Below are 113191 nucleotides of genomic sequence, written 5' to 3' on the forward strand. Positions count from 1 at the left end.
GAAATAAAAATATAATAAACCAAAATTAAAATAAAACAATTCACAGGAGGCAAGCAGTGATCACCCCATAATGTGCACGGCAATGTCGTTTCAAATGAAGTACGTTGCAGGTGCTTTTTTGAGAGTAAAAAACTAAAAAAGAAGAAGAAGACTCTTGTGACATGTGTGATCTTGGCAGGTTGCCTAACGGTACAAGCGACGTCTTATGAGCTTGTGCGTCTGCTATACCTTGTAGATGGGCTTTTGGGTTATAGAGTTTAAAAATAATAACTAAATCAATTTATAAATAACATCAGCATCCTAAAATACTGATGTCCTGGCAAGAATAGTAATGCAAACGAGTGTGTGTGTGTATGGCGTGGTGTTGTTGTTGATGTTCCAGGGTGTGTGTGTGTGTACGTGTGTGTGTGTGTGTGTGTGTGTGTGTGCGTGCGTGGGTGCGTGCGTGCGTGCGTGCGTGCGTGTGTGTGTGTGCGTGCATGTGTGTCTGTGTGTGTGTGTGTGTGTGTGTGTGCGTGTGTGTGTGTGTGTGTGTGTGTGTGTGTGTGTGTGTGTGTGTGTGTGTGTGTGTGTGTGTGTAGACCATAAAGAGGGTGATGGATGTGTGTGTCACAGTGTGTTGACCGGACACACGCTCTCCTGCATTGATTAATTGACGGACTCACAGGAGTTCAGCCTTCCACCGTCCTGCTCCGCGTGCTCAGCACCTCTCTCTCTCTCTCATTCTGTATCTCTCTCTCTCTCTCTGTCTCTCTCTCTCTCTCTCTCTCACTATCTGTCTCTCTCTGTCTCTCTCATCCCCCCTACTCCCTCTCCCTCTCTCTCCCTCTCTCTCTCTCTCTCTCTCTCCTTGGCTAAGCACAGAAACTCTCATTATTACAAATATTTGCAGGGTAACAGAAGGGTTAGAATTAAGCTGAAGTCAAGGTGACATGATTAGTGTGAGAGTAAGAAGTTATAGGAGGTGAAGGGGAAAGTAAAAATAAAACAGTCATGTGCATGTGTGCGAGTGCGGGCGCACGGGTGCGCGTGTGTGCGTGCGTGCGTTCGTGTGCGTGTGTGTAAGCACCTGCTCCGTAGGAGAAGGGGAGTGTTGCTGGTTCTCCTCAGGGACCCTGCTGCACTGCCTCTGGCCCACACCAACATCTCCAGCAAGCCCTGTTCTGCAGCAGAGGAGAGGAGAGGAGAGGAGAGGTGGGCAGCTCTGGATAATGGAGACACGTTTATGACTGGTTCTCAGAGTGGGATTTTAAACAAGCTCAAAATGTGTTTTGCGATGTGGAATCAAAATAACAATTCTTATCTACATTCTCTAATTGTGTAGACTTCTTGTAAATTAAGTAATGCAGGTGTTTGGTGAGCAGGTTGGTGCCTTGCATGGTTTCCTCCGCCATCGGTGTGGGAATGAGGGTGTGAATGGGTGAATGTAATGCACAATCTATGTAAAGCGCCTTGGATAAAGGCGCTATATAAATGCACCATTTAGCATTTACCATTTTTAACAATAATTTAACGGGCCCCTTTGGTTTCATTCTACAAGCTCAAGAGTTAAAGATCTATAAGGGTCCATTTGGTTATACCAACTATCCATCATTTAGCTGGGGATCACCTGGAACACCCCTCAAGGACCACTGGTGGTCCCCAGACCACTGGTTGAGAACCACTGCCCTACTTGAACAGTATCCCAAAAAAGTAACACAGCGTGACACGTTTTGAGCTTGCAGATCTGCTATTTTCAAAAGAAATCTTTAAAAGGTGTGAACATTTGAACAAATCTTGTATGGGTCCCCCCTGGCACAAAGGATTTTCAGATGGTCAAAAACACAGGCCTACTATTTTGCAATTTGTCTTGGACAATTAATCACCCCATAGCCACAATGGGTTCACACCATTACTGCGTCAACTGCTGGGCAAAGCTCTACGGCAGTATGGAATGCCTGAACAGAACAGTTTCTCCCCGGCTGCCATCAGACTGTTGAACAAGGCATGGACACTGCCTGCCTGAGGTGAGGTGAGCCTGGGCAAAACCTAAATTATCCCCTGTACTTCGGTTGGGGTTAGGTTTAGGTTTAGGGTTAGGGTTAAGGTTTAGGCTTATTCACCAGGTTAGCATTCACCCGTGTCGGCAGGTTAGCATTCACCCCGACTGCAGGTTAGCGTTCACCCGCGATTCAGACTACTGGCCACTCGAAACAACAGCACATCAAAACATCACTACGTGCCTGTGAGCCTCCCTCAGGTCTGCCATTTAAAATTTGTCATTGTTGTTGGGACCGTCAGGTCGCAAGTTACTAATTACTAACCTCCACCGTCTGTCAGTCCGTCAGTCAGTCCCTATGTCCGTCACGTCACGTCACGTCACGTCACACTTTTGGCCCTACTCTTATCTCTGGCACCGGTGCCCCTATCCATGCCAAACTTTGCACACACACTCCTTGGCTGGCAAACCACAACCTCTGATTTCTCACATGCCCCTCTGCTAGCGCCACCATGAGGTTGCTTTTTGCAGACAACATTAATGGACACTGCTCCTACAGATGTTGCCTACAATGCCACTTACAGGCCAATTTGTGTATACGGTACATGCGACCTGACGGTCGCTTATCTCCCGATTAGGGAGTCTTACTGGTTGTTGTTGTTGTTCTTTCCATCTTAATAAATACAGTAGGCCTACCTGATGCAACTTTATTTTACCCAGTCTTATGGTTTCACGTTATGCATACACACTACATGTGTTAATATTTCAAAGTCATATGCAGGTGCATATGGTGCTCTCTGTTATATCCCTATATTTGTTCTATTTGAGCTGTTTTATATTTGACGTCTTCCCCTTTGCTCTCGCTCTACTAATGAATACCAGAAAACGATTAGCAATTTCACCCCCTGCTTTCACACCCGTACCCCTTGAGATGTGACCAATGAAACAGGCTCTGACTCTGATTGTGATATTTGGGGGTCCTTGGAAAATGGAAAGTGTTTTCAGAAGCACTGCAGTGTACAGTAAGCTGCAGAGATGACGGCCCATCGGTGACCTGGAGCTGGATGCGTGGGCACACAGTACACCCACACTTCTTCACTCGGATCTCTGATATCTGTTGAGTCAGGGAAATGTGCAAAAGCGGCATTGCAACGGGCAATACAAGTTACATAATGAAACATATTGTCACTGTTGGGGCAGAAACCTCTTATCTCCATAATATCCTAACTTTGTTTTTTTGGTTTTCATAAATTAATGCCCTAGTTACTTCAGTTGTTTTCAGCCTTTTTCATACCAAGGTCTTTATTGGGCACTTGAGCCACGGGATGAGATTTAGCCTCTCAGACCCAAAACCTAGAATATTTTGTTATCGTTCAGAATATTTTGTTATCGATGGATTTTGTCCTCACTTCCATGCTTTATTGATATGGTGCCATTGGAGAGATAACAGGCAAACATTGGTCAAAACAACAATTCTTCTACATTCTATAATTGTGTAGTTTTTGTTTACATTTATTGTTTACATTTATCTCACTCAGAGAATGTCTGGGCCCTCTCAAGATTTAAAGATCTATAAGGGTCCATTTGGTTACCAACTCGCCATCATTTAGCTGGGGACCACCTGGAGTTGTGTTTTGTTTTTGTCACGTTTTGTTTTTGCAAAATAATTTGGGGACCCCCCTGGGCGTCCCGACCCACAGGTTGAGAACCACTGCTCTAGCTCAGTGGTTCTCAAATGGGTATACGTGGCACGCATAGTACGTGGGTACACACTCTTGTCGGTCACTGTGACCATGTCTTTGTGTAATAAGGCTGAGAGGGATCTTGGCACAAGCATTTCATTGTATCTGTACTTGTATGGATATATGTGACAATAAACTTGAACCTGAACCTGAACTGATGGCAATGTAGGACATTCATCTACCAGAAAGGATGAAATATGGAGGTTTCTGCCTGACAGCAACAATATGATATAGTTTTCTAAGAAACATGTTGTAGTCGGGTAAAAAGGGTACTTTGAGCAAGAAATCAGGAAAAGGGGGTAGGTCTACTGAAGGCAAAAAAGTTTCAGAACCACTGCTATACAGTGGGTTGGGTCATTCCCCCATCCTCTAGCTCAGTGGGTTGGGTCATTCTCCCGTCCTCTAGCGACAGTGGGTTGGGTCAGACTCAGGACAAGCATGGATCAATGATTCTGGGTCATTGCTGAGCTGGTTTGTGTAGCCTTGCCTTACTTACACAGTTTGTGACACGCTGTGAGCTCGTAAACTTGATATACACTTTCATGTGAGATTAACAATTTTTTTGTAATGATAGTAATAATCTTTGCAGTGTTTGTTCTGTGTTTGTTCAGTGCTCTCACCTGTCTCTCCAGCTCATTAATAAACAGAACATACATTTTCAGCTGGGTGACCAATTTCATCCAATAAGGAGAGAGCTCCCATTCATCATCTTCAATTTTAAAGTACTCCAGTTCCAATTGTGTCCGCTCATTCTTTTGTTTCGTCACTTCGGTCAAATTCCTATCGCACCCTGAAAATATGATTTCCGTTTGTTGATGATGGGGAGGTCTCTGTTGCTGAACAAACACTCAGTGATCACTATGGGAATATAACTTTTTAAACACAAACATTATCACTTACACTCCCTGCAAGAGGCTTCCTATGAATAGGTCCGGTAAGCGTTGTTGCATTGCACGCTGGTAAAAGTCATCAGATTCCTGGCCTTGAAGAAGAAAAAGACAAAAGCAATGAAAAAGCAAAATGTAAGAGTTCAACTTCCAACCGTGAAAACAACACAATGAGATTCTTACAGCAAACCCCCCGAGCATATTATTGACACCTGCAGGCAACACACAAACTCATGCAAATGTATAGCGTTCAGACGTTGGTAGGAAGATAGCCCGCTGAGACAAGTCGTATACCTGTTTTCTTTATGTACTGTATATACAGTACGTTTGTCTAACAGCAGGTGTGGGCATTAATTTGTGTTGCGATTCTGATTTGGATCTATATTTCAGAAAGGAATAAGTAGGGCTCCATTTGTACAAAAAAGAAAAGACAAAAGACAAACTAAGACATATATTACTCAATAACTTCTGCCCAATCTACTTTGTCGTATGATGTATTTTAGTCTTTAGTTTTGGGCCTTTATTGATAGATTTAAGTGAAAATGTGAAGACCATATAGATTGTACAAAATGTCTTCTTATTCATGAAAAGGAAAAGAAAAGTTCCATAGTGGCGCTTTAATTCAGTCTTACCAGAAGCATAATGAACCATAAAAATGAATGACCAGAGGGGGTGTGTGTGGAAGGGGTATCAAAAGCAGAAGCATGGTGTTCCCCCCTCCAGCAAATCCAACCCTTGGAACTAGTAACTACTGTAGAACAGAACTGCACATAATGTGCCTCACTCCACTTTGTGTGAATTCTTCTGCAAAGGACTGTCAAACTTTGTTACACCCACCTCCTTCCCTGGGTATAATGCATCACAGCATCCACGCAGGGTGGAAAACACGTATGTCCAAAACCGTTACTGTGTTCCGATGGAACCAATGCAGTTTTTATTTCATCACTAACTAATTTCAATACTTTTCATTGGATAACTATTTATGAAACTCTCAGACACCAATATTTCAATTCAGAAATATTGAAAAATAGCACATCTACAAGCTTGTAGTTTGGCTATTTTCCCTTCATAAAACAAAAAGAAAGTTGAAATATGGAGATACAGGGTTGCAAGGAGATGCAGTCAACAGCCTCCTGGGCAACATTAGTGTGAGTACAGGGTCCATGCCAGGGCTGGTGCTGCCAGTGAGACAGACGCTCTGTGCAAATACGGGTTCAGCACAGTGCTGCAGTGAAGGTATATTCATTCTCCACGACATTTCTCCTGAAGTAAATAAGTAGCAGGCCATTTCCACTGCGAGCCCCCATCAGCTCACTCCGTGCTGATGTACTGTTACAGTGGTGGAGAGTAACCATACACATGATTTACTCAAGCAGGGCTACTGTACTTGAGCAAAAATGTTCAGGTGCTTTTACTTCACTCTATCTTAAAAATGTCAATACTTTTATACTGCATTTCGTAACAGGGACAGGTGGAGAGGGTTGTTAGCACACAGCCAGAAGTCCTCAAGAAGCGGCTGTTCGTAGCGATTACAGTGGGGTCGGTACTGCTGTATGGGGCTGAGACATGGACCCTCACAGTGGAGTCAGTACTGTTGTATGGGGCTGAGACATGGACCCTCACAGTGGAGTCAGTACTGCTGTATGGGGCTGAGACATGGACCCTCACAGTGGAGTCAGTACTGTTGTATGCATGGGGCTGAGACATGGACCCTCACAGTGGAGTCAGTACTGTTGTATGCATGGGGCTGAGACATGGACCCTCACAGTGGAGTCAGTACTGCTGTATGGGGCTGAGACATGGACCCTCACAGTGGAGTCAGTACTGTTGTATGGTGCTGAGACATGGACCCTCACAGTGGAGTCAGTACTGCTGTATGGGGCTGAGACATGGACCCTCACAGTGGAGTCAGTACTGCTGTATGGGGCTGAGACATGGACCCTCACAGTGGAGTCAGTACTGCTGTATGGGGCTGAGACATGGACCCTCACAGTGGAGTCAGTACTGCTGTATGGGGCTGAGACATGGACCCTCACAGTGGAGTCAGTACTGCTGTATGGGGCTGAGACATGGACCCTGCCTCACAGCACAACAGGAAAGAGCCTGGATGAAGCTTACAGAAGAATGCTAGGAATGGCACTAGATGTCACGTGGACGGACCACATCAGAAATGTTGACAGCTATGAGGACATACGGTACGTACCACGTGTCACAGACAAGGTCTGAGAGAGAAGGATGAGGCTGGCAGGGTATTGCGTCAGGCACCCAGAACTAGAGGCAAGCAAGCGGACACTGTGGGGGCCAACCCAGGGGAAAACCAGGAAAGGCAAAAAGCGCACCACCAATGTACAGTAGATGCACTGCAGCACTGCACGACAGCTAACAACTTATAGCTACAACACTGTATAGCTCAAGGCCCCGATGCCAGATAGGACTAGTGTGGAGGGCAGCGATTCAGGAATCCCAAGTTCGTGTTGGCCAGACCACACTCTGGCATTAAAAGCATGCAGAGAGGCTGCCCCGTTAGGCCCCCATGCTGACCTGCCTTGGACCATTCTTCGTCAGGTCCCTTGCTTGAGACTAGTTTTCCATAGGAGACCCTACCAGGAGAACATGGCTACAGACTCTCCACCACTATGGTGATGGTTCCTGGAGTCTTTTAACATGCGCTGGTACAGCTATGTCATAAGACTCCCCCCTGAACACCCCACATACAGTACGCTGTTGTGAGGATTGGACCGTCTTAGCGGTTAGAAATCAGTACAGAGGCCTGATAAGGGTTTAACCCAAAGGTATTGATACCACACAAAAAGGACATCCCCATACGCTCTACTCCCAGCCCAGCCTCAGTGCACTGGCAGCCTTTTATACTCTTTGCGATCTAATGAGCCTGGACTGTACCACTTGGTATGGAGCATACCATAAATAGCACAATACATACATAAACATTCAATATATGAATAACCTTAAAACCTACAAGTAATAAAAGTCTACATGCTACACCTTATAATAACTACAATAACTTTACCCTAAAATCTACAATTAGCAATCTCAATAAGAGCACATTATAATCTCCCCCCTTCTATCCTGATATGGTCCAGCCCAATCTTTACTGACACCAACCTCAACAATAACACTCTCTACCTTATTGCACTTCCCAAACATATTGCACCTATCACCCACATTGCACCTGCCCATCATGATTACCCCCCCCCCCCCCCCCCCCCCAAACATGTCTTTGTCTCCCCAGGTGGAACTCATTGTCTGAGTGGACATCTCAGTCAATTAGGAAACAGGTCAATACATTCAACAGTAAAATCATGACTGTGCAAAATACACTGTGCAAGTCAATAAAGTGCCAATATGCTGTGCAATTAAATCAATCATGGTTACAATACATGTGCAAAATAAGTAACAGAGGACCTCTCTGTTACAGCTATCCTCCACCCAAAACGCCTCCGGCTGGTGTTTTTATTGCTGTGGTTGCGACCAAGTTACTATAAAAAGCTCCACCTGCTGTCTGTCTGTCTGTCTGTCTGTCTGTATGTCCGTCACGTCACACTTTTGCCCTACTCCGGCACCGTTGCCCCTATTGATGCCAAACTTTTGCACTCACACACTCCAGATTTTGCCCCAAAATCACGCAAAGTCATGTCATCAACATGGATCTTTTCCCATATTCCTCCTGATTGGCTATGATTGCGATTGTATGTGACCTGACGGTCGCTTATCTCCCGATTAGGGAGTCTTACTGATATTGTTACTGTGTTACTTTCTTGAATGTGAGGACTTTTCCACCATTGTGTACTGATGTGTTGTTTTCTGTTAGACTTAGTCAGCTGGGTGGGCAGAAGGGCATCAAGGCCACTGTGATTTGCCTCAGGTCAGATCATGTTTTGAGGAGGCAGAAGAAAAAAGGGCAGGATTGTCATGAACTCCCCCACGAAATTCCTGCCCTATGGTTTAAACAATGAAGCTCTATTTTATTATTTTTGTGTAGCATGGTAAAGCGTCCTGAGCTTGTAGATTTTGACAAAATCTTGACAAATCCCTGCATGGCAGAAAGTCTTGCCAAATGGGGATCCGAGGAATGACAAATGTTTGAAAACCACCAGTTTAGATGAATTTAACAATTGATTGCATCCATGCTTCTTTTTTTTTTCAATCATGGATCAATATGTAGCTTTTAGAATTATAGTGGCCTCCTTAGGTTTTTTAATACGGTGTCTTTTTTACTGCAGCGGTTACCTGTCTACACCATATGTATTTATCATCTTGTCTGCCCTGACCTGTGCAAAATGAATTTCCCTTGTGTACAACAAAGGACATCTATCTAATCTAATCAAGCCAATAATCAAAACCCTGTATAGCGCCATCGACACTCTGCCGCCGTATCTGAATGTATTTCATTTATATGGATTTCAATAGAAGGTTTCAATCAATAAAAGCCCTAAATGAAATGATTTTCCGCCATGTTAGAGAGACATTTCCTGGGTGATCTGAATGGAGGCTCAGAAGACCTTCCACTGGACTGTGACGCCCAGTGCAGTGGCTCGTAAAGTTCTCGGTTCGATCCCCCGCTCCGCCTGGGTTAGTGTCGAAGTGTCCTTGAGCAATTCACTGAACCACCTACTGTGTACTGCTCCCCATGAGTCGGCTGGCGCCTTGCATGCTGTGGTGGAAAGCACATTTACTCAAGCACTGTACTTAAGTACAATTCTGAGGTAACTATACTATTTATTTATTCCTTTTTATTACTTTTACTTATACTCCACTACATCCCAGAGGCAATTATTGTACTTTTACTCCACTACAATTATTTGGAAACGTATCACTTATCGCCCTATATACATCCATTTGAAAATAACAGATCTACAATCTCACAATGCGTCGCGATACATTGCCCTTTTGTACTTTTACTCAAGTAAATTCAGAATTCCAGACTTTTCTATACAGTGGTACAGTATTTCTATAAATTGCAGTATTGATACTTTTACTTAAGTTTAAAAAAAGGGGGGAAAATACACCACTGCTTGCATGGTGAAAATGGTGGGTCTATGGTCAAATACATCAATTTGGGGGTCCTTTGAAATGAAAATTGCACTGCTGCTTAGTCACACTGTCTGCAATCACGCAAAACAGCGACGCTACTGGTGAGGATGAGGTAATGCAACAGCAGTGCATAGAGAGGCTTCGTTCTGTATAATGGCCTACACACAGTACACACACAGGACAGGACGGGACGGGACGGGACGGGACGGGACGGGACGGGACGGGACGGGACGGGACGGGACGGGACAGGACAGGACAGGACAGGACAGGACAGGACAGGACAGTGGAGTTCTGTGGGGGACAGGGCTTTACAACAGGGTGGCATTAGCTGTAGCTGGGAATGGTGTTTACAAAGAAAACAAAATATAGGCTGCAGGGACATGGTCAAGGTTAACTAGCCCTACAAAACTGAACTCTCACTGTTGTGGAGTTTGTTAGGCGGCATATTCAGCCTATAAATGTAAACCGTGAAAAACTGTGGATATAAACCGCTCTCTTTCAGTGTCTTCTGAAGCAGCTTTTTTTATTTGAATTTACAGGGGGCAGTCAGTGAGTGGGAGGATGCCGGAGTTCTTCTTTCTGACTGAAGGAGGAGGAGGAGGAGGGGAGGGGATGAGAAGTGGAAGTGTGACTTATGAGAGAGAGAGAGAGAGAGATGGGGGGGGGGGGGGAGAACAGTGGTGTAATGTACAGGGACGTGCTGGACCCCTGATTCAGCCCGGGAAAAAGAGTTGGAGAGGCCCTCATTGCGCGCTATAGAGAGAGATCTCTCTCTATAGCACTGCTGCTACTCAAAGATTTGTGACAAAGTGATAAGCCAGTGGGCCAATTACATGAGTTATATTTCGTCGTTGTCGGGTGGAAACCTTGTACGTCCAAAACCGTTTGTTTTGTATTTATCATTTTAAAAATGATTTAAACTAGTGAAAACAGCCGATCTACAAGCACACATCGCGAGGCGTTGTGTGCTTGTAGATCTGCTGTTTTCACTACTTTTGTGCGACGGCCTTGTATGATGAAGCAGGGCTTTGCTTTGCGAAAAAATTTACACATTTGAAACTGGACCGGCCGGGAATGAACCGGCCGTTCGGGAGTTGTCCCGCTTTTCCCAATGGCCAGAACGTCCCTGGTAATGTAACTAAGTGGATTTACTCAAGTACTGTACTTAAAGTACAATTGTGAGGTATTTGTCCTTTACTTGAGTATTTCCAATGTCCAATACCTTTACAACTACTCCACTACATCTCAGATCCAAATATTTTTAGACTGCTTTTACTATTTGAGCACTTTAATTACTAGTTACTTTGTAGATTTTGATTATTATTACAAAACATTCAAATAACCTCTTCAGCACTACATACATATACATTTTGGACATTTCAAAATAGCTGATCTACAAGCTCACAATGCGTCGCATTGAAAACCTGAAAGGGGACATTCTGCACAATGAGTACTTTTACTTTTGCTACTTTAAGTACATTTTGATGCCAACACTTTCATTATTTTACTCAAGTGCATTTTGAATACAGGACATCTACTTGTAACAGAGTATTTCTACATTGCAGTATTGATACCTTTAATTATAGGAGTAGTTAACTACTCCTATAATTAAATGTATACTCATGCCATGGAGACTTTAGTTCAATCATATTCATATGTTTTCTTATCTGTCGATATTCCTAAGACAAAAAATGTATTTGTACCTCCATTGATTCCGGATGGGGACCCAAATGCATTTGGGTTCCCATAAGGAATCAATGGGGGGTGAACTACTCCTTTAAGAAAGAAATGTGAGTAATGTTTCCACCTCAAAGAGAGAGATAGAGAGGTGGGGAGGGAGAGGGAGGGAGGGGAGCACACATGTGACTGATTGCCATCATCAGCATCATCATCATCATCACAGGAGGAAGGCATCCAGGCAGCCAACTGCAGTTGTTCTGTTCCCCCCCTCTGTGTGTCTCTCTACGCCCCTGCTCTGCTCATCATCTTCTCTTTGCAGGAAGAAATCAAACGGCCGCGTAACCTGCGCTGTGTGTGTGTATGTGTCGTGTGGTGTGTGCGCGTGTGTGTGTAGTGTTACTGTACCTTTGGACATAACAGGGACGATGAACGCAAAACTGATGAGTGCCTGATAAAAGCAAAAAAAAAAAAACTCGCTCCGGTTTTTTTTGAGCGACAACTTCAATTGGTTCTACCGCACAAGGATAAAAACACGACACCGCCGCTCTGTCTTCTTTCTTTCTTGTTTTTCTGGCGACAGAAACAGGCTCAAGGTAAACGATGTTGCGGCCGTTGGTCAAGCGTCAAGGAACCGCTCTGTGGTGGTTGGTTGGTGGTCTGGTGGCAACGATTTAGACGACGGTTGGAATGTTTGCGTTGTGTTTGTGTGTGTGTGCGGGACAGGAGGACATGCTATCTGGTCCATAGCGTTTAGATGGAGTTCTCCTTAACGCTATGTCACCGATGAGCCGTTGTGCTCACAGCCGCGGTAGCCCAGGCTGCTCAGCCTCTCGTCTGTAGTAAAATAATTGCAAATACATTTCGCTACTTACCAAAACAAATACGGCTTTATGGAGTTGAAAGCCTACTTTCCTTAGTGGCAACACTCGGAGCCCCCCCACCTCACGTCTAACATACACATTTTAGCCAGAAAAGAGAATATTCCAATCTGGTCGATGGAATTTTCTATTGTCAGGATCTGTAGAGGGCGCTGTGGAGCAGCCGAAACTTGTTTTCTTTTCTGGCCAAAAAGTGTATTTTAGACGAGAGGTGTGGGGCACCGAGTGTTGCCACTAAGGAAAGTAGGCTGTCAACATCTTAGAACCGTCATTGTTTTGGTGAGTAGCAAACGTGTATTCTTTATCTTTTACTACAGACGAGAGGCTGAGCGCAGGGGATCGTCGGTGACATAGCGTTATCAGGAGAACTCCTTCCAACGCTATGGAGCAGAGCTAGCCTCCAGGACCGGGGAATCCCGAGGAGCTGTCCACCCCACACGGTGCTGAAACCGTGGCAATAGACCATAGAACTGAGTGTGCTTTAATGCGGTTCATTTGAGGTAATATAATAATAGTAATAAGCATCGTTATGGCCGCGGATGCTGCAAACGACGAGGACGCTGGGGGGGAAAAGCCACTTAATAACGGCGATTATTTGGCTGTTTTTTTCCCGAACTCAAGTTTGGACGCCCTGCAGCGTGCAAATTAGCCCGGGGTTTGGTGTTTTATTCCTTTATTTGACGTGAGAATATGGAGCCTATGGGTTTTTTCCAAAGATGGAGACAAAAAGATAGCACAGATCAGAGATTGTATACAGGCTAAAGCCTATTTACACCAGATCGTAGTCATTATAGGAGAAAAAGGCTATCTCTGCGGTTTCTCACTCTGGGATAAATGCAAGTGTAGCAAATATCTTGTGAATTTTCCACTGAGGTTGTGCCTAATCAGTCTTGTCTCAGACGCGTATCACCGAATACTGACATAATGAGAGCAGTCAGTGCTCTGGTCTTAGTAGCCTAAATACCTCATATCTGACTTAAAGAGTTATTCCCACGAAAAGAAAAAAAAATACATCATAGTCAGACATTATTATAAGCACAGTCAGCATAAATCTATACGGCAAAAAGGAGCCTAGCTGCTGGGATGCTAGACAGAGGAGGACGCAGGTGCACCAGCAGCACCACGGCCACCAAACGCAGCGTTAGTCATCATCAGCATCCCCCCATCCATCCTCCTATCCCGTCAAACTTCACTAGTACAGGCTCACACCAACCGTACACACGGCCACCGGCGTCATCATCTCAGCTTAAAAGTAGACCCCAGATCACATTGTTATCATCATAAAAGGCTGCTGCTTCTGCTACTACTACTACTATATTAGCCCGTCATACATACAGGCTTTTGTTCTCTGCTTCCTTTCTCACCATATAGGTTGTCATCATCTCCACATCAACAACACACTAGCAGCAGCTGATCTGACCCACCAGAGGAGAGGAAACAGCGGATCTTTTGTCCGTGGTTATTTGAGGAGCGCAAAGGAAGGAAGAATTGGGAGAGAACACCACAGAATTGCTTCATCATGAATTTTGTAATGAAAGCAGCGATGGGAGGTAAGTGCACGGTTCAGGAGTGTGTGATTAAATGTGTGTGCATGTGCGTGTGTGTGCGTGAGAGAGAGTGAGTGAGTGAGTGCCCGGGCTGGAGGCTGCATGGTTTTTAACGGCACTGCAGTGCTAGAGGATTTAAAGGACTGTTGCTGCAGTATACTATAGGCTATAGTCTGTGAGCACTGGGTATAGGTTGGGGTTTGATAAGTCATCCTGCGCAAAAAACTAATGACTCTGGGCGTTTGTACACACACCACCCCTCCAGCTCCACCCCCCGCACACACCCCCACACAACCCTCACCCACCTCCTCACTGTTCTCAACAAATGGAAACCAAACATCTTGGACTCGTATAAAAGGGTCCATTTGCTTGCATTTGCTTGCACTCTCAGAGTATAGTGGTTCTCAAACAGTGGTCCGGGGGACCGCCTATAGTGATCCTTGTGTCCCAGGTGGTCCGCAGCTAAACGACGGAGAGTTGGTAACCAAATGGACCCTTATAGATCTTTAATTTGACGATCTTTAATTTGACGATCTCGATAGTTAAATTATTGTTAAACATCTGCATTGCTTAATTTACAACCAGTCTACACAATTAGAGAAATCAGAAGAACTGATATTTTGATCAACGTTTACCTGTACCGTTATATCTCTCCTAATCAATACAGCATGGACTTGTGGAAAAAAGAAAATCCTATCCAACGATAACAAAATATTCTAAAGTCTTGGGTCTGAGAGGCTAAATAAATCTCATCAAATGGTGGTTTCCGTGGCTAGAATGCAGTCAGAATAAATAAAGGACCTTGATACGAAAGGGGTCGAAATTAAAACCACTGACGTAAAGTAAAAGGGTGTCCATTTGGACCCCCTGGCGGTCCCCCGGAGCAGACGTTGAGAACCCCTGGTAAGGTGCAATAAATAATAAGAGCACATAGAGGAGCGGTGCATCATGACTTGACCGACCGTGCTGAGAATGAGCCCCACGGGACAGAGAGAGAGAGAGAGAGAGAGAGAGAGGCTGTGGGGAGCTGCTGACGCCAGCCTGTTCCACCGACCCAGCGCAAGCTGCAGCCCTGCTTGTAGCGACCTGTTTGTTTGTAGCGGGCTGTTCCATATCGTCGTTGTCCGATGAAAACCTTCTATGTCCAAAACCGTTCGTTTTGCATTTATCATTTTAAAAAGGATTTAAACTAGTGAAAACAGCCGATCTGCAAGCACACAACGCCTCGCACCGCGAGGCGTTGTGTGCTTGTAGATCTGCTGTTTTCACTACTTTTGTGCGACGGCCTTGTATGATGAAGCACGGCTTTACTTTGCGAAAGAACGTACAAATTTGAAACTTGGAGATACGAGGTTTCCACCCGACAACGACGATATACTGTATTTATGCCCTGTTGTCGGCCAGAGATCGGCGATTGTCAAATAGTGGGTGTAGGGTTAAAGTGGTCAACTGGATTCTGATGCACCGCTGGACCCCCGGGGTTTGAGGACCGCTGCTGCTGCATGGTGCTGGGCCCCCTCATAATAGTCAATTAATCAGTTGGTTTTGTCTTACATAAGTCGACCTAGACTTTGTTGGTTGATTATAGTCATTTTCTGTGCTCCCCCCTCCCCTCCTCCCCCCCTGTCCCATGCACCTCTTGAACATCTACATACAACGCTTTAATTTAGCCGGTCTATGACTTTCAACATTGAACGCCGCTCATTTTATAAGCCTCGCCGACCTTAAAAAGCTGACCTCGGCATGATTATATACTGTACACTAGCAAACACAATTTCACAGAATTGCCGATTGAATCAACGAATGGATTAGTCGACAAATTCCAATGACTATTAGTCGACTAAGAATTCCTTTAGTCGAGGAGAGCTCTGGTACATCGAGTACCTTCTTACCGTACCTTTGCTACTCTCAGTTATCTGCTGGGTGGACAGTATTGCAGTTGTAAGCCGGACAAGGAGCCTATAATGAACCAGTGGCTCAGGAGCTAGAGCAGCAAATTGAGAAAGGGAAGGTTCCCGGCTCGAGCCCCATGCAGCTTCCCCCCCAGTGCAGGGGTGTAAAGTAACTAAGTACATTTACTTAAGTACTGTATTTTGGAGGTATTTGTACTTTACTTGAGTATTTAAGTTTACAATACTTTTACTTTTACTTCACTACATCTCAGATCCAAATATTGTGCTCCACTACATTTACTTTAAAAATTAAAAAATGTAGTTACTAGTTACTTTGCACATATAATTATTTGGCGACGTGTTGTGAGCTTGTAGATCGTCTATTTTCAAATAGTTTGAACTTTTACTTTTGGTACTTTAAGTACTTTTTGTGGCCAATACTCTTGTACTTTTACCGTAAGGATACCCTCACACCAAAATATCTAGAGCGGAATCCGCCAATGCATTTAAATGAGAATGGAGTGTTTTTTGCCAGTAGAGGATTTCTGCAAAAAACGCTGCATTCTCATTGAAATGCATTGGCGGATTCCACTCTAGATATTTTGGTGTGAGGGCACCCTAAAAGTAAATTTAAAATTACGTACTCTTACTTGTAACAGAGTATTTCTATTTTGCAGTATTGATACTTTTACTCAAGTAAAACATGTTAGTATTTTTCCACCACTGCCCCAGTGTTAGTGTTGAAGTGTCCTTGAGCAAGACACTGAAAACTGCTGATGAGCAGGTCGTTGCCTCGTACGTCTCCTCCACCGTGTCAGTGTGTGTATGAATGAACGGGTGAACGTAATGCACATTCTAAAGCACTCTGGATAAAGAGGCACTAAATGCACCGTTTAGCTACATACATAGCATGCTTTTAAACCACATGCTCTAATGCTACTGTAGCATATACACTGGAGCTATAAACAACAGAAACACAATGACAGCCTCCTGACAAAGTGTGAACATTGTTGTTGCAGTGTAGATTATGCAGTTCTTGTCAAAACACTTCCTGACGCCTATGCTGTTGGCAGGAGGAGGCGTCCTCCACATTTACTTTTTTTAATCCCACTTAACAATTCCTGTCCTGTCACTGCAGTCAAATTGTCCCGTCTCCTCTCCCGTCGCCTCGCAGTGCTAGCCAAGCCATGTAATAAATGCAGCCATAACTCTCTGGGGAGCTGTTGTACGTGTGTGTGTGTGTGTGTGTGTGTGTGTGTGTGTGTGTGTGTGTGTGTGTGTGTGTGTGTGTGTGTGTGTGTGTGTGTGTGTGTGTGTGTGTGTGTGTGTGTGTGTGTGTGTGTGTGTGTGAGTGCATAAGTGCGTGCGTGGGTGCGTGCTTGTGTGCAGAAGAGCATGACACCCTACTTGTTAACACAATTATTTGTTCATTTCCTGTTGGTTATTAACAGCTGCAGAAGGGTGAGAGGGATGTGTTTACTTTGAGCTCATCCCTATTGCACCGGCCTTACAGTAAACTGAATACCTGCCTTACAGTTACAAGGATTAACAGTAAAATGTACAGTATACTGTACCTGCCTTACAGTTACAAGTAAGGATTATTAAGTAGCTTACACTAAACTGTATACCTGCCTTACACTTATTGTACAGGTAATGATTATAAGTAGCTAACACTATACTGTAGCTGCCTTACAGTTACAAGTAAGGATTATTAAGTAGCTTACACTAAACTGTATACCTGCCTTACACTTACTGTACAGGTAATGATTATACGTAGCTAACACTAGCTACTGTACCTGCCTTACAGTTACAAGTAAGGATTATGAAGTAGTTGACAGTGTAACCTTACTGTAAGGAAGGTACAGTATGGATGAATCAAGTAAGGATACTCAAAGTGGACCTTGAAAATGAGTCAATATAGCATTCAAATATAAGCAATATAGCATTCAACCACTTACACCTTAGTTTATGCTTCAGCTCTTCAAAGCTAGCTTATCTACAAGCGCACAGTGTGTTGTGAGCTTTTACTGTAGCTTGGCCAGAAATCCTGGCACCAAACTCTGAACATTTGTAACATAAATCTTCTCTTATGGGGGGTCCCTGGCACAAGATCTTGACGGGGGTCAGCGGCCAAATTCATGACAAGGGCTGCCGGGTGTATATTTAGCTAAGATTACTGCAACTGTAAATAGAGTTACAGTAGGAATATGTGACATTGTGGTACACTGAGAGAGTTGCAGTAGTATCGATGTTGTGTTACGGTCAGTGAGACAGATGCAGTAGTATTAAAGACACTCACAGAAGGGAAGTGGCATTGTGATACAGTAAGACACTTACAGTAGGATGTGAGGTTGTGGTACAGTAGTGAACTGTACAGACAGTTACAGTAGGATGTAGTGTTTGTAGTACTCGAGTCAATGACTAGTCTGGAGTCAGGTCTCGAGTCCGAATTTTCATTGACTTGTTCTTGTCTTGGTCTCGCCCATGATTTTACTCTGTCTTGGACTAAGGGACTAAGGACTCTTCTCCCACTGAGTTAAATGATGTCCTGAGAACCCCTTGATGTTATACATAGATCTTCTTCATTTTGCTCTCAAAGTGCACCGGATTAATACATTTAACTTACAAATGCAAAGAAAAGGATTTACCATTACCAAGGTCTGACCAGGTTAGCAGATTAGATTCCTGGCCAGCCAGACCATTTGCTACATGTCACTTCCCTATACTCTCTTTCCATGTTTTGCGTCTGTCTCCACAGTAGTCAGGAGGTGAGGTTGTGGTACAGTAGTCAGGATGTGAGGTTGTGGTACAGTAGTTAGGATGTCAGGTTGTGGTACAGTAGTTAGGATGTGAGGTTGTAGTACAGTAGTCAGGATGTGAGGTTGTGGTACAGTAGTCAGGATGTGAGGTTGTGGTACAGTAGTCAGGATGTGAGCTTGTAGTACAGTAGTTAGTATGTCAGGTTGTGGTACAGTAGCTCAGATGGTGTGCAGGGTACGGTACGGTACGGTATGGTACGGTACGGTACGGCAGCTCATTGGGATGCAGGAGGTGCCTCCGCTGCCTAGTTCTGCATAGCTGCTGTGTGCCGTGCCTCCGCGCTCTGAATCCTTAAGTAAACTGCACTGCATTACGTTATATATATAAATATATATACACACACACTGCCGCTTATACTCTGAACCAACACGCTACGAGCCTCACTGGTGTAGCCAGCTGGTTACATTTTGTACGCTGTCTCTCAAGGGTTACGAGCGGGGGAAAAGAATTGAGCAGGGAGGATTTCTTGCTGTGAACTCTCCCCTCTGCACTCGCACTCTGAGATATATTTGACAGCACAGTACAATAAAATACACGGTTTTGTGTGTGCGTGTGTGTGTGTGTGTGTGTGTGTGTGTGTGTGTGTGTGTGTGTGTGTGTGTGTGTGTGTGTGTGTGTGTGTGTGTGTGTGTGTGTGTGTGTCAGCAGGTCTACTCTGTGTGCGTGGTGTGTGATGTGTGATCTTGATGGTGGAGATGAACCTTGCAAATAGGCTACTACTATATGATTTCTGTCGGGTGGAAACCTCACTGGGAAATGTCCCAAATGGTTTCTTTTCAGAATTAAAATTCTGCAGATGCATGCAGATCTACAAGCTCAAAGCGAGTCGCTTTGCGTTGCGTTTTTGCTATTTTGGATGCTTTTGTGTGACGTAAGGATAAACAGATATTCTAGATAAAAGATAAAAACACGAACAGTTAAAATATAGAGATAAGAGGTTACTGCCCGACAACAACAATATATTACTTCTTGTGAGCTTGTAGATCTGCTATTGCCAAAATATTTGTATGCATTCGAAATGGGACATTCTGCGTAATGAGTACAGTTTACTACTTTTGGTACCAATACTTTTGTATTTTTACTCAAGTAGATTTTGAATTTCCGGACTCTTACTTATAACAGAGTATTTCTAAGTTGCAGTATTGATACTTTTACTTAAGTAAAACATTTTAGTGTTTTGCCACCACTGCTATGTTCCTTTACTGTATGTTTACTCTCGTATATCTGTGGCTATCGGTTGACATCTGCAAACAGCACTGACCTCTCCTCTGAAGAAATGCTGACTGCATGCTGCATAATATCAAGTGTGGTGGACAAAAATAGAATCTGGGAAAATTGCAGATCTCAAAGCTCACGACGCGTTGAGATGCGACGCGCCGTGAGCTTGTAAATCCACTGTTTTCACTTTATTTGAAATAGACCTTAAGTGGCTAATTCATAATGCACTTTCTCCCTTCCTAGATGTGTAGTGGAGTCAAAAGTAGAATATCTGTCTTTAAAATGCAAAGCAGTGAGAGTATCAATTACTCGAGTATAGATCTAAAAAACATAGGCCTGGGCCACAGGGTAGTTAAGGCACCTAGACTGGTAATCCAGCCTTGCAGTGTCGCAGGTTTGAGTCCCGATCTTGACAACCTTTGCTGCGTGTCACCCCCCATGTCTCTCTTTAGATCTCAAAAATATTAAGTAAAAGTACTTCTCTCTGCGGGGCAAATCAGAAACAAAACAATTATCCCGGCAATCAATTAGCTAAAGTTTAGCTAATTGATTGCTGGGAGAATTGTTTCAAACCATCAATCAGTTGTTGAGAACAGTCTGTCAATCGATACGTTAATTTAAGTGAAATATTCTCTGTAAAATACTATTGAATTACAATATCCACTGGCGTGTAAACCCCAGGGAAATTCAGGGTAGGTATATTTTAGGCTGAAGCCTAAGGGCCTATTGCAGATACTCATTTGGAATGCGCAGACCCCCAGGAGGTCAAATTATTGATTAAATTATTGATCAAGTATTGATTCAAGCTTGCCTCTTAAACGGAATGAATATGCATATTGTTGCCTTCAGGAAGAAACCTCATCATCTCCACATTTTAACATTTTGTGTTTTTGCCATAACAAGACCTGGAACACATCCGTTTCAGTCTTTTATGCTTTAGCTATTAAAAAATAGCAGATATACAAGCTCACAGCGCGGCACCGAGTGCCGCACTGCAAAGCTTGTAGATCTGGTATTTATGAAAAATCGTGAAAATGTGTGCAAATCTTTGAATGTATATGTTACAGTACGTTTGGGTAACTCAGTACGTTCATTGTAAGAGCGCTTGTTTTGTCGTTCACCACACACCAATCACCACCAGATGGCGACGACAGCCATTCACTAGTGAAGGCGCTGACGTCACTCGTTTGCGACTCTCTTTCTTTATTTACTAGCCTAGCTCAGCAGTGTTTAGCCATTAGCTTACTATGAGCTAGGGAGCGCTCCATTGTAGTCACTTGGACAGGGCGTTTATCGTGGGCTTGCCCAGGCCTTACGGCCTGGGCATAAATATAACGATTGCATTCACCACGGCTTCGTAACTCGCGCGGCGCTCTGCCGGCCGCGCGGCCCTGGCCCGCTCTTCGCGGCCACTCGCGCCTGCGGCGCTCGGGGGCGAAGAGCAGGACCAAGGTCCGCTGGCCTTCGCGCCGCTTGCAATGTCGTGGACAATCGAGCGGCTCCGCCTGGAGGACGTTGTTGTGGCGACCGCTTGTTCCGCCCCGTGCCGCACGATGAGTGCTCCGTTTCTCGACCGTACTGTTTCTCTATCAAACCGTGACATATATATTTCTAAAGCAAACGTTTGAAACTCAAATCTTTCTTTCAGGGTCCCTGGAACAAAATATTTTGAGATGGGGGGGGGCCCGCGTTCAAATACATATAATTCTAGGGGGTCCTTGCATTCCATTAAAAAGGTTGAGCACCACTGATATAGAAACATAGGTTTTACAGGCGTTGATTATGTGGTCAGCGGTCTGCTCTGGCTCCCCACACTCACATGCTGTTCCGTCCACCAAGCCCCACTTTTGCATGGACGCTTTGAAGCGTCCGACCCCGGTTCTCAGGCGGTTCAGCAGAGTCCATTGCCGGTGTGGCAGTTCCTCTCCTTTGATGCCGCCTCCCGGGTCCTGGATGTAACAGTGGATGCGTGTTGGCCCGGCCGACTCCCACTCCCGCTTCCAGGCTGCCGCCAACCATGCGGCATTCAAACAGTAGACTGGTCCTCAGGGGTGGACCTGAGCAGATCTTGTGCCGCCCTGCTCTACGTGTGGCGGAAGTCTATTTAGAGGTACCACTGGTGTGTTGTGCAGGATATGCCAGTCATGTCGTTGGGCTTTCCTTGTGAGGGTGAGGGTAGCAGCCGGTGCGATTCCTGATAATACTGGCAGGTGGAACACAGGGTGGGCTTCAGGCAGCCAGTTATGGTCCTAAGAGCGTTGTTTATGGCAACGTCGACCTTCCTGGCGGTTGTGCTTCTGCACCAGGCTGGAGCACAGTATTCAGCTGCGGACAACACCAGGGCTTGCATGGAGATTCTGAGCACTTTGGCCGATGCACCCCCAGCTACAGTAGTACCGGCGAGACGTCAGATAAGTGAGACCCTTGTGACCCTTGATGGCCGTCACTTCCTCAAGGTGTTGTTTGAAGGAGAGTGACCTGTCCAGATGTACGCCGAGGTAGCGTCTGGAACTCCAGACGCTTGTTGTTGACAGAGACATCAAGTTCCTTTCTTGCTTGTTTGATGTTCAGATGGTAAGCTGCTGACACTGTCTTGCCAATGCTGAGCCATGTACTGTATATGCAGATTTGCTGTGAGGCCCCAAACATGCTTACTCAGTTATTCATTATTTGAAAATCCTATGACGTCTATCACATCTGACATCATCATACTGTACATACAATCCCTTTTATGCCCATATATGGAGATCCCTGTCTGTAGAACCAGCCACACAGATATGGGCTGTTTTCCTCCATATATGGGCATTCCCATATGAAGTCCTATTAGATATGGGCTTAATATTGATGACATCAGGGCTCCATATATGGGCATGAAAGGGATTCTGTTAGAGTGGTTCCCATCACAGTGATGTCGGAGCGTGATGTCAGAGCGGCAAACCCATATACCGTAAAAAACAGTTGAAACAGTTGAAAAGGGGAACATACCGGTATACAGTATACAGTTGGAGGGGGGTACAGCATTGTGTAAACAGAGCTATGTCACATTCCGTGTTATATATACAGGTTGTATAGCTTTTTGAAACAAATGGCAGAAATCACTTTGGGACAAATAGCAGCTTTTCCTCTCGAAATGATTTCAAATAGTACACAAAAAAGAACTCATTTGAAATGCGCATTTGAAAAGGTAGCACTCAAAGTTATTGGGATCCGTAGCCTAATCCTAATCCATAGTAAATTGGGAATCCTTGAAATGAAAAACCTTGAGAACCACTGGTGTAAATCACAGTTATCAGTTTGATTGTTTCTATCCTCGCATAGAAAGAAGCAAGCAAGGCATATATATGTTACAGTCAGTTTGGGTAACTCAGTGAGATTGGGGTAAGAGCGCTCGTTTTGTCGTTCACCACACACCCCTAACACCACCTGGATCAATTCACTTTGATAGTCTCTTATCAGCGCACCTGTGTAATTCTGCGTATTCACCATGAGATGGTGACAACAGCCATTCACTTGTGTAGTCGCTGACGTCACTTGTTTGCGACACCTCTTTTGTTGTTTATCTACTAGCCTAGCTCAGCTGTGTTTAGCCATTAGCTTACTATGCCTAACTCTAACCCTAACCCTAACCTTAACCTCAGTAAAACTATGCCTAACCCTAAACTCCGTGGGGTGAGTCGCTATCATTCCTGACCGCTTGTTCCGCCACCGCGCCGCGCGACGAGCGCTCCTGTTCTCAATTTCACTGAAACTCAAAAAAACTGTGACATATATCAAAGACCGCATTCAAGTGAGTTCTTTTCATTGTAAATTTTTTGGACTGGGTCAGTTTGGACAAGAGTTTTAGAGAGAATTAGAAGATATAAACGAGAATTGCCTCGCAATTGAGAAAAACAAGAGAGAAAGGAGCATCTGTTTGGCTGGAGTCAAAATCCCCCACAAGGAGCTCTTGGGTGCAAATGGGTGATAAAATTGATTTGCAAGACAGGGGAAGAGATCAAGACACTCTGGAGGAAATATTAAAAAGCCTTTAATAGTCTGGCTTTATGCATGGTAATAATACAAAATACACCTACGCTCTGCGGCAACAATGCCTTCATCAGGGTGACAATTAAATCATTAATCGCAACTATTCGTGCAACAATGAATCAAGTATAATGTCATGATGGTGACAACCCTAACAGTGAGGCAGTTACAGGCACTTGCCAAGTAATATCATATTGTGTGTCTGTGCGTGTGCCTGTGCGTATGTGTGTGTGGAGCCGAGCCACCTGAACAACCTCTGTAGGGGAACATAATCAAATCATGGCAATGCATGAGTTTATCATGTGGCTATTTTTGCTAAGGTTTTGTGCACGCCAAGGTCTGTTACAATCATGACACAATCGCAATTAATTTGTAAAATGTTGAAAAATGTTAATGATACTGTATATTTCAAACATTTTTAAAAATAGTGGAAATAGCAGATACACAAGCTCAGCCGAAACCCTGCTACTGAACCAAGGCTCAGTACACTGTTAGTGAGCGAGTTTGGCAGGGGGATATTACATTCCTGCGTGCGTAGTGTGTGCGTGTGCGTGTGTGCGTGTGTGCGTGTGTGTGTGTGCATGTGTTGTACATTAATCTATCCGCTAAGGTTCCTTTGGTTATAGATCTAGAAGAAAAGAACATTTTCTTTTAACACGATGAGTCAGCAGAATTCAGACTCAAGGCTACAACAGGGTTTTTTCCATTGACAGCCAAATTAGGACCTCAAAAAGGCACTGTTGCTCCGACTGTTGCTACTGTACCTGCACTGTTGCTTTGACTGTTGCTACTGTATACAGTACCTGCACTGTTTGAATCCCACTGGTGGAAAGTAACAAACCTACTAAAAGTACTGTACTTAAATACGAGTTTTTTTTTGTTACTCTATTGGAGTATTTACAATTTTCAATACTTTTAACACTACCCCACTACATCTCAGAGGCAAATGTTGTATTTTTACCTACACTACAATATATGAAAATGTTACTTTGGTTATTATTACAAAACATAAACATATATCAACCATATACATTTCAGCCATTTGAGCGGCCATACAAGCTCACAGTAGCAACGTCGCTTTGTGAGCTTGTAGATCAAAAATATTTTTGTCATTTTAATTAAAAACTATTTTTTTGTTAATATTTGTATACATTTGAAAACCTGTGAAATGCTACTTTCCGCATAATGAGTACAAGTTTTCTACTTTTGATACTTTAAGTACATTTTGATACCAATACATTTGTACTTTTACTCAAGTGCATTTTGAATTCCAAACTTTTACATGTATTAAACAGGAATTTCTACATTGCAATATTAATACTTTTACATAAAACATCTGAGTACTTTTTCATCACTGGTTGCTACTGTATCTGCACTGGTTGAATCTAAGTACATAAGGACCCCCCAAAATGACTTTTTTTCTCAGCTCAGCTATTTTGTAAATTTCCTATAATCAATGTTTTACCTTTGAATGCAACAAAAAACTAAAAATATAATTTAACTCAAGTCTCCATGGCGTGAAAAAAAGTCTTTTTGGGGGTGAACTACTCCTTTAAGCACAATTTGGAGACATATTTTAGACTTGTAGATCTGCCGTTTGATACATTTTGACAACTTTTACTTTGGTACTGTAAGTATAGAATATTTTGATGCCTTTTTTTATTAATTTTTTTTGGGAGGACTTCCACTTGTAACAATAGTGTTGTATTTTTTTGTATTTTTTTGTATCTACCACCCCTGATGAAACCTGAAATTGTTGACATCTCACACAAAACTAAATTATGTTATTAGGAGAATTTTACAGTCAACCCCGTTTGGGGCAAACAATGTTGTGACAACACGGCAATGCAGCTACAGCACTAAAATGTTGAACATTAACAGACATTTTGTGGAACATTTCACAGCTTCTGCTCTAAGCAGCTTTTTAATTTATTTGTCTTTCTTTTGCTGTGCACCGATACGCACCGATTTTTTTGACCGAAATTAGGCTGAAGAGACCCACATTTATTTGGAAGTCCCAAATAAAAGACGGGTCCCCAAATTGGGACCCGGCGTTTATTTGAACCAGCGTTTAATATGCAAAATGGGGTCAAACCCCCCAGCCATCTATACTATTAGGTTACGGATACTATTTGCGTCCGGGCTACTATTTGGTGATACCGTTTGGTGATACCAGGCATGCTGGGGTTCAAATGTTTAAAATTGGTTTATTTCTATAGGTTTTTAGAGCACTATCTCACTGTGGGGTAATGAATGTACTTTGAAGAATTACTTTAGCTGTTGCCATGGAGAATAGAATTCTTGGCTGAAGACTTTATAGCCTACTTCCCAATTAAAATGTTTCCAGTTTTTTTGGTGGGGAAAATAACGAGATTTCTCACCATCGCAGCCAAGAAGACGTGAGTGTGAGTGTGAAGTGAGGGGCGGCTGCTTTATTCCACTAAAGCTGTTACTCTACTATATTGCAATTATTACAGACAAAACCCTAACGACAAGTCTAAATAGAACGCTGTTTCTCAACATTATGGCCCGTGGACCACCAGGGGTCCAGATGGACCCTTAACGGCAGTGGTTCTCAATCTTTCCTTTTAGAGGACCCCCAAATTGATGTGTATTTGGCCCACGGACCCCCAGCTGAAAAGGTAATGTGCCAGGGACCCCCAGAAGAGAAGATTTATGTAAAACATTTCAAAAATAGCAGATGTACAAGCTTGCAGCACGACACGAAGTAACCTACTGTGATCTGCTCTGCTGTTTTTGAATAGTCAACAACTTGCTAAATCAATAGTTATGAGAGTAAAATGCTTTCTGCCACAGAACGTATATTCGCCAAGTGTTTCCATCCCCCAATTACATTATTTCGATAAAGCCCCAAAATCCACCTCCTGAAATAAAACGTGAAATATTAAGGTTTTTCCATTTATGCTCGAAAAAAATCCCAAATGTGCATGAAAACTGGTTGATAGAAACTTCTATAACATTTTTAATTATGGTACTTTATTTCATTTCACTTTTTTCATGGCGTTTATAATATTTTCATGGCATTTACAATTATGAGTTAATCATTCAGTGAATATAGAATATATACGTACCACACCGGCACCGCTTAAATAATTAAATCAAACCACTTTTGGTGGTTGGGTGTAAAGAGCAGCATGGCCTCTAGGGGGTGCTAACCAGTGACATAAAACAGTTTTTGGCTCTATACAGAGAAATGTCAGCAGCAGGTAGCTTGTTAGCATTTTGTAAGATGCTTATAGGAACCAATGAGGTCAGCTTGACGTTTGCCAATAAAAATAGATTTTCTCTTTTAGATGTTTGAACTCATCCCTGTTCACTCATCCCTGACCAATCCTCAGGGGAGGGGGGTGGGGGGCGGACGGGGAGGTCAAGAGTTCCACCGATTTCACAAATTCCAATTTAACTCCGGGCTCCGGATGGTCAGTCCATCAATACGGGGTCGATGCCATCTAGATGGGTGGTGTGTGGTAGTGATGATTTTGTCGACTAAAACTATGATGAAAAATGTCAGTCGCCTATACCTTTTTTCACTGACAAAACACAAATAAAAACTAAACAAAAACTAAGCTACGATGACTAAAACTAAGACGAAATACAATTTCGTCAACAAATAAAATCTAGACTAAAATGTTGGCGAGGGACTAGTGGAGAAGAGATCAAGCAGAAAAGAAAATTGGTTGCGTTTGGTTGCGCCATTGCAGTATCAAAACTGCAATGTAGAAATACTCTGTTACAAGTAAAAGTCCGGAATTCCAAATATATAATTTTGAGTCCAGTTTTTATGTCAATATATTATAAAGGAAATGAGTAGCATATTGTGTTCTATTTCAGTTTTGCTTTTCAGAATTCTTACTTTTTTTGGTTTAAAGCTTTACATAGCTGCATTTTCACATACACGTGTCAACGTTTTATCATAAAACATAACAGTAAAATAAATGTTTCCATTTTCTCTCAAGTACCCCCTGTAGTACCTCTGCGTACCCCTAGGTGTACACATACCCCCATTTGAGAAACACTGAGCTTTTGCAACCCCAACTGGGGGTGTTTGACAAACACTGCAGTAAAAGCTGTCAACGACAAACCTGATAGGCTGTAAGAAACACAGAAAGTTGCTTCTCCTCCCGTGACCTGTACTGTGACCTTTACTGTGACCTCCAAGGTCTGTTTAGTGAGCCGTGTCTTTGTTCTGTTCAGCCTCAAGAGACTGGCATGGTTGTAAATCTCTCTGTCTCTCTCTCTGTCTCAGTCTCTCTCTCTCTCTCTCTCTCACACACACACACACACACACACACACACACACACACACACACACACACACACACACACACACACACACACACACACACACACACACACACACACACACACACACACACACACCTACTGTAACTGTCAGATTAACATTCTATTTCAGTAGACTGTGTGTGTTGTTTTATTAGCCACACACACTAAGCCTGAATTCCCATTTTGTTTCACTTCATTATTGCTGCTGGGAATCTATTCAAAACAGCTTCAATGGCATGCAGAAACCTCATATCCATCATATTTCAACTTTTAGTTTTTCTTTTTCTACTAGTATTAAACTAAAGTTTTCAAATAATGGTAGTGGAGTAAAAGTTCAATATTTGCCTCTGAGATGTAGTGGAGTTAGTACTGAAAATTGGAAATATTCAAGTAAAGTATACCTCAAATGTGTACTTAAAGGGATATTTCACTTTCAAGTACAGTACTTGGGTAAATGTACTTAGTTAGCCTACTTTACACCACTGGTCTAAATGGGTTACATAAAATAAATAAATAAAAGGAATCTGAGTAGTTCTTCCACATGGGATCCATGTGTGCAGGCAGTGAACAATCCTCTCTGCCTTTGCATTACGCTGATAAAGTATTTAACAATGACATTTTAATGCTGCAATTTCTGCACATTATTGTTACACTGGCCCGAGAGTGAAAGTCGAGAGATAGTGGCAGACTCTCATTAGAGGGAGAGTTAATCCCAGCACTACTGTATATGTCGTATTATTGTATAGCTGGATGGATGGAACCGTACGTGTATCTCCATTATGTTCTTTTTTTCCTTTTTTTGTATTACTTTAACCATTATTTTATGCTTTAACTATTAAAAAACAGCAGATATACAGCGCGGCACTTAGTGCTGCGCTGTATATCGAGCGAGCTTGTAGGTTTTTGCAAGTCTTCGAACATTTTTGACCAGATTCTTTCAATATCATCTCAAAATATGTTGTTCCAGGGACCCTCGAAGCATTGAACAAGAGCTTCTGACTAAGTAATAACAGCATTGGATCACAGTCCCAAGGGGTGTCGATGAGGTTTTGGGGCGAACTTTACGCTTGATTTTATTACCTTAGTAAACCTTTTCATAATCACTTTGTTTTCAATCGCTATGTTTAGTCTTTTTTTAATAATCGTGATATGCGTTTAGTGAATTATGGTCACAATAATTTTACACAATAATAAGCTATGTTTCTAGCTTTCTACTGTTTCTACCGAGTGAAGACCCGCCCTCGCTGCGGTTGCAGCCAATAGCATTCATTTTGATTCATTTCCGTCAGAATTTCTGGATCGCATATTGAAAGATGAAGGAGGACCATACTTTGGTAAGTATGGTTTCCAGCTGAATCCGCTCCATTCCCATTGAAATGCATTGGCAGAATCCGCTTATCAGCTGGCAACCATACTTTGGTATGACCGTGCCCTAACAGAGTATTTCTACATTGCAGTACTGATACTTTTACTTAAAAGTAAAGAATTTTAGTACTTTTTCCACCACTGATATGCACTTCTCAAAAGCAAAATGATATTTGCTTTTGAGAACCACAATGGAAAGAAGTCCTGGCCTTTATGTTATCCTCGAGAAGCTTTAACTGTAGGTTGATACTTTTAGAATATAAAGTCAAATAATCAAAACTTTATATTGTCATGTCAGCAACACTATGAGTGTTCTCTAAAAAATACACAGTGAGACAACAACAGTCTGTCACATTAAATATGAATGTACCAGACAAAAGTTTGGAGGGCAAAATGAAGTAGGCTCTAGCTAGCTCACAGTGTTCTGACATTTTCATATCATGTCGACGTGAGATACTTTGGATACTAGTCGCTGCAGGGTGGGTTAACTTTTCAGGAAATGGGGGGGGGGGGGAAGACTCTGCGTTCCGATGGATTCAATGTAGTTGTTATTTAGTGACAAGAAATACTGTACGGAGATCTCAGGTTTCTGACGGACAGACGATATGCTGTTAGCAGGCTGGCAAGCATGATGTCACACATATTACTCAGGAACAGTTGCCTGGGATCAATACAAATGTTGGGTTTCTGATCTGGTCGGGAGTGGAAATAACTTTATACGTCATCATGTTATAAAGTACACTGCCCCGTAAAGCCAGAGTGCACTAACTACAAACAAAACATTTACTGAAAGCTTGGTTTAAGTGTGTTTAAGTGTTCCAACTGGTCGGCCAAATGAGACATCAGCATAATACGTGATATTACACTGATTGTATATCTGTTCTTGAGGTAATTGTGTATTCCCCAAAGTCACAAAGGCTAATTTGACCGTTGGGATACACAAATAAGTTGGTGTGCCCAAAAACGTAGTTACTGCACTTTGGCCTTGTAGGGCAGGCCAGAACCACTGACTGGAACCACAGGTGCCGTGTTCCTCCAAAATGTTTAAAATTGGTTTAAGTTGGTATAATCCTTTCCTTTCTTTTGGTATAATAATGGTTTGGTATGTTCATATTTTATTCTAACTCATAGCATGACTACAGATGTCCATATATGGGCATTCCCAGATATGGGCTTAATATTGATGATGTCAGGGATCTCCATATATGAGCATAAAAAGGGACATGGACGGAATTCATTTTCAATTGTGACTTGCGTCTCGGGTGGTTGTTTAAGTTGGCCAAAATGTGGCCATATTTTCCCAAATATGGAGATGACTGACGTCTGACATCATAGATGTCTGTCGTCATATAGACCACATGAGACTGACACAATATGTCCTTATATGGGGCTGAGGCGTGGCATATGCACACACAATTACATATTACAGGTACTATCTATACTATAATTTTGCGAATGTCTGAGTGAGTGAGTGAGTGAGTGTCTGTCTGTCTGTCACAGCGTTTCTCCTCGGTGGCTGGAGCAATTGATCTGAAATCGCATCACCATCAGCATATGAACACACCTGACATAACTGTGAAGCCCGTTTGTCACTTTCACAAATCGTATGCTGTATATTAGCATTTTTATGGTGTATCTATATCTATTTAGCCTACAGTACCTTTTGTGACCACACATGTTAAGGGAGGGGCGCTGTTGTTCAGGCCATGCACAATCACACACAAACCCACACACACACACACACACACACACACACGGGGGGGGGGGGGGGGGGGGGGGGTGTGCAGGCAGGTCTGTAGCCATTAAACGAAACGGGTTTCTTACATTGATGCTCCTACATCATGCAAGCACCAGTTAAAGTTACTTTCCATCCCTCATATACTGTGTGCACAGTGCACATCCCATAACCCACACACTGCACATCATTTTGGAGCTCATATCTTTGAACGGGTAAGAGCTAGTTACTATTAATACAATAGAGCAATTTATCTCGTCAAATATGCTATATCAAATTGCGTTCATTGTAACAATTGACACAACTTTATTTGGACCAGTAATATGTGTAATAATATTACTGTTTTGCCAAAGGAATAGCCTTAAATTTGTATACAACCAGTAACTAGTAACCAATAACCATTAACAACCCTATAGTTGTTTGGGGAAAGCAAGAATAAGTAACGCGTTACTAACTCCCAACATTGGTGGTCACACTGCAAACACTTCAAAACTATCATTTACATCCGAGTTCATTTTTATTTTTTATTTTACAAAAAAGCAAAGCTGTCCAAAATAAAGATTTTGACAGGATGAGTTGCAGTGAGATCTGACAGATTTGAGAAGAGCAAAGTAGCAGATGGCAGATTAAATAATGCTTTTTGTTAACTCACTTCTGGCTGGCTGCCACAATGATCTGGAATCTGGAGACACACACGCACGCACACACACACACACACACACACACACACACACACACACACACACACGCACACACACACGCACGCACGCACGCACACACACGCACACGCACACACACACACATAAACATACTGTACACATACAGTACACACACGCACGCACGCATGCACGCACCGACGCACGTACAGATCAGGGCGGGACAGATTATTTATATGTAACAGAGGTGATGCGAACCTCCCCACCCGGGCTTTGAACCCGGGCCTCCCGCGTGAAAATCCAATGTAGTTGTTTTTTAGTGACAAGTAATACTGTACGGATATAGGAGGTTTATCCATTACTCCAAAGGGATATCCCTATGGAATGAGGGAGATACTAGACTTTTGAGGCTTCAGGCTGGGGCTGTGACTCTCCCCGCCACACACACACACACGCACACGCACACGCACACACACACACACACACGTTTAATGTTTTGACGATTATTTGCGGGTCGACAGTTGCAATATCCTCGAGGCCCACGAGTGGGCCCAGGTCCACATGGGTTGGGAATCGCTGTAAAAATCAATTTAATTCATTTTGTAAAAGCAAAGTGTGCACGAGAGGGAGGAGTGTCTGCAGTGCTTTTAGTGGCTGATCCCAGAAGTTACAGTATATGCAGTAACACAAGCCCCCCTGGAGTGAGTGGATCACTTGGCTTTCTACACTGGCTTTGCAGCCTCACTTCCAGACCATGCATTGGTCCAGAAGGTTTCCTAATGATATTTTATATCCTTAGACCTCAGCAGACCTCCTCACCACTGCTTCCTTTCCTAGTATACTGTTCTGCTCATACACCCTGAGGAAGGCTATGCCTATGGCCGAAACGCGTGGGTGGGTTATCCCATTTTTCATTTCCAAATATGAACTATAGCCATGATATATACTGTATTAAAGGCTTTTTAACTTTTAAAGAAGAGTGCCTTGGTTTCTTTTTTTTTCTTTTGTACTTTCAGTTCCCTACCAAAGAGCACCTTCATCACACTTAATCTGCCGAGCACCCAGCAGGGACGTGCTGGCCATTGGGAAAAGCGGGACAACTCCCGAACGGCCGGTTCATTCCCGGCCGGTCCAGGCCGGCCATTAGGAAAGAATTCAAAATAAAATGTCGGCCTTCGTTCCATTTTGAGGGCTGGGCGGCCAACAAAGTAAATCGTCATTGTCGGGCAGAGACCTCGTATCTCCAAGTTTCAAATTTGTAATTTTTTTCGCAAATCAAAGCCCTGCTTCATCATACAAGGCCGTCGCACAAAAGTAGTGAAAACAGCAGATCTACAAGCACACAACGCCTCGCACAGTTTAAATCATTTTTAAAATGATAAATACAAAACAAACGGTTTTGGACGTACAAGGTTTCCACCCGACAACGACGAAATATAACTCATGTAATTGGCCCACTGGCTTGTCACTTGTCATGATCTGAAATGTCAAATCTTTGAGTAGCAGCAGCGCTATAGAGAGAGATCTCTCTCCATAGCGCGCAATGAGGGCCTCTGCAACTCTTTTTCCCGGGCTGAATCAGGGGCCCAGCACGTCCCTGGCACCCAGTCTTTTTCTTTCTGCTTATTGCAAGTAGGGCTCATTCATACTGGTTCTAAATAAATGAATAAATAATAATAATATATTTTTTAGAAATGTTATATCATGTCCTTTCAATAATATTCCATCGTGCTAACAACCCCTTAAATGATGTAATAATAAAATAAATAAATAAACTTTAGTTTTCCTGTGTTCCCATGTGTACCCAAGGATGGACCCTGGGGGTCCAACATTATGACTGTAGCCTAGGGATTCCGGGAGGCTTTTCACTCTGCGAGCCAGATGTTTTGTCCCGGGACATTATTAATTAAAGGTGTAGTTCACCCCACACTTTTCCCCCCCCTATCGATTACTCACCCCATGGAGACTCGAATTCATGGATATTTTTTGTTGCACCCCTAAGCCAATAGATTTAGGAGACTCTTTGCTGCGAGCTTGTAGATCTGCTTTTTTCTTTTTAATTGTGTCTTTCCTTCTAAGGATTTTTGAAAAACCTATGTTTCTATGTCAGTGGTGCTCACATTTTTTCATATCAAGGTCCCCTAAAATTATATGTATTTGGCCACGGACCCCAATCTCAAAATGTTTAGTACCTGGGACCCCCCAGAAGCAAAATTTGAGTTACAAATGTTCGCTTAAAAAATACATGTATTCAAAGATTCGTACACATTTTCACGACTTTTCAGAAATAGCAAGATCTACAAGCTCGCTGTGAGCTTGCTTATCTGCTATTTTTCAATAGATAAAGTATAAAATAATTAAGGCCCTTCCACCTTGGGCCCTAGTAACTCAGTCCCACTTTCCCCCACCCCTTGTGACGCAATGCCCATGATACTTTAAGCCAGGGGTTCTCAAACATTTTTGGCTCAGGTTCACCCCCTGTAAATAACTTTTTAACCCAAGGCACCCCTGAATTACACTGTTACTTTGGCCCTTGGTGTACTGTGGGCTGAAAAAGATCACACCAAGTAAAGTGCAACTCAGCTCGGTTTTACTAAATATAAGTTGTTAAACTGAAGTGTTGTTGATAAATTCCAAATATTAAGCATTCTGAGGCACCCCTGGGACTTAATTGCGTCAAGGCACCTTAGGGTGCCACAGCACCCACTTTGAGACACCCTGCTTTAAGCACCACCGCCGCAGGCTATTGCAATAAACTTCTTCCACCTCAAAGTGCTTCCTTCTCCTGTGCTGACGCCGCACTTTGACGCTCTTTATAGCAGAAAGCAATTCGAGGCCTTCGTTAGCTTGACAAAAATGCCAACTCTACACTCCAGAGAGTCCCAAACCTCTGGCGCTCGTGGAGCAGAGCTGTACCGAAATAGCAAGAAATAAAGAAATACATCTGAACAGAAGCCAGAAGAAGAAGACAAGACAGAATATAACAGAACAGAACTGAACAGAATGAAGCGAAACAAACGGAACAACTTGGCTTTATTTTCCAGCGCTGTGATATTTTATAGTCGATAACTTAAAAGGCTCAAGAAGACACTTGTGCGGGGACGCTGTGGTTGCTGGGGGCGTGTTCCCTCTCCTCCGCGTCATCAGTGCCCATACCTTAGGTGGGGTTGGCGAAAGGGCCTTTCTGTGTGGAGTTTGCATGTTCTCCCTGTGTCTCCTATAGGGTAGATATACCCTCACATCCAGTAATCCTAGTCTCTATACTGCCTCCCCCTGGCCAGCCGGGGCGCCTGATGGAGGGGAAAGGAACTGGTCGGAGTAAAATGTTCCTACGCTACGTCTCTCTAGGTCGTCCTCAGGCGTCCTACCGGGGAAACTTCCCCCTGTCAGGTGATAAGAAGCGGCTCCCTCACTCCTCATGCAGCATGAGCTCAGTCCGGGGTTCTCCCCAGGTTGGTAGAGGGAAAGTAGCACCCAGGATCACGGTTTAGGCAATTGGCACTGCATGGGTGAAAAATGGGTTTCAAAATCATGGGTTTAGAAATGTGGAAAATTCAAAGAAGAAAATTATTGTGCGATGATGATAAGCAGTGAAAATGAATATGCACAAAGATGTGTCACAGCAGATGTGACAGCACACATCTTGTAAATCTGTACATCTGTAAATATCACAAAACAGGGAGAAAAACCTATGTTTCTATATGTCAGCAATCTGGCCAGCCATCGTCAAAGAAAAGGTCCTTTTCACTTAACTGGAGCTCAGTTAGTCTGTTCTTGAGAGACTACTATGTCAGTGGTTCTCAAACCTTTTCATGTGAAGGACCCCCAAACTGATATGTATTTGGCCACGGACCCCCATCTCAAAATATCTAGTTCCAGGGACCACCCAGAAGCAAATTTGAGTTACAAACGTTCGCTTTGAAAATACATATATTCAAATATTTGCACAAATTTACTTTTTTACTTTTCAAAAATAGCAGATCTACAAGCTCGCAGCGCGGCACTCGGTGCCGCGCTGTGAGCTTGTATATCTGCTATTTTTTTAATAGTTAAAGCATCCAATAGTGCCGCGCTGTGAGCTTGTATATCTGCTATTTTTTTTATAGTTAAAGCATCCAATAATTTTAGGCCTAAGGTTTGACATACCGCTGATATAGAAACATTCATTTTTCAGAAAAAAAGACTTAGAAGACATTCTCAGAATGGGGCCTCAGGTCTAAATACAACGTTAATACAACGTTTGAAGGACCATGATAAAGACTTTTACAGTGTGTTTTACTCTGACCCACATTGGTTATTGAACAACCTGCGAGTTGGCCTTCAGCAGAGGACTGAGGCTGTGGGTGATTGATCACCTACCTTGAGATGCTCTTCTCTTTAAAAAAGAAAACCAGGGTTACCAGTAATCACATTTACAGTAGAGGCGCTGTACTGTAAATGTGATTGGACGAGGGTTTCAGCTCTGCCTCATTTGATTGGCCTGGAGGTTCACCCCCCGTTACGCACGCGCGCACATGCGCACGTGCGCACGTACACGCACGCGCACGCGCGCACACACATCTCCCCATCCGCTCCCCTGAAGCAAATCAAATTCAATTCATCAAACCGACCTTGAGTTCCTCTTAGAGCCAAACGTGTGTACAGTATGTGAAGCACTGTGTGTGTGTGCGTGCGTGCGTGCGTGCGTGCGTGCGTGCGTGCGTGCGTGCGTGCGTGCGTGCGTGCGTGTGTGTGTGTGTGTGTGTGTGTGTGTGTGTGAGAGAGAGAGAGAGAGAGAGAGAGAGAAAGAGAGAAAGAGTGACAGTGTAAATGGGCACATGTCCAGATTCTATAAATAATGCATTCTACAATCTATCCTACAAAGTCACGACTGGGAGCAGAGGGGGAGAGAGAGAGAGAGAGAGAGAGAGAGAGAGAGAGAGAGAGAGAGAGAGAGAGAGAGAGAGAAACTTGAACAGGGAGGGGGAGGGGCAGAAGGAGTAGAAGAGAGAGGAAATAGAGATGTTTTATGTGAAGATGGCTGGTGTGACCTTGGTAATGTGCAAAAAAGTGGAATTGAAGCGGCTACAGTATAAATCTGTAGTGTTTGCTCGACTGTATCACACACATTAACTTAGAAATTAACTTTTGTTTCCCAGGGCTTTTATTTTTTTACCCCCCAGACCAAATAATTGATTTTACGGGCCTTTTGGAGGGCCTTTTGACAGGCACTGATTTGTTATGCAGTACTCACATAATTATGTTCCCACTGTTTTCTGATTGACAGCACTCTCTTATGATTAGGGCTGTCACGATTATGACATTTTACATGACGATTAATTGTCACTCAAATAATTGCGATTAACGATTCAATTGTGTTTTTGTCGCTGACAATTACATTTCTGTTTGGCTTGTAGGCTTTGAAGTTGCACATGGCAGATATGACACATAACCTAAACATACAGAGAAATGACTGACATATTTCACAACTTTATACTTAAAAAAGAACATTGATAGTGGAAATAGCCGATCTACAAGCTCACAACGCGTCGCATCGCGACGCGTTGTGAGCTTGTAGATCTGCTATTTCCACAGTTTTTGAAAATGTTTGAACATATATAAACATTTTTCAACATGTAAACGATCATGACGATTATCACAAAATAATTGTTATTACGTCAAATAATTGCGATTAGACGATTATGTAATAATTCATAATTGTGACAGCCCTACTTATGTTCTCCACCTACGAATAAACAATAACATAGTCCTAATTTATATGTTCAAAGATAAACAGCGGATTGTGCGCAGTTATCAGAGAATAGAAACCAGACCCCCAAGACCCATGAGGTTACTGCTCTTTTACTTGCTATCAGTTAAATGAAATGCAATTCATTTTCATAATAATGTTTGATAAAGCAATGTCAATGCCTTCAGATATATTATTTATACAATCATAAAACTGTGCAGGGCTTTTTTCTGAGCCCATTAAATGATTTTTGAGGGCATTTTGGCCCCAAGCCCGTGTTAACTCATTCTGTGCCAATGACGGCTTATGACGGTTTTTGTGTTTTTTACATAGAGAAAAAAAAAAAATATCATTTTTTTTTTTTTTTTTTTAAATATGTCAAAATGACCTGAGATCAGAGAGATGCTTTTCTCTGTTTGTGTGTTCGCTCCCTCGTTTAGCTGATTGAGAAAATGTGTGAAAATGTGTGTCCATTCTAGTGGATGGACACTTTTTTTGATTCAAACAGCTCTATCTCTGGAACCATTTGTCCGATTGACAAAATTCTTTTTGCCACTGAATCACAACAACTGTGTCTGTTTCTGTGGGGGAAAAATTATAAAAAAAAAATCCTTTTTTTTTTATTGCATAGTAAAGAAAAACATACAAAACCGTGGCACAGCTACCTTGGAGGCATTTTGGCCTGTGGCACAGAATGAGTTCAAACCCCCGAACTACACAGAATATTATTCATCTACACCAGGGGTCTTCAACAGGGGGTCCAGGACCCCTAGGGTGTCCTCAGGGTTACCACAGGGGGTCCTTCAAATCTTTTGATAGAAACTTTCTTCTCCGTTTTTATATTAACCACTTGAATCCTAGCATCCATATTCTGAGAACTTTAGCCAAAAATAGCAGATCGGCTATTTTCGGCAAAGAGCTTTGGTGTAGAGGGGGAAAAGAACAGACTAAGTACAGAGAGAAAGGTCAAGTATATTAACTAATGACAAGTGGTTAAATATTTGAAAAAGACAAATTGACATGAATCCAAAATACACTGATGATAGTGCTGCCAAACAATGAAACTATATGGAATCTATGAAAAGGTTGTGGGGGTCCCTGATTCATCTCTCTCTCAACTAAGGGGTCCTTGGCCTGGAAACGTTGAAGACCCCTGATCTACACAAAATGCATTCTGCACCTACAGTAGGCCATAAGACATGGGCTTTATATTCATGAAGAGATATTGTTTTATATTCCTGCACATTGTCTACCCTCGCTCCTGTCCTTTAACAAAGTACCAGACCGTTTTTTTTTTTTTTTCACTACTTTTGTGTGTCCCTCTTGAAGGAAAAAGACTAAAACCTAAAAGGTTTAAATATGGATAATATCGTCTCTGTCGGGCGGAAACCTCATACTGTTTAGCCAACATTGTTACTTTTCAGTATTCAGATTCAAGTAGCAAAAGATCCACAAGGTCAAAACGCGCCGCTTCGCACCGCGTTTCGAGCAGTGGTGGAAAAAAAGTGGTCAAAGTTGATCCCATCATTCCCATGCCAAAGTACAAGCGCGCTCGCCCAGCAGTCTGCTGTCACCCAGGCGGATGCGTGCACGCGCCCATGTGCGAGACCTCGCCCTTTAGGGGGGCGAGGTCGCTTCTTGCCCTTAGGGCGTCCTAATGTAACGGAGATGAGAGGTTTCTGCCCGACAGGAACAAGGAGAGGTACAAGGTTTTCCTGCCTATAGGCGACAGCGGCGGCGAAATGCTGCTGACCAGACAGAATGTGAAACAGTGACTCTTGTGTTTCTGGGCTCCCGGTCCTGCATGGCGAGCCAGCCAGGGTTCTGTCTGGCTGTCTTTAATTAGAAGAGGCTCGTTTAGAGGTGGAACAGCAGGTGAACGCCTGCCACCATGCACTGTCTGTCTGGCTGAAGGAGAATGAATGCAGCAGCAGCAAGTCTGCACTGCAAGTAGGCTACTACTAAGTGCAGCACAATTTTGAAGTGTTTGTACTTTACTGGGATATTTCCAATACTTTTACTTCTACTCCACTACATCTCGGATCCAAACATTGTAGGCCTACTTTTACTCCGCTCCATTTATTTGAAAACCTTTTGTTACTAGTTACTTTGTAGACTTTGATTATCCTTACAAAACCAACACATAATCCACTTCAGCCCAGTATACATTTCGGCCATTTGAAAATAGCAGATCGATTGTACAAGTTCACATTGCATCGCATCTGCTATTTATTTTTTATACATTTGAAATAGGACGAAAATATGAAAACAAAGAGAAATACAAATACTGGGTGCTCGGAAGATTCAAAAAACTAAAGTTTGATGAAGGTGATCTTTGGTAGGGAACTGAAGATCCTAAAGAAAAAAGGTCAAGACACTCTTCTTTAAAAAATGTAAAGAAACTTGAAATAGGACATTCTGCATGATGAGTACTTTCTACTTTTGGAACTTTTAAGTCAATTTTGATACCAATACTTTACTACTTTTGCTCAAGTAAAGTTAGAATTCCAGACTATTACTTGCAAGGGCACAACGGTCACACCACACTTTTATTCTACTTACGAGGGCGGATTCTGCCAATGCATTTCAATAGGAATGGAGGCGATTCAGTTGACATTTGCGGATATCTATAAAGAATAGAAGAATAGAACACACGCTCCATTCCCATTGAAATGCATTGGAGGAATCCACCCTCCGAGGTAGAATAAGAATGTGGTGTGACCGTTCCCTACCTAACAGAGTATGTTCTACACCAGGGGTCTTCAACGTTTTCGGGCCAAGGACCCCTTAGCTAAGAGAGAGATGAAGCAGGGACCCCCACAACCTTTTCGTAGATTCCATATACATCCTATAGTTTCATCGTTTGACAGCACAATCAGTGTATTTTGGATTCATGTCAATTAATGTTTTCAGATATTTAACCACTTGAACCATCAATACTTAATGAACTTGAACTTTCACTCTGTACTTGGTGTTACCTCCATGATGTTTTCAAACGTTTTCTTAAACTATACACCCATAACAAGAATAGGCCGCTCGAATGACTTTGTCTGAGCTATTGTGTTTCTGTTATGTTTCCAATGGGACTACAGTTCAGTGCAGCAGTGGCTACTTCCGTTAGGGTTCAAGTGGTTAATATAAAAAAGGAGGAAACTAGTAACTCTGAGGACCCCCTAGGGGTCCCGGACCCCCTGTTGAACACGCCTGTTCTACACTGCAGTATTGATACTTTTACTTGAGTAAGAAATGTGAGTACCTTTCCCTGCACCACTGCACTGTCTGGGTCCTGGGAGAGTGCAGACCACAAGCACCACACAGGGTCTCTACAGAGTGAAGAGATACTGGTAGCAATGAATGGATGGATGGACTGCAGTTCCTTGTTGTCAGTCAGAAACCTCTTATCTGCATATTTTAACTTTTTCGTGTTTTTTTGTTGTCGTAAATTAACGTCCTTCTTACATACATAGAGATCATACAGCGACGTCAGGCAAACGCATAAAAAGAAGGCCTTTCTATGTGGAATTTTAGATGTTCTCCCCGTGTTCCCTAGGGTAGGTACCCTCACAAAAGAAACATGCAGTAGTCCTGGTCTCTATAATGCCTCCCCCTGGCCAGCTGAGGCGCCTGATGGAGGGGAAAGGAACTGGTTGGAATAACGTGTTCCTTCCACGCGCTGTATACGTCCAACCGGGGAAACTCCCCCCCTGTCAGGTGATAAGAAAGCACCCTGCGCACAAGGAAGCATGAGTTCAGTTCGGGGCTCTGCCCAGGTTGGCATTGGCAGAGTAGAGCACAGGATTACTTACAGCTTAGGCAATTGGCACTGGGTTACAAAATTGTGGGATAAAAATATTAAGAGAAGAAGTACCCAATCCACGAGGTCGAACCGCGTCTTTGCGCCGCGGTTCGAGCTCGTGGATTGGCTACTTTTGATGCTTTTGAATTTGAATCCTGAAAAGTAACAGTCTTGAACCTGAGGTTTCAGAGGGTTTATTACAGCTCTGCTCTATATAGAATAGAATAGAAATACATAATTAATCCCTGGAGGAAAGTTATTAAAAAACACACAGCTGCTCTCATCAGCAAAGCAAAGCATGCACGCACGCACGCACGCACACGCACACGCACACGCACACACACACACACACACACACACACACAGCAATAAATATAGTGAAACTAAAGAAATAAAAACAAAGCTGCAATAACCGCAGCAAGAGGCCGACCTGATATGGTGATATGGGGCTATATACAATATATCTGGGATTTTGGATATTGACAGATTATTATGATGTGCCATTCGTGTTTATTAATCATTTTATATACTTTCAACTATTTACAAAAAATGACGAATCGGATGGTCAAACCTTCTGATTCCAAGACGACCGCTCGATCTCCTGAGCCACTAGGACAGCTTTGATAATATTTGAATTTATCAAAATCACTCGACATATACTTAGTGAAACACCATACTGTCTCCGACCACCGAACTTTTCAATGGAGAGTTCCGACTTTCCGACGTGGAGCTTTCCGAACTCTAATTTGGGGAGATTCAGAAGATACGAGTGACGTCATTTTGTAGTTGAAACGGACCTTTCCGACTAAAGGTTTGGTGGTCGGAGACATGTATGGACAGGCCGTTAAGTTAAGGCATAAGAGCTGGTACTCAAGACAGTCAAAATAGAGCCCCAAGTCTCTTTCCCTAAAATATAGCAGATCTACAAGCTCACAGTGACCTTTCCTCCAGAATAGGGATGCTGGGGTTATGCGAGTGGTCATGTATCAAATATATTTTCGATCCGATATTCTCTCAAGTTTTCCTCTCATCTTAGAGGGAATGATTTACATATTTGGCATAAATGTAAGGTACTGTACAAAGTAACAATGTAATTCAGGGGAGCCGTGGATGAAAAGGGTATTTACAGGGGTGAACCTGAGCCAAAATTGAGCAGAATTGAAATGCTATCAGCGTCCAAATGTCACACTGGGAGCCGTTTAATTGCTTCATAGGTTACAATCAACAGTGTATTAGAGGATGATGGAGTGATTCTCAACATGATCCTGCATATTGATACAGGACCACTTGGAAACACACACACACGCACGCACGCACGCACGTACGCACGCACGCACACATGCAGGCACACTGTAGCAAAGGTAGCACAGAGAGATAGAGAGGTGGGGAAGAAACAGCGAAGTGATCCAAGTGTGACAGACTACAGCGGCTTCTTGAACTCTCTGTCTGTCTGTCTGTCTGTTTGTCTAAGTAAGTAAGCCTTGCCGAGCCATGAGGCCCATAGGGCAGGAGCCCCATCTCCTGTTTCTGTAGCGTGAGGCAGCTTGAAGTACAAACCCTGGACATGACGCTAGTATGTCACAGGGACAACACTTGGAGTGCCAAGCAGAGAGGCACTGGGTCCCACTGGGAGTCTTTGGTATGACCCAGCTGGGGATCAAACCCGACCTCCCAATCTCAGGGCAGACACTCTAACCACAAGGCCTCTGAGCCTGTTTGTCTGTCTGCGTGCAGAGTTCTAGGCCTGGAATTAGAAGGATTCAAAAGACACTTATAGAATCGGGTCAAAATTCTAATTTTCACGATTTCTCAAAAATAGCTGATCTACAAGCTCGCAGCGCGGCACTCGGTGCCGCGCTGTGAGCTTGTATATCTGCTATTTTTCAATAGTTAAAGCATAAAATAATGAAACACAAAATGTGTACCCGTTCTAAATGGGTTAATTAGTGATGGGTCATTTATGATCATGTTCACTGAAATAAACCTTTATTTGTCTTCTCTTCTGTGGGGTCTCTGCCTCCCTGACACAAAACCTTTTCAGATGGGGGGGGGGGATATATATCAATCTGAGGGGCCCTTAAGTTGACGCAAAAGAAAAGTTTGAGAACTAACAGCTTTAGGTTCAGTTCTAATGTATAACGCTATAAGATCACACAGCACAGCACGTGAGAGCTTCTCATGTGTTCCGCCGCCCAACCAGGCTCAGACTGTAGCTGGTGAACCCTCTGAACCCCCTGTGGTCTTTTTCCTTTGTAACGGAACACAACGGAAAACGAATGTGCACTGGCTCCCGTTCCCACACTATGCCGACATGGAACATTGCCAGTGGATTGCTGCTTCTTCTCAGTGCAAGTGGGAAAGGGGCTTAAAGGAGTAAGTAGTTCACCCCCAAAATGACTTTTTTTTCTATTGATTACTCACTCCATGGAGACTTGAGGTCAGTAATATTTTTTAGTATTTGTCGCATTCCTAAGAAAGAAATTGTATTATAGTAAATTTACTATTTACTGTAATCAAAATATTGTCTTAGGAATGCGACAAATACTAACAAATATTATTGAACTCAAGTCTCCATGGCGTGAGTAATCAATAGAAAAAAAGTCATTTTGGGGGTGAACTACTCCTTTAAGTTGGCTCAAAGAACGAGAGAGCATCACATCTATACATCTAGGTGCAGCCAGTGTTCAGATTTTGATTTAGTTTTAGTCATAGTCTTTTTAATTAAATATATATCATATTTTAGTCACCTGAAAAGTATTACTTTCAGTCTAGTTTTAGTCGAACACATGTATGGTTTTTGTCAAAATGTAAATTGGTGGGTCTTGATCTATGCCATTACAGTATGTTGTGAACATTTTTAAACAATAATGTATATTACATTTGACCAATTCAGGTACATTTTGGGGTGTGGGAACGTGTCACTGGCAAGAGTGTTAAGATGATGCCAAGTCCTGAAGGCAAGACGAAGAATATATCAGAAATCTCGCAATGAAAGCCTTACGTCATCTATACACGCTCATATGTCGTGATGTACCGCAGATCTACTATTTCTTTTAAATATATTTTGGATATTTTGAACTGAAAGTGAAAGTAAAGTGTGTCTTGTGGTTTTATAAATATTTAACCGATTAAAAACATTAGCGCTCGTGAATAAATAATAACTGCATTGGATTCTTTGGAACACATGGTTCTTCTCTCTGTTTGCCGTTTCCTGAGAAACTAAGCGTTTAAATTGCTGTCTCTGTTGTTTGTATTAAAAATAACTGCCACCCATTAGGGGATAAACAGGCAGCGGAACAACAATGGCTAGACATCCTGCTTTCTATGATTTACTGGGCTGTAACATTTTCCCAGGTGTGACATTATAGAGGAGAGTACTACACATACAATGGCTTCTATTATTAAAGCGCAAAGCCAGCTCTTTCCCTCACTAGGGATTTAAAGAAGGGATTTAGCTGTAGTACCTTGAGAGAATGATTAGAAAGACATTTACATTTATCTGGCACTGAAATCTAGGTGTGTGTGTGTGTGTGTGTGTGTTTATTGTCACTATGAGCCACAGCTAGTCACTCTTTTTTTTTTCTTGCAATCCAGAAAGTTATGTTGATTCAATTCAAAAAGCTGAATTTAAGCCAAAGAGATTGACAGCTCCTTATTCAGCAGACTGAAAAATAATTTCAGTTTATTCAGTTTCACTTTAGTTTTTAACTGAAGTGTACTACACTGAAACAACCCACGTTGGGTGAGTTCGGCTAAACGGAAGTCCCGGAATTTGACGCAAGTACCGCCCATGGAAATGACGTTTGCACTTTACAAATCTGTTAGCATTCTCCGCGAATGAATTAAACAAGTGTTGTGATTGGTCAAAAGAGATCGTTTCCAGGGGGAAATATGTACATCGTAAGTCCCCCACCCCCATAGACACTCTCTGCATTTAGGTTGTGGACCAGGATGTTATCTTCGCAGATGAGTAAAGGCTGGTAATGAGACTATGACGAAATATGGAGTTTAGGTCATCAGCGTAGTCTATTTATGGGTATTATCTTGGAGACTGACTTCCCACTCCAAGCGCCACGCCCTCGTGATACCTACGTTGAGTTTGAAGGCGGTCCATATTATGTAGTACATGCCCATCTATGGGCATATCGATTGGATGGTTGGTTCTGGACCAAGCCCCCAGAAACACGGTAGAATGAATTTAACACTCATCATTTCTTTTCTCTAATTACTATCTGTCTAAAACATGAACCCTTTGTTGTGAAAAACAAAACAAAGTTGTCCTGTAAGATTACATAATCACCCAAGTCAGCATTTAATGCTGCAATACACTGGCTCTTAGAGATCACATTATGTTTGTTTCAAAGAGTATTACACTGTAATGTCTGCTCATAATATACAGTAGTACTTTCTCTGAAACGTAAAGGTAACAAACAACTCAGCCCATTAAGAACCTCTGGGTGCGTCTACTGTCCACTAATAGAGGAAGAGAACGTGGGTGCTCTTTAAAGGCTGCTTGAGAAAACCACACCCATGGCTCCATGGGGTTTGCCTTGGCAGTGGTAATGAAGGAAAGTGTCTTTGTAAAGTGCTTGACTAAACAGTGCAGGGCTGCTGACTGAGCGGTTAGCTCGTATAGGATATCAATGTGGCCGCAGGTCTTAGGTTTGTGAGTCATCATCATTCACTCCAACCGGGATTAAAAAGCTTGGGGAAACTTTTGGTTAGTTTGGAGAGGCACGCGCACACACACGCACGGACGGACGGACGGACGGACGGACGCACGCACACATACACACACACGCACACACGCACACATGATGTACATTGATATATACTGCATAGGCATGCATTTACACGCTCACATAGAATGGTATGCGTGCGATGCATGCATATAGTGCGTAAAGTGCAGGATTGCAATTATTCATGCCCATGTGAACAGATAGGCTCTCTCACACACACACACACACACACACACACACACACACACACACACACACACACACACACACACACACACACACACACACACACACACACACACACACACACACACACACACACACACACACACACATTACACCTGGAGTTATGAGAGAGCAGAGAGAGTGAATCACGGTCAAGCAGATGTTTGCTGTGTCGGCATTCTGCCCTCCACACTGTCACTGTTACATCATTACTGTAAATCAATACGTCCGTCTTCTGCTTCTCCGTTCCTCTACATTGTTTACAGCAACCTCTCCTTGTCCCATTTGCTTCCCTCCCCACACTGTTTTTGTCTCTTCTTTTGTCTTTCCCTTGCGAACTTTCCTTTTTGTTTTTCTGTCAATCATCTGCTCTCTCTGTCTTCCCCTATCTTCCATCCCTCACCCACCCCACTCTCTCTCTCTCTCTCTCTCTCTCTCCTCTCTCAATGTCATCCCTCTTTCTTTCGCTGCGGTGTCTTTCTGTCTTTCTTTCTTTCTCTCGGTGCGCTGACTATCCAACGGCCAGCTGCTCTGCTGTTGGCTACTGCATCTTTCTCTCTTTCTTTTCTTTTCTTTCTCCCTCTAAATCCTCTTGCTCCTTGGGGCGTATCTCTCCATCCCTCTTTCCACCCCACAACCCTGCAGACTCCCTCCGGTCCTTCCGTCCTCTCCTCTCTCTCTCTCTCTCTCTCTCTCTCGCTTCACTTCCTCCCCCGTTTCACCCCCTTGGCCTCCCTCCTCCCTCTGTCATCCTTCACTCCACCCCTCCCCCTCTCCCCTCCTCTCCTCCTTATCTCCTCTCCCACCACCTCTGTCTCTCCGTCCACCTAACTCGCTCTTTCTCATCCTCTACACTACAGTGTAATCTCTCTAACTGGAGCAGCTGCATGGGCTTATTATAAAGTTATAAAGTTTCGGACGGACGGACGGACAGACAGACAGACAGACAGACAGGCTTACTTTCTTTCTCTTGCCACACTCTCTCCTATTCCCCCATTTTTAGCCCCGCTGGCGGCGAGGCTCCGAGGCAAGGCAAGGAGAGTTCATTTTGTATAAAGCGCGGCTCAACAACGAGGCTATTCAAAGAGATTTATATCGTCGTTGTCGGGTGGAAACCTTGTATGTTCAAAACCGTTCGTTTTTATCATTTAAAAAAAATGAACGAAACTATTGAAAACAGCAGATCTACAAGCACACAACGCCTCGCACCGCGAGGCGTTGTGTGCTTGTAGATCTGCTGTTTTCACTACTTTTGTGCGGCGGCCTTGTCTGATGAAGCAGGGCTTTACTTCGCGAAAAAACATACACATTTGAAACTTGGATACACAAGGTTTCTGCCCGACAGTGACGATATGAAACATTAAGCATTGGACACAGAGCACTCAGACTTTAGCCAAATGAACACAATTTAAAACAAGAGGAAGTATGAAACAGAAAGATAAGTGAATGAAACTACGGCGCAGAATACATTATCAAAGAAAGGCTCCGTGAAAGGCAGGGGCAAAGAGAAAGGTCTCCAAGCTTTGATTCACAAGAACTGAGAGTTGTAGCAGACATTGGAAACCGGGGCGCAGGGGGTGTTCCACCAAATCCTGGGCTCTGGGTACAAGGATTCACTGCGGGCCCCCCATGAATGTTCTTCATAGGGGAAAGGGGGTTTTACCCATTTAGACTGGGAACGCATTATTACTCATTATTTTGTGCTTTAACTATTGAAAAATAGCAGATATACAAGCTGTTTTTTTCTGTCAGTGGTGCTCAAACCTTTTCATGTGAAGGACCGCCAAAATGATATGTATTTGGCCACAGACTCCATCTCAAAATATTTTGTTCCAGGGACCCTCCAGAAGCAATTTGAGTTACAAATGTTCGATTAAAAAAACATATATTCAAAGATTTGCACACATTTTCACACAACTTTTCAAAAATAGCAGATCTACAAGCTCGCAGCGCGGCACTCGGTGCCGCGCTGTGAGATGTAGATCTGCTATTTTTCAATAGCTAAAGTACAGTATTTTCTGGACTATAAGGCGCACCTGACTATAAGGCGCACTGTCAATGAATGGTCTATTTTCAAACTGTTTTCATATATAAGGCGCACCTGACTATAAGGCGCACATAATAGACGCTACCGTTGCGTTATGCATCAAACAGATGGAGCTGTGCTAAAGGGAATGTCAATGTCAATGAATGATCCATATATAAGGCGCACTGGACTATAAGGCGCACTGTAGTTTTTTGAGAAAATTAAAGGCTTTTAAGTGCGCCTTATAGTCCGGAAAATACGGTATATAAAATAATGAAGGCCCCTCCACCTTGGGCCCTAGTAACTCAGTCCCACTTTTCCCCTGGAGTTTGTTCCAGATAATGTGGTGTAGTCTACGATAAAAAATGAACGTTGCTTCTCCACATTTAGCTCAGACTCACAAAGCAGACCTGTCCCAGACAACCAGACAACAGTCTGGAATGTTCATGATGTATAGCACAAGATCACACATGTATTCTGGACCTAAACAATCCAATGCTTTGTAAACCAAAACTGGACTGATGTTGATCTACTTCCTTGGGTGTTGGTAACGACTCAAGCAGCAGCTCTCTGTATCAACTGCAGCTTTTCAGCAACTGCAACCTTCATTTGGTTGAATGCTATACTGTGTTTGGTAATCCAATTGGCCTTTCCTCTAGCGCAGGGGTCAGCAACCTTTTTGAAATGAAGTGCCATGTATTTATTTTCTATATTCAGCTTGCCATGTCAGCATACATTTTAAAACTGATTCACAGCCAAATCGCCAAACGTCGCCTTTCTGATCATTTTCTGATTTTTTGGGTATTTTTTTGACATTTTTAGAGCTATAAATGACCATTCTAGGTTCATATAAGCTTCAGCAATGATATTGCGATGGAAATGACGTCATCACCGGAACCCGGAAATCGAGCGTGTCTACCAAGTAAACAAGCATAAGCATGATTTTGATCCGGTTTGAAGTGTCTGTGCGCGTCTATTGGGCATCTAAGGCACATAGTCGATAATTTTTGAAGACCATCAGGCGCGCGTATGGCGTGCACGGGTCCCGTGCCGTTCCCTGCTAACGCTAATGCTAAGTGGATGGACTGGTTGCTAATTTGAGGCCTTCTAGCAATCGCCAGAGACCTTAATCGTTGGCGACATCTAGTGTACACTATATAGACTACAGCCTACCAAAATGTCATGCATATGAGGGAGATCTACTGTGACTCTGAAAAATTAATAATATTCCTGGCAGTATAGGCGCAAAAGCATATTGTAAATGGCTGTGAGTGAGTTTTAATGACATTAAATTCGGACATAATTTGATAGGCAGGATATTGTTATAACTAACAATAACTATCTCCCCGACTCCCTCCCCAGTCAAATTCCAGAATATAAATGAATGTAGAATTATGTGCAGGATGCAATTTGCTCCAAATTGGGTGACTTAATTTAATTGACCACGTTTAAAACAAAATTTGATTCTAAAATAAAAAGCTCCTCTCTCTCACACTTCTGCCAGTGTGCCAGTGATCACCCTCCCCTGTGCCAAAGTTGGTACCCGTCCAAAAATAGCAGATCTACAAGCTTGCAGCGCGGCACTCGGTGCCGCGCTGTGAGCTTGTATATCTGCTATTTTTCAATAGCTAAAGTTACTAGGGCCCCTCCACCTTGGGCCCTATAGTAACTCAGTCCCACTTTCCCCCCCAGTGTGACGCCCCTGAGCCAAAGTTGGTACCCGTGCCTAAGGTTGCCTACCCCTGGCTCTAGTGCCACCACCCATATAGGCCAAACATTTTATTTTTTACATCTCAGAAAGATATTTCAAAATGGATTTTTTTGCAGTGGGGATTCATGCTTCTGGGAGGATGACGAACACTGCTGAATCAGGTCAACCCACCACAGTCTTTCCTCTAGCGCCACCCTTTGGGCCAAAATGCTGTAAGGATGGAAATATCAGTTGTTTCAAAGCACTTTGGTGTAGCTGGGTGTGAGAAGCAACAAGGCGTCCAGGGCAATGGTTCTCAAACATTTTTGTCTCAGGGCAACCCTGTAAACTTGTTCATTCATTACTTTACAGTACATTACATTTATGTCAAATATGCAAATCTTTCCGCCTAAAATACAGTTTGTGTCACGAGGACAACTTGAGAATAACTTTTATACTTGGTGTTTAACCACTTAAACCCCAGCATCCCTATTCTGCAGGGAACATTCACCAAAAATAGCCGATCTACTGCGTTGTGAGCTTGTACTGTAGACCTGCAATTTTTGATGAATAGACTTGGTGTACTGTAGGCTGAAAAAGATAGTGCCAAGTACAGCGCAACTCCATTTTACTAAATATAAGTGGTTAAACCGAAGTGATATTGATGAATTGATAATTTGATAAGTATTCTGCGGCACCCCTGGACTTTCGTCAGTCACGGCACCCACTCTGAGACACCCTGTTCCAGCGGGCGGCTCGTGGCTGTTTTGACTCTTAATTAAACTTGTTCTAAATCTCCCTCTAAAAGCTCTTCCCTCTTTCTCTTGGCCCTCCGCGTCTCTCTCCCACCTTCCCTCATCATTATCCGTCCCATTCTCTCCTCCAAATCCTTGTGACCCTCCTCCCCCTCTAATCCACCAACGCCTTGTGACAGGTTCTCTCCCTTCCCTTCTCTTGTTCTTTTGTTCGGGACTCAGCAGTTTGGGGCTTTTTTTTCTCCTCTTCACTTTTGGTGAGCTCGCCCCGGCCGCCAGGCAGCCTCAGCCAGGGGCGTCACACCAAATTCTGGGCCCTGGGTAGTGGGTACAAGGATTCACTACGGGCCCCCCATGAATGTTAACTATTGAAAAAATAGCAGTTCTACAAGCTCGCAGCGCGGCACCTATTTTTGAAAAAAATTGAAAATATGTGCTCAAACCTTTTCACGTCAAGGACCCAAAAGATGATATGTATTTGGCCACGGACCCCCATCTCAAAATATTTAGTTCCAGGGACCCCCACAGAAGCAGATTTGAGTTACAAATGTTTGCTTAAAAAATACATAATATTCAAAGATTTGCACACATTTTCACGACTTTCCAAAAATAGCAGACCTACAAGCTCGCAGCGCGGCACTCGGTGCCGCGCTGTGAGCTTGTATATCTGCTATTTTTCAATAGCTAAAGTTACTAGGGCCCCTCCACCTTGGGCCCTAGTAACTCAGTCCCACTTCCCCCCCCCCCAGTGTGACGCCCCTGAGCCTCAGCCATGAGCCTAACGCGGACGTGTTTTGGGTGCAGTTCTCTCTGTGATGCATGAGGCTTGTCGTAGCCCCCGACAATAAGCTTGCGTGAGCTGAATTTCGAAAAGCCCTCTGCTTGCTTCCCTTTGTAGGCTGTTAAAAATTTAAGCTGAGTTTTGAGAACTTCTTGTTTTTGAGAGCTCCATGTGTAGATCGTTTGTTTGGCCTTTTTTCGTTGTGTTGTAGTGTTGTGTGTGTCTGTCTCACCAGAGTCAAGTGGGGGTTAGTAAAGGAGTACATTTACTCAAGTACTGTACTGTTTAATGTACTGTTTACTTGAGTATTTGTCTTTTTTGGATGCATTTCAAGGACAAATATTGTGCTTTTCACTGCCTTCATTGACCAAAAACGAGTCAGGTTGTTCTCTGTACTGGTGGTTTATTAAGCGCACTTGAAATGCCTCCAAAACCAACGTAAAACTGTAAATAAAGCATAAACAATACAAGCACAGTAAATAATAGAACAGAAAACATAACATGGGTAACTCAAACATAAGGAAATGATAATACAAAAGACAAGCAATCCATTTACCTCACTGGCTGCATCCACAACAATGAAGGTAGCGAGACATCAAAGAGTACATGAACTTGTCAAACGTTGCCAGCGCCATGCTGCTAACAAACACGTCCGTCCGCACGGACGTGTGCACCACACTGAGCTGCTGGGGAGCCATTAACCAGCACACTATATGGCAAACTAGCCGGAACACACATAGGATGGCAACTTCCGGTGCACCACTTTGATTAGAATAAGAAAATACTAACAAACTTAGAAAACAACAAATAATGACAATATAGCCGTTAATGGCAGCAGTTACACTCCCCACCAAATCACTTCTGTGATTTCAAATGACCTTGAACTCTTTAAAATACATCAAAAGTGAGAACCATCTTATTTTAAATAATTCACATCTCATTAAACCCCACAAACTTCAATGTACAACAATTCAAATAACCAATTCATGAGACCTTTGACTTTGAGACCTTGGACTTCAAAAACACAAATGAGCAACCGGTTTCACAGCATGTCTTTAGTCAGGTGGTCGACTATTTTTGCCTCGCACATTAGCATCCTGTAAGAGACCCTTTTTCCTGTTCTCCTTAAAGTTTGTCCTTTCCTTCTCCCCTCTCCAGTACCTTATTTCATGGCCTCGATCTTTCTTGGAGCTTTTGGTGGACTTGTGGCTTTTAGCTGCTGCTTTCTTTTCAGCAGGCTTCTTGGCTTTCTTGGGTGCTTTCTTTGTGGCTGCAGGCTTCTTGGCTGCCACCTTCTTGGGCTTCTTAGCTGCTGCAGGTTGCTTGCGTGCAGCAGGCTTCTTTGCTTCCACCTTCTTGGGCTTCGTAGCTGCTGCAGGTTGCTTGTGTGCAGCAGGCTTCTTGGCTTTAACTGCTTTCTTAACAGGCTTCACCTCTTCTGCTGTCTTGTTCATCTTGAGAGAGGCAGAAGCATCGGTGCCTTTGGGCTGAACCAGGGTTGGGGTGCCTTTAGCAGCCAAGCTCAATTCTGGTTGAGCTTGTGGGCCATATTGAATTTTGAGTGCCTCCAAACGCTTAATGTCTTGTCGGATCTGCTCCATTGCGTGTTCTCTTGCAAGGCACTCTACCTTCATCTGCTCCAGCTCCCTTTGTTGCTGCTCCTGCTCTACCACCCTCCTCAGAACTGCCAGTATGGCTGCAGCTTCCTTCTCTTCAGGCCACTCAGAATCCTCATCCATCCCCTCAATGTGGACCTGAGCAGTCTGGACAATATACTTTGTGACTTTGTTACATTTGTCAAGCCTGCAATGCAGGTCACTGGCTGGAGTTTCAATTTCACAATATTCATTGTAAATGCAATTTAATTCTTCAGAGTGCTTTACAAGAGCCTTTACTTCCTCTCTCAAATGTTCAATTGGAGCCTGGTTAAGGACACCCTTTTTGGTTCTTTTTGCTTGGACCTTCCAGTGTTCATAAACGCAATCAAACTTGAACAACAAAACCTTTGATCTTTTGGTTTGCAAGCTTTCTTTAAACTCTTTAAATTCCATTTGTTGGACTGGTTCTTTAACTTGTGTAGGTAACTTTCTGGAGCAGGTTCTTTAAATGTCCTTATCAACTCACTTGCTTGAGTTGTTACTTTGACATCTTTACTTATAACCCACACACTTAACTTATAACCATACACTTAAACCATAAGTCCCAAGTCAAATTAACCTTAGATTTAATTCTCTGAATACGTTAATACATTATGCAACACTTTAAAGACCAAAACAAACTAGGCTATGAATAACATTCCATTAGCTCATTCATAATTTGCATAACAATGCGATCTTTCTCTTCTTGCTTTGAATGAATGTCTCTTGAATGCACCTGAAACATGCTAGTAGCACCAGTCAGTTCCTTCTTTGCCTTGAACTGTGCAGACTGTGCACTAACCTTAGGAGTCTGTCTTTATAGCTGGCAAAGTCGCGTGGTTCACTGTGCTCTTTAGGCGAGAAAGGTTCTTTGACCGTCCAATATGCAGCTCCGTGGAACAGCGAGTGCGTGTCTAAAAACGGCCCGCGGGGGCGTCGCTTGGTCCCGTTCGGCAGCAGGACTCCTGCCTGCCAGATCAGAAGAGCGGCCGCCGTCTGGAAGACCTCCACACAGGTTGAGTTGAGTTGCCGTGGATCGGATCGATGCATTGAGTTTTACTTTCACTGCCTTCATTGACCAAAAACGAGTCAGGTTGTTCTCTGTACTGGTGGTTTATTAAGCGCACTTGAAATGCCTCCAAAACCAACGTAAAACTGTAAATAAAGCATAAACAATACAAGCACAGTAAATAATAGAACAGAAAACATAACATGGGTAACTCAAACATAAGGAAATGATAATACAAAAGACAAGCAATCCATTTACCTCACTGGCTGCATCCACAACAATGAAGGTAGCGAGACATCAAAGAGTACATGAACTTGTCAAACGTTGCCAGCGCCATGCTGCTAACAAACACGTCCGTCCGCACGGACGTGTGCACCACACTGAGCTGCTGGGGAGCCATTAACCAGCACACTATATGGCAAACTAGCCGGAACACACATAGGATGGCAACTTCCGGTGCACCACTTTGATTAGAATAAGAAAATACTAACAAACTTAGAAAACAACAAATAATGACAATATAGCCGTTAATGGCAGCAGTTACAGTGCTTTTGACTCCACTATTTCTAGGAAGGGAAAGGTGTGCATTATGAATGAATCACTCAATTGAGCCCTATTTCAATAGTCAAAATAGACAATCCAGGAGCTCACAACATGTCACGTTGTGATGAGTTTGTGAGCTTGTACATCACATATCTTCGGCAAAGTGATTTGGTGTAGAAGGAAAAAAGATCCGTGCCAACTGAGTATAATAAGGTCTAATTAGTCAGTGGTTCTCAACCAGTGGTCCGGGAGGCAGGGACCACCAGTGGTCCTTGAGGGAGTTCCAGGTGGTCCCAGCTAAATGATGGAGAATTGGTAACCAAATTGACCCTTATATGAACAAACAAATGAATGAATGAATGAATGAATGAATGGACGAATAGTTATTTCAATACACCTTGTTCAGCGAGACATTACTGATCCGTATGGCGTCGTCTAATAAGTCATAGACTGCCTAGACTCCATATTTGGGCATGCTTGACTTGGAACTCCATAAAATGGACAGGGTCGGTTATGGGTGTGAAAGGGATACAGACAGACGGTTACAACGGGTATTGCATAACTGGGTGGGGCATTCATTTCCCACCTGCATTGTTCCCGAGTAGGCCAGTGCCCAAATGGCAGATGGCAGGAAGATTTGAGTTACACAATAATAATGTTCACTTTATAAATATATAGATATATTTTGCCCAAATTGTCATGATTTTTCAAAAACAGCAGGTCTACAAGCTCATACTGTAGCTTGTAGATCCGCTGTTTTTGAAGAGCCGAAATATAAAGTGCGACACAGATGCTCTCCACGTCTAAATGGGTTCATCTTGAAGACTTGACTGGACAGCTCATCGTCAACGTCTCCTTGCCCCCTCTCTCCCCCTCCCCCTTCTCTCTCTCTCTCTCTCTCTCTCTCTCTCTCTCTCTCTCTCTCTCTCTCTCTCTCTCTCTCTCTCTCTCTCTCTCTCTCTCTCTCTCTCTCTCTCTCTCTCTCTCTCTCTCTCTCTCTCTCTCTCTCTCTCTCTCTCTCCCCCCAGGAGGCCCCCCCGACGTGAGTAAAATGATGGGGGGCGGCGAGAAGGAGGAGGAGGACCCCGACGCAGCCGAGAAGGAGGCGGAGCGACTGGAGGCACTGAGGCAGGAGGAGGAGGAGAGGAAGGAGAAGTACGCCAAGATCGAGGCGGAGAGGGAATCCATGAGGCAAGGCATCAGGGATAAGGTATACAACCAGCAACATATAATATACGCATGCACACACACACTTGTACAAACAGATTAAAAAAAAGAACAATGAAATGTTCCCAAAATGTGTAGGCCTATGTCAAGAGTGCATTTGAACATGCATTTGAATTAAATGGTTAGTTTTAATTGATGTTTGGCATTAAATAAATGTCAAACATCATTCCCAATGCATAGGGGGGAAATTAACTTTCGCACACATAAACTCAGCACAAAAAGAAAGGAAACTTGACTTCAGTCCGTTATCTCCCCTTTAATAATACCAATTTGCATGTATGTTTTATATCATTTTTATCGTTGATTCATCACCTTTACAAGGAGGTACAGTATGTAAGCATCAGGCATTCGTGGGATGAGCACCACAGCCAAACGTGTGGGTAGCGCCGACCCAAAATTTGCCAACATTCGGTCCATTATATCTCCCCTTTAATTAAGCCAAATGGTATTGTGTTTGATATCATTGTTATCGAACACAGCCAAACGTGTGGGTAGCGCCCCTCCAAAAATGGTCAAAATGGCCTGGCAGGCCTGCAATATCCTTCTTTTGGTGTTTACCTTTGTTGCTTGGTGCATTGAATGATTGCGCTCTCCCACAGTAATAAGGAAAAGAACAAACAACTCATTTTGGCCATTTTTACACTTTGATAAGTTCAGTGTCAGTGTCCGTGTCAGTAAATGCCAGCAGAACAGTATATTGCAAGCCATTTTGGCAAAACATTGGTCGGTGCTACCCACACGTTTGGCTGTGTAGCTCATCCCTCAATGCCTGCTGCTTACAAGCTGTAGCTCGTTGTAAAGGTGCAAATTAACGATAAAAATTATATAAAGCACAATACAAATTGGTATTATTAAAGGGGAGCTATAATGGACCAAAGTCAAGTTTCCTTTCTTTTTGTGCTGAGTTTAGATTTAAAAGATTCTTTTTATCAGATGTGAAGGTAAAATACAGCACAGCGAACAATAAACAAATTACCCGCGTAGACTGCCCAATGAAGAAGCAACGTTTCAATTGTGACAAAACCTTCCACTGGCTACATGCCTGAGGAGCATTGAACAAACTACCATCATAAAATGTACACAATTACAGGAGTAGGCCTACTGTAACTCCAAAGTCATGTGCATTATCCCGCATCTGTCATTTGATTTCAGGGTTCATCGTCATTCTGGCTTGTGGTGGACATTCTATTTTTGTCATGGACAATACAAATATAACCAGAAACACAGATATAGACCTACATAGACCTGTACATGTACAGTATACTACTATAGTACTATGGTCCTCAAAGTGGGTTGAGGGACCTTCGGGGTTGCTTGAAGGTGGTCCAAATGGACAATTACAGGTCTGTGACTCCGCAAGTGTACTAATAGGTCAGTTTGGTTCCATTTAGTAAAGTTATGAGGGACATTGAAGATAAAAAACCTTGAGAACCACTCACTGTAAATGTGCCATAGTGTCATATAGTAAATCAGTGTTGTGCATATTCTGAAGAAAACCTGGAGACTTGACATTCAGTAATTGGGTCTTATGATCAAAAGAAGAACATTATAATGTTATGTACGGTACAAAAAACATCTAAAACAACAAGTCCTTGCGACTATAGCTTTCCACAAGATTGGGTACAGATCACTCCTCATTAAAAAGCTTCAAAATGTAGTTCTTCTGAAGAGGAACATTTTTGAAACAGACGTTGTTGTTGTTGTTGCCGCTGTTATTAATAGGTGTCAAGTCTGTCAACATTAAAGCCTTAAAGGACGCTGGCAGGACAAGAAAAACACTGACGTTTTACACTGTCATTAAGGAGATGGAAATAACCTAGGCTATAGATACCTTGTATCTCTATATTTCAGAGGTTTTCTTTTTCATAAATGAATGTTCTACTTTGTGTTCAAAAGGAGCTAAAATAGCTCCATCATGATACAACATGTTTGGAGCTTGTACTGTAGATCTGCTATTTAGATTACTTTGGAACAATTTTTTCATCTATAATGACGTGCCCTGTTGAAAGTGGTTAAGTCTGTATGTGTTTTTTTTTTATAAATATGGTACCGATGAAAAGCATTAACACGTTGCAAGCCGCGGCAGAACCCTCTGAACAGAGGTAGCGCCGAAGAAATAAGCCATTTATTTACAAACATGTTTTAAAAAAACAAAGCCCACATGATAACAACACGTAATGGAGTGCTCGACACAGCGTACATATTCATCCTGCAGAGGTCGGCGATCTTACTTTGGCGAGGCGGAGGGGAGATCAATTCCATTCGTTTACGTGCGGCGAAGCAGGGAAAGGAGCGATAGAGAAGCGGCGCCCGAACGTGATTGAAACCGCGATCCACGAACAGAGACAAAGACCAGCCATCTTGTTTGAGCTTCTTGTTCAGTTTCAACACTGGGGAGAGGATGAGGCTCCTCCTGGCCAGCCATCCATTCAGAATGTGAGTCAACGGCGTGGCCTGCTGGATATTAGGAGTATCACACCCAGCACCAGAAAATGACTGTCAGAGCATATTAACCCTTTCAGATAGCTCCAAAAAGACACAGAGAAGAATTTCCGATGTTTTTTTTTTTTATTATTATAATTTATATCAAAAGTCCGGGAATAGACGTGTGGCTGATGGGACCCAGTAGGAAGTCCGAGGGAGTACGGCCAGGCTTAGAAGGTGTTAAAGGGATATTACACTTTCAAAAAAACTTTTAGGTCTAATCAGGCTTGTATGAACACCCTGAACAGTTTTTAATTTGCTTCATTCAGTATTTAGATATTTGATGTAAATGTTACCAGCTCCAACACGCCCAGGCCCTCTCCACATACACACCCATTGTAACTTCAAACTCCATTTTAACCATGATAGATTCATTAAAAACACACATTATTTTTTCTGGTGACTCATAATACCCTCCTAATACGTGAGCAGACCGTGTTTTTTCAATAACTTTTTTCATTTATTTTCAATAAAATATTATTGTATTTAATGTTTTCCATTTTCCCAAAGAATTATTAAAAATAAAAGAAAAAGGTTATTGAAAAAACACGGTCTGCTCACGTATTAGGAGGGTATTATGAGTCACCAGAAAAAATAATGTGTGTTTTTAATGAATCTATCATGGTTAAAATGGAGTTTGAAGTTACAATGGGTGTGTATGTGGAGAGGGCCTGGGCGTGTTGGAGCTGGTAACATTTACATCAAATATCTAAATACTGAATGAAGCAAATTAAAAACTGTTCAGGGTGTTCATACAAGCCTGATTAGACCTAAAAGTTTTTTTGAAAGTGTAATATCCCTTTAACGTTATTGCATTATTAAATAACAGCATTATTTAGCTTGTGTCTAAATCATAACTAGATTGGCTCCAGTGGAACACAGGTTATACTTTTCCATATGAGGTTTTCGCCCGACGGCGAGATTGGAGAGACAAAATGTGGAACACGCAAACAAAATGGTCGGCAGTGTACAAACAAAATGGCAGGCACTAGTGTAGCCTACAAACAAAATCATAGATATAAAAAGCTAGATACTTCATCTGCCGCTGCAGTTCATTGGCGGAAGTACGGAAGTGTGGACGGCACGCTACCACTCAAAGTGACTACTGACCTCACAGCGTGTCTTTTCCGGTACTTACATTCAATTAAAAGGAGCTTTATTGGCATGAGGAGACAAACATTTACATTGCTAAAGCAAGTGCCTCTGGGAAAGAGGGAGTCCTGCATCTGATTGGCCTACCGAACGTCCCCTTCTGTAATCCCCCAGAGCTGGAGGAGGCGTCTACCTTTCTATGTCTTTGAACATAATGGCAGGCAGGCACTAGTGTAGCCTACAAACAAAATGGCAGGCACTAGAGTAGCCTAACAACAACCAACTACCGTAGACATAAAAAGGTAGACACCTCCTCCGGCTCTGGGCATTTGAGGGATGGCAAGTTTCCGGAATTCTGAAATATTTCCTCATGACAATTTAGCTCCTTTTGAATTGAATTTAAGTCCCGGAAAAGACGCACTGTGATTGGCCAGTAGTCACTTTGAGTGGCAGCGTTCCTTCTGCACTTCCACACTCCCGCCTTACCTTTTTAACAGGTCACTCCAATGAACTGCACAGGCGTATGAGGTACTCGAACTATGTTTTTTTTTTGTACAAACAAAATGGACGGCATTAGTGTACAAACAAAAAGGCAGTGATAAGCATTATTACCACACTGCTTATCCCGTCAACTGAACTGAACGTACTGTGTGACAGAAATGCAGCACATTACATAAACCGCCGCCCGTCCTCGAGATGTACTGTCTGTACTCCTCCTTCTGAAAGGGTGGAGAGAGAGTTACATGTGCTGGATGTAATGGCACATGGCAAGATGAAGAGAAAAACGGTACACCTATAAATTGGGACAGCACTGGCCCTCGAGGTTGCATGACTGTAGCATGGTTGTTATGTTATGTAAGCTCACTGCGGAGGGAGAGACAGTGGTGGAATGAGTACTAAAATGTTTTACTGTAAGTAAAAGTGTCAATACTGCAATAAGGAAATACTCTGTTACAAGTAAAAGTCTAGAATTCAAAATATATTTGAGTAAAAGTACAAATGTATTGCCATCAAAATGTATTTAAACTACGAAAAGTAGAAATACTCATTAAACCAAATGTTTAATGTACGTTTTGTAATAATAATCATTCTACAAAGTAACTAGTATACAAGTTACTTATAAGGTTTTTCAAATAAATAAGTACATTGGATCCGAGATGTAGAGTAGAAGTAAAAGTATTGAAAATTGGCAATATTCAAGTAAAGTACAAATCCTCCAAATTGTACTTAAGTTGAGTACTTAAGTATATACAGTATACTTAAGTATCGGAGAGAGAGAGAGAGAGAGAGAGAGAGTATAGGTGTAGCCCGGAATTATCAAGCCTCCACCCCTTTTCCTAGAAGGTTGCAGTGGCGTCAGTTCAGCAAAAGCTAAGGTATGGCAACATGACTGGTGTCTTGCACGCGCGCCATACCCAATTGATGCCTCTGGAAGGTTGGCCCACGAGGATGCTCCCCAAGCGTTCGTTACTACAAGCGCTCCTCCTGTCATCATCGTATATCCCCCTCCATCTGCTCCAACAATACAAAACAAACAAACGCTAGGATGTGTTACTGGAGAGTTGGCATTTGGTTTAGAAGATGTTATCAAAGATTTCGTTTTCCACCAGATAAGCATTATTTTGACGGTAATAATTCAATAATTCATTCCGTTACAGTAAAAAAAAGCAAAAGAAGCAGATTGACAAGCTCAAAACGCGTCGCTTTGCGCCTCGTTTCGAGCATGCCGATCTGATGCTTTTGTGTGATGCTGTAAGTATGGTCAAGAAGGGCATTAGTTTATGAAGAAATAAGACACAAAAAGTTCAAATATGGAGATATGAGGTTTTTCTGCTTGAGAGCTATGACCAATAGGGTTATAAGGCTATGTTGTATAGCGGTGCTGACGGATGAAAGCCTAGTATGTAAAAGGAAAACTAAAAACATTACTTTTCAGTAAATGGAATAGAAGAAAGAAAGAAAGAAAGAAAGAAAGACTGCTCAAAACATGTCAACAGGAAGCTATGGCTCTGGGGTACAGAAGGACAGATTAATTAGAAGCTATCAACACACACACACACACGCACACTCAGGCAGGCAGGCAGGCAGGCAGGCACGCACACACACTCTTGAGCTAAATCCCTAAGGTTTGACGCCATTGCTCCAAGCGTCCTCAAATAGCCTTTTAGCGCTTCTGCTGTGCCCCGATTTTACTGGGACAATGTCGTCTTATGTATTATTGCAAGGAAAATAGAGAAGGGTTAGATGTGTGGTGTGTGTGGGGGGTGTTAATCTGTTGGGTTCTGTCACCATTGTAGCTGCAGTGAAAGTTTGACAGAATAATACTACCAGACCAGAAGAGTCTTAAAGAAAGTGTAACTTTCACATCTGTCTAAAAAAAATCTGATTTCAAAATGTCATGTGAACAAGCGTATTTCTTGAATCCTTAATTAAAAAGCCACAACTGTAGGTCTAGTTATAATTCCGTAGTTGTTACCGCTTTGCAATTTAACCTTAGATCCTTTCACAAATGTCACTTCTTGTTTTACAAGGATAATTATAGAACCAAGCTTCTTAAAAGCTACTTTCTCCCAGCTATGAGTGAATTGTGTCAAGAAGCCTTAACCTATTTGCTCCATCTAATCTCTACAAATGTTGTTAAGCGTAGAACAGGCTATATAGTCTTACTGGACTGTTTCTCTACAACTGTAATGCAATACATAAAACACATTTCACTTTCTTTACTCATAAAATCTGCTGTTTATTTGATTTCTACTTTGTTAAGTCATCATAATAAAACGTAAAACACATTACTTCTATAGGCTTTCATTAGGGGGAAAAAAAGCAAGAATAGCACATCTACAAGCTCACAACGTGTCGCAGTGTTCAATATTTTTGAAAGATCTTGAAATCTCTGAATAATATTATATTCTTTTAGACTGAGGGACCATTTTAAACTCAGATCTTTGCTTCTGGGGGTCCCTGGAACAAAACATTTTGAGATGGAGTTCGGCAGCCAAATACATGTCATTCTGGGGGTCCTTGACATGGAAGAAAAACCACTGATCATATAGCATCTCTCAGACAGCTCTCTCAGACCCAAGACTTGGAATATTTTGTTATTGTTGGATAAAGATATTGTCCACAATTCCATGCTGTATTGATGTTGGTGCCATAGGAGAGATACAAGGTAAACGTTGATCATGTTCTACATTCTCTAATTGTGTACACTTCTTGTAAATTGAGTAATGCAGATGTTTAACAATAATTTGAGAGGGTAAAAATTCAATAATGAAATGGTTTCATTTTACACTCCCAAGAGTTAAATATCTATCAAGGGTCCATTTGTTTACCGTATCCATCATTTAGCTGGGGATGACCTAGAAGTGGTGCTAAAATTGGAACAATACAGGGAAGATTAGCATGGTGCCATGCTAAAATTGGAACGATACAGAGAAGCTTAGCATGGTGCCATGGTATCATACTAATTTTCTCCGTATCATTTGGCATTTTGATATTGCATCTGAAACGGCTTGGAATTAGAGAAAGACAGAACATGACATTTCAATATCCGAGTGATTGTTTAGGCTAAAACCTGTATAAAACCATATTATGGACCAATATTTATAAAAAAAAATATATATTTTAAAGCATTGTGTGGCCCCTTTAATGGGTTCAGTAAAACACTGGTATAATGTCTCTTCCATTTCTCCTTAGTATGGCATAAAGAAGCACTGTGTTAATGGGTTCAGTTAAAACACCGGTATATTAACGTCTTCTTCCATGTCTCCTCAGTATGGCATCAAGAAGCACTGTGTTAATGTGTTCAGTAAAACACTGGTATATTAACTTCTCTTCCATTTCTCCTCAGTATGGCATGAAGAAGCACTGTGTTAATGGGTTCAGTAAAACACTGGTACAACGTCTTCTTCCATGTCTCCTCAGTATGGCATCAAGAAGCACTGTGTTAATGTGTTCAGTTAAAACACCGGTACAACGTCTTCTTCCATGTCTCCTCAGTATGGCATCAAGAAGCAATGTGTTAATGGGTTCAGTAAAACACCAGTATATTAACGTCTTCTTCCATGTCTCCTCAGTATGGCATCAAGAAGCTCTGTGTTAATGGGTTCAGTAAAACACCAGTACAACGTCTTCTTCCATGTCTCCTCAGTATGGCATGAAGAAGCACTGTGTTAATGTGTTCAGTAAAACACCAGTACAACGTCTTCTTCCATGTCTCCTCAGTATGGCATCAAGAAGCACTGTGTTAATGTGTTCAGTAAAACACCAGTACAACGTCTTCTTCCATGTCTCCTCAGTATGGCATCAAGAAGCACTGTGTTAATGTGTTCAGTAAAACACCAGTACAACGTCTTCTCCCATGTCTCCTCAGTATGGCATCAAGAAGCGCGAGGTGGCCGAGGCGGAGGCCGCCGCCGCCATGGACCAGCCGGCGGAGGGCAGCCTCACCCGGCCCAAGAAGTTGGTGCCAGCGGGCTGCGGCGACGAGGAGGAGGAGGAGGAGAGCATCATGGACACGGTGATGAAGTACCTGCCCGGACCCCTGCAGGACATGCTGAAGAAGTAGACACTCCACGCTATAGACACCCCGACGACGGCATCTTAGCTAAGCTAACCTTTTTAGAGAGAGAGGGGCTTATAAGACAGTGTTTCTCAAACCTTCGGATTTCCAAGGTCTCCCCTTAACTCTGACAGCGGACAAATGGAACCAAATGAACCCTAACGGGTTCATTTGGTTCCGTTTGTACACTGTCAGAGTTACAGACTTGTATGGGTCAATTTAGGACTCCCTGAAGGAACCCACAGAGTTCCTGGAATCCACTTTTGAGAACCACTGGCTTAAGAGATTCACAATGCTGGCTCAAATCGAAACGGTTGTGGGCTTGTTTTGTTTGTTTGTTGTTGTTGTTGTTGTTGTTGTTTTTTCCCATCCGAAATGACAAAGCTTTGGATTTTTTGTGGGAGCCGTTGTTTTCTGACGACAAGTAGAAGGGGATGGGTGGTGGAAAGAAATTGATTCAGGGGTATTTTAGTATTTTGTCACATTGGCGGGAAACATTTTTGAGCCAGGATTTGAGACACCAATGTGAATTGCAGCCATAGACGAAAGGTGTAAAAGGCCGCTATGGCCGGATGAGAGTTAGCTCGGCTGATGTTGAAGACACAATTAATGCTAGATTGTTTAATCCTTCTAGTTTGACAAGTTTTAGAGTAACTTTACTTGTTCTTCCTCTCTGCGGTGGGTGTGCAGAGAAGTTTAGCAGCACCGTAAAAAAAAAAAAAAGATCTTCCTGTCCACACCGTGCTTTTCACCAAATTTATTTGTAAATAAAACAAAGTATATACGAAAAAAATAACATAAAAGGCTCGCCGGTGGACAAAATAATCATATTAAAAATAACGAAATAATCATAACTAACTGTGTGTCTGTCTATAAAAATAGTGAATATAAAATGAGAGAATAACTCGACAAGCCATATTTTAAAAAGGAAATTTGAAGACTCTTATCAGTGTACTACTAAGGCTATATGTTGTGTTTTCGTTGTTCTTCCACGTCCGAGATTTATGTCAAAACTTTTTGCACACACATACTGTAGTTAGTGTTATAATGCATTCTCTCCGTACGTTTCCCCCGGCCCCCCCGATACCCCCCCATCGTCACGACACAACCATCATCGTCATCACGTCCAACATCACTTATCTGTGGTAAAAAGTGTGTTTCAAGGATTTTTCTATAAGACATTTAGGCTATCCCCCTGTTATCTGTGTCTCTTACTGTCTTTGCATGACATTTGTCTGGTCAGGTGTATTGTGTAAAAAAGAAAATGTATACGAGATCTTCCCCCTTTCTCCTTTATCACGTCTTTGTCACGCAAACAAAAAATATATATATAAAAGGCAATAAAGTCTTGATTTTTGAATGTGGTTTCACTTATCCTGTCGATCCAACGACAAAAGCGAGTCAACAATAACAATAATGACAATGTGTATATTGCATTCAGGAATTTTCATTTACAGGTTTGTGGGTTTTTTTTTCCGTTGTTGTTTTTTGGGGGATGAGGAATGACTGATTTAAATTAACAGGTCTTGTTTCATACAGCCACAAACCTACAGCTTTAAAGAACCGAAAATTCAATGGTGTGCTGTGTACTGTACGCGCACCACCCAGACCCGTTGAAGAGAGAGTTACGTCACTAGCACATAGATGCTCAATGAGGAAGTTCCAACGTTTGGAACTAACAGCCCATAGGAGTCCGCTTTGCGGCGAGATCAAAATGTGACGGAACTCTCTCTCTTTATAGCTGGCACCACCATCAGAATATACTTAAAACTGTAAAGAGTTTTAAGTGTATTCTCTGAATACTCTTAACCAGTGAAAACATGTTAACAATCATTTTTACACATTCAAGTAAAGCAGTATTGACCAGAAAGAGAGAGAGAACAATATTTTTTGCTCCCCCCCTGAGATAATATGTAAAATAAACACTTGCAATTTATCTTTCATTGGTGTTTTCCCATAAAGCCTGATGCGTACTTTTGTTGTTCGCCGGTGTCGCTGTGCATTCCAACACGGCCGATCATTACAACCTCACAACAACACGCCGTTGTTTTGCAACGTGTTGTGAACTACTGTAGATTGGCCATTTTCCCGGAAGCCGCGACACCGTCGTACGACGGGAGTAATACAAAATGAAAGCATAACTCAGTAAAGAAAGAAAGGGGAAAAAAGACGTGATTCTGTTCTACTCATTGTCGGACTGAGTGAGAGAACGTGCCGGCCTGGCAAAGCAGAATGGAATGCCATTAAGCAATAAAGGACCATGTTGTATGTTTCTGCCTGAGATTCAATAAAATCTTTAAAACTTGTTCACAAACAGCACCGCGTCGTGATCTCTTTTTATGACACGGTCTGATCTTCTTCGTCTCAGCAGATGTGCAGAGGGAGAGAGATAGAGGTAGCCTGGCATTAGCCAGACCATACATGGGCAACTGGCGGCCCGGAGGCCACATGCGGCCCCCACCTTCACTTAATGCGGCCCGCAGGTTAATATCAGTAAACTGATATATTATTGGTTTCAGCTGTTACAATTCCAAACATGCAAACGTTTTAATTACTTCAGTCTATCTTAGTAGCTTAATGACTAGTATAGTAGTACTAAAATGTTAGTCTTTTTTTCGTATCCATAGGTTAATAAAGTTAAAATGAGTATAACTAAAAGCATTTGAAATTAAATACAATTGTACTTTTCAGGATTCCATTTAAAAAATAGCAAAAATTATTCATGTTTCCAATTCAAAAGAAGCAAAAATAGCAGATCTACAAGCTCAAAAAGCGTCGCAGTGTGACGCGTTTTGAGCTTGTAGATCTGCTATTATTGCTTATTTTGTATGAGATACTAGAAAGTGACAAAGTAGCACTTAGCAATATGCAATGTGGCCCTCTGGAGTGAAGGTGGAACTATAGTGGCCCTCACCATCATCAAAGTTGCCCATCCCTGATCCAGACTGATAACATGGATTCACTCACACTTTCCTCCACGGTGTCAGTCTGGAATTCAGCCTATAGGGAGTGAGTACGAGAAATCAGAAAATGAAACCCGGTCATTTTCTGGATTTCTCATACTCGCTTCCTATAGGGCCGAAGTTACACACACACACACACACACACACACACACACACACACACACACACACACACACACACACACACACACACACACACACACACACACACACACACACACACACACACACACACACACACACACACACACACACACACACACACACACACACACACACACACACACACACAGTTTTCTCATCTCTATTTAAAATTACTGCCTGATCTGCCTATTGAGTACAGTAAGTCAGTTCCAATAAAAGGGAGGCACGTTTTCCCTTTTATGAAGGCTAGAGATTCTTGTTATGAAGGAAAATGTCAGTAAGCAGTTAAAATTTAAAAAAAGATTATTCGGGGGGTCGCGGCCTGAAAAGGTTGAGAACCACTGGGTAATCAAAATCAGCCCCATCTTTACCTGATGCAACATTAAAGTGATTTTACTAATTACAACACATTTAACGATATATTACACTTGTGGTAAATATGGTGAGGACCAGGAATTAATGAGGAGTTCATGATAAATTCATGATGAATTAATGTATGAGTTCATCATTAATTCATCATTAATTATGTTAATGATGTGTATGAGTTTTCCCCCTTAAGTAAAGTGTATTTTGATGCCAATAGTTAGTTACACTTTTGAATACAGGACTTGTACTGTACATGTGCATTTCTACTGTATACCTTTAAGTAAAAGGTTCTGACATTTAAACTGAGAAAATGTATAAGAAAAATAAGTTCACATACACGAAACATAGCCAACTTAAGTCTTAGTTGGCTGTCTCTGTTTGTTACTAAGACATAATACAACAATATACAGTATGCATGTACATACCGGTACTCTTTTTTTGAAGACAGATTCAGATCTCAGGAAAAAACAGCAGGGGGCACTGTTTCTTAATTCTAGACATTGTACTAGACATTGACTGGACAGTCAAAGTGGGGTCCATGGCCCCAAAGGGGTCACTGAGAGTGGTTCCCCAGCTATAGTAAATGAGTTGATATAAACTTGAAATCAGTTTAACCACTTTAATCCTATAGAGTACAGATACATCTACAAGCTTATAAGCTTACAAGCTTGTAGATCTACCATTTTCTAAACAATAAATAAATAAATATGTTAAACCTTTATTTTTGTAAGATTTGAATATTATTTTATTTCTTAAATTCGGATCCCGGGCACAAACTATTTTCTGGTGATGGGGGTCCATGGCCAAGTACATATGATTAATTTAAGGGGTCCTTGATATAAAAAGGTTTGAGAACCACTAGTACAGTAGGGTTTCTCAAAGTGGGTGCTGCTGCAAGTCCAAGCGTGCCTCAGAATACTTTGATACTATTTGGAATTCATCAATGGCACTTGACTTCAGCTTAACCCTTTAGACCCTCTATACCTTAGTAAAATAGACCCGAGTTGCTCTTTTTCAATCCTCACCAAATCTATTACCCAAAAATAGCAGATCTACAAGCTGTGAGCTGCTAGATCTGCCAGAACCCCCGCCACCCCTTACAGGTAACCTATTCTATGCCACAGTTGCATGTGTGCGTGGATGTACATTTTCTCTTAAATCTGACAGGAGCCAGAAGGCGAGTGGATCTCCCCGCCTGTGGCGTGGTTGTGAACATCACTGACCTTTCTTTAAATAATTACTGGGATACTTCCCAGCTACATTATTCAAAATCCTACAGTATGCTGTATGCACCCTGAACAGCTTGATTTGGGTCACTCTCTCATCTGCTCTCTAAAGCCATTTCAGGCTGCCAAAGTGTGCTGGGAAGGATGTCGGCTCTGGGATTAGGCTTGAGTATTAATCTAACTAATTTACTTCTAGGCAGTCTGGAGTCTAGTTTTGACATTTTCTGGGGGGTGTTGGTGTACCATGAGAGGAAGGTACAGGCGTAGTCAGAATGGCATTTAACCAGAGAGCCCCTGACAAAAAGAAAAACGCATTTCTGTTCAGAAACATGGACATTCTCACAAGGAATCTGACTCTCTGGTTGCCATTGGAGATAACATTTTTGCTTTTGGCCATACTCTCTCCGGATAGCCTGTCATCTATTACAGGGGGGTCCCCATATTATTTTGGGGGACCATTGCACATTAGCTTTAATGCGCAACATTGTTTTCTCACTCAACGGTAAACAAACCAACACAAGTGGATATTTGCACATTTCTAAAGTGACAATTGTTTTTAACCCATTTAGAACGGGTACACATTTTGTGTATCATTATTTTATGCTTTAACTATTGAAAAATAGCAGATATACAAGCTCACAGCGCGGCACCGAGTGCCGCGCTGCGAGCTTGTAGATCTGCTATTTTTGAAAAATCTTGAAAATTAGAATTTTGACCAGATTCTATAAGTGTCTTTTGAATCCTTCTAGGATTTTTTGAAAAACCGATGTTTGTATGTCAACAATCTGGCCAGCCATCGTCAAAGAAAAGGTCCTTTTCACTTAACTGGAGCTCAGTTAGTCTGTTCTTGAGAGACTACTATGTCAGTGGTTCTCAAACTTTTTCATGTTTGGCCATGGATGTTTGGCCACGGACCCCCATCTCAAAATATTTAGTTCCAGGGACCACCCAGAAGCAAAATTTGAGTTACAACCGTTCGCTTTGAAAATACATATATTCAAAGATTTGCACACATTTTCATGACTTTTTCAAAAATAGCAGATCTACAAGCTCGCAGCGCGGCACTCGGTGCCGCGCTGTGAGCTTGTATATCTGCTATTTTTCACTGGTTAAAGCATTCAATAGTTTTAGGCCTAAATGGGTTAAAGGAATCAACAAATATAGGTCAAATTGTGAAATGTTATGAGAAAGAACTGTGCGGGAAAGAAAGGGAAAATAGCTGATCTACATGCTCACAACACCTCGCGACACAAGGCGTTGTGGACTTGTGGATCAGCTATTTTCACAATATATCTGTGGAACCAAGTCAAACTAAATGCAATGCCTCAACGCCTACACATCCAAGCAAGCACCAACATGTTTTCTTCCATCAACACAACTGTTGACTCAGACACAGCATCAGAAACAGGCGAATGTGAACTCCCTGAGCCCCTGACAGCTAATAATGGCCAAAGCGCAAAACCTCCTATCTGCAAAAATCACTTTATTGGGAAAATGAAAAAGAAAATGTGTGTTTAATATTAAAACCTATCAGCTATTTCTAGTCACATGACATTTTTGGCAAAATGAGGGGCAGAACGATCTTGCAGACAGACTGACCATGTGCAGCATAGCCTGCCCTATCGTACCCATTTCAAGTGAAATCCAAAAATCATAAAATTTGCAGATAGGAGGTGCAAAACTACATAAAATGAGATGGCAATGTACAGCTAAAAGATTGGATGATCTACAGGATGTGACCAAAGATCAGGCTGAGTGTAAAACATGGAACATACACAGAGTTGGACGTGTAACAGTACTTTCACAGAGTTGTTAAATGCAAGGAATCATCAGTTGAAAGTGTTGTAAATGCAATACGAGTCCACAGATCTCTCTGCTGTTCCTACTATCAAATGGGGCATAAAGAAGGAAAGTACTGGACGCCAAATATGTAACAGAAATGAGGAAGATTCATGCAAACTTCGAGGTCAAAACAGTTGGTTTAACAGTGAAAGCAGATGAGCCATATCTGGCTGCATCTCCAGGCATGTGTCAGTGTAGTTAATGACACAGTAATCACCCCCTTGTTTCCCCTATCCTGTACATATAGTGTTTTTATGACATTATGTGATATTATTTTCTTTGCTTGCTATTTATTATGTCCATGAATTAAATACAGAGGGCCTCCAACATAAAAAAAATACCGTAAAAGGTCTTATTTGGGATGTTCCTTTTAGGCAGGGTGTTTAACTGTACCTATACCTGTACTCTACTACATTTCAATTGTATTGACTATACTTGTACTGTTCTCCATTTTCGTCTAATAAAATAATCAATCAAGTACAGTACCATTCTTCTTGACATGTGAGGCTGCAAGAAAGAACAGAGAACATTTTGCCAAATGGAGCAGAAAAAAATGAACGAGGATCAAGCAGCGACAACTTGAACTGGTTGTTAGAGACAAGAAGGCAATTAAAAAACAAAGACAACATCGTTATCACAGTCTGAAAGGATGAACAAACTGAGACACAGACTAGCTGAACTGAACTTTTTTGGTGCATTTTACAGTGCATTTTGTTCAGTGACATTTAAACAAGATGGGTTCATTTAAAAAAGGCTTTCACCAAGTTGTTACAGACTTTTGACTTCAACTTCATGAAATGGGATGAGAAAAAAAGGCACAGGGTTCCTGTTGTTGCTGAAAAGAGTAGTTAACTCCAGTATGCCCAGAAATGCACCCATGAAGGACCAACTGAACTCAGTAGAATAACAAAAGAGCAGGTTGCCAGTTGGAAAATACATTAAAGAGAAGTGAGATACAGAAAGGTCATAGCAGGTCAGAAGCCATAAGAGTGGAGGAGTTGCAGTTTTCATTTAAGTTGAAAAATGTATAGATTAGACCTACAGTAGATAATGTGTACTGCTCATTGTATATCATTTTGTTTATTTTTTTACTGATATGAAGAAAAGACACTTATAAAAGGAGACTCACCAGCCTTTTCTGTAATTACCGTACTGAGGGCTCAACTATAAGGAAAAGTGTCTTAGGCCTAAGATGTGCGTTGCTTCTTGAATGATTTAGTACTGTATGAGATCAGTATACTGCCACACACACACACACACACACACACACACACACACACACACACACACACACACACACACACACACACACACACACACACACACACACACACACACACACACACACACACACACACACACACACACACACACACACACACACACACACACACAGAGAGAGAGTTTATCATACAACTTGTACAAACCAAACTGAATTGATTGTAATTCTACCGTTTAGCCACAGCGTGGCAGGATTTAGCCAGAAATGTAGGCCCAATCCTTACAAAATGTAAAATAGCACAGTTGAACAAATAAAGAAACTCATCAAAGCAACCTGGCAGTAATTTTAAGCTTTTCCATATACAGTATACAACTCTTAAACAAAACATTTTAACACGGTGAACTGTATAACAGTCTGTAGTCAAAAATAGAGCCGTCATAGTGTCTGTTTACAGAGGAAGCATTCATGTGGGGTTCCCTGTAGAACCACAGTTCGACTACTGCATACTTTCTTTAACATTAGATTAGTTTATGGTTATTTTAGGATCTGGGGTTAACTAGGCCATTGTGGTTCTCAACCTTTTCAGGCCGTGGCCCCCAAAATAATCATATTTGAACTGGGGACCCCCCCACTCCGATAAGCACTTGGAATGTAGGAGTTGAGGCATTCAATTCCGTTTGACTCGAGATAAATATTGTGAAAATAGCAGATCTACAAGCTCACAATAGTTGTGAGCTTGTAGATCAGCTATTTACACAATTGTTATCTCGAGTTATCAGTTTAGTATAGTTTGTTTGTTACTTCTGATGAAGTCATCTTTTTGTTTTCTTTTTCCAGGTATTAAAAAGGTCTTAAGAGTCCGTAAATTGTCAATTCAACATTTGAACAATTTTGATTTGGGTCCAGAAAGAACCTTTTCCAAACCATGGTTTAGAAATCACAATGACAGTGATCAATTAAATGCTCTTCCCAAATCAATGTTCTCTAGCTAATGTTGCTCAACATTTAGATTAGATCTGACATTTTGCCTAGGTTACTTTCTGTGTCACTGACATTTTGCAACCTCAAATGAGTAAAATATTTACTACCAAATGCATGGCCACCACAAAACGGCCTTCAAGTAGTGGGACATCATTTTCAAGTTTGTTTGACCTTTTGTTTCACTTTTCCCCCTTTATTTGAGTCATTGCTGTTTGTCACACATTATTTTCCCATCTGTGAACAAAAGACAAGAAACAACATGAAATAATGAGTGTTTTCATTTGTGTTTGAGATGGAAGTTCAACTCCATAAGGTTTCATCATCAATCGAGATGAGCATGAATGCATTTGTTAGAATCTTTAACTTAATGTAGGTATTCAGAACTGCTTCATCTTGAGAGTTCATTGCAACAGTAAGAACATCCTTATTATGGTGCCCAATTAGATGTGTTCAAGGACAAAACAATAACGCACATCCTCAGACTTCGGTGCTGAGCCAAAGAGCAGCTGAAATCATAAACTAAAGAAGGCTTGCAACTCACTTGCAAAGTGATTCCCAACCTTATTCCCAACTGCAGCAAATACTATTCGCTGCTGTTGGGAATACAATCTGGAGCACTAAAAGTGAGTTGCAGACCCTTCTTTTGCTTAACAAAAATAACTATGAAAGCCATAATTATACATTAGAGAGTAATAATTAAGAAGACTGTGCCCCGAATGTCTGCAATGGTGTTGTAGGCTAATGGGTTTTTAGAACTTCATATTTAGCATTATGTAGGCTACAGAGTGAGTGCAAAATCACAGTGGTAGGGTAGTTATGAAGATTCACATCATTATGCTGTAGATATACACCTTTTTGTTTTTGATCCTCTCGCTTATTTTCCTTTAAAATACAAATTTCACCACTGTCTTACACCTGTAAACATGTGATGTGACAATAAAGATGATTATTATCAATGCCAACACAATGATAACAAGCCATGCTGGCTTACGGTGGACATTTTTGTCTGGCCACATACATACACAATTTAATAGTGGACAATAGCGTTACCAGAAACAAAGAGCTATAGCCATGAATGACCATAACAGATCTGTAACTCTGAGAGTGTTCAAAAGAACCTAGAGTTATGGTGGTCCTTGCAAAAGAAAGGGAAAAAAAAGAAAAGAAAAGAGAACTACTAGTACTAGTGGACTCATTAATGTGCCATAGTGTAAATAAATAATAGTAAATCAGTGTCATACATATTCTGAAGAAAACCTGGAGACTTGACATTCAGTGATTGGGTATTATGATCAAAATAAGAACATTATAATGGTGTGTCTAAAAAAAGAAAATCTCAAATGTGCCATGTGACACAAATGAAATCTCCATGTACGGACATATTGATGACCCCTGCAGTGCAGGTGTTTTTCTTTCCACTAATCTAATGTAAAACAATAAAAAGGCATTTTCTTTTTGGGTATTTGAATGTTTTATTTGACCTTTATTTCCACTGACTATGACCATGTTAAAAAGGCCCAGCCCAGAATCAGTGGGTAATATAATAATACCCCAACACTCACACACTGTACACAACACAATCTGACCTGGAGTCTGGGCTTTAATCCAATGATGGGGAAACTGTACAACCACACGGTCAAATGCTGAGTAAATGTGAAGGAGTAGTTCATCCCCAAAACGACTTATTTTATAACAATAGGCCATGTGCACAGCAGCCATATTGCAGGGAAGTTGGATCTCTTCTCACTTCCTTCAAACGTGTTACCAATGATACTAATGAAGGCTCTGTTTCATTTCATGTAGCACAGAGGTTCTCAAAACCTTTAGGTGAAGGACCCCCATAACTGAGAGTGTACAAATGGAACAAAATGGACCTGCATTTGTACACTCTGAGTTACACACCTTTTTAAGGGGTCATTTGGAACCCTCAAGGAATCACGAGGGTCCCTGGACCACACGTTGAGACCCACTGGTGTAGCAGAGTGTTTCCAGTGAGCCTACATGACACAATATCAGCACCCTGACTCTGTTTGACCAGAATGGAACAGAAACTTCTTTAGTATCATTGGTAACACCTGTGAAGGAAGTGAGAAGAGACTCAACTTCTCTCCAAAATGGCTTCTGTGCATATACAGTAGCCTATTACACACCCCATGAAGCCTTGGGTTCCTGGGGATGTTTTTGTCACATTCCTAAGCTAATAATTTGATGCCCGGCTTAGGAATGCCGTAAAATACGTACTGTAATTGTCTGGGAGAACTACTGCTTTAACCCAGAGAGAGTACAAATGGAGTTATATAGCCCAAGTTACACAGAGTTACATACCTGCAAGGGACCATTTGGTGCCCATAACTATCAACCATGTAGCTGGGGACCCAAATGAACCCTTATGGGTCTGTGTGACTCTTGAATGGAAACAAATGGAACAGGTTATGGGTCCATTTGGTTACATTAGTACACTCTCGTGGTTACATTAACACTCAGGCATTTACAGTGCATCTCATATTTAACCACAAAAGCTCAGCTCCAGTAAATAACAACACAAGCACAAAAACAACAAACCGTAGCAGCTGGTTGAAGTTGTAATCAGAATCGATTCAAATACACTTATGTTTTTACCCTGTGTGCTGCCGGCTTCACCGCTAAGGTCCCACCACTGGTGGAAAAACTATTAACATTGCTTTACTCAAGTAAAAGCATCAATACTGCAATATAAAAATACTCTATTACAACTTAAAGTACCAAAAGTAGAACGTACTTGTTATGCAGAATGTCCCATTTCATGTTTTCAAATGTATACAAATAGTTTGGAAATACAGTAGCAGATCTACAAGCTCACTATGCATCGCAACGCATTGTGAGATTGTAGATCGGCTATTTTCAAATGGCCAAAATGTATATAGGATTATGTGGTTAATGTCTGTTTTGAAATGATGATAAAAATCAATAAAGTAACTCATGTTTTCAAATAATTAGAAGTAAAAGCACAGAAATACTCCAGTAAAGTAAGAATACAGTAAATTGCTTTACACCACTGGGTCCCACCTTATGACCAAAACACTGATTGGGAAATACAGTATGCTACATTTAACCTATTTTCTCTTAGTGTTGATTATGACAGCAAATTTAGATTCAGTTTTAGTCATCTGAAATGTTTCAGTTTTAGTCTTTTTGTCGACAAAGACATTTATTTTGGCAAGCCTTGATGGCGTTGTAATGCCTGATTTTACACTTGGTTGCATGTTGAAAATAGCCGATCTACCAGCTTGAGCGCAACCAAACATAACATCTAGTCTTGGTCTAGTCTAGGTTATACTGGCTTAGTTTTTATTTAGTTTTCGTCAGTGAAAAAAAAAACAGAATATTTTTCATCATAGTTTTTAGCCGACAAAATTAACACTGATCTCTTGTTACTTCCAACAGCAGGTCCCTTTTTAACCCTGTAGTTTTTATCCCTGCAGTTTTTAACCCTGTAGTTTAGTACGAAGGGCGGTTTTGATTCCAGCGTTAGCTTAGGCACGCTCAGTCAAACCTCATCATGATGTATTTGAATAGATTCATACAACAGAACTTCTTGCCAGGTCTGCCAGAAATAAATACAATCTGTATATAGTGGACCGCTACTCATCATCATAGTAACCTAGGTTTATATATATATATCAACCCATTATACTGAAATAATCTCTCTGTAGGCAAATACAAAGTAAAAGAATCAGTGTTCATTTAACTATTGGATTAACCCATTTAGGCCTAGAATTATTGAATGCTTTAACCAGTGAAAATAGCAGATATACAAGCTCACAGCGTGGCACAGAGTGCCGCGCTGCGAGCTTGTAGATCTGCTATTTTTGAAAAAGTCGTGAAAATGTGTGCAAATCTTTGAATATATGTATTTTTAAAGCGAACGTTTGTAACTCAAATATTGCTTCTGGGTGGTCCCCGGAATTAAATATTTTGTGATGGGGGTCCGTGGCCAAATACATATAATTTTGTGGGTCCTTCACATGAAAAGGTTTGAGAACCACTGACATAGTAGTCTCTCAAGAACAGACTAACTGAGCTCCAGTAAAGAGCTCCAGTAAAGGACCTTTTCTTTAACGATGGCTAAGCCAGATTGCTGACATATAGAAACATAGGTTTGTTTGTTTTTTAAACGTAGGAGGATTCAAAAGACACTTATAGAATCGGGTCAAAATTCGAACGATTTTTCAAAAATATCTAGAAGCTCGCAGCGCGGCACCGAGTGCCGCGCTGCGAGCTTGTATATCTGCTATTTTTCAATAGTTAAAGCATAAAATATTGCGTAATAATGTGTTCAGGCCTAAATGGGTTGTTAAACCTATATCAGTAGAAAGACTGTGATGGGATGACAATAACGACAACAACGTCAACTCAAACGTCAACTCATTTACAGCAGAATATTACTGATAATTAGAATCCAACAAACTCAACAACAGGGCTTGTAAAAAAAAGAAAGAAATGTTTTTAAATAGGCCCTAGTTAAAAAAAGAAGAAAAAAAAACAGCCCTTGGTATTTGCACATTGGAAACTAGACCCTTGAGGAGATGGTAAAGGATTGCAAACAGCATGTTCCTATAGGTTCTAAAAAGCTACAGCAAAATGGTTATTCAAGTTATTTTCCCCCAACGTACCGGGACTCAAATTGAGATCCCCGGGTTCCACAACTTTAAGAAACACTGTGCTAAGGTACACTGTAGGCCAGGGTTCCCCACTAGGCAGCCCGCGGGGTGGTTCTGTCCGGCCCCCACCAACCCCAGTGAAATATATATATATATATATATATATATTTTGGGGGACTAGTTAAAGTCACAGGTATGGTGATGCGATATGAAACGTAAGCTTACCATAATCACAGTGATCTTTTTTTTTTTTTTTTTTTACCCATTTTCACCCAGTGCCAATTGCCTATGTAATCCTGGGCTCTGCTCTCCCTCTGCCGCGCCTGGGGAGACAACGGACTGACCTCATGCTTCCTTCAATGCATGAGTAGTCCAAGTTGTATCTTTTCACCTGACAGGGGGGATTTCCCCGGGATGGACGTAGCGCGTGGAAGGAACACGTTATTCCAACCAGTTCCTTTCCCCTCCATCAGGCGCCCCGGCTGGCCAGGGGGAGGCATTATTGAGACCAGGATCACAGTGATCCTTAATCATATTCAAGGGATTTTGTAGAGAAATGAGACAGAGGGGGAAGGTGAGTGTGTCTGTGTCCAGCTGATGCCAGTAAGTAGTCGACAGCCCCTCGTTAATGGATCAAAGGAAGGCAATTAGGCCTATGTCCCTGCACTGTCAACTAGCTGCTGTTATACAGATGCATACTTTTCAAGCAGATTAATTGGTTCTTAACTTATTTTGTTTCAACTTTAAGGAGTGTATTTCTCATAATAATTATAATAATGGTGGTATAAGAGCAGCCAAACACTAGTATATCTGAACTGTTGCTGGAGTAGCGGGAACGCAATGCTGTGACCCTCGGCTCGGTAGCCTAGACATAATTCTGCCCTTGGGGAAAACTAATTGGGGAACCCTGCTGTAGGCTAACACACAGCACTAGAAACACTGTGCTAAGATATAGGCTAACACACAGCGCTATAGACGGGGTGTCACCGTTTCAGTGACACTCAAAACATTTCCCGCTGTATTTTGCGTAACAACGTTTCAATCGCATTCCTTTAAAATCTACTGCAGCGGTTCCCAGCCCTTTCTGGACCAGGGCCCACTCCAAAATCTCAAAAGCACTTGTGGCTCACCCATGTGACTAGGGCTGCACGATATGGACAAAATGTCATATGTCCGGGGCCAAAGATTGTTGTACGCCAGGGTCCCATTGGCCAAGCTTTGCAGGACACGCTGTGATTGGCTTGCGGGAAGCTTGATGAAATTAACTCATAAATAGCACCGCTCATTTCACACTAGGTGTGATTTTTAGTTTTTTATCATAAAAACATCTTTGGGGAAGCCACTTGCATGCAATACCCTGGCAGCCCACCAGTGGGCTCTGGCCCACAGGTTGGTAATTCACTGATCTGCTGGAAGTGCCTAGGCCAGGGGTCTTCAAAACGCGTGATTCCTCAACCCACCAGAGTTCAGTTAGGTTCTTGTAAAGGAGCGCTTGTTTTTGGTGGAGTTGGCGGAGGCGCGCCCTTCTCAGGCGACCATGAGCCACGTGAGACACCACCGAACGAGCAGTAGCGAGTGAGTCGCCGTGTCGAGTGTTGCGACAGTCGCATCAGCCGACTCAGCGCCGTTACCGAGTTATGTGCCGTTATGGACAGAATAGTCAAGCTTCGTCCCCCCAACTTTCGGCACCTCCGTGCGGTCCAACGGAGCGCTCCCTATCTCCGGTTCAGCCAATCAGAGGCTTCCGCAAGGCGGATCTTAACTGAAGCCTGGTGGGTATTAGATACAGGCCTTCAAAAAGGGGTCCGGGACCCCTAGGGGGTCATCAGAGTTACTTCCTGGGGCCGTCAAATCTTTGTGAGATAGGATTCATCTTTTACACTAACCCCTATAGCATCCCTATTCAAACCCCTAGGGGAACATTAGCTGAAATTAGCAGATCTACAGGCTCACAACGCATCAGCTTGTAGATCGTCTATTTTCAGCAAAGGTTATTTATTTCAAAATGTTTTTTTTTGGGGGGGGGGGGGGGGGGTTAAGTGGTTACAGTAACTGTCGGAAATTCCACATTAACATGAATCCAACACAACACTACACAACAATAGTGTTGTTAAACAAGTCTATGAAATAAATGAAAAAGTAAGTTTAATCTCTCTCAGCTTATTGGGAGTCCTTGGCCTAAAAAAAAACATTGGAGACCCCTGGTCTAGGCAGCTTTTAACATAGTAGAGGGATTCATCACAGACCATCATCTCGGACGCTGCGCCTGCGAGCCCAGTGGCGTCAGGTGGGTCACGAGCTTCGGGTAGATCATCGAAGGACGTCTGGAGCTTGATGTGGAGGACAGGGCCAGGGGAGGTCTGGAGGAGTCTGGAGGGAGGAAAGGGGGGAAGGGGGAGGTGGTTCGAGCCCCGGTTTCTACACGTTTGTCCGACACTTGGGGAAGATGGGTCCTCCTTCAAGCCTTCTCTTTCTTACTGCGGGACGGAGAGACAGGGGGAGGGGAAGGGATGGACGGGTGTGGAGATGGAGGGATGGAGAGAGAGTAAGAGTGAAAGGAACAAGTGGAGAAGGAGGGCGAGTGGGAGGGAGACAAGGATAAATGGAAGGAGGGATGGAGGAAGGGGGCGAGAAGAGAGAAGGAACACAGAGAAAATAAAAGTCAGACTTTACAAAAACATAATTATGACGTAATTGCTGAGCCTTGCTTGTAATAATAATAGAATTAACAATGAAGAGAAAGTGTTCAGCTTGAGGGAAAAGAAAGCTGGTGAATCGACGGCTTTTGCAAGAGGCCCATTTCAAAGAACAAGCTTTAAAAGGGAAAAGAAAGGAACGAACGAGTCGTGTCAGTGGCGCTACTGCCCTTCCAAGTGGCAGTAAGAGTTCACTTTTACTGTGGCTGGTACTGTAGCACTCACGAAAAAAGAAAATACTTATGGAAGATTTGAAACAGTGACCTTTGAAAGCCAGGAGGGTATTTTAGAGAAGGAGAAGAAGCCTTGCTACTTTGGAAATTGGAACTGTAATAGAACAGGACAGGAAAAAACAAGAAGGGTGGAGGCACAAGTGGCCCTAGCCTTGTGGAGGAGAAAACACCAATGAGGAAAGTCTGCAACCAGACGAAAAGAAACCCAGCAAACACAGGCAGAAGGAGGGAGGAATGCAGTGCAGACATCATAATCTATTCTAGAGCTTTGAAGAAAAGCAGTCCAGAGAGGGACAGGTGTGTCGGAGTAAAGAACTTGTATAGCAGAAGAAAGGGGGAGTCCCGCACACCGTCTTCACTTACAAAACATTTATTGGTAAAGAAAGATACAACCTTTCGGTCACTTTGACCTGACTCCCCCTTTCTTCTAATAATCTAGAGCTTCACACAACCCACAGCTGAAGAACAAACGGCAGCACCAGATTCTTGTAGAGCAGAACCCAGGCAGAAAAACGAAAGTAAAGAGACAGATGAAGGTTCCGTAGCAGCGGAAGCAGAAGATGGACAGAGGCTGGAGTTCAGAGAAGCAGGAGATATTTGCAGAGGTCCAACGCCGTTTGGCTTTGTTGCTTTACTTAGTCTTAGACTTGAACTTCTTGCCAAAGGCCCGCTCCAGCTCTGGAACGGACAGGGTGAGAGTGAAGGAACCGTCAGAGTCCACTTCTGATCTAATTACCCGGGCTAAGAGATGACAGGGGGGGGGGGACAACAAACAGTCAAGTCAACAACCATACAAGAGTGTCCACTCTGGTTAAAAATAGTTCATAGTTGAATACATCACCTTCTGCAAACATGATCCAATGCACCATGAGTGCAGGCACCAATTAATCAATTATTAAAAAGTGAGTCATGTTACATGTTTTTTCATAGAAGGGGGATTTGCCACAGGAGCAGCGGGGTGGTCGTCCAAGTTGTTTTGGCTGGCACTCACTTTGTCCCCACATGCTCTCCTGCTTTGGCAAGAGCCTAGAGAGGTTCTGTCAAACTGGGACCAATACAGCCATGAATGGCCTCTACTCAAGCCATGAACTATGAACTCACGTTTTAAATCTTGTCCGGCAAGACTTCCGGTGCGCACTGGGTCAACAGCGCCCAAAGTTCAAAGTTCACAGATTCACGAAAATAATGGCTAAATGGCGACACCCGGTGGGAATAGAACACCGTTCACTCACATAGTGGCATTAAATACGGCAGACATTTACAGAAAAAAAAAGCGAGAGAAATAAGCGAATTAACAACATAACCAATCGCTGCTGTTTGGAGCTGTGGTCGGGTAGGGCAAGATTGCCGGTAATGGAAAAACATAACAGGCAAACCTGGACTACTTTTTGGGAGTAACAAAGGTAAGATCACCTTCTAGGTTGGATTCCACGATTTTTGTAATTTCTTTCACCCAGTGTCAATTGTCTAATAATGTAATCCTGGGCGTTACACTACACTCCAAGGATTCTGCAGATTTACAAGAATGGGGGCCCGCAGCCTAATGCATCTCAAACTGGGGATCCTTGAAATAAACAAACAGTTGAGAATCACCGTTCTAGCACGCACGCACGCACGCACACACCGTACTTAGTGTTGATGTCACAGCCCAGGAAGGCGTTGTTTTGATTGGCTGGGGGGGGCGGCCAATGACATCACTGTGATTCCTGTGTGCCGGGAGGCTGATTACAGCACAACCATATACAGAGATAAAGAGTTAGCAGCCGTGACCAACTGCCAAGAGCACTACCACTCCAACCCTCTGAACGTAACACGAGCCCTCTCTCTCTCCTCGCACCGTTGTGTGTGTGGTTGCCGTGGTAACAGTCTAGTGCAGTGTCCCCTTAACTCTGACAGTGTACAAATGGAACCAAATGGACCTGTTAAGGTCCATTTGGTTCCATTTGTACACTGTCAGAGTTACAGACTTGTATGTGTCAATTTAGACCCCCTTAGAAAGGAACCCACAGAGTCCCTGGAATCCACTTTGAGAACCACTGGTCTAGCAGGTGCATGTACTCAACAGTGGTGGTAAAAGTACTCACATTTTATAGTTGAGTAAAAGGTCCAATACTGCAATGTAGAAATGCTCTGTTAAAGGTAAAAGTCTGGAGTTCAAAATTTACTTGAGTAAAAGTACAAAACTTTTGGTATAAAAATGTATTTAAAGTGCAAAAAGGATAAGTACTCAGTACTCTATTATGCAGAATGAATGTCCCATTTCAAGTTTTCAAACGTGTACAAATTATTTGGAAATAGCAGATCTACAAGCGCACAATGCATTCATTGTGAGTTTGTAGATTGGCTATTTTCAAATGGCTGAAATGTATATTACACTAACTAACTAAACTACACTAACTAAAGTGTTCAAATAAATGTAGTGGAGTAAAAGTATAATATTTGGATCCCAGATGTAGTGGAGTAGAAGTACAAGTATTGGCAATTGTAAATACTCAAGTAAAGTACAAATACCTCAACATTGTACTTAAGAACAGCACTTAAGTAAATGTACTTAGTTACTTTACACCACTGGTAATCAAGTACAGTACTCGAGTACAATTTAGTTTTTGTTTTTCCTATAATTGTTAACCTTATGGTGACTAGTTACTTTTTACATTTTGATTGTTGTTACAAAACACACATTAAACACTCCAGCCCTGTGTGTATTTCGTCTGTTCGAAAATAGCAGATCTACAAGCTCACAATGTGTCGCGATTGTGGAAACATTTACTGTCCACAGTGTTTGGTACAGTGTAAGTCTTTCCAAATTAGGTTTCCACAGTGTAAGTCTTTCCAAATTAGGTTTCCCCCGTGATTTCATCCAAAGTCCCCCTTTGAGCCGCTGTATATACAGTAGTAAACGATAGATTCACCTATCCAGGACGGAGGTGCGAGAGACTGGGAAAGTCCTTTGTGCCGGTTGCTCTCAAGTTATACAATGAGACACACTACGGTCACTTGGCAAGGACAACTGTGACCTAACTTAACTGGAATTACAGTTGTTACTGACTCTGACCACTGAGGACATTCCTTTTGAGAGGGGGTTCTCGTGACACTTTTGCTGTGAGCACATGTCATTTCTCTTGCTTTTTGCACTGACCAATGCATGGACACCTTGTTTGGCTCTGCAATACTAGTAGTTTTTAAGTATTATTTGTCTGGTCATGTCAGGCTAGCATTAAAAGTATTACAAAACGGTCTTAATGGGTTAATACTTTTGTACTTTGCCTGAGGCAAACATTTGAAAGCAGGACCGTTGAGAAAGTACTAAAAAAATATATACTACTGTGAGAAAGTATTTTTACACTGTGGTATTGCTACTTTTACTGTAAGTAGAAGAGTGCTTCTTCCCTCACTGTACGAGCCGGTGATCTCAGAGGAGTGCCATGCACTGTACTTTTGACATCGTGGTTTGAATCCGACTCATTCGATCCTAAATCATTTCTCTCTTATCTTTCCTGGCACGCTCAGTGGCGTATTGCTTGCAAGACAAAAACATTCGTCAAATGTATTTATATCACAGCTTAAATCACCGTTGAGTCTTTGCATGTGTGTGTAGGGTCTAAATAATACCGCCAAGTACATCAAAAGATGATGATTTACCACAAATTAACCCAAATGTTATCATAAACTAGCTCAACATAAAACAATTTACCATAGTGTACTGTAGCTCAAGTGCTGCCAAAAGGTATGTGTGAGTGAGTGAGTGAGTGAGTGAGTGAGTGAATGAGTGAGTGAATGAGTGACACTGCGTAGACATTAGTCTGGAAACTCTGTGTGGGACCTACATTTCCAAGGTCCGAATAATAAATCACACCTAGTGTGAAGTGAGCAGTGCTATTCATGTTTTAAGCGTCTCACAAAGCTTGGCCAATGTGACCCCGGGCGTACAACAAACTTTGAGTGCTTTGTGCCAAGAAGTAGGCCAGATGTAGGTCAGATGTAGGCCACGCTTCGTGTCCCGGACAAAGCAAGATGTTGGAGCTTAGGTCCTTCCAGGAGCACCGCTCAAAAATGCCTCTGGTGATAAACCCGCCGACCCGAGGTCCCTCACTACTTCGGAGGGAGTGAAATCCTATCACGACTGAGTGGTGGCAGACCAAATCTGCAGAGGGCAATTTTTTTTGGTTGCAATGTACATGCGTCTGTGTGTGTGTGTGTGTGTGTGTGTGTGTGTGTGTGTGTGTGTGTGTGTGTGTGTGTGTGTGCGCGCGCGCACGTGCGTGTGACCCACCCAGGTCGTTGTTGTTCATCATGGCGTTGGAGCCACGTAGGCGCGGTCCCTGCTGGGTGAAGTGGTAGCCAAACTTTAACAGAGTGGTGTTCTTCTCCAACATGTTGGCTATCTCCATCTCCACATGGTTCCCCAACGGCTGGCTCTGCAAGAGGGGAGGGGAGGGAAGAGAGAGGCAGCAGGAGGTGTGGTGAAAGTTGGTGGTGAAATGTGGACATAAAACAGACAGACGTGAAGAAGAAAGACAAGTAAGAAAGAGGAGTCAGAAGGTGCGAGTGAGAGAGAGGAAGAGAAGAGTGGACACACAAGATGGACAAGAGAAGGACCATCGGGGAGGGGAGGGGAGGGGTCATTGGATCGGTTAGAGAAAAAGAGAAACACAGGAAGAAGAGTGTTATTCCCTTTGAAGTTCAGTTATAAATACACAGGGAACAGGCCTCAACTTCCAGCCAAGGCTTCAGGTCGAAAGTAAACTTTATAGTTCCAAGTAGTGTAACCCCAAACTGCTTGCCAAGCCTTGGTGTATACTGTGGTAGATTATACTGTAGTGTAGCCACAAGGAAACACATACTGTAAGATAAGAGAGCCAGATACCAGACCTGTCATCGCCATGCCGGCTTGTGGTGGACATGTTCATCAAAATATATATATTTTTGCCACAGACAAAATGAGTACAATATTATTCAAAACAAAATAAAGAGCTAGTCCTAATGTGCCATACATAGTGTCATAGTAAATCAGTGTCCTACATATTCTGAAGAAAACCTGGAGACTTGACATTGACGTGCACGATGCACGCCGCGTAAATGGTAAGAAAACCTTGGCAGTGAAGCAAGTTGCTCAGTGGCGTTTGAAGCACCTGGAAGACTGCCAGAAGTAACTCGATTTGCCTAGATAAGTAGGCCAATTTTGTTGAAGTCTTGAGCACCGAGCAGGCACACTAGGGTCCAGTAGCATTAGCATTAACATAAAAAACAGTAACATTTTAACAATCCAAGGTTTAAGCACCAGGCGAAGGCTGCTCCAATATGTTCCGTGGTTCTGGGGGCTTGGTGGGGACTCATTTAGGTGTGTAGCCAGTCACGCCTGGCTCTGAGTCCAGTTAATTTGTCTCGGGCCAGGTGTGACTGCTTAACTCATTGACTGCATCAAACCGAGATATCCCCGATGTTCCAGGCAGCCACGCCGGAGATTCCATAGATATTTGTCATTTCATTTAACCCAAAATTATGCTGGAGTTGATCTGCTCGAGAAGTAGCGCATCTTGTTTTAACCTGGAAACAGTTCAAACCGGATATGAAAATAAAATAAAAACCTGATCTGCATTGGCTCCAATGTTAAATTTAGCAGGAAACGCCCATTTCTTTGATCTTTTCTGATCGGTCACGTACCGAGACGCGACGACTTTAAAATGTAAGAAAAACAAAAGAGCGTGCCAGTGAGTTTAATGAAAGCAGTCAATGAGTTCAAATAAGCCATCCTCATCCCACAACATTACATTTTCTTAAAAAGGAAGAAAAATCGATTGAAGAATTATTGCACAACTGAACCAGAGACAGAGAGGGTGAGGTAGGGAGAGAGAGAGGGGTGAGAAAAAGCACAAAGAACGAGGCACAATGAGACAGTTCAAAGAGAGAAAGAGGGCAATGTGTGTGTGTGGAATCCATTTCTATGAATCATTCAGCTCGTTACATTAACGAGCATTGGAGCAAACAGTGAGTCAGGGCCTTATAAATATGCAATATGGCAGTAATCTGGTGCAATCCAAGAACATTAGACGGAGGTGTCTAAGATTGCCTGTGTACACTACAGTAACTGACTCACTAGCGTGTGTGTATGTGTGCGTGTGCATGTGAGTGTGTGTGTGTGTCCGTCCGCACGTCTGTGCGTCTATGTGTGTGAAGGAAATCTGTTAAATATCTGCATATAATTGTATGTCATCAATGTGTTATATTTTCCTCTGTGTGTTAATAAGCATGTGCAGCAGTTGTACCTGGTTTGACCGTATACAGTAATGTAACCTTCCTCTGGAGCTATCATGTGTTGTGCTTTTTGTGCGTGCGTGCATGGCATGCGTGTGATTAATATGCACCCATTTCTCACAAGTGACTCATTTCAAGGTCATAAGGTTATACAGAAGATATTGAAGTAAACAAAGTGCATTGTGCCTCATCATCGCTGCACATCCACACAGTGTAGTTTGGTGGCTGAAGCCATAGGGTTTGTCTGTATGTACGTCTGTCTGTCTGTCTGTCTGTCTGTCTGTCTGTCTGTCTGTCTGTATGTCTAGTGGTAAAACAGTAGTACAGCTTGACAGTTTCATCTAGGACTCACTTTGGACATTATTACTGTAAAACAAGCTTTATTCAAACTGTTCTGTTGTATTGTTCCCATATTACGTTTTTTCACTATAATGTATGTGGAATGCCTAACAAAAACAAACTTTTCAGTATATTACACATATAAGAATTAAAATGTGTGTGTGTGTGCGTGCGCGTCTGTGTGTGTGTGTGTGTGCGCACGTGCGTGCGTGTGTGTGTGTGTGTGTGTACCTGGTTGTCTATCTTGAGCTCCAGCAGTGTGGTGTTGGACTGCAGTGCCGCTATGAGAGCCAGGATTCCTGACCCTGTGATGAAGTTGGACTCCACGTTCAGGCACTTCAGGGTCATGTTCACCTTCAGCATCTGAGCCAGGGCCTGAGGGGGAGCAGGGGGATGCCCGAATTCATTAGGACAGCAACATTATGATTTAGGTTTAGTCATAAATATATTGAGCAAAACTAAAATATATATTCTAAATACATTTTCATTTAGTTTTAGTCCAGATTTAGTGATCTGAAAAGTTTTAGCTTTAGTCTAGTTTTAGTAAATATCATTTTAGACGACTAAATCTACAGTTGATTTTGTTGCCTTGTTAGCGTCATAATGGAAAATGTTGCACTTGGCTGAAATGGGTAATGATTGGGGCAATGGTGGCAGCTGAGTCTGAGAAATTTGGGGGCGATTTTGTCATGGCCAGCGGCCTTGTACTGAGGTAGGGTGCGCAGTTTTTTACACACTTCATCAGTTGTCACCGTGGCAAGTTTAAAGTTGTCTTTGCATACCCAGAGGTTCCTGTAGAATTTCAAGATGTGCCTAACACCTAACAGCCCAGATGGAGCGGGCAGTTTACTGACCAGATTTTTGGCCGTGGAGTTGAAGTAGATGTTGAGATTTTTGGCTACATCAAGACTGTCAGTGAGGAGGGTGATGGGAGTTTGGATGGATATGTTGCTGGCTATGGATCTAAGTTTAGCGCCACAGCCTAGCTGGGTTTTAAATAGCTTCCATAGGTCTCGTGGTTTGTGGATGTTTTCCTCGACTTTCTCATCCAAGGAGTTTTTTTTGGCAGAAAGGATTAAGGAGGTTGTCCGGTTTCTCAGTTTATTAGCCTCTAAACTGACTATTTGGAGTTTCAAGTGGTCAATATAAAAAAGGAGACCCCCTGCTGAAGACCCCTGGGGTGGATTTTGTTGGCTAACTATTCAAGGTTGCACACTTTACTTCTCTCCATCCAAAGCCAGTATTTATTACCACACTTACACAACGTGCTCTGGCAACGTGCCTTCTCCAGGTTCCAGTGATGGAGGTAATATTAACCGCTACACTATCTATCTCTGGGCACTTCATTACTTTTATAGCCAGAAATATGAAAGGTGTGTTCACCCCGGAGTCAGACTTACACCCACTCATACCAAATCATAAGATCACAAAACCACATGGAACACTTCAGTGTTCGCACGCGCGCGCAACACACACACACACACACACACACACACACACACACACACACACACACACACACACACACACACACACCGTCGCAGATACATTTCGAGCTTGTATATCAGCTACTTTTGATACTTCCGTGTGTATGACGCTGTAGTATGATCAAGTAGGGTGATAATTTACACAAATAATAAAATAAAAACACATACAATATGGAGTCCAAAACCACTTGTTTTGTATTTATCATTTTAATAATGATTTAAACTAGTGAAAATAGACGATCTACAAGCACACAACGCCTCGCATCGCAAGGCGTTGTGTGCTAGTAAATCTGCTATTTTGGGTCCTACTAATTGCACCAAAATACCCAAAAGTACACAAAACTACCCAAAAGTATACCCAAAAGTACACAAAACTACCCAAAAGTACACACAACTACCCCAAACTACCCAAAAGTACCCAAAGGTATACCCAAAAGTACCCAGTACTTTTGGGTATACTTTTGGGTAGTTTGGGGTAGTTTTGTGTACTTTTGGGTAGTTTTGAGTATACTTTTGGGTAGTTTGGGGTAGTTTTGTGTACTTTTGTGTACTTTTGGGTAGTTTTGTGTACTTGGGGTATTTTGGTGCAATTAGTAGGACCCGTTATTTTGTGTGACGATCTTGCATAATGAAGCAGGGCTGGGTTTCTGCCTGACAATGTCGATATATATCCTCTAACAAGTAGAGCCCGACCGATACCATTTTTTCCGACCGATACCGATATCCGATGTTGGAGAGTGCTAGAGCACCGATACCGATACCGATACCGATACCAATGTTTTGTAAAAATCATTTTTTATTCATTTAAGATCATTTAATTGACTGCTCGCCCCTTGGATAAATGGTCAGATTATTGCTTTTTTTTGTGCTTTTCATGTCAAACTTTAAGTTTGGTCGCAGTTATCAATTTCTATTGCTTGTTGGATAATAATACTCTTTTAATTTGGGGGTTCTGCTGTGTTTTGTCTCGTTTATGAATTAATATGTGTCTTTTATCCAAACGTAAAGTTTGATTCGCTCATGGATTCGCACGGCGGCTCTGCAAAGTGCAGACAGCCGCCATGCATTGCCAAGCATACAACACAAGTTCTATAGTCTATAGTCAGACATCTATATTTCTCTGTGGATTTTCACATAGGCCTACACACCTTCCTCCACCGCAACATGAAAAATCAGAGTTAGACAGTGCATGTGGTGAGTGAACGACACACGAGAGGCAGCAGCTCCAGTAGTGTTGGCTTGCATCTTGGACTATTATACTGCACTCTACTGGATAATTCTGGTATTGCCCACACATAGGCCTATAATAGTTATATTATAACTCAGGGTTTCATGCTCTATCCGCAGACACGTTACAGACAATTAATATATCAGAGGAATAATTCACCGATAGCTCCAAAGCGACCGATATATTGGTCAGGCTCTACTAACAAGAGCGATATCGGAGCTGTGACTTACGAAGGCGATGGGGTCGTTGCTCCGGGTGCCAACGATGCTGAACCTCTCCACCACCGTGTTGTCAGCCAGCGCTAAGGCGTACTCCTTCAGCGTGGGCACAGGGATGTTCTACACACACACACACACACACACACACACACACACACACACACACACACACACACACACACACACACACACACACACACACACACACACACACACACACACACACACACACACACACACACACACACACACACACACACACACACACACACACACACACACACACACAAAATCACTCCTTCAACACCGGGACAAGTATTTTCTAAAGGTTAATCTAAACTAGAGGAAGAAAAACAGCCAAAAGGGCATGGACATCCAAGGCCATATAGGCTGGGTGGGTGCTGGACTAATACATAGTATACAGATAAGAAATAAGAGTCCGCACATCAATTTGCTGCTGCCAAAGTGTAAGATTTACTTGTGGTTCTATACACACACCACAAACAGTAAACACAATGTCAAAATCTCCAGTGGTGGAAAAAAGTACTCAAATTCTCTACTTAAGTAAAAATATCAATACTACTGTTAGAGCACGGTCACACAGCACTTTTCAATGAGAATGGAGTGGATTTTTACAGAAATCCGCAAATGGCAGCAAACCTCTCCATTCCCATTGAAATGCATTGGCAGAATCAGCCCCCATAGGTAGAAAACAAGTGTAGCTGGTCTTTAAAAAAGGGGGGAGAAATGAGGGGATGACACGCAGCAAAGGTCGCTGGGATCGGGACCAGCCTAGTTACCAGCCTAGGTTCCTGAACCACTACCCTGTGGCCCACTTTGACTTTCATATATATATTCTTTTAAAGACTCAAACTCAAATCTTTGCTTCTGGGGGTCCCAGGAACAGCATATTTTGAGATGGGGGATCCGCGGTCAAATGCATATCATTCCAGGGGTTCCCTTGACATTAAAAGGTTTTGAGCACCGCTGATCATACTTTTTTTCCCCCAAAAAAACCTTAGTGGACAGAGTCATTGCAGTCTAAGTGGGCGTGTCTGTGAGAGACGTACTCTGATGTTGTTGAGGTTGACCTCCACCAGCTCCGGGTCGTTCCTCTTTATCCTCCGGAGCGTCTCCTCCACGTCTGTGGAGTTGGGTTCCTCGTCTGGGACGGCTTTGTACTGAGCACACTGGATCACACCTAGACGTAGGGACGGGACCATTATGAAAACTTCATGTCACCATTATAAATCAAAATATCCCCAACATACATTATCCTGAGGAAGAACATTTGCCCAAAAAATTGTAGATCTACAAGCTCACACAGATCAGCAATTTTTGGCAAAGAGAATTGGTAGAGAGTGACTGTATCAAGTAGGCAGGGTATCTGCACATTTCCCAAGTACAAATTCAATACTTTTTAAGGCTTTTTAATACCTCTAAAATGAAAAATTCAATACCATTACTGCGGCAAAGGAATCGACAAATGTAAGGCCACATTCATAAATCAGAGACAAAGCAGTGTTTGTCAGTGGCAAAGCAGTGTGTCAGTAAAAAGCTACCACAGATACAGTAGGAATAATCAAATGCACATGCAAACCTGGCCAACCAATATTCTTATTCCAGTCTCTTCAACAATTATGTGGGCAAATTTTGACCTTCATTGTAACTTTGTCTTTAACCTTTTAAATCCAAAAGGAAAACATCTCTCCCAATTAATTTTAGTACAATCCCAGTACTCACAGCAATACTGCCCAGGACCATTACCTGTCCAATTCGGCCCAATTCATGACCCATGAATAAAAAACAATATAACATCAAATGGTGAAAGGAGCCTTACAAATGCATGGTAGGGCTTTATGAAATCACCTGGGTCCAGAATTTAAACTGTACAGTCCCTCATCCATCCATGTTGTCAGAAAGTAACCCACATAAAATATCTCCAGATGAGACCCCTCCATTGATTCCAATCACATATTCATGTGTTTTTTTGTTAACCTTCATAGCCTTTATATGGATAATATAATTCACATTTGTAGCTATAAAATAATTGCAATGTAAACATGGTTTATGAGGGTGTGTAGGCTTTGCCATTATATTTACATTACAAGAGCCTACTCACTTCAAATGTGGACAATGCACACTGATCAGTGTTCCATGCCTTGTGCACGCACGCACGCACACACACACAAACACAGCCCCGCCTCTCTTCTCGTTCACACAGAGACAACCGTCTCACACACACTGTCACACAGAGAGAAATAGTTTATCTTCCTCCCAGTCTCTGTGGTAAAGGCGTGCAGCTGGTTTGTTTCTCAACTTACAGATACTTCTAATAAAGTAGGCTGCTTTCCGACAAGCGGCACATCAATGACAAAGAGCTGGAACGTCGGCGATCTGCGATGCCCCGCATCACTCTGTTGTGTCAACCAACACGCTACATGCTAGATTAGCATCTATCTAGGGCTACTGAAGCTCAGAGGGGACGCGTTTTAATGATAATGATAATGAACTTTATTTGTATAGCACCTTTCATACATACAATGTAGCCCAAAGTGCTTTACATACAAGTAAAATACAATAAAATAAAATAAAAACAGAAACAGTGGTGTTAAAAAAAAAATAGAAAGAAGTCATTGAGGGCAAAAGGAATAACAATAAGAAATAATAAAAGGAAGTAAACACAACAAAAAAAAACTGATTTAAGTAAAAGCCATATTAAAAAAATAGGTTTTCAGCTTAGTTTTAAAAACACTGAGAGAGCTTGCCCTTTTAAGCTCCAGAGGTAATGTGTTCCATAACTGAGGGCCATAAACCCAAAAAGCGGCCATACCAATGGCTTTATGAGGATCTTTAGGGACCTCTAGTAGAAGAGCAGTGGAGGACCTAAGCGTTCTTGGTGGAACATAAAACTCAATAGAATCACTAATATAGGAGGGTGCCAAGTTATTTAGTGCTTTAAAAATAAATAAAAGAGCTTTAAAATCAATTCTAAAAGATACAGGTAACCAATGTAATGTAGACAGGACTGGGCTAATGTGATCCCTTCTTCTTTTGTGGGTTAAAATTCTAGCTGCTGCATTTTGGATTACCTGAAGTTTTCTTATAGATTTTTTGGTTAATCCTGTAAAAAGTGAATTGCAGTAGTCCAGCCGGCTTGTTATAAAAGCATGAGTAAGTACTTCAGCATCATTTTGATTTAAAAATGGTCTTACTTTGGCCATGTTCCTTAGGTGAAGGAAGGCTGTTCTCGTGACTTTGTTAAAATGAGAATTAAAATTTAGGTCAGAATCTAAAATCACGCCCAGGTCTGTGACTTCTTTTTTGACGTGTCCGGCCAGAGGTCCAAGCATGGACTGTATTCGTTCTCTCTCAGACTCAGGACCAGTGAGGAGAATCTCAGTTTTCCCATCATTTAATTTTAAAAAGTTATGGGTTTTAGTGAAAGATAGCGACAGTCAGGCAAGTCCCGTAAAAGACGCGCTGTGGTTTGCCAGAGGCACTTTGAGTGACGCTTTCGCCTCCAAACATTATTTACTATTCTGTCCCCCAGTAGATGTAACTCGGACGGCGTTGAGTCGGCTCATGCAACAGCAGGGAGCGTTCGTTTCGGTCCACTCGACCGGCCGTTTTGGTCGCATCACAGCAATCATTACATTACTTTTATTGGATTACGTCGGACAGCTCAGAACCAGGAAGAAAAAACTACGGAGTGAAATAAACGCAACAAGTCTGTTTGCGACACGTTTATTCATTCTGCCCCAGATAAAATTCAATACCCCCACTCACACTATTCCATACTTTTTAAGACATTTTAAGGCCTTGAATTTGCAAAACTAAATTCAATACTTTTCAATGCTTTTCAAGATCCGCGGACACCCTGCAAGTAGGTTATTTCCAGGTCTGTTTGACCAATTATAGAGGGTTTAAATGGTACCGGATATGCAGCTCGGCAAATAAAAGTTGAATTGATCCCAGGCAGTGCATGACGGAGGATCTGCTATTTTCACAAAAGAACCGTTTTTTTATTTTAAGATTACTAAGCATAAAAAGGCAATACTGGAGATGTGGCTTAACGGCATGAATTTCTACACAGAGAGCGCACTTCATTAAAGTTAAGGAGAGTTTGGACAAGGTAATTCTCTTGAATGCTGCCTTCGGGTATGGCATGGAAAAGGGGGCGTTTGCATTTCTTTCACCATAGTGAAAACTGCATTCATGGTCTGGAGAGGGGACTTTATACAGACGGGTAAAAGGGGAGGGGCTCAAGCCCCCTTTGAAGACTACAGTATGTGTGCTGTGCACGTGCCTTATCATAAGAGTTCATATGGACTGTTGACTGTCTCAGCTGGGAGCTGCTTCATGTTATCTGTCAACATTCCTTTGTCTGTGTGTAGCCAAATAAAGCCTGGCCTTATCGTCTGTTAATTGATACTCGTAGTATTTTCTCACAGTCATTAAACAATCCTAAGAATTCATGGGATAGTCTAGTAGAGGTCGGGTCTAGTCTAGTAGAGGGGGGGGGGCAGTAAAGTAGTTTTATTTTTAAAGCAAACATTTGTAACTCAAATCTTTCTCTGGGTCTCCCTGGAACTAAATTGTTTTGAGATGGGGGTCCGCGGTCAAACACATTATAATTCGGTGGGTCCTTGACACGTTTTGAGAACCACTGATGATAGAGACATGCATGGAGTCAGAAGACATGTGTAGGTCTTAATGGCGTCAAGAGAACACTGAGGATGAGACAGAGTGCATTGTGGGACGGCAGGAGGAGGTCATATTTGGTAGTGGTGACACGACGGCACCTCCTCCTCTGTTTGGGAAAACGTATAGGATAAACTACTGCACTGTATAGGATAAACACATGACTCATCAAAGCCTGTGTGTGTGTGTGCGTGTGCGTGTGCGTGTGTGTGTGTGTGTGTGTGTGTGTGCGTGCGCAACAAAGTGCTATAGTTTCCACAGCGTGTTGTAAGTCAGATAAACAGATCGTGCCGTCCACAGGACTCCTGGAACGGCTATAGGACACGTGTGTGTGTGTGTCTGTGTGTGTGTGTATATACAGACATACTGATGACCCCTGGTGGTTTGTGTGTGTGTGTGTGTGTGTGTGTGTGTGTGTGTGTGCGCATGCGAGCGTGTGTCTGTGCGTGCATGTGTGTGCGTGCTGGACTTACTGTTGAGTCCCTGCTTGTTGACTATGTTGCTGCTGGCCAGGGCCTCATAGTACTGCTGGTTGCTCATCAGGGTGTGCATGCCCAGGATGGCTGGAGGACGGAGGACGCACACACACACAAAGAGACAGTGTTGATTTTCACAGCGAATTCTGAGTTTGTTTTATGCATAGTCTTTTGAATAAAATTACATTTAGTTTTAGTAAATGTACAGTTGATTTCGGCGGGGCCTTGATGGTGTCGTAATGGCTGATTTTACGCTTGGTTGCATGCTGAAAATAAAATGTACATACAATGCACGGCCGAATACATATCATTTTGTGGATCCTTGGCACGAAAAAAAAAGGCATTTTTGTTGAGACCGGGCCTCCAGTCTCAATAGGTTACACTAAAACTCAGGATGTTGCAGTGAGTGAACAGAACACAGGTTGGGAGGGCTTTTCCACCAAAAGAACCTTCAAGAACCTTCAAGAACCAGTGCCATTCAACTTTCTTGGAACCTTGGTTTGTTCTTGCGAACCGGCCGTGAACTGGCTTTTGTATCCACCAGATTGAACCACACAACCCACGTATGTCGTTCCCTGGAAACAACAAGAATTTTGTGGTTCCCGTTCCGAACCAACTTTTACCGTTTCGGAAAACGACTCGGTTCTCGGGGGGGAAAAGCTCACCTCTGGTTCACCCCATAGCCGGGAGAAAAGAACCCGAACCGGTTCTTTGCCAGTCGAAAAGCGCCCAGAGTGGGTCTTTGATGGGAGCCCGCCCGTCATTAAGTGGTGACACACTCAAGTCTCACCAAGACGGCACGCAGCGCAGCAACACTATGGACTACGGAGGCAATATGGCTCTTAAAAGCAAAGCGGCGGCAGCCAGCCACTTTAGAGCTGGCCCTGTGAAACAAACCTATTTAGAGAGAATTATCACCCTGTCCGTGTGTCAGGGAGACGGAGAGCGTGAGAACGCCATGTGTTTGTGAGAGACATAAACAGCCCGGAGAACGTGCGAGCTGCCAAGAGCCATTGTCAGTGCTGGGCACGAGGAGGACGACGGCGGATTAATGACCACTCACACCACGAGCATGCTTCAAGGCAGCGTTCATTTCCTTCCACTAAAAACTATGACAAAAAATGTTGTGGGCTACCTTTTTTTACTGACGAAAAATAAATAAATAAATACAAACTTAGCTATGGTGACTAAAACCATATTATATTAAATTAACATTTTGTAAAAACTAGACTAAAATGTTAGGGAGGAGGGGTCAAGATGGCGCAGTCGGTAGCGCCGTCGCCTCACAGCTAGAAAGTACTGGGTTCGATTCCCGCCGTGGACGCTGGGGGCGTGTTCTCTCCTCGTCATCAGTGCCTACACCCTAGGTGGGGTTGGTGAAAGGGCCTTTCTGTGTGGAGTTTGCATGTTCTCTCCGTGTCCCCTAGGGTAGGTACGCTCACAAAAAACATGCAGTAATCCTGGTCTATACTGCCTCCCCCTGGCCAGCCGGGGTGCCTGATGGAGGGGGGAGGAACTGGTTGGAATAACGTGTTCCTTCCACACGCTACGTCCAATCGGGGAAACTCCTCCCTGTCAGGTGATAAGAAGCGGCCTGCTCACTCCTCATGCACTGAATGAGCTCAGTTCAGGGAGAGCAGCACCCACGATTACAGCTTAGGCAATTGGCACTGGGTGAAAAATGGGTTACAGAAATAGTGGGATAAAAATTAAAAGAAAAAAGAAAAAGTTATGGAGGAACTAGTGGAGAAGACGTCCAGTAGAACTAAAAGTCTCCCTGCTCGGGTAGGACACCTACTGGTTAACAAGTAGCGCTGCATAAAACTCATAAACAACCTGAGCAGAATAAATTTGGTCTGTCATGCAGGAAGAGACGGGGTTTTGAATCCCGGCTCCTAGGAAATACAGAAAAGCTTTGCAGCTAAGAACATGAACATCATGAACATGAACATGCGGAGGCCGCCCATGCAGATTGTTGCATTCTATACCCAGGATGGAGCTCTGCTAACGGACAGCGAGGTCTCCAACGGTGGTGATGCAGGTGGGGTGGTGAAGACAGTGGGAGGATTGGTTGAGAAATGAAGGAGGGGGGCACGGTGTGAGAAAGGTGGAGGAAGGAAGGATGGATGGATGGAGTGCTGAAGAGGAGGAGACAGGAAAGTTTGTTTACAGGGAAAACACAGATGTCAACAAGATGGTGAGATGAGAGCGTATGCTGATGATGTGCCGATGTGCGCCTGAGGTGAGTTTCCAGGTTAGGATTAAGGATTAGTGGTAGGATGGGACGAAGCCAATAATAACTGGGTTAGGGTTAGGGTTAGGTTAACCACCTATACGGAGTCCCTCAGGGCTCTATAACTATGACAGTGTCTTTTCTGTTTTTTTTGGTGGAGAATTCTCAGAGAATAGCTGATCGACGAGCTCTCAACGCGTCGCAACTATTTTCTGAAAAAGAAAAAAAAAACACTTAAACCCTACAGTATATACTTGGTTGGTCGGTGTCCCCCAGGGCTACTGGGTCCCCTCCTTTTTTTAATATCATTCACCAAAAATAGACGATCTATAAGCTCACAACACGCCAGCACATTTTGGAGATTGTAGACCGGCTATTAAAGGTATATTCAGTTGGTACATTTTCAATTCATTCTCCTCACTAGTATGTGTGCTGACCATATAAGGACTTCCAACATTGGCCCGTGTTGCGAGCATAGCTAGATTCGGTTTTCAGAGGTGGCCAGCCAGTCCTCGACCAATCAGGGTAGAGTATGGCCGTAGTTATGTTATGATGTTTAGTTATGATGGTCAAAATAAAAGTTTTGAGAACCACAGTCGCTCTGAATTAAGAACGTCTGCTAAATGCCTAGATTGTAAACTACTGAACTCATAAAATGCCACAGTCTCGTAGTAAATCAGTATCATACATATCCTGAAGCTGGAGACGTAGGCCTACCGATATTCAGTGATTGGGTCTAATGATCAAAACGAGAACATTATAATGGTGTAAAAAAATCTATAAATAACGAAACATTTCCACGCTGTAAGCCAGTAAGGGACAAGATGACCCCCGGCCACTTTCATTATCACTGAATACACCTTTGATTTGTGCTATTCGTGGCATGACAAAGTATATATAGGACTCAAGTGGTAGAAAGGCAGGTTACATGGACTGTAATGCAGGAAATGAAGTTGAGACCAGGACCTGTATTCAGGTGTTCAGAGTTTGCACGTGACGTGTGCTTTACTATTGTGCATGGATGTGTTTTTGTGTGTTTTACTGCACTGTCCATGTGTGTTTTTGCAGGCATGTGCAAATGTGCGCGCGTCTCTGGATGTGTGTGTGCGTGTGACGTGTGAGGGTGATCATGTACTTACACTGCCAGCACTGGCACACTGTGTGTGTGTGTGTGTGTGTGTGTGTGTGTGTGTGTGTGTGTGTGTGTGTGTGTGTGTGTGTGTGTGTGTGTGTGTGTGTGTGTGTGTGTGTGTGTTTGCATGCGTGCGTGCGTGTTTCTGTCACACCTGCGATGTCACAGAGCTCTGCGTCGCTGGCGTTTGCCAGGGCTTCCTCCAGCTCAGGCTCCAGGGTCACGTTCTCCATGATGGGATCCACCATCTTCTTTGGTACGAACGCTTTACCTACAACCACCAAAAACACAACAACACACACTTAAGGTTTTTTCCGGACGAATATCGGTGTGAATTTGGGTGCACGAAAAATAAACAAATAACGGCACAGTTTTTTTTTTCCGGACTTGGGAATTTGAAGGACCTTTACACACAAATACAGTGCGACATCCATGGTGTAAAGTAAAAATGTACTCAAGCACTGTACTTAAAGGGGAAAACCACCCATTTTCATATTGAACTACCGGTATGTCATTAACTTAGTGGAGTGTGGAAATAAATAAAAAGGTTCCCCCCCTTCTATGTCGCCTAGAACTGGAGGTTTGATTTTGGGGTTTCTATTGTAAAATACACCGAGATGACATCACACCCATGTGATTTACAATACAAACCCCAAAATCAATCCTCCAGTTCTAGGCAACACAGAAGGGGGGGAACTTTTTTTTAAATTTCCACACAACTCCTCTAAAGTATATTAATGACATAGTTCAACATTGAAAATGGGTGGTCTTCCCCTTTAAGGTATTTTGAGGTATTTGTACTTTACTTGAGTATTCCCGCGTGCATGTGTCCGTGACGCAAAAATGGGTCCCTACCCACTGTTTGGAAAACAGTCAGTGTTTTAAAGTGACATATGCCACGATATACTGTAAATCATATCTCATATGATATCCATGTGTTCATTTTGGCGAATAAAACTAATAAAAAACTAAAATAAAAATGAAGCTATGACTAAACACTCTGACAGTTTTGCCAACAAATAAAAACTAAACTAATAAATGTCTTCAAAATGACTTCATGAAGTAAGTGTGTGCTGGTCAGCTCCATTTCAGCAGTTATGCAACCTCTGAAAGCCTGAGGTATCACATGATGTCATGGAGGACCCTGGCCTGTCGTCACCTTGTCTGACTGACTAGAGCGTGTGTGTGTGTGTGTGTGTGTGTGTGTGTGTGTGTGTGTGTGTGTGTGTGTGTGTGTGTGTGTGTGTGTGGTCTGCCCTCTAAAGTTCAGCCAAACATAACATGCTAGCCTTCATCCTGTCATCAGCCTAAATCAGTGGTTCTCAAACATCTTGGCTCAGGGCAACCCGTGAAAATAAACCTTTTCATTCACGGCACAACGTCCAACATTACATCGTTACTTTAAACAGCACCTTACATTTACGCCAAATATGTAAACCTGAGCTAACTTGGCGTTTAACGACTTAAACCCCAGCATCCCTATTCTGGTTGGAACGTTCACCAAAAATAGCCAATCTACAAGCTCACAGCGCGTCACAATGTGACGCGTTGTGAGCTTGTACATTTGCTATTTTTGGCGAAGATACTTTGGTGTACTGTAGGCCGAAAAAGGTCGTACCAAGTAAGTACAGTGCAACTCAGGTCCATTTCACTAAGCATAAGTGGTTAAACTGAAGTGACATTGATACATTCCAAATATTAAACTATTCTGAGGCACCTCTGGACTTGCGTCACGGCACCCACTTTGAGAAGGGTACTACCCATAACTCTGACATCTCATTATATTAGTCCTACATTGGTTAGGGTTAGCATTCACCAGGTTAGCATTCACCAGCATCGGCAGGTTAGCATTCACCAGGTTATAATTCACCAGTGTCGGACTAATGGGACGTCAGAACGATGAGATGTCGGGAACAATGACATAGCACACTTTGAGAAACCCTGGCCTAAATAACCCTACACAGGCATACAGACAGACAGACAGGATAAACACAGAGAAGAAGATATTGTCGCCATAATATCGTATATTCATTAATATTAGAAAGATTGTCTATAAAACAAACCCATTCTCCATTGGGAGAGAGAGCGAGCTCGTGCATTTGCCGGCAACTACAACAGTCGGCAATCAATCCGAGGCACCTCTGCAGCAGACATTGTCCGACGACGGTACCTAAACCTAACCTTAATCCTAACCTCAGTAAAACTATGCCTAAACCTAACCCTAGCCTCAAGTAAAACTATGCCTAAACCTGACCACCCGTCGGGCGGCGATGCCTGCTGCGGCCTCCGGTCCGTGCGTGGATGCCTGGCGCAGCTGTTGTCTGCGGCTGCCGGTCCACTGCCAGCAGTTACCGGCGACACGCATTGTGCACAAAGGACATGCTGCGAGCACATTAAAAGGGAAGAAATCATAAAATAGCACGGCAGGATCGGGGATCGTCAAGATTGTGGCAGTAAATGTGTTTGCTCTATTACATCTTTAAGAAACATTCCTAAGATAACAGCGAAAGGTTAACCTGTGTAAGGAAACTTTCCCGCTCAGTGTGGAGGATAGATCGATAGACGGTGGATAGATCCTCCCGTTACAGTAAGATCCATTTAAACAAGTACCACACACCTGACCTGACACCCCACAAGTATGGTCGGCCTTGACCCAGAAACAACGTAACCACTGGTCTAATGGACCTGCTGCAGACAGTCACTTGACAGAGCTTCTAGGGTTTCATGAAGAGATGCCTGGCATGTGTCACCCTCCATCACACCCCACCCTGTGTGCACACCCCACCCTCCATCACACCCCACCCTCCATCACACCCCACCCTGTGTGCTTGTAAGGACGCCCAGCACAGCCGTGCCTGTAGGCGCTGCCTACGGGCACTCGCCCTTCGGGCTCATGTAATATTGCTTAAATATATATTTTTCAAAGCAAACCTTTGTAACTCAAATCTTTGCTACTGGGGGTCCCTGGAACAACATATTTTGAGATGAGGGGTCCGCGGACAAATACCTATAATTTTGGGGGTCCTTGACATGAAAAAGTTTGAGAACCACTGATTTAGGAGAAGGATTCATAAGACAATTATAGAATCGGGTCAAAATATTCAAAGACTTGCACAAATTGTCATGATTTTACAAAAATAGCAGATACTGTACAAGCTCACAGCGCGGCACCGAGTGCCACGCTGTGAGCTTGTATATCTGCTATTTTTCGATAGATAAAGCATAAAATAATAATAATAAGTGGTTAAAATCTAAAGTGACGCAGATTTGCGTTCCAGGTCTTAACTGACTCAATACCAATGACGAGATCCGACAGATCATTGTTTTATCACCGTTTAATCCAGTTTTCGCTCTTGTCCCGCTTCTGAAACGCTGTATCCGGTTCCGGTTAGGTCATATCCAGCTATTCGCGTATCTGGAGATTTTGACCTACAGTACATCCGGGTCAATGGTGTTTACGTCCACAAAGGGTCCAAAATCTCCGAACATACAGGTAGGACCACAATCCTATATACAATACAGTCATGACTGTATAACTGTGCCTCTGTACTTTCCTTTTGCAAACTGTTAACCCATTCAGAACGGGTACACAGTATTGTGTATCATTATTTTATGCTTTAACTATTGAAAAAAAGCAGATATACAAGCTCACAGCGCGGCTGCGAGCTTGTACATCTGCTATTTTTGACAAATTGTGAAATTTTAAATTTTGACTTTTTTTTAAAAACCCTATGTTTCTATGTCAGCAATCTGGCTCGCCATTGTCAAAGAAAAGGTCCTTTTCACTTAACTGGAGCTCAGTTAGTCTGTTCTTGAGAGACTACTATGTCAGTGGTTCTCAAACCTTTTCATGTGAAGGACCCCCAAAATGATATTTATTTGGCCACGGACCCCCCCATCTCAAAATATCTAGTTCCAGAGACCACCCAGAAGCAAAATTTGAGTTACAAACGTTCGCTTTGAAAATACATATGTTCAAAGATTTGCACACATTTTCACGACTTTTTCAAAAATAGCAGATCTACAAGCTCGCGGCGCGGCACTCGGTGCCGCGCTGTGAGCTTGTATATCTGCTATTTTTCACTGGTTAAAGCGTTCAATAATTCTAGGCCTAAAATTAACAAAGTGTTGAATGAAAGACCTCTCTTCTCTCCGGTGAAGGGCACCAGGTCCTCCTTGTCGGGATGCTCTTTGGCCTGCTTCTCCAGGTGTGCCAGCAGGTTGTCTCTCTGGAACAGCCCGGTGGGAGCCTTCTTGGTCTGGTCCTTCTGCCTCATGCCCGCCGGCAGCAACTCATTCTGCCGTTGGGACGGGCAAAAGAAGAAAAAAACAACAACATATCGTTGGTTAGCACTTTACAATTTGGGGCATTTGACTGGGCACAGGGTTTCCCAAAGTGGGTGCCAATTTAATCACTGTCCCCTCTATGCCTAGTCAGACAGACCTGATTTGCACTCTACTTGACAAGTTATTTTTCCACGTACCCCAGTTTGAAGTCTAGCGGTGCATTTGAGCAGTTCATTTCATTACGCTGTACCCTGTGTGTTGTAGACCCTATGCTATGGGCCAGGGGTATATATGTCACAGTTTTTTTGAGATTCAGTAAGATTGAGATCAGGAGCGCTCGTTTTTGGGCACAAGGTGGAGCAAGCGGTGCCTCCTTCGGGGAACTAGGAATAATTTGACTGAGGTTAGGGTTAGGATTAGGGTTAGGTTTAGGCATAGTTTTACTGAAGTTAAGGTTAGGATTAGGGTTAGGTTTAGGCATAGTTTTACTGAAGTTAAGGTTAGGATTAGGGTTAGGTTTAGGCATAGTTTTACTTAGGTTAGCGTTAGGGTTAGGTTTAGGCATAGTTGCATTCACCAGGTTAGCATTCACCAGCGTGGGACTAATGGGAACAATGGAGGAACAATGAGACGTGGGACCAATGCAGTCAAATAATGCGTTATTTGCACCTTATTCAGAGATACAGACGTTTTTATGTTACAGCATAGAATAGGAGTCAATGGAGCATAGACACTCCTTTTGCTTCCGTGCGCGTTGCATCATGACGTATGCACCAACGTCTTTCACAAGCACCCGCAGCAAGCGTCTGTTTACGGCTACAACCGGGTTAGGCTGCAGAAGTTTTTGTTTGCTGCATTTTGCTTGAATTATCATCATTTCTCAAAAATAGCCAATCTGCAAGCTCACACGGCACGAGGCGATGCATTGTGAGCTTCTGCTATTTTCACCAGTTTTGGTCCTGAGCTTTCTTTTTTGGGTCTTGAGCTAAAAGGTTTGGGAACCACTGCTCTACCTTATAGATTGGTTAAAACATTGTACTCATTCAAAACAAGTCCAGGATTTAAGCTCTGATGATTTCATGTCTAATGTCATGTCTAATCTAATCCAATCCAATCTAAATAAAGCATAAATAAACTGCTAAAGCCACCAGAGAAGTCAGAGTCAGAATCTGAATCACAGGTTTACAGATTTAGTTTTTGTGCAAGCCATCATTTTAGTTTTTTTCCAGAAAGAGAAAGGAAAAAAAGAGAATCAAAAACAAAAAGGGGCTTCTACATATTTACCTCTTTTGCTCTTCCGTTATGATTTGTAATTTAACACTCAACAGGGTCAACTAGGCACGTGTTGACACGATATGAGGTCAGCATCTGTCCACGATTAGACTGAATCACGGTTAAAACACCCTTATCTTTAGCCTCGTAGGAGGAGTCTAGTTTACTAGGCTACCGTTATCTCACATAGTTTTCAGTCAGCTTTTGGTGTATTTAGCTGTAGAGCACAGCAGGCTGGTGTTTCTAAAACGTTTTAGTCTCAGGTCACCCCTGTACATATAACCTTATCATCCACGGCACTCCTGAATTACATCTGTTCATGTTTTGAATCTTACATCCTATTACGCTACGTAAAAATATGCACATCTTCCCACCTGAGATACAGTAGGCTATGTCAGAGAAATATCATTTTCTATCAGAACTGACTGAACATAACTTTACCAGCATCCCTAATCCGGGGGGGATGGAAAATAACTCATCAAGACAGTACAGTACAAATCAGATCTGTTTTACTAACTAAGCATAGTGAAGTGATATTGATGAAATCCAAATATTATTTAATTATTCTGTGGCATTCCTGGACTTGCATCACGGCACCCACTTTGGTAAACCCTGCTCTACAGAAGCTTACATCTATGTCATACAACGCTATACGTAAACATTTAGACCTTCCACCACTAACACACAGTGTGTGTCACAAGGAGAACGTCCATTAGGACAGACTGAAAATAACTCTATACTTGACGTTTAACCACCCTAATCTGGGGGGAACATTCACCAAAAGTAGCTGATCTACAACGAGTGAGCTCGTATATCGGCTGTTTTTGGCGAAGAGATTCGGTGTCGACTGAAAAAAAAAGAACGCAGTGAATGAATGAAATGAATGCAGTGTGACTCAGGTCCGTTTTACAAAGTCAAATATAATCGAAAGTATTCTGTGGCACCCCTGGATTTGCGTCACGGCACCCACTTTGAGAAACCCTGCAGCAGAGACACAAGGCAGAGAGGGGGGAAGAGGCGCACGACACAGGTCTGGGTAGATGGAATCAAACAGGATGGGAGGGGATCATCCGACTACGTGGTTGACGTACTATCCTGTCAGCTATACGACCGCGCGCTCCCTCCTGACTTTGTTTACGTTGTGGTTTTACTGGGCCGACAACTAACTGGTCTTTCTCCACGCTGTTCTGGGGCATTTTGTCCATTTCGGAGGTGGTGACGTGCTTAAAAACTGTTAAATGAAGTCCAACTTGACAGGGAGAGGTTTGCCAGGCCTCCAGAGTTATTCTTATAGCTACAGTGTGCTACTTATAGCCTCCTATCTTATCTCCCCTCTCACCGCTCTCTCTCTCTCTCTGTCTCTCTACACTATCTCTGATTCTGTCTCTCTCTCCCCCTCAGCTCGCTCTCTGTGTCTCTCTCCATTTGTCTCCAGCCCTTTCTGAACCTCTCTCTCCCAGTGGCGTCAGTTCAGCAAAAGCTAGGGTATGGCAAAGATGGGAGTCCTCATGGAAAAGAGGCATTACATTTTGTATAACACGGTTCCATTGTGAAAATAGCCGATCTACATGAGCATGTAGATCTGCTATTTTCACAATGTCTGAAAAAAACGAGTTTTGTCAGTTTCTTTACACAGGTTTCTACGGTTTCTTGGGCTGTGTATGGCATCCTGGAACAGTTGTTCAAGTGCAGCTAAACTTAGCATGTTAGTAAAAGTGCCACAATTAACAATAATGCATTGCACCTGTGCAGCTGACCTATGGAACCTGGGAATATACCATTTTGTCAAGATGGGGAGAATATAATTATAATACCTTGTTAAAGTGACCATTTAAAAAAAAAAAAATTGCATTTGTTGTTATTTTACTGTAATTTAACAACATAATAACCAGCGCAGATAGACAGAGACATTCATGGATTTATATTTAAAAGTACGGTAACTTTTATTTCCCCCCCTGGACCCAGGGTATGGCAGCTGCATACCCCTGCCATACCCAATTGACGCCCCTGCTCTCTCCCCCTCTTCCCCCCCGGTGACGGCTATGAATAAAAAGGAATTCTGAAACAAACCAAGGCGTGCCCGCTGGCCTACGGGTCCAGGCGCATACCACATAGGCATTGATGCCTGATGGCATCACTGGTTCAATTCCCGATCCGGACGACCTTTGCCGCATGTCACTCCCCGTCTCTCCCCCCATTTCCTGTCAGTCGGCATAAAAGCCCCAAAACACAAATCTTTATGAAACAAACCAAGACAGACAGACAGACACACAGCAACACTCCTTTAAAATTATGTTGGATCAGCGATCCAACAGTGTGGTCTCTCTCTCTCTCTCTCTCTCTCTCTCTCTCTCTCTCTCTCTCCAACGCACCTCTCTCATGCCTCTTTACAGTAGCGTAAAGTAACTAAGTACATTTACTTAGGTACTGTACTTAAGTACAAGTTTGCAGAATTTGTAATTGAGTATTTCCAATTTCCTCTACTTTTACTTCTACTCCACTACATCTCGGACCCAATAATCGTACTTTTACGCTACATTTATTTGAGAACTTTAGTTACTAGTTACTTTGTATATTGATTATTATTACAAAACATAGATTAACCGCTTCAACCCTATATACATTTTGGGCAATTTGAAAACAGACGATCTACAAGCTCACAACATTGTTAGCTTGTAGACACACTATTTTCAAAAGATTGTTATACATTTGAAAACTTGAAATATAATAATAATAATTATAATAGTAATAAATAAATTATATTTACTTTCAATTATAAAAGTACTTTCAATTGTAGTACTTTAAGTACCTTTTCATGCCAATACTTTTGCTCCAGTGAATTTTGAGAGCTGAACACAGTGAGAATGCGAATTGTTATAACAACATTTTAAAATAGCAGTTGCAGCTGTAAAAATTATAAAGATTCCGCAACTTCATGGCATATTCACTCGCTCCATTTTCAGAGCGTTTGTAGAAAGACCACATGACCTACTGTAGCATAATGTTAAACTTTGTTGCGTGTGTGACGGAGAGAGTCGCAGCCCCAGCCTTGAAGCCTCAAAAGTCTAGTATCTCCCCCGGACCAAGGGATATCCCTTTGGAGTGATGGTTAAGATATTGGACTTTCACGCGGGAGACCCGGGTTCGAAGCCGGGTTGGGAGGTTCGGATCACCTCCGTTACATTGGTGCCGTGACCCGGATTCGGGCTTCCCCATAGGAGGAGGTCAAAGGGGGGTGAGTGTGGCGGAGAGAGTCGCAGCCCCAGCCTTGAAGCCTCAAAAGTCTAGTATTTCCCCTGGACCAAGGAGATGTCTCTTTGGTCTAGTGGTTAAGATATTGGACTTTTGCGTGGGAGACCCGAGTACGAAGCCGGGTGGGGAGGTTCAGATCACCTCCGTTACACGTGACATTCCAACTTTAAGTAAGTAAGTAAGTAATATGCGAGTACTTTTTCCACCACTGCCTCTATATTTTTATAGATCCACAGGAAGGCCTTGCTGCTTTCTCTCTCTCCATCTAACAAGCGTTTCATCCTGAACCCCCCCTCCTCCACCCCCACTTAGCACCTATAGCAGTGCTCTTTAAAGCGTCCATGTGACAAGGTATTTATAGACTAGAGTACAGTGTATACACCAGGGGTCTGCAACCTTTTGGAAATTAAGTGCCATGTTTTTATTTTCTAGATAGTCAGCGTGCCATGTCAACAATCAACATACATTTTACATTCCGACATATTTTGATTGTCAGGACATTGTTATAATGATCATTAGACTCAGAGAAATAACCCACCTATCTCCCTGCCCCAGTCATAGTTCAGATTTCTTTTTAATGTAAAATAGTGTGCAGGATGTAATTTGCTGCTAAATAGGTGACTTAATTTAATATACCACTTTTAAAAACAATATTTGATTTTAAAATAATGGCAAAAAATCACGCCGGTGTGAAGTGAGCGGTGCAAACACGACACGTGCATCTCTCCTTGTATGAGTCGTTCTGTCCGTGACGTCAGTTACTTTATGTGTATGAGCATTGAGCACAGATCTCCATATATGGAGATCCGTACTAATACACACAACGTTAAATGCAAGATTGGTTTTCACCGCTCAAACATCCTCTCTCTCAAACTTCTGCCAGTGTTTCAGTGATCACCCTTCCCCTGTGGCAATGTTGGCACCGGTGCCTAAGGTTATATCTTTCAGCATAAGTCACCACACAGCTCTGTCATATCTGCTCCTTATCCTAACCACTTAAGCCCTTTATTGTATGCTTTCGTATACTATTGTATACGATGGTGTCATGAGAAAAACAGCCCGTTGTGTTTTTTTTATGGCTTGGCCTTCCAGACCATTACTATTCTGTCAATGACACAATTTGTCATTTGTCATTCATGACTTGGCCCACATTCAACACAAATGGCTTTTTCCCAGAAAGTAAACTTGTGAAAATAAATAGTTTATGGCCAAGGAAAATAAAATAAAACACCCGAAAACGCTCTTGTCACAGTTAAGTAGTGCAGTGCAGTGCCAGTGTGCAACCAGCTTTTGCACACTGCTGCATTTTGTCGTTGCGATTTGAAAATCAGAAATCCAGAGGCCAGGGAGAGATAGAGGAAAGAGAGAGAGAGACAGCAAGGGACTCAATGGCAACAGTTGTGAAAGACCTTAACGCCCTCGGATGCTGAAAAGACGACAGTACTTCAGAACAACAAAGCACCAGAGGACATGTTATTATGATGGTGTTCCTCCCAGTTAAAGCCCAAGTACTTCTAATGGTTTACTGGAAGAGACGAGGGCAGCCTAGTTCCCACGCAAACAGGCACGCACTCAAGTGAATACAAGTGCACGCACAAACACGCACACACCCACAGAGCCCTATAAATTTCCAGTCATTCCCTTGGCACAGAGGGCATTTACGAAGAGTTTGCCATTAATTCAGAAAGCCATTACAGCTACTGTCATCACCAGCAGATACACAGCATGATCCATCATCACTGGGCACGCACAGAGCTTACAAAACACTGACTGCACACACATCAAACACATAAATATACAGTAAATGCATAATAGAAGAGCAAATGCTAACTAAACAACGCTATAACTGAAGCACCACCAGGTACACAATACAATACTAACTACATGATATATGACGCAGGGCTACCAGACACAATACGCCGTGGATACATCAAATACAACTGAAGAGCAGAGCCTCTCGGTTCAATGCATACATCGTAACGGGAGTCTCTCTCCATTCCGACATGTCGCCACTCCGAAATTGACTTCTAATTGTCGGAGTGGCGACACTCCCATAGGGGTTAAGTTTAGAGATAGGGTTAGTGTCGGAATGGAGACATGTCGGAAAGGAGACATGTCGGAGTGGCGGGATGTAAACCATCATCGTAACGTTATAGCACAAATACAATAATTATCGTACATCTGGCAACACTGATCAGTGTTAATTCCGTTGACTAAAACTATGACGAACAACGTTCGTAGAATACGATGATGACCAAAAACGAACACTAAAAATAATGACAATTTTGTCAACAACTAGACTAAAATGTCAGGGAGGGACTAGTGGAGGGGAGATCCAGTAGAACTATACTGTAAGACAACTAAAAGACAAGTAATTTTACGTTTGGCTGCACTCAGGTGTTGCGCTCTGAGAATAGCAGATCTACAAGTTCACAGTAGATCGTGAGCTTGTAGATCTGCTATTTTCTAATAGTTAAATAATAAAATAATCGTTAAAGCGCTTCAAATCTAAAGTGACACAGATTTGCGTTCCCAGTCTAAATCAATCAATCAATCAATCAATCAATCAATCAACCACCGATGTACTCACGTCAGGGTCCAGCTCCTCCAGTTCGTCCTCTAAGCGCTGTAACTCCTCCTCCGACAGCTTCTTCAGGAGCTCGTCCTCATCGATGTCCCTGTACTTCTCCATCTCCTTCCTCAGCTTCGACATGATGCTCTGCTCACCTGCAAACAGCAGCATCAACACAACCACTTCAAACATGGGTGACTGGCAGCCCGGATACAGCCCGCAGTTTTAATATCGGTATACTGTTACAATTCCAAACATGCCAATGTAAAGCCCAGGATTTGAACTCGGTCCCGACGGTATTATGCGATGTGCAATGTGGCCCTCTGGAGTGAGTGTAGAAATATTGTGGCCCTCTCCATCATCAAAGCACACCCATGAAGTAGTTGCTTCCAGTAGGAAATATCCAGCACATTGGAGTAAAGGCAATACGTACGACAATCTCTAATACTATGCAGTCAAATTTACTGTAACAATTGTGTGCTGTATACAGTGAATGAATTTGACTGATTTTATTGGACTTTTTATTATCTGCAAAGATTTCTATTGATCAGTTGTTTTATTTCTTTTCTTCTTTTTTATTTTCTTTACAACTGTTATTTTTTCCTTTTGCTATTGATGATATCCTCTGCATAGTACTGTGTTCTATCCATCATTCAATGAGATACATAAAGGTTTCCTATGTAAACAAGCCGAAGGCTTTCGTGGATCTCCTTTCAGTTGACCGTGTACCAGTGAACTGTTCCGTCATGAAACTGTACCTTTTCCAATGCAAACTTCTAATAAAGTCTTTAATCAATCAATCAATGTAGCCTAGGCTAGGCTATAAATACATATGGGAGTTGTGCCTAGAATACAGTACAACTGATAATGGAAATCTTTGCAGATAATAAGGTCCAATGAAATCTTGCATAGGACAGCATGGTGACCTGGCGTCATCGCACCTTCAAGCCTGTGATTAAAATCAGGGGCGTCAATTGGGTATGGCAGGGGTATCCAGCTGCCATACCCTGGGTCCAGGGGGGGAAATAAAAGTTACTTTTAAATATAAATCCATGAATGTCTCTTTGTCTATCTGCGCTGGTTAATATGTTGTTTTTAAAAAATGGTCACTTTAACAAGGTATTATAATTATATTCTCCCCATCTTGACAAAATTGTATATTCCCTGGTCCCATCGGTCAGCTGCACAGGTGCAATGCATTATTGTTAATTGTGGCACTTTTACTAACATGCTAAGTTTAGCTGCACTTGAACAACTGTTCCAGGATGCCATACCCAGCCCAAGAAACCGTAGAAACCTGTGTAAAGAAACTGACAAAACTCGTTTTTTTCAGACATTGTGAAAATAGCAGATCTACATGCTCACAACGCCTCGCTATTTTCACAATGGAACCGTGTTGTACAAAATGTAATGCCTCTTTTCCACGAGGACTCCCATCTTTGCCATACCCTAGCTTTTGCTGAACCGACGCCACTGATTAAAATGAAATCAACATGTTGCCGAAATGAACAGTGCTCACCTCGCTGACCTCCGGCCTATAAAGGGAAGAATAACAGCGGAGGCCCGTTGAGTGTGTGGAAAGCCCCTGGGACAGGGAGAGACCTGGAGGAGAATACAACACATGGATAGAGTGAAGAGAGATTAATAGCACAGAGTCCCCGATGGAATAGAATCCACGCAGCAAGTCATCTGTACAGCACAGTGGTTCTCCACCAGTGGTCCGGGGACCACCAGTGTTCCTTGAGGGGGTTCCTCCAGGTGGTCCCCAGCTAAATGACGGGTGAGTTGGGCGCGGCCAGATACAGTACATATTAATTTGGGGGTCCTAGACTATGAAGTGATGAGAGACCCATTAAAACCGGCAAAGCATCTGTCCTTTCCCGTGGTTATATGTCAGCACTCCGACATATTGCCAATCCGACCACCTAAACCTAACCTTAACCCTAACCTCAGTGAATGCTAACCTGGTTTGTCGGAATGGGGATATGTCAGAGAATGGAAAACCGTTACCCGTTCCCGTGCTATCACTTTAGATTTTCTACAAGCTCACATCGTGGCTGTTTTCACTACTTTTTGTGCCACCCTTGTAAGACGAAGTAGGTCCTTAACTTAAAAATCACACCCAGTGTGAAATGAGAGGTGCTATCAGTGAGTTCATTACATTAAACGTCCAGCGAAGCTTGGCCAATGTGGGATGGGGCGGGACATACGTACATACGGACAAAGCCAGATGGAGTGGTTGGCACCGCTCAAAAGAATAAAAAAAGGGCGGAGGGTTTAAATATGGAGATACAAGGTTTCTACAGTACAGTACATTGCTTGCTGCACTGGCACTATCACTATGTATAAACAAACATACATGTTTGATATGGTGCACAAGGGACTGTGACATTTGACGTGACAATGAAGTTGTAATTCAACTTAAATCTATACTGTGGGAGTGACAGAACAGATGGTGTTTATCCTCTCCCTCCGTAGCTCTGCCTCTGACACTGGGTGGGAAGACTCTTTTGGGCTGTGAGACCAGGATGATGGATGATGGATGGGTGAGGTGGGGTGGGGTGGAACATGTGTGTGTGTGTAGGTCACAACAAGGCTGAATGCTTGGCATAGTTGCCAACTTGCCGCCTCCATGCCCTGATTCCGGAAACGTTGTGTCCCAAATGGTTCCAGGACTTTGGCTTGTCGAGACTTTCATTGTGGGATCCAACTCAAGCGCTGTTAAGAGGCCTTTTTCTATAGAAAGATTAAAAAGTCAGATATGCCGTCTATAGTTTAGACCAGTGGTTCTCAAAGTGGATTTCAGGGACTCTCTAGGTTCCTTTAGGGGGGTCTAAATTGACCCTTACCAGTCTGCAACTTTGACAGTGTACAAATGGAACCAAATGGACCCGTACACTGTCAGCTTTAAGGGGCGCCCCTCACATTTCAAAGTTTGAGAACCACTGGTTTAGACGACAAGAGCGTTTTCGGGGGTTGAAAACGCAAGAAAGTGAAACCACCTTCGAGAGTGGAAATCTTAGAAGCTCTGCCTTGCGTCTTCATGTTAACAGGAAAAGCGCAGGAAATGACAAAACGTGTGATGTCATGGCTCACGTCTGCCCACAGCGCAGACTATAGAGCTGAGCCACGATGCAATGGTGAAGGTAAACAAGGAAGTACACATGTTTCGCACCCTGTCCGTCTGTGTGTCCGTCTGTTACCAGCTAATCTCTGGCACCATTGGCCCGGTCACTGCCAAACTGCACATGCACACAATCCTCGGATGCCAATTCAGAACCTCTGCCACACATTTTTCACATGAGCCTCCAACAGATTTTTTCCAAACGCAAATCGGTGGACAGTATCCCTA

At 42.7% G+C, this 113191-nt stretch overlaps 2 protein-coding genes across 2 annotated transcripts; one reads left to right on the plus strand and one right to left on the minus strand.

The window, feature by feature from the left end:
* Positions 1 to 13736: 13736 nt before the first annotated feature.
* Positions 13737 to 64077, plus strand: cplx2a (complexin 2a; the record flags this gene model as incomplete). The annotated part of the gene is made up of 3 exons (XM_080721689.1): positions 13737 to 13767; positions 55736 to 55917; positions 63883 to 64077. 3 exons carry the CDS (start codon positions 13737 to 13739, stop codon positions 64075 to 64077), a joined length of 408 nt encoding a protein of 135 aa, XP_080577815.1.
* Positions 64078 to 79873: 15796 nt separating this feature from the next.
* tmod1 (tropomodulin 1) lies at positions 79874 to 109980 on the minus strand (the record flags this gene model as incomplete). Its single annotated transcript, XM_080721602.1, has 9 exons — positions 79874 to 79932; positions 84658 to 84802; positions 87210 to 87353; positions 89924 to 90031; positions 90982 to 91112; positions 95089 to 95178; positions 98611 to 98727; positions 102598 to 102754; positions 109858 to 109980. The coding sequence occupies 9 exons, from the start codon at positions 109978 to 109980 to the stop codon at positions 79874 to 79876; spliced, it is 1074 nt and encodes a 357-aa protein (XP_080577728.1).
* Between the last annotated feature and the right edge of the window lie 3211 nt (positions 109981 to 113191).

This window comes from Nannobrachium achirus (genome assembly GCF_963921795.1).
Source record: "Nannobrachium achirus genome assembly, chromosome: 3".
NCBI classification, from domain to species: Eukaryota; Metazoa; Chordata; class Actinopteri; order Myctophiformes; family Myctophidae; genus Nannobrachium; species Nannobrachium achirus.